This window comes from Arvicanthis niloticus, chromosome 16 (assembly GCF_011762505.2).
Source record: "Arvicanthis niloticus isolate mArvNil1 chromosome 16, mArvNil1.pat.X, whole genome shotgun sequence".
Classification (NCBI taxonomy): domain Eukaryota; kingdom Metazoa; phylum Chordata; class Mammalia; order Rodentia; family Muridae; genus Arvicanthis; species Arvicanthis niloticus.
Window position 1 is genome coordinate 56,510,099 of NC_047673.1, and position 144,179 is coordinate 56,654,277.

The following is a 144,179-nucleotide window of genomic DNA, read 5'->3' on the forward strand; positions in this document are numbered from 1 at the left end:
ATTAGTGCTTCTGTAAGTTTAGGATGTCTTGATCCAATAGAAGCTCACATCGATGCATAATTCCATAATGAACCAGCATTGGGTGGCATTAGATTATGGTGGCTGCTCCTTTATGAAAAGAGCAATATAGTTTCCACAAGACTGAGCTAGGCGATCACAAGTGTGGTTTGCTGCAAAATGAGGTTGAATGCCTCCCCTTCTTCTCTAACATATCTGTTCTTCCACATGTCCTGCCTGATTTCTGGTATTCTGCCATGAGCTGATACAGTGGTAAGCTCACAACAGAAGATGAGAAAGCACTCCATCATGAACTTCCAGACACCTATGACTGAGAGCCAAGATAAACCTTTTTATTTTTTATTAGCAATTTCCCAGTCTCACCATAGCAACAGATCATGGACAAAGATGTTGACATTTTTCAAATTTTAGTTTTCTGAACAAAAAGAATGACAAAAATCAGAAAGGGCAATATTTTTCTTCATCTTTATACTCTTTATTCACCATTGAAATGATTACACAGCTTAGCAGTCAGTGGGTTTAAGAAGATAATGAACACTGTTTTTCTCTGAAGCAGGAAACCTTAGCCATGACTAGGTAGTTTCATGCAATCCACACACATACACAAATATTACTGAACAAATTAATTAATACTATATTACTGTGTTCTATTCTGTCTTTCTTTCAATGCTTTCCTATCTATCCACCTCATGAGCACATATGCACCTACAAACACACACACACACACACACACACACACACACACGCTACATGCACATTTTGTGAATTTGCTCTCCTCCCACACTAAGAACCACCAGATTTATTTTATTGGCCAATTTTCTTCCTAGCAGTTTTTTGGAAGTTGTCTAAGGAGAAGGAAGTATGCATTTGTTGCCAGGCAACGAGCATCTCCAGAATGTGCATTGCTTTTCTTAGATGGAAGAAGGAGCATTTAATTTTTGCAACTGAGGTTTGATTTCAGCCCTTGAAAGGTCACTGAAATAATTCAAAGTAATGATTTCTCTGTGTACACCACAAACCCAGGTTTTCCCATTCCCAAACTTAGGACCAGGAACTTTTAGCCAAGTTATTGACATTTCTGTCTACAAATAGCAACAGACCTAGTGGGTTTTTACAGATGAGGTCGACTTTAATAACTCTGAGATACAAGGATAAAGAGATAGAATGAGATGATTCATATAATGTATGTATTGAGAAAATGCATGATAATAAATTAATACAAATATGTGTGCTTTATGACAAGAAGGAGTTTTCTGAGGTGATTGAAGGAGATTAAAATATTGCTTCAAGAATAGAATGTAGTGATGTAAATTCTACATCACCTCATTGGGTTATAACTTATAGACGGTCACATGTGAACAAAGAAACTTTTTTTCTTTTAAAAATTTCTGGCCAGATATGGTGAGTGGTTCCTACAACCTAATCCCAGAATTCAGGAGGCTAAGGCAGAAAACTCCTCATGGATTTGAAACCATCTTGGACTCTATAGTGAATTTGAGGCCAGACTGAACTACAGTTGAGAGCTGTCTCAAAACAAACAAACCAACTCAAAAGGAGAACAAAAGTCAAAAAAAATTACTTTCTTCACCTGCCTTTATAGAGGAGCTTGGTAGAAAGTTTAAGTCAATACAAGAAGCTACCAGATGTGCATACAGTACACATATATACATGCAAGTGAAACACCTATACATATGAAATGAAATATTCATTCCAGTCCTTAAAATAGTAAAAAGTAGCTGTCATCTAGAGACATGTTGCCTAGCAACGCCTCTGTACACCTGGCTTTGTTGGCATTGGGATATTTGCATTTTTCCAGAAACCCACTCTGCTAGCTTTCCTTTCAGAAAGGTTTTGTCAGATTGCATAGGGTAACTGAATTCTCAGGAGAGAGAAAGAACAAAGCCAGAACCCTCATAGACCCTAAACCCTTCTTGCACACACCAGAAACTGCCTGGTTATTTTTCACCTGCCTTGGAAAGTTATTGATGCAAAAGGAAGGCGACTAAAACAGTACTAATGTGAAGTGTAAGCTAAGCCTTTATGTTGTTTCTCTTTCTTTTGATTTTCTTTTTTTTTTCTTTATACTTCTCTTTCTATTCATTGAACATTACCACCTATAGATATAAAAGTTAATGGAAAGATTCTGTGAGAGACCATTAACAACCCCACACCCCTTTTTGATAATCTTTGTCAAGGAATAAAAATGATCTCATGTACACAGCCTCACTGTACACAGCCTCAAGAGACCATTGCTAATAAGTCCTCACACACATCTTCATATGAACTCATGGAGGAGCATGTATGCACATTGACCTTTGGACTAGAATAAACTCCAATTCACTTGCTATTGTTCAGGATTCTTAGTCTCACTAATGGATAAATACACTGTCATTTCACAGATCCTTGACTAGTATCTTCCCCCCCCCGCACCCCCCCGCACCCCCCCCTCCCCCCGCCATTGGGTTTTTCTAAGAGCACCCATGTGCCAACCACTCAACACAACACTAGATGTCAGCAGAGGTAGATAGACTCATGTAGCAACCTGGAAACCTGAGAAGAAATCCCCATGTACGTCACAGTTTATTTCTGTTAATCTTTCGGCATTTTCCAGTAGCAACGGCACATTTTTAACTCTTCACATAACTCTGGCAATCATGGTTTCTAACAGGCTTTTGAAGGATGAAACCATCCTTCCCAAAGTTTCCCAAAGGATAATCATTGAAGAAATGGTTTAATGCTGAGAATTGGGGCCCTAAAAATGTCTGTCTCGTGTTATGAATGTCAATTACTCTTGCTTGTCTCTTTCCTTCAAATATATATAGTTATTTATACAGCTATTTAGGGAATCCTTTGAGTTGCCATACAAAGGACTCAGCTGCTTGACATGGGTGAAGCACAGGCCTTTGAGTCAAGAGGTAAGTTAGAAATAATATTCAATGTTGTTCATATCATTTCATCATCAAAGGCCTCAGTTTTTATAAATAAAATTATAGAGGAAGATTATATCATCCTTGGCTAAATTCTATCTTAGTTAGCTCTAACAGTTCTTAATCTGTTAAGTCTCTAAATATTCAAAGACAATACTAGAGAGCTTAAAAACATCTCATGTCAGATCTGTAATTTCTTCCAATAGTGCGAGTAGCATTTGCTTGCTCATTATGGGACCCTCAAATGCTGAACAAGATACCCTGATATTAAAACCAAGAGAATCACCTTTCCATGCTGTGACCATGCTCTAAGTGGTGGGAATAAAAGATTCATGGAAAGGTTTGCAAAAGCCAGGTTTAGAAGTACATATCTGTAATCCAGCACTTGCAAGCCCAGCAGGGCGATAGATGGACTGGCCTTGGCTATGTAGGAAGTCTGAGGCCAGTATGGGTGTAAGGAGCAGTTTGGAGCGAGGTGTTAGTATCCTCTCAGGGAGAGGAGCGACAGATCCTTCTCCACTCAGGGATCGTATGCTGGATTGACAGTGAGATTATCAGCTCCACGAGAGGGAAGAGAGTATGACAGAGACGGAGGGTTTGACATTCAATTGCTCTTTAATGATGCACAGCAAACAATATATTATCACCAATGCTAAGGCGATTGCCACAACAAGGTATTGCCACATTTCCTGTTCATGCCATGCATCGTCTCTATCAAACACAAATAATAAATTGCTAATTACCAAAGAAATAAGCATAGCAATTAGTACATCATTCATTTATGGGTTATATGACCTGAGTCCTTATGATGGTTTCAGTTTCCGGTCCAAAGTCTTGGAAGGTGGTCACAGACTGTGGCTTCCAGCTAATTTGACCTCGTAGGTTGCTTGACCGTGAATTCTGTGCTTGACGTGAAGGTGGAGGCGTCACCGACTCTGGGTCGTTGAATCTCAATGATCCGGTGTTGAGGAGGCTTGGTCGGAGGATCACGTTAGGCAGTCATGACTACCAGTGTGTGATGGTGTGCTCTGGTCAGGCTCCTCTTTTTCTGCCTGATTTGACGGTCACTGCTGATGTGCTTAGCCGATAACCACTCCTGTCTGGTTATCGCCGGGCTCTGACTTCATTACAGCTGGTTATCACACTTATTCAAAACAACTTGTTTTTGTGCACAAATATTTTGATTCATAAGGTTTCAAAACAGTTTCTGGTTATCACAGCACTTCAAAACAACTTCACTTCAAAACTTGTTTTCTTTCCTATTACAAGATGGAGTCGGTCCGGTTAAGGGCCTGCTCCTTACAATGGGCTACATGAGACTATTAAAACACACACACACACACACACACACACACACACACACACACACACACACACACAAATAACCAGTCTCACCGAGAGATCTTGGAACAAGCAACTAAGCAACAAGAATACTGGGCTGATAATGCTTTTTATTAGTTTTTCTTTTCTTTTTTCAGAGGAAAAACAAACAACTTCAAAACAACAAATGCCCATTCTGTTAACTCTGGACCACTGTTTGTTTGTTTGTTTGTTTGTTTGTTTGTTTGTTTCAAGAAAAGAGAAAAGAACTCCAAGGTACGGAGCAGCTTGATTCTTTAGTGTAGCTATCAAGAAGTAATTGCATCCCATTTTCTCAGATCCCTACTAAAAAAAAAAATCTCAAGCTCTCTAAACAATCCGTAGAAAGTAGAACCTCAGGGAGGGTGGGGATGGATAGATCTACAGGGCATGAAGAAGTCCTGTGGTCTCTGCAGCCACCACAGGGGACAGGGTCTCCAGCTCCACAGGGTCTCTACATTCATTGTGCTGCTGTCTTACGAAAAGGAACCTTGATGGAAATAAATGAATGACTTTAAGGGACTCAGAATGGTGTTAGGGGAGGAGAGACAGAAGGGGCTGCAGAAGGATGATGGCCCTATCAGTCTGTGTACACAAGCATTATTAATATGTGTTCATGATTATAATAGTAATAAAATTGTAAACCCCCCACCCCCGGCACTTATTGGAAATCCACCTCATGTGCCTCTTTCTAGGTGTGTCAAGTTGACAACTGATGCTAACCCTAACATCCAGGCTGCTAGTGAGGGTTCCTGAGAGAAGAGGGTTCAGAAAAGTTGGCAAGTTGTAACCAAGCACAATGGGTTTAACTCTCAGCGAGCTCCAAGCCCATAAACACAAACACAAAAGGATGAAGAAAGAACACACGGTTAAGGATTCTCATCATGGGGCTGGAGAGATGGCTCAGTGGTTAAGAGCAACGACTGCTCTTCCAGGGGTCCTGAGTTCAATTCCCAGCAACCACATGGTGGTTAACAACCATCTGTAATGGGATCTGGTGTGTACTCGTATACATAAAATAAATAAGTAAATCTTAAAAAAAAAAAAAAAAAAAAAAAAAAAGGATTCTCATCATGGTCCTTCCTTTGAAAGGTCCGGGACTCCCCAGAAAGGAGGTCCACTTAAGTCACAGGATAGCACACACCCAAAGGACACACGAGAGACCGTCTTGCTGTAAAGCACATGAGGTGGTTTATTAAATCAGAGCTCTGGGCCAGCCCATATCCCCATATCTCACATAGGGGATAGAGGGACTGACCCCCTGGCTCAGGGGTCTAGCGCTTATATATGGGCGGGGCGGGGGAAAAAGCGAACTTTCGTGCGGTTGCACAGGATTGGTTGTTTTACTTTTTTTTTTTTTTTGAACACTAGTAGGCCATACCATGGGGGCAGGGTGTAGTTCCTCCCTTGGCCAGTCAGTTTCTGGGATGTTCTTAACAGGCCTTTGTCCTGTAACTCCCCCTCCTCTGTAACTAATTAGATGGGCCCAAACCTGCTGGCAGGTGCTTTTCTGCCCAAGGTCTAAGGCGAAAAATTTACACATATTTCATAAAATGGCCTTTATAATTTTTCACTCTACACCTTCAACAAATAGTTTGAGGGGCTTTGGCAAAGTTCATGCTTTGAAAACACTCATCCTAAAAGATACAGATCAGCACATTCGGTGTGACGACAAGCATGCCATGTTTGATTGCTTCAAAAAGTGACAGCCTGGTGGCATCTTAATAACAACCAGGTTTCTTTCATTCTTTTATTTTCTATTTTGTTTTTTCCCCCTGCTTCCTCTTCTCCCTCTTGCTCCAGCCCTGCTCGCTCTGGGTCCCCGCTAGCTCACATGAGGACATCATATCTCATTACAGATGGTTGTGAGCCACCATGTGGTCTCTGGGATTTTGAACTCATGACCTCCAGAAGAGCAGTCAGTGTTCTTGACCAGGTTTCTTAGCTCCAACCATCTATATGATTTTGTTTATTTAAACATACAAGAAGTTTATTGTAATAAGATTCAGGAAATTGTAATTCAAAGAGTGTGTTTTTAGCCCCTCTAATTTTAAGTCACTTCTTTTCAAGCTCCAAGCACAGAAAAAGGTTCATTCTGGAATTCCCCTATTCACATTATGCCAACCCTTCAAAGAAATGCAATTGCCTTCGACCCTTGCCCTAGAATCTTAAGGCTTATGACAGAAAAGACAATGGAAAATGTAAATACACCAGGTCAGACTTAATTACATAATAATGTCTGTTCTTTAGCATCATTTGAACTCCCAAAGGAGTTGGCAGGCTGGTTTCTGTCATTGGAGAACCATTACCTTTTCCATTCTCCAGTCATACCAGGCTGGTAGGTAGCTTTTAGCTGTTAAAATCAGGAGGAAGGCTTGATATCAAAGCAAGGATATAAAAATGAAGTGTTTAGCAAAGATCACTTGGTTCAGGTCATTCAATTGATACTCAGTTACACTGAAGGTGGACTCGGACTTTTCCCCCCAAACTCACCAGAGTTACTATAACTGCTTCAGGAAGACTCACCATCTCTTGAGTCTCTTCTCTAGATTCCAAACCATTAGCAAGGTGTTAGACTAGCTGAGCCTAAGTCTTTGGTCCATATTCTTACCATATAATCTTCAAGGTGGGGCATGTTTCCTGCCTTGAGCCTCCGGTATAGTGAAGATGTCTCCCCATCTTCTTGGAGCAAACTCTAGGTGGGAAATTTGTTTGGATATAGAGAGAGCCAATCCAGCTGGAATGTCTTTATTATAATTGAACTAAGGAGTTGGAGGCAAAACTATGCATAAGACAGATTATTACTTTTGATTCCTAATAAACAGGGATTTGTATTATTCCAGTCCTCCCACCTCCTTAAAAACAAGCCCTGGAGGAAAGTCACTATGCTTCAGTAAGATTTGTCTCTATCTTTATGTATTGCCTAAAGCTCTGGATCAATATTCCAACAGCTTCTTTCATTATGTTTTTATTATTTTCATTTTTTAAAAAAAAATACAAAGTTTAGGAGAAAGAATGAGAAATCAGAGGTAGCTTGTCGCTCTAGGCTAATAAAAACACGGATATTTGTGCCAAGTCTCTTTGAGTCTGATTAATGAGCAAACTGATTTAGAAAGCTGATTGAAACTTGGGGTTTAAAACCCCCGCCTCTCTACTGTCGAATGTAGCCTCCGTGTGTGCACACTAGGAATTCTGATGGCACCAGCAACTGCCCTAATTTCTGTCTCTATTTACAGTGACCTTTTAGGAGAGTTTAGCCATGAACAGCATAAAGAGCACTAAGAATCAGCTCCTGGAAGCAGGCATAATCTCATCTAAGCAGTCACACAAAAGCCTCCCTAATAATTCTCTAATTCGTTGTTCTAATTACAGTAGCATAATATGTTTTAAATGACACACTGTCCTTTCTCTTCTGAGTCCCTTAGAGACTCAATCTCATGAAACTTTATCTACTAATACATTGTCAGCACCAGAAAGGGGGGAGGCGGGGGACAAAGTTCTCTAAGGAAGCGAAGGGCATAATAAAATAGAAACATGTAAATAAATTTGGCTGAGAGGGAGTTTCAGAACAACGTCCATGCTTGCTGTTAGTGGTGTGCAGGTCACACTCAGGGCTTTGCTTATGATGTATAAGCAAGTGGTCTGCTGCATAACTACACCCTCAGGCCCTCCAGTTTCCTGAACTATGTCATTGTGACCTAATACTCTGCCAGAGGACCCAGTTTTGCTGGTGGAGGTAACTATTTGAGACCATCCACCTTGTAAGGCTCCCTCACTCAAACACAGATAAACCATTTACTTTGATATTGACAACCAGCAAAATGGAAACAGACATGCTGAGAAATGTGCTCAAGTGGCAGATGCCTGGTGCTAGGAAGTCAGTGCTCCAGCAGGCAGAAACTGGGGCCTGGAGGCAAGATCCATAGTCATTGTCAGTGTTATATCCGAAGTAACAGGCAGTATCATCCCTACCTCAGGACAGCCTAGCATAGAATGTCAAAACACAGACTGGATGCTGCAGCAGAGAGACTATACTCGGTGATCTAAAAGGTCAGACATCAAAGTACAGAATTATTATTACTACAACAGCACACACAGGCCTAGCCCCAACCCCTACCCAGGTCATCTGTGATGTTCAGTATACATTTTCATTACTCCTCATGGTCATTTGAATGACAATGCCTCCCCTCCACCGTAGGCTCACAATTTTTGGCCCCTTGGCCTGCAGTTGGTGAAAGTGTTTGGAAATGATTAGGACTGTGGTCTTGTTAGAAGAGATGTATCATTTGAGGGAGGTGCAGACATTTGAAACCCACCCAGTGACCTTCACCACAATGTCCCCTCAACAGAACTATTTTGGTAAGAGTTCTCTGTGGCTGATAGTGCCTCTGCCTCTGCAGAATTCCTGGAATAGAGCCGGCAAACAACAGTCCCATGCTGCCTTCCTGAGCACAGAAAGCAGCACAGGGGAGGTGGGCTCATTGACTTTGTTCCAAGATAAGTCAGCTCCAGAAGGGACATCACATGCCATTCTCAGTAGTCCAATATAATCGTTTCTGGAAACCTGGCTCTTCAGCTTACCACCCTTGTCTAGTTCTGAATTATAAATAAATGGAGATTTAAAATATAAAATACTCTGGCCACCGCACCACCTACCCGAGAACAAATGGAAATACTTCCTGTTCCATAATTCATTAGAAACCAAGGCTCCAGGTTGTGTTCTCTGATTTTGGCTGAAATAGCCCCATTTTTTTTTTTTTCCAAAACACCACCCCCACTGTGCTTAGTCATATTTTCTTGTTCAAAACCAAGTAATTCGTATGTTCCAAATAAGATCGGGCTCCTTTCTCACTATTTTTCGTCCCACAGGGAATCTCTATGACCATCTCACCTGTGTCTACCAAATCAACCAGGCTAGCAGTCTAGGTCTAAATCCAAGACATTGATAGCAGCTAAAAAGAATCGAATCTAAATGTATAAGCTGCTTCACCATAGACTTGATTTCTTTTCTCCCCAAACACCCATAAGCTATACTGCCCATAGCACACATCATGAGACTTACATTTCGGGTTTCCCATTATTTTATATCTGTGTATTAGCTTTCTACCTAGACTTAATACTAAGGGAAAGAATCACAGAATATATGCATGCGTATGTAATTTTATACCATGGTAACTGCTCATTCAGAATCATCATGAGAAAGTGATATTCCCTATTAAATTATATAGCCTATGTACAGGGAGCCTTACAGAATATGTTCTCTGAGATATTTGGCATTTTCTCTATTACAGCTAGAGTTTTAGTTGCCTGCAATATACCTCCATCTTCTTCACTTAGTTTTGGATCATCCTTTAAGGCCTATTTTCATTTTCATCTACTCAGTGGGTCCCAGCCTAGCCATCACGAAGTTCCCAATTTCTTACTTTGTCTCAGGTTCCCTGTGTACATAATCTCTTGTGTAGATGGTATTTATGGTTCCATCCAACTCCCCCTATTGCCACATCTTATCAGCATCACTCAGCTCCATCACAATACCCACACTATGAAAAGTACTGTCCAGAGCTAAACCCAAAGTGCATTGGCAAAAAAAAAAAAAAAAAAAAAAAAAAAAAAAAAAAAAAAAAAGATCTGGCAAGGCAATTCTGACTCTGGATGTTATGTTGGAGGCAAAAGAGGAGTTTAACACTGCTCTGAGTTCACCTAGTCATTTCTTTAAGTTTTATTTTATGAGACAAGGCATGTCACTTACATGTATGTCTATGTATCACATACATGTCTGTTCCCCACGGAAGCCAGAGGAGGACATCAGAGCCTCTGGAACGGAGTCATAGATGGTTGTAAGCTGCCATGTGGGAGCTGGTAATTGAGCCAGTCAATGGTCTTAACAGTCGAGCCATCTCTCCAGATTCCTGACTATCTTTTACCTATATAAACCTTAGTTCTTAAGACGAAGACAGACTAACAGAGTTGGGCTTCTAAGGAGCAGCAGATAGAAACTATTATTCCTGGGAGAAGAAGAATTTCTCTTCAGAAAATAACTTTTTCAATTGTAAGGATTACGGGAGCAACCTATGGTTTCTCCTTATGATAATGTGTGGTAAAATTAAGGGCACATCTTGAACACAGAAAGGTGTTTAGGGGAGGGAGAGATGGGTCAGTTCGTAAGATTCTTGCTGTCTATGGATGAGGACATGAACTCAGTACCTCGGCATCTATGTAAAAAACCTACCCTGTGGTTACAATGCTGGAGAAGTGGCAACAGAAAGTGCCTCAAGGCTTGCTGTCAGCTACGCCAGCCAAATCAGTGCTCTCCAGGTTCAGTAAGACATCTTGTATAAAAATAAGGTGGACAACAACTGAGGAAGACACGCAACTTCTGACCTCCAACACATTGACATTCCCACACACACATACCAAGAGAGGGGAGAGGGAGGAACAGAGGGATGGAGGGAAGGAAAAACACAGAGAAACAGAAAGATAGAGGGAAAGAAAGAGAGAATACCAAGAAGAGGAGGGATAGAGTGGTGTGGGAAGAGGAAAGGGAGATACATTATATAGTATAAGCTTTTACATGGAGACCAGAAAGTAGTTGGGTAAGGAGTCTTCTAAAATTCTCTCAATAATCTCCCACACTCTGGTTAAAAAAAAAAAAAAAAAGTCTTTGTATATCCCCCTAAGTTTGAGTGTTGGATATACCTAATATACCTAAGTTACTGAATAGAACCCCTTAAAAGTATAAAAGTGCTATGTGTCACCTCAAGGTTAAATGCTAAGAATGTGACACCCCTTGTAGTCTCTCTCTTGTCTTCTTGCTTGCTATTTTAATGAATCTGGCTGCCATGTAAGATTACCGATGAACAACTAACAAGACAAGGAACTAAGTAAGGGAAGCCACCACCCAAAGGAAGCATGGGAAGGAACTGAATCCCATTCTAATATCTTATAAGGAAGTCAATCCTGTCAACACCCACATACATAAATCTGGGAGTGGGACTTGCCCTGTGTAGGCATGGGATAATTACAGCTCCAGAGAGTTCTTTGGGTGGTGTAGATGGGTGTAGGTGTAGATGGGTGTAGGTGTGGGTAGATGTAGGTGTGGGTGGGTATGGAGTGGGTGAGTGTAGGTGTGGATAGGTATAGGTGTGGGTGGGTGTAGGTGTGGATGGATATTCAGGTGGGTGGGGTAGGTATAGGTGTGGGTGGATGCAGGTTTGGGTGGGTATGGAGGTGGGCGTAGGTGTGAGTGGGTGTGAATGTGGATGAGTGTAGGTGTGAGTGGGTATGGGGTGAGTGTGGGGTATGGGTGTGGGTGTAGGTGTGAGTGGGTATAGGTGTGGGTGGGTATGAGGGTGGGTATAGATGTGTGGGGGTGTAGGTAAGGCTGGGGATGGGTAGGCATGTTGTGGGTGGGTGTAGGTGTGAGTGGGTACACACAAGCCAGGACACAAATATGGAAGACAGATGACAATTTGCAGAGTAGGCTTTCTCTGTTTACCATGTGGGTCCCAGGGATCCAATCGGGTGTTTAGGATTGGTGACAAGTGCCTTAACTCAGCCATTGCTGGCCTCATCCATATCATTTCTAATGTTAGGTAACTTAACATAAGTAAGCCAGCTAGTAAATATATAGAGAAAGATAATAGATGAGCATAAAGAAGAAAATAGTTTATCCATTTTTGATAAGCATCCCTCAGACCACCCTAGAGTGGTCTCATTAAAACTCCCATCTGTGAGGATACTTTAGTCAGCCCTGTTCTTCTGACTAGAAGACTCTACATTGGTATTTGGATCTACCCACACACTCAATTCTCATAATCCTTTGAGGATTTAAATCTTCATTAAGGCACATAGTCATTAATGTTAAATCCTGATTAAAATGCACAGAGACACAGTGAGTTGAGTTGAATATCCAAAATTCAGACCTAAGACTTGTTTACAATGTTAAGGGACTGTGATAAAGTAGCCCAGGATTGGAAAGATCCTGGTTCAGAAATGAGTTTTGACAAACACACTATTACAAAGCAAATCGTACAGTGCAAAATAGACCAGAAATAGAATGTGGGACCCTGTCTCTTTGTCTTACTGTCATTCACTATGTTAGCCGTCTGCACGCAGCTCAGAACAGATCACTCCAGACCACACGCTTCCAAGGGGGGGAGGTTTATTCAGGAGATAGGGCAAAGGTGGGGGGAAGAAGATGGAAGAAGACAGAAGAAGAGAAGAAGAAGAGAAGTAGAGGCTGGCCATGACCACGTGGAGAGAGAGGAAGAGAAGGAGGGAGGAGGGGACAGAGAAGCTAGAGGCAAGAGAGTAAGAGGGTAAGAGAGAGAAGAGGGGGCAAGCAGCCTCTTTTATAGTGGGCCAGGCCTACCTGGCTGTTGCCAGGTAACTGTGGGGAGGAGCATACCTGGCTGTTGCCAGGTAACTGTGGAGGTGGAGTTTAGACAGAATACTAACACACTATGTTTTTTGTTTTTTTTTTTTAATTTTTAACTTTATGTTTATTATGAAAAAGTGGACAGAAACATAAAACAAAAATGTAGTCACTAATCTATCTCACTATCTAATGAACAACATGATCCGTGTAAAGGTCAAAATTTCCACAAGCATTATGGCACAATACATAGCACTTAATTTATTCAATTTATTTAACAATTTATAAAGAAGGATCATTAAGGACAAAGAACATTTAATTTCTTTCACATCTTACCCCTCCTCACCCACTCCCCCAAAACCTTCTCCCTCCCCATATGCCTTCACTCCAATGATTAGCAAGTACTCTTCCACTGAGATACAACTCCATCCCCCAAATATCAAGATATTTCTATTGATACCTGGACAAGCATCAGTATCACAGTAGTGTGATACTGTTTTGGGTAAAAGTTGACTTAAAACACATAAGTTAGGCTAAAGGTCTAATAGATACACCCTTCTCCAGTAGATTCTAAAATTGCAGTCATTGTAAATAAGCAGACTGCTGGGTGGGAAAAAGAGGAAGAAAGATCATGGTCAGGTACCACAGAATCCATCAATCTGCTAACAGTGGAAGAGGAGAGGGGGGCCACGTGTCCAAGGCAGCATGAGCCGGGGCTGCTTGTCTCTGTGCTATAGGTTACCCTCAATGTCCCCATCCATACACAAGTCACAGTTTCCAGCTTGGCACGATTAGGATGCAGTAGAAACTTAAAGAAGCCTCTTAAGTAGGCTTATGGCCTGGGGCAGTTAACCAGAGATGAAATGTGGGACCGTGTCTCTTTGTCTTGCTGTCATTCACTTTAAATCCTAGAAGTGAGTAGTTTTTGTCACTAGACAATTTAGTTTCATTACCCTGGCACACCAGTTTCCCTTTATTCCGAAGAAATCAGGACATGCAAACCATTAAGGGAAAGTGGATTTGTTTACAACTTGGTCATTTGGGAAGGAGAAGGGAGAAGAAAGTCTTCTAGCCTCTCTATGCATTTACTACAGCACTGCTATGTTGTTACAAAACAGCAAACAATAGCCAGGGAACATGCATGTGTTAATTAAGCTCTGATAGAAGCTGTGAAAATCCCAGTGGGCCAAATTCCTTGCACAAGGTTTTAGCCTTTCCATTCCCCAGCATGAGAATCCAGAGACATTTCCATTCTTTGAAATCCCGAATTTAAGGATGAGTTAACAATAGCAACAACTGTGGACTTAAACCTTCAATCAATAAACCAAAGTAAACCTTTCTTCCCTTAGTATTCTATTCATGTACTTGGTCATGAGTACCACAAAAGTTAACACATAAAGATTTATCAATGATCCTAAGAAGGGCTCAAAATATGGCATTATTTTGTTTTTATTTTGCTTTATTTGTTGGGAAAGAATATTTTTGGTGTCAAGATGCAGAACCAGGGCTTAAGGTGGCCTGTCCCAACATTCATCCATCTTTGTACTGCTGAAGTATGTGAAGGGTCTCATCCTGCGCAAGCAAAGCTTTAGGATCTCCATGACACAGGACAAAAGCAGGGCATCAGAGAGTCTCTATATGGGTCCAGTGTTGATGGTGTAGTAGAAGCCTTCAGCCAGACCCATCCCTCATTTCAATGAACATTTACATGTAAAGTTGACTGGATAAAAAAGTATACTGTGTGATAAACCATGACACACCACAGCTTCCATGGAGAGATGTTTTTTGTTGTAGTTTGGTTGAGTATTGTTGTTCTTGTTGTTGATGTTGTTTGTTTGCTATATTTTATTTTCTTTGGGGCTGGAGGTTACAAGGGTAAAGGGTGAATGTGGCAAAACTGGGAAATAAGAGGGGTTGCACTGCATAATGTGAAGTTCACAAAGAATCAATACAGATTACTTTAAAAGTTGCTTTGAGCTTTTAAAATTCACTATAGTCGTGTTCCAATCAGTGACTCACCTGCAAGTCAACCAAGACATTAAGACCCTTTCTTGTGAACAGAGAAGAGAAAATTGAAAACTGAAAAGAAGTCCTAATCAACATTTTAGAATTTTAGATAATTTTTGCCTCCCTTATCAATAATAATTGTTCTTTCAAAATTATTATTTCCATTGAAAATTATGCAAATGCAAAGGGGTACAACTCTTACAAGTAGAACTTGCATTAGCTTTCCACATTTTTGGTATTTGGGAGTAAGTGGACAGATTTACTCTGAAATTGGAAGAGAGAAAACATAAGAGTCATCCTTGTCAAACACCTTCTACAAACACAGGCCCAGTGACAATGGCCTCAGTTTAGAGGTTACCACATTTAAGATTTAGTGGAAGTGATAACCAAGAATTAGACAACAAGAAAAGAGGGACATTGTGAATTTTTTTGATTTTGTTTGAATTATTCATTTGCTATTGGTCCTCAAGTTGTGTTGCATTTAGTGTGGCCAGGTAGACAGTCTTCCAAAGCTTTAATCTAAACTCTATGATATTTGTTTTAATTATAAGATGTATGGATATATGTTGATATAGACACCAAAACTCTTTATAGGAATAGATTAGAAAAGGTAACTCAGTAATCTATAAGGATACATATGACACATGTCCATTTGGGTTGGCCCAGAGTGAATGCGTCTTCCCGGATAGTGAGCTGGGAAATTCAAGTAATTTTCATTATGCTAGTTAGTCCACTTCCCAGGCCAGAGCCACACTGCTGTTACACAGAGCATCTTCTTAAGGCATACCCCTACTCTTTCGTTTGTACCCTCCTCCTAGGTTTATATTTTTTAAAATACTGAATAAATAATTGAAGGAGCATTGATGTCACCACATGGACACACCTGTCTCTACCTGACCATATTTTCATCTATCACCACTTACAAAAATTCAGTTGAAACTTATGGAAATTAAGCACAAACATGTACCATAGCACATTTAGTTACAAAATCTGACAGTGCCATTCCTCAGTGAAGTAAAGTAAATGAGAGTAAAATCAGCTCCTTACACCTTAGCAAGATACCGACAGCTTTGCCTCTAACATTCTGTTTTCTAAAGCATTTAGACACCTCTTCCATCAGCAGTGACAAGATAACATCAGCAAGATGATGGAGCGGCACTGTAAAGGGCTTGTCACCACAGAGAAGCATTAATCACTGCAGCTGTCCACTCAGGAAAATACTTTCACAGAGGCCAAGAAATTCACATGAGCGATTAGAGCACCTGGGTGTAACAAAACACTAAGAAGAGATGCATCAAAGGGTCAAGAGGACATTTTTATATTATGCATGTCACCTCCTCTCCCTCCAAACTGAGCTTGTGATGCAGAAAAAAAAAATTCTCATATGAGAAAAAGACTGAATTGAACATGAATTTACCATGTACACCAGAACAGACCTGGCCCAGTTTTCTTGGGTTTCTGCTTCATTCCACCATCTATGACTAGTTTCCAGGCCTTTCCCGCGTTCCAGATCAGTCCCATATCAGGCAGCAAGTCCATGGCTTGAAGCCCCAAGCCAGCTCCAGAGGCCTAAGAACAAAGATAGAATCAACTCACCCTCCACCTAACCCACAAGGCCTCAGACTCTACCACCAAAATCCAGTAAATCCCTATATTGACAACAGAAAAAGGACTCTTTCTCTTGCTTCTGACAAGTCTGTCATCAATACTGCTGAAAAGAATATACACTTCCTCTCAAATATTTGGTAAACTTCAGCTATGTTTTATTCTTATTTTTTAACTGTAATTGATGGATGTGAGCTTGTGTGTATGTACAGATGTACACAAAATTCAAAAGAGGGGATTAGACCCCCTTTGAGATTGAGTTACAGGCAGTTATGAGCTACCTATGATGTGGGTGGGTGCTGGGAACCAACCTCTGGTCCTCTGAAACAGCATGGCATGGATTTAACTGCAGAACCATCTCCCTAGCCACTTATACACATTTTATGCAAGAACCATTTAGACTTCTTGACATTCTGTCCATTACTCAAGTCCTGCACTACATTTCTCCTTGTTTGTACTTCAGTGAAATTGTTTGTTCTGATGTCCATTATATTTCTGTCTTTAAAAAAACCAGAGACATAAAAAAATCAGAAATATATTTCTAAACTGTATTGCACTTGATTTCTAGAGTGTTTGACATTTTTATCCACTCGTCTTGCTTGACATTTCCTCCTTCATTGCCATTCACGTTCCAACAGGTGCCAGACACCTTCTGTTAGTCCTTCTGTTGGTTCCTCAGATCTTCTCTCCACCCTCTCTTTCCAACTGTTGACCCCAGTAGGCTATGTGCTATGTACTGTACTAACTGATGCCCTTGTCCTATGGCTTCTCCAGCCAATTCAGAATCCTGGAAGGGGACTAGATAGAGAAGAAGGGGCAAATAAAATAAGATTTATTTCAATTTATTCTTAAAGGTTAAAGAGAGAAGCTAAAATTTCTCTGGTTAAATATAAGGAAATATGGTTTTCTGTCCTATTTATGAGAACATTTACTTTTCAAAGTTTAACATCCTGTTCCCTTTCTGTCTCTTTAGAATATGTGTAATTTTTTTAAGCTAAATAAATCTCTTGTTGGTTTCAGGGGCCAGTAATAAGTCCTTCACAAAGATTCAGAAGCCGTTACCTTGGAATATAAACAAATAGAAAAAAATTATCCCGTTCTCTCAATTTCTATGGAAGAGAAGAGTTTTTTACGCAAGTTTCAAAAATAACTTTTCTCATAAAAATATGAGAACATTGCTATTCCTGTGGATAAAGCCAATTAGCTAACACAGATGGTCACTAAACTGCCAGGTGAATCTATAATTAACTACACATGAAAGACAACCCCATCACAGGTGGTTATATGTTGATTATCTAATAAGGCTGAAATGTACACACTCTATGACAAGAAGCAAACCTTACTTCTAGACATGTGTCTTCAAGACATTTCCCCAAAATCACAGATGAGATGGACACACATATGCTCATAAGCTACATAATTTTCAGAACAAAATTTTTAGACCAAAGCAAATCTCTATTGAAATAGTACAAGCCTGTATCAAGCTCTTAAAGTGGTAAGTATTGTTAACATCACCTGCTGTTGCATATATTTTGTACTATGCAATACAGATTTAGGTTTCATGTGTTGCAGACATCAAAGCCAAAGATTTACAGAGTATGACATCAAATTCGATGAAACTTAATCCCTTTTATGGCATCAGCTGAAAGGTTAAGTGCAAGAATTTCAAGGTGAATATTTAATTTTGTTCTTACATTAAATACTATGAACTATATGCGGGTTTATATGGGTCTTTGTTACAACCCATTACTAAAAGGTAACTGACCTGGATCTCATGATTACACAGCACAATTATCACCAGGGGCAGAGGAGAAAACAGAGGTACTGAAGCTCAGAGAGAGTAAGTTTCTTATCTAAAATTGAGGCGCTACTTTCATACATGCACACACACTAAGTAAATAAATGTTTTACAGAAAAATGTTGAAGAATATGACCCATTACTAGAATGCCTGTCCAGAGTATGCAGGACTCTTGATTCATTCCCCAGGACCACTAAGAGAAATACAAATAAATAAATCAAAAGAGATAAAAACCAGAAAATGTATTCAAGAAAACTTCCAAGTCTGGAGGACAGAATAGAAGGATGCACCCAGGAAGCTCAGCAGACAAATCCCACGAGAAGCACAGACTGGAAAAATCCCAGGAGAAGTACACCGAGATGCTTTGTGGAAAACAGTCTAATATTAAAGAAAATAGAAATCTTTAACAAAAAAATCAGCTTGTTACAGGTAAGGGGACCCCTGTAAAACTATGAACAGATTTTTTTTTTTCACCACATACTTCATAGCTATACAGCAAGTAGAGTAAGATATTCAGTGATCAGAAAGAAAGAACACAGAGCGATATAAACAGCTATCCAGTGGTGCAAAACACGGGCATTGTAAGTCCTTTCAAACAAACAGAGGTTGATGTATCATTCACTACCAGACTCACCGCACTAGAAATGTCATTTCTTCAAACTGAAGGGAAAGCTCATTAAGTTTATATTTTCAATCTGAGTGCATGATAAAATGTAAAACTCTGGTAAAGGTAAGTTTATGATGAAATTGAGATCATGAATGCTGTAACAGTGCTATGAAATAAATTAGATTTCTAGTACAGAGGAAAAAACAAAGCTATTTAAACAACTGTAGCTACAGTGGATGGCTAAGAGATTAAGCTGTTAAAAACAAGAACATCATGAAATTTGCAGGCAAATGGATGGAACTAAAAAAAAAAAAAAAAATCATCCTGAGTGAGATAACACAGACCCAGAAAGACAAACATGGTATGTACTCACTTATAAGTGGATATCAACTGCAAAGTAAAGGATAATTAACCTACAGACCCAGAGAGGCTAAGTAACAAGGAGGGCTCAAGGTGGCATGCACGGTTCTCCCTGGGATGAGAATAGAAGTTATTGTGGGTTGACTGGAGGCAGGTGGGTATAAAATCAGGGGGGTCAGGTAGGGAGAGGATGGAGGGAGAGAGTACCAGGAGAAACAACTGGAATTGGGGAACAATTCAGGGGCAAGATAAAAGCCTAGTCAGAGGAATCTATCGGGATGATCCTAGCTTAAACTCCTAGTTAATGAGGGGTACAGAGCCTGAATCTCCTACAACCAGGCAAGACTTCTGGTAGAGAGTTTGGGACATCCAGCCAGCCACAAAAATCTTAGACCTGAAATTTTTCCTGCCAACATGATGTGTTGGGGGTAAGGTGGCACAGAAATTGTGGGAGCAGCCAACCAATTAAGGTCCACCTTAAGACCCATGCCGTGAAAGAGAGACCACTTGTGACACTGTCTAGAGGACCAGAACCAGAGGTTGGATGGCCCAGAAACCCAGGATAGAATCAAACACGACTGACAAAAAAAAAAAAAAAAAAAAAAAAAAAAAAAAGTCAAAGTCAATGGAATGATGCCTAATGGTACTCTGCTATATTCATAGACTGATGCCTAGCTCAGTTTTCATCAGAGAGGCTTCATCCAGCCACTGATGGAAACAGATGAAGAGACACACAGCCAAACATTAGGTTGAGTTCAGGGAATCCTGTTAAAGAGGGGGAAGAAGGATTGTAGGAGCCAGAGAGGCCAAGGACACCACCAGAAAACCTACAGAATCAACAAATCTGGACTCATAGAGTCTGACTGAGACTGAACCATCAATCAGGGAGCCTGCGTGCATCTAGCTTAGCCCCTCTGTGTATAGGTTATTGTTGGTGTTTTTGAGGGGCACCTAACAAAGGAGCAGGGGCTGTTTCTGACTTGATTGATTTTGGGACCCTTGTCCTCCTACTAGGTTTCCTCGTCCTGCCGGGAGCCAAACTCAGGAAATTACCTGCTGTTTTATAAAGTCTAGTCAGTACAAGGTTAAGAAAGGACATTCACAGGTCTCAGGTCCCAGGAACCTAAAGAACGTCTGGCATTTCCTTGGAGCTGATTATGACAGTGGGATGGTCTAGGGTGATAAGATTATGACAGTGGGATGGTCTGGGGTGATAAGATTATGACTTATGACAGTGGGAAGGTCTTAGACAGTAAGGATCCCATAGTAAGATAGCCCTAAACAATGACCCTCACCCAAACTTCCCGGTTTGCTGTGTCTTTATAACCTGCCCCCAAAATTAAAGTTTCAGAGCTTGATCAGAACCCAGACTTGCTCTCATTCTTTGTGTCTCTTGTCCTTTCATTCGTTCGCCCCCTTCCCTAAGGTCTCGTCGAATCCCCGCGGGCCGGGGCATCGTCCAAGCCTTAATATGAAGAGAAGCAATATGAAGAGAAGTGTCTAATTGTATACCATGGTTTTTTGTTTTGTTTTGGTTTTGGTTTTGGTTTTTCGAGACAGGGTTTCTCTGTGTAGCCCTGGCTGTCCTGGAACTCACTCTGTAGACCAGGCTGGCCTCAAACTCAGAAATTCGCCTGCCTCTGCCCGGCTCCATGTTTTGTTGATAGCCCTGGAATGCCTGCCCTTTTCTAATTGGATAACCAATTGGTGTGCCCCACTCTGGAGAAGACTGAATCTCCCACCTTCAGCATTCCTTGGCAGCCTGTGTTCTGTAGTTCCTGAAGTTCTTAGTGCAGGCTTGAGACCCTGTGGGTTTCTCTGTCCAACTGACATGTCCACTGCTGCCCTTGTTCAGCTGGTGTTTAGGCAGCCATGTTGGTGAGACTTCATGGGTGAGGCTTCTGAAATTCCTAGGAGACACAGTCTCACAACAGACTCCCTGACCCCTTGGCTTTACAGTCATAATGTTCCTTGAGCCTTAGATGTGACAGTGCTTTGTAGATGTATTTACTGGAACTGGGCTCAACTCTGCATCTTCATTGGTTGTGGATTGTAATGGTCTTTGCTAGCTGCACTGAGAAGTTTCTCATGATGGGGGTAAATTTATAAATTAAGAAAATATTTTCTTGCTAGGCAGTGGTGGTGCATGCCTTTAATCCCATCACTTGGGAGGCAGAGGCAGGCAGATTTCTGAGTTCGAGGCCAACCTGTTCTACAGAGTGAGTTCCAGGACAGCCAAGGCTATACAGAGACACCATGTCTCGGAAAAACAAACAAACAAACAAACAAAACAAAACAACAACAAAAAAATCAACCAAACAAAAATATTTTCTTGTATGTGTGTGGGTGTTTCACCACATGTGTGCAGGGTTAATGTAGATCAGAAGAGTTTTCAACCAGGGCTGTTCAGTGCATCTAGACCTTCAATGCTTAGCTATCTCTCCAGCCTCACAGTTTGAATTTTTGAAGCCCCACTTTACATCCTTCTACATTGCTTATCTCTTAAGGTAGTAATGAATTTATTTTAATAGGTTTGTTGTCAGTCTTCATAGTAATTGTGTTAACCAAACGCTATAAGTATAATATTAAAGCATTACAAATCTGTATATTCTTGCTGGTGAATGTTACGCCTCTGATAACATTGTCCTCATTATTTCCTCTTAGTTCAGATTGAAGAATTTCAGCATTTTTTTTATAAGATTCTCTGGTAGCTTCAAACCTCTTGGTTATTATTTGTCTGGGAATGCATTTATCTTATTAGTTAAGATAATAAAGCGTTTATCTGAATACTTTATCCTAAAGCAAGGATTGACTACATAGAGTATTTTTGCTTCCAAGTTTATTTTCTTCAGAACTTTGACCTGTTTGGAAGGCTTCTGCTGACAGCCATGTATTGGGAAACTGTGACACACTTACATGTATTTCCTCTTGCTGCCTAAGACACTTATCTTTAGCTTTAATTTTTTTTTAGAGCGTTATTATACTGTGACTTGGAGTAAATTTAATCATATGAATCTGATTGGTCACTTTTGTTCTTCTTAGTCATGAGCCTGTATTCAGGTATTGTAGAACTCTGCCTGGCCTTGGGACTTCCCATGGAAAAAACTTCTTCAGGATCTTACGTAAAGATTTAGTACATGTCTACCTTCCCCCCAGGTAGATAGTGACTTTCTCTATGTGTTGAATCATTGGAGAAAAAAAAAAGGGGGGGGAGGGGAGAATAGGCATTTTTATGGCTATTGACATTGCAAAACACAGATGAGTGGCCCATAGCTTGCTCCTCCTTGTCAGGCTGTGGAAGGGTATCCTGGTTCTTGGGTTGTGGGTGTTCGACCACGCTCCCAGAACTCAGGCTCCTGACTCGAGGTCTAATCTCCTCCATTCAACCTGCACCCTTCAGTCATGTAGGGCACAGGTGGAGGGCGTGATTAACAGGCCTCCAACTCCAGAGATTAAAATATTAATGAGTTATCTAAAGGCGCGCGGGGGGGGGGTAGCTAATTAAGTTATTCCTTCCCCTTTTCCCCTTCCCTTTAAAAGCCATGCTGCCATGCTCCCCTAGCTTTTGGGGGGTAGTGCGAACCATCTACACCCATTCACCATGCCACGAACAATAAAAGCTTTGGAAAACTCCTGGACTCCATGTGTCTCCTGGGCCTGCCACCAGGTTCCCAGCCTTTGGAACCCTGAACCTCCCCAATGCAGCCACTGGCCTGCCCGCAGTGGCTGTGGGAATGTGGGAATGTGGGAATGTGGGACCTTCTGCCGGCAGTGTGGGAAGCCCGCCTGGGACCATGCCGCCAGCCCTCGCAACTTTGTCCCCTCCGTTAAACTACCCCGGGAGTTTTTTCCCACACCTCCTTTTTGGGAATAATTGATAATCATTACTCTGTTGATAAATTGCTTCAATTTGCTAAGATTCACCCCTTTACTTTCCCAAAGTTTACCTCCCCTCAATCAATACTAAATGCTTGCTTGGTGTTTACTGATGGCTCCTCTAATGAAATGGCGGCTTATGTTACAGATGGACAGGCTACCCCTATTTGTTCCCCCTTTGAATCGGCCCAACTTGTAGAACTTTTTGCAGTAATGAAAGTTTTTCAGTTATTGATAAGTTGCCCCTTTAATTTGTATACTGACAGTGCCTATATTGCTTACTCTGTTCCCATTCTCGAGATGATCCCATATATTAGACCCTCCACAAATGCCGCCCTTCTTCTTTCTCAGCTTCAAAAATTGTTTGCCTCTAGATGCCACCCCTTTTTTGTTGGACATCTCCATGCTCATTCTGATTTGCCTGGTCTTCTTTCTAGAGGACATGCCTGGGCAGATGCTGCCACCCGCTCGACCTTCCCAGTGTTGATAGGCTCTGTAGAACAGACCCAGAGAGTCATCATGCCTTGTATCATTTAAATGCTCAGACCCTTCATTTACTTTTTAAGATCACTCATGAAGAGGCACTTCAGATTGTTAAACAATGCCCAACCTGTTTCACACTTTTGCCCCCCACCCCACCCCCAATCTGGGCATTAATCCCAGAGGCTTAATTCCAAATGAAATATGGCAAATGGATGTCACACATATTCCTGAATTTGGCAGTCTTAAATATCTTCATGTGACCATAGACACCTTTAGTGGATTTATTTTTGCTACTTTACATGCCAGAGAGGCTTCTGAAAATGTTATAGCCCACCTTTTGAACTGTCTCTCCATCATGGGTAAGCCTAAGATTATTAAAACTGACAATGGTCCCGGGTACACTGGGAAAATTTTTCAAGAGTTTTGCCACCAATTACAAATCAGACACATTACTGACATTCCTTATAATCCTCAAGGACAGTGCATTGTTGAACGTGCCCACCAGACTATCAAAAATACTCTATATAAGTTAAATAAGGGGGAGTTATACCCCCAGAAAGGGTCTCCTAGAAATACTCCCGTCACGACTTGTTTGTTCTCAATTTTCTAAATCTGGACACTCATGGCAAATCTGCTGCCAATCACCTCTGACACCCTGAGAATAATAAAAATTATGCCACAGTTATGTGGAAGAACACAGATGAGTGTTCTTTAAATGGAATGTTACCTTTAAATGGAATGGCCCAGACCCGGTATATGGGGCCGAGGATCAATATGTCTGTTTGATATCAAAGAATCTATTTGGCTGCTAGAAAGATTAGTGAAACAGATACCTCCACAAAACCAGGCCCAATTATAGATAAAATGGATAACAATTGAAATCCAGGGAAGAAAGATCTCCCTGAGAATTCTCTTCTTTTTCTTCCTTTTCCAGATAAAAATGAGCCACCTGTGGTGTTCACTGTTGGAGGCTTTGATCCTGATGCTGGCCTCGGGATTCTGGACTCATAAGAGCAAGTGATAACAATCCCCATCAAACCCTTAATTTGACCTGGCAAGTAATTAATGAAGAGGGTGATGCTGTGTGGAGCACTTCTCACATCACACATCCTGGCACTTGGTGGCCCAGCCTCTACCCTGATCTCTGCAGATTACCCATAGGTGCCCCTGCTAACTGGGACCTGGAAGGGCACACAGATCTTCAAAAAGCTTCCTCCTCGACCTCTCCTCCTGACGGACATGGCCTCGACCCTTGGGGTAGGTGTGGCACACAAGATAGAAGGAGAGTGTTAAGAATGCTTCCCTTCTATCTCTGCCCTGGCTATCACCAAGACAGTTCCTTGAATCCACAGTGTGGAGGTAAAAATGAATTTTTCTGCAAAAATTGGGGATGTGAAACAACAGGAGACACTTACTGGCATCCCTCCTCCCCCTGGGACTTTATCATGGTCACTGCTAATTATACACATCATAAAACAAGAAGCCAGGGAAACCCAGATTGGACTAATTCAGAATGCTCAGGCTGGAATATTACCTGTTTCATATTCAATTTACCGATCTAGGAAAAAAGAATAAATGGGCCAGTGGCCATTCTTGGGGGCTAAGGCTTTACAAAGAGTGCTCTGATGATGGCCTACTACTTACTATAAAACTGTTGATACAACCACCTGGAGTTGGTAGGCTGATGGTGCCTATTCGACCAAATCATGTTGTAGGGAAAAAACTGGCTGGGGAACCCAGGGTTCCTCTGGCCATGCTGTGGGTAGTCAGCTGGAAACGCTCTGGGTTCCTCCAGCTGGAAGTGAGGCCCGGCTGCTCACTAACTAATGGCCTCTCCATGGTTCCTCACTGCGTGGCCCCAACACAGGAGGAAGTCCTTGGGTTTCCAAAACCAGCTTATTGGCATGACGAATGGTGGATGGATCTGAATGCCCCCAAAACTCAGGGCAGACCTGAGTTAAATAGGGAGGGGAGGGGGGCTGGGGAGGAATACTTAATTGACTCCACCCTCTGGCCTTCAGGTATCTCATTAGTATGTAAATCTCTCTAGGGCCTGGGGCCTGTATCACGCCCTCTACCTGTGTACATGACTGAAGGGTGAATGTGGAATGGAGATTAAACCTCACCTTAGGCCCGACATCATGTCTTAAATCCCTTGCCCCCACAAAAACAGCCTTGTTCCTGCCTCTTACCCCACTACTCCCCCTCCTTCTGATGATGCCTTTAAACCTGATACTCGATAGTTTATTCATGAGTTTATTCATTCATTAATAGGACCTTTTTAGTGCTAAATCATTTCTGCCCTGGATTCACTGAATCTTATTGGTTATGTTGTCATTCTAGTCCACCCTTTTATGAGGGAATTGTTGTGAGTTCTGAAGGCACTGAGACCCAAGATTCCTCCCTATGCAGGTGGAATCAACAGCAAGATGCAAAACTAACACTGAGCCTGGTATCAGGCCAGGGACTGTGTGTTGGTAACAAGATCCCTTCCACTCATGTTCCATCTTTGCAATAAGATAATTCCCTATGCCTCCTCTTCTTCTGCCTACCTCCTTCCCACAAATGATACTTGGTGGGCTTGCACTGATGGTCTTACACTTTGCATTTATATTCCAAACTTAGTGAATAACAAAACAGCATTTTGCATACTTGTACAGTTGATTCCTAGCTAACCCTATTATAGTGAAGAAGGTTTTGCTCAGGCATGGGACCCTGTTGCTGATCACACCCTGCTTAGAACAAAGCGTGAGGTCATAATAATCGTTACCTTATCTGTCCTCCTTGGCCTCTGTGCTGCTGGGGCTGGGACAGGCATAACTTCTCTAGTTCTTTCAAATAGTCACTACTCAGAACTTTGACAGGCCATCAGCAAGGACATCAAACAGCTAGAGATTGGCATCACTAATCTGGAAAAATCCCTCATTTCACTGTCTGAAGTGGTCCTCCAAAATTGCAGAGGGCTCAATTTGCTTTTCCTTCAGCAAGGGGGCTCTGTGCGGCCCTCAAGGAAGAATGCTGTTTTTATACTGACCACACCGGGGTAGTTAGGGATAATATGGCCAAGATCAGAGAAAGATTAGAATGGCAAAAGAAACAGTGGGAACAAGAAGAGGGGTGGCTTAAAAACTGGTTCTCTGCCTCTCCTTGGCTTACCACCCTTTTCCCTTCCATCCTGGGTCCAGTGTTGGTCTCCTTTTTTGGCTTTCAGCCCTTGGGCCTTTAACAGAATCACTGGCTTTATAGAACAACAAATTGACTCCATGGCATCTAAACCTCTACAAGTGCATTATCATAGACTTGATTTGGCTGATAGAGGCTTGGCTGAGCCTTTCGATGACATATCTCCTTTAGGAGGGGCATAAAACTTAGATCTATGCATGTTGGTTCCGCATGGCATGGACACAATGTGGGTACCTGCAAGGGGTGCATAATGAGGTACCACAGGGGAGGACCCAAATTGTCTGCTTCTGAGTCCCCTGAAAAGCAAACCTGATTGCATAGAGGTTGGTGTTGATTTCTTGTGTCTCAAAGCAGCCAGCTAGGATCCTCCATATCCTACATGGCCCATGAGACAAATAACCCTCTCCTCCCCAAAAAGACACCATTACAAATGATACTGGGAGGGTCAGGTCAATACTTTCCCCCTCTGGTTAATGCCCACTTCTCTGCCAATGAGATTTCTTAATGTTCTCATTCACCTGCCTGCCTCGTTTAAAATTGTTAAAAGAGAGGAGATGCCGGAAGCCAAACCCAAGAAACTAATTACCTGCTGTTCTGGAAAGCCTACTCAGTACAAAGTTAAGAAAGAATGTTCGCGCAGGGCGGTGGTGGCACACGCCTTTAATCCCAGCACTTGGGAGGCAGAGGCAGGCGGATTTCTCAGTTAGAGGCTAGCCTGGTCTACAGAGTGAGTTCCTGGACAGCCAGGGCTACACAGAGAAACCCTGTCTTGGGAAAAAAAAAAAAAAAAATGTTAGAGGGTCTCAGGCCCCAGGAACTTAAAGAATGTCTGGTATTTCCTGGGAGCCGGTTATGACAGTGGGATGGTCTTAGACAATGATGATTCAATATTGGGATAGCCCTAAGCAATGACCCTTGCCTAAACTTCCCATTTTGCTGTGTCTTTATAACCTGCCCCTGAAATTAAAGTTGCAGAGCTTGATCAGAACCCCAGATGTGCTCCCATTCTTTGTGTCTCCTATCCCTTCATTCTTTTGCCCCCTTCCCTAGGGTCTCCTCGAATCCCCCACGGGCCGGGACAATGGGTCACACCCAGAGCACACAGCCTGCTGAGGTGTAAGAAAAGAGCAGCACTGGCTCTCACATTACCATAGGAAGCTTCTGTGTGCTGCACGCTCATGGACAATGGCAGCTACAATCAGCCGCAGTGATGTTTGAAATAGAATTGTGATATGCAAAGACAGACATGAGTCTGAAGAGTTTGTCTCTGAGTACTGGCCTGGCAAGAAGTATTTAGACCATCCCATGTTAGACATTGCCAGTTCAGCACTGAATGCCAAGACACATCCTGTGCCTTTCATGTTTTTTCTTCCCCAGTCCTCACTAGGAAAGACCTTATTCCTTTCTGTGCTGCTGAGGAATGGGGAGGGACTGTAGAAAAAGTCCCTTGGATACCAGGTGTGACAGTCATTCAAGCAGGTCATACCCGAGTTCCCTTGACCTATATTCTTTCTTTTGTTAAGTTTTTTATTGGTAGAACTGGTGCCCACATGTGCTCTCCTTGCTGTTTTTAGACATTTCTCCTTGTCTCTGTCTTGCACTTGTCTGTCTTTTGAGTAGATTTAATAGAGTTCGATCTTTCAGGTGACCTTTGACTCATCTTGTACCTGAATATTTGTAATCATTTCTACTTTTTGAAAGTGGTTGCTGTCATCTCTTTGGACGCTATTATAGCCCTTTTGCCATCCCCGGGTTTCTCCAAGCTTTCCTTGCTTTCTCTCATTTACTTTTCTTTCTTTCTTAGCTTCTTTGGTTCTTTGTAAAGAATCGGCCTTTGATATCACTGATATTTTTCTTCTGTGCAATTGATTTTATATTGGTGACTTCTAGCACAGATATGTTGTTTAATGTACTTTTCAGTTATAGCACCTCTGTTTGATTTTTAAAAAGCTATTTCCCTCACCATTAAGTATATCTGATTAGTTAATAAGTTCTTTCTGTGTTTCCTTAAAATTCTTTGAGTGTCACAAAGATAGCTACTTTGCATTTTTTGACCAAGGTATCACACATAACCATTGATTTGTGGTTGGTTTCTAGTAACTTATTGTTTTCTGGTAAGGTGTCATCACAATTCCCTGAAATTTTGGATTTTTTTAAAATTTAATTTAATTTTCTTTTTACTTATTCAATTTATATCCTGCTCACTACCCCCTCCCAATCACCCCCTCCCACAATCCTTCCTCTATCCTCCTCTCCTTTCTTAATGTTTCTTGACATGTGTGATAGCTCAAGTCTGGAATAATCCCCTGATTATTATAGGTGTTAAAGGTTTGGCTCTTTATCCTGTCATGTTATTAAGAAGCAGTTGAATATTAAAAGTTGATTAATAGGCCGGGTGGGACAGTGGTGGTGCACGCCTGTAATCCCAGCACTTGGGAGGCCGAGGCAGGCAGATTTCTGAGTTCGAGGCCAGCCTGGTCTACAGAGTGAGTTCCAGGACAACCAGGACTACACAGAGAAACCCTGTCTTGAAAAACAAACAAACAAACAAACAAACAAACAAAAAGTTGATTAATAGTCTGCTATAGTAGCAGAGTTGAGCTGACACCACAGACATTTCATACCAAGAAGCAGAATCTTACTGGCTAAGGTTATGGAATTCTTCCTGGCTTCAGTGCAAGGCACAAGATCGTCCCCTTTGACATTGTTTCTGGGTAGGGACTCTAGGGTTATGTCTACCACTAGCCTAATATTCAGTTCCAACTTCGAAGTAGTTCATTACTAACTCATCCAAGTCAGAGGCCTCTTGCTTCATGGACTGCCACTTACAGCTGGGGATGCTGGCTGGGGGCTAACACAAGCAACCTTTCTTGCCTTTTAAGAACACCCCTTATGTCAAATGCCGGGTACTGCATTCTCTCACCTTTTTCAGTTCCTTTTGTGAAGGTAGTTTCATATGAGTATATAACCAACTTGATATTTCTGTGAAATATGGATGACTATTCTGTCATATTGTTCTGTCTTCTCTCATTAACGTAACTCATTATGGCTATTCTGAATCCCTTGTCAATTAGATCTAAAATCTCTACCATATTTGAGTTAGCCTCTGATGTTTCCTTTCTTTCTATAGACTTGCTTTTCCTTTGTGTGTCAGCATGTCTTTCCTTAGAAGCTAGATATTATGTGTTGGTTGTAAATATTGCAACTATTGGTCCTTAAACCTATAGAAATCATGCTATGCTTACTCCTACCCTGATGCAGCAGCAACTGTGGGTAGACAAGGTGGCATTCTACAGCTCTGTGATTGATGGCGATCACTCCATGACCTAGGCTATGGTGTTCAGAAGTATTTCTCAGCCCTTTTCCAGGAATGAAGCTAGAATGTTGTAGAACTGAAGGTGGACATTTTCTTTCGTATCCCTCAGTTAGGTTTGTGAAATTTCCTTTAATGAGAATGCAGAGCTAAATGTGCCGGGTGTACCTCAAAATTGCTATGGTTCAGCCTGGTACACCTATACTCCCAGAACCTAGGAAACTTCTGTAAGAGAGCCATGATGTCAAGGCAATCAAAGCTACATTCTCTCAGAACGAACTTGCGGTATCTTTCTCCTAGTGACAGAATTCAAGGAGATTGAAGTCTTTGCAATGAAGACATGAGTCTTGGAGACTGAACACAGGGTTATGGAGACCCCGAATACCAGAGACTGGCTGCACAAAAGGTTTTGATTCTTAAGATTACCTGCACTGAGCCTCTAGCAAGTCACCAGGCAACACCATCCAAGAGTTTTAATAGCGGAATCATCAGCAATGTTCTAGTCGTGGACTTTTTGATCATAGGTGGGTGAATAAGGGCCATTTGTCTACTCTGTCCACTGTTTGAGACAGCCATTTCTCATTTTGCTGGCAGCTCTTAGAGAGTGGTTGAATTTGTGTATTTAGTATCTTCCTTGAGAGAGAAGAACAACACTAACCATCCACTAGAATGGAACCCGGATCTCCTGGGAAACACATGTTAAATTAAATGTATTGAATGAAAAGTATTCAACATGGACCCAGTGACCCCGCATTCCCCCTCCCTCCTCACCTTTAAAAATGAAAGTGATCATGCCTTTCTTTTAAGGAATGAAACAACAAAACTGTTACCAAACTTTATAATTTTACCATGAAAATGGGTTAGCGTATGCTAGAATCCAAAGCACCCTAATTCTAAGACTTTACATCTTTTTTTTCCTTTCCCCTCCCCTTTTTAACAAGGCACCCTTCATAGACCTAGTGTATTTTGTGGTTGCTGTTTCTTGAGACAGGATTTGCTAAATGGCCTTGCCTGGCTTTGAATTCAAAAGCCTCCCATTCTTCCTCCCTAGCACTGGGATTAAGAGATAGCAGCACCAGGCCTAGGGCAGTGGTGGTGCACGCCTTTAATCCCAGCACTTGGGAGGCAGAGGCAGGCGGATTTCTGAGTTCAAGGCCAGCCTGGTCTACAGAGTGAGTTCCAGGACAGCCAGAGCTACACAGAGAAACCCTGTCTCGAAAAACAAAACAAACACAAACAAACAAACAAACAAACAAAAAACAAAGAGAGAGAGAGAGAGGGAAAGAGAGAGAGAGAGAGAGAGAGAGAGAGAGAGAGAGAGAGAGAGAGAGCAGCACCAGGCCTAGTATCTCTCAGCCGCCATCCCTAACCCACTTCTATGGTGAGGATGAAGCAAGTGGCAGTTTGAGCCTTTACAGCTCTGCTCTATTTCCATGTGCAAATCACTGAGAGACTCAAGTTTGGCTCAGGAGTTTAAATGGACAGTCTATCTGACATCTGAAGGCTCAAGCTCAGCGATAGCCCAGTACTGTGTGGCCTATGTGTTCCTCTCCTTAACTCTCTTACTGTACCTTAAACTACAGTCCTTCTGAGCTGACAGCCTGCCTTTGACAGTTTTTGCTAGTCATCTTTAAAGGCCTCATTCACTTTGGTAATAATCATACAAATAAAATACAAATTCAGAATTTAAGAAAATGTGATAATTTCAATTTAAGTTGGTAAAATTCCAAGTATCACATTTCCAGATTCAGTGAAATAACAGCTGAAACCTATTGATCAAATAATCTAGAGTATTTGGTCAAAAAAAAAAAATGGTCCAGATCTCAAACATGCCTTTCCCCCTGGCCTCTGCTCTGGGAAGGGCCTTTTGACCATATATACTTGGTAACGAGTCTCACATCACTGATTGTCTGGAATAATTTGCAGAAAGTAGCCAAAGTATGCCACTTAGTTCATAAAAGGAAATAAAAGCTGAGCATAGTGGCATATTCCTATGATCTCAACACTCATGGAATAGGATAATTAAAAAAAAAAAAATTTCAGGGACAGCCTGAGCTTTACACTGAGACTCTATCTAAAATACACACACACACACACATACACACACACACACACACACACACACACACACACATCATGGAAATGAGATTGGTCATTAGTAAGGTAGAAATCTGTGCAGATTCACTAGCATTCAGAGACGTAGCTTACTTTAAAGTTTGATATAAGGAAGCCCTGGTGGAGGAGGAGACCCTGAGACCAGGGCAGTATCAACAGCTCTACACAGGGTACATTGTTGGAAGTTGGCTGTTGACAAAGGAGGCAAAAATTCACTCTGAACACCAAGAGAAAGCGCTCTGCAAGTCTCAGCATGTTCCCAACAGAGCAGATAGGAAACGGGGATGTGGTCTACAGCCTATCTCATTCCTGAGTGTGGAGATGCTCCAGAGGCGTACATTCGTGTTTTTTTTTCCCATCCAGTCAGGTACAGCCAGGAGAGTACTGTCATAGAGAGTCCCAAGTTACACACCGGGAAATGATGAGAATTTCTCAAGACATTTGATGCCAGGAGCACCAATTCTTTCATAAATATAACACATATCCACAGATAGGGAAAATGTAAGCTAGTGCAACCACTACAGAAATCGCTATGAGTTTCTTCAGAAAGTTAAACATCACAATGCCACATGACCAACTATACCAGTTGTGAGTGTATGCCTAATGGACTCTATATTACCACAGAGATATTTGCACATCCATATGCATTACTGCCCTAGTTGCCACAGCAAGGGAATGGAATCAGCCTGGATGTCCATCAACAGAAGAATGGATAATGTTTACAGAATGGAAATTTACAAAGGGAATAGTTTATGAGTCATTTGTGGAGAAATAAGCAGAATTGGCAAGCACTGTAAAAAGTGAGGTCACTTGGATGCTCTCCTTCATATGCAGACCTGACTTTTAACGATTATACGTGTGTGTATATAAGGAGATGCGAGAACAGACATAGATTATGAAACTGTATCAGAGACCATGAGAAAAGAGACAGGAGGTTTTGAAAAGGGAGAAAAAGGAGGGGAAAGATCTTCTGTCATCTGAAGATGGAAGGGAAGCTGGTGGGTGTAGGAGGGCCTGAGGGACCACAAGGAGATGGGAAAGAAGTGTAAAGAGAAACTATAGAAACAAAGTGATTTAAAGATTCCTAAATAAGAATGTTGAAAAGATCATAATTGGAACAGGGAGGAAATAGATAGAATTGATTGTGTAACCATAATCACATTTTGTAGAAATCTTTACAATAGTTACTAAGTTGAAGTCATAATTTCTTATTTTGGTACAGAATTTATTTTGATACAGAATGAAGGTTGTCATTGGTATAAATTTCTTCCATTGATACAAAAAAATTAAAAGTACAAGGCTTTGGCTCATCCTTCTAAAATGTCATTACAAACTGATCTGAGACGTTTAAGCCTGTGAGTTAAGGGCCAAATTGCAAATTCATGGTTCTGAGTTTATTGTTAGGGTGTTTGCAGATAATTTAACTAGAAATAGCTGAGGGTAATTAATGGACAACAGTCCAGATGACTATACATAGAAAGTTGGTTTTCAAAAATGTCAGAAATCCACAGAATGTGACATTTAATGTTCCTTTGTTGTTGAGACATATCTGCTCCTAGCAGCTCCCCTTTTGTGAATTCAAAGAAGAAAGTGGCCATCTCTACCTCCAGGTGAGGTAGTACCTTGTGGCTAGGTGGTCACTGGGCAGAAATTGCCTATCTCTCCTGCATACCTGTACCATTCTTGAGAGGACACAAGTTACAGGTTAGAACAGCTTAGTTCTGCCAAGACAGAATAAGCTAGTCCTTAATAATTCCTGTTTTTCAAAGGTCTGTCAGATGATCCCGGGCCAGAAGGCTGAAGACTGATGCTCCAACTTCCTGACTTACTGGAGCTGTTTGGGTAGGCAGCTGTCTCTACAATGTGTTTCACTTCTGGAAGCTGAGTTAGGCTTCCTATATCTTCAGATAATGTTGCTCGTTCTCTGATTTCTGACGGGGTTCAAAGATTACTTATAGTCTCATCGCCAACCCAGGCTATTTAACATTGAGAAGATATATTTCAGAAGATAGTTCTGAGATAGTATACAAGCTAAACCAGGATATAACATATGGATTTATAAGTCTTTTAAGTTAGGATACATGACAGAGTATTCTATTTAATTGCCAAAGATGATAGACTGGATGTTAGGTGTATCTTATAATTTATTTTATTTATTTATTTGGATTTTTTTTTTCTGAGACAGGGTTTCTCTGTGTAGCTCTGGCTGTCCTGGAACTCACTCTGTAGACCAGGCTGGCCTTGAACTCAGAAATCCGCCTGCCTCTGCCTCCCAAGTGCTGGGATTAAAGGCGTGCACCACCACTGCCCGGCTATTTGGTTTTTTTCGAGATAGGATTTCTCTGTATAGCCTTGGTTGTCCTGGAACTCACTCTGTAGACTAGGATGACCTTGAACTCAGAAATCTGCCTGTCTCTGCTTCCCAAGTGCTGGGATTAAAGGTGTGCACCACCAGTGCCTGGCATATCTTATACTTAAAAAATTACAGAATGGTAATAAAAATTTTAAAAAGATTCACTAATAAAACTCATTTTTGCTATGCTAACATAAATTATATATGCTATAGGCATTATTACATTTGTACATTAGATAAATATCATATTATATATTACATATATTTATAACATGGAAGGCTATGTCTAAGATACATCAATAACAACAGTCCCAAACAACCAGATCTCCCAGACTAAACCACCAAATAAAGAGTACACATGGAGGGACCCACAGCTCCAGCCACATATGTAGCAGAAGATGGCTTTATTGGGCATTAATGGGAGGAGAGGCCCTTCGTCCTGTGAAGGCTTTATGCCCCAGTGTAGGGGGATGCCAGGGCAGGGAGATGGGAATGGGTATATGGGTAAGGAAACACACTCATAGAAGGGGGAGGGAGGATGTGATAGGTGGTTTGGGGGGGGGGCGGTGAGGGAAACCGGAAAAGGGATAACATTTGAAATGTAAATAAAGAAAATATCCCCCTCCCCAAAAGAATTGTAGTCTAACGCCATTACTGTGATTTGAAAATACAAGCAGAATGGAGTTGGTATCACAGCCATAGATATATTTCTGACATTAATTTAAGCCTTTGGGTAAATATGTAAAAGGAAGTGGGTTTGAAATTGGAAAGAAAGACTAAGACTGGAATTATAAGACTGTGATAAACTGGTAGTGTGAATACAATATACCAGCCTTTCCTGCCTCTCTAGGTACTGGATCTGCTTTGCCTGAACCTTTCCCATGTCCGCTCAGGAATCATCTGATTTCAGGCTCACTGCAGCAGGAACAACATGAATCGCAGAGACCCTTCATAACCTGAAGCATGAGAATTGTCAGACAATGCTAACCTGAGTACATGATCCAGCAGGCCCACAGACAAGCAGGATTCTGCAACTACAGTTCCCAGAGAGCCCGGGGATTATTCTAACCAGCCTTGGGTCCCAGAGAGCCAGGGGATTATTCTAACCAGTCTTGGGGCAGGACAATTTGGACAGCCAATGAGCACTTCCTCTGCCGACCTTGGCTAGGAGTGGATAGCCCCCCGACCAGCTTTCTGGTCCCAGGCCCTGCTACACCGGGTAAGCAGAGCTCCCTGGCTGCCAGACAGACTTGCAGTGTTCTTCAAAAAGGGGATTTCACCCTCTTTCACAGGAAGGCCAGGAAGCAGAATTCTATCCAGGCCTGAACGGCAAGTTCTAAAGCGGTTCAGAAAGCTCTGTGGTCATATCAATGGTGTAAATGTTTCACAGAGCTCTGGTGGGTGTAAGGAGGAGATTCTCAACCTGTGGGTCACGACCCCCTGGGTGGGGACAGAACGACCTTTTCACTGGGGTAGCCTAAGACCGTTGGAAAGCAGAGATGTTTACATTACGATTCACAACAGTAGCAAGATTACAGTTAAGAAGCAGCAATGAAAATAGTTTTATGGTTGGGGTTAGCACACCATGAGGAACTGTATTAAAGAGTTGCAGCATTGGAAGGTTGAGAACCACTGGTATAAAGGATGCTTGGCTCAAACTATCTGGCATAGATAGCTAGGACACCATTTTACCAGAGAGACTTTGAGTAAGTCTCTTTAGATTGTCTAAAACTCTGTTTCCTAACGGTAAAATAAGAGCTAATGATGGTGCCTGCTTTAAAAGATTAGTTGTGAGAGTTAAGTATATGTTAACGGAGAACTGTTACAGTTGTATTCCCCTTGGGGGATCTTTCGACACTGAAATCTACTCATCCTGTCTCCAACAGGGAGAGTCCCAAAGGGCATAGTTAACGATGCAGGGAGCAAACTGATAACACTTCTTGCTCAATTTGCACTACCTGAGGAGAATGTGCCCAATAGCCCTAAATATCCAGCCTTGTTAGATTGGGCATCTATGATATCCAGGGATATGCTCACACGCAAGTTCTATCATGCTGGAAAGAACAGTGAAAAGGGGGCCTGAGGCTTGTCAGTAACAAGGTACCAGCTTCATTTTCAGTCAGACTATAGAGACAGCCCTGAACACAGTCCTGAATTCTATAGGGGCAAGGAGCCTTCTAAGGCAAAGAGATCCGAGAACAAGAGGCCTGTGAGCTCTGCTCTGTGGTATGCTTCTGGTTCATGGACTGGATGGCCTCTAGTACAACTTCCTGGACCCCTCTCTGAACTGCTGTTTTCTTTCACTGAGTTCTTTCTTTTAACCCCTGGGTCCAAATAACGGTTCCATCCTGTTGCTCCTGAGTCCTATCCAGTCCCACATGCCCTCAGTGTATGGGGTCTATATGCTTCACTATTTATCTTTTGTGCCCATCAAGGGAACCATCAGACCCAGTGGCTTTTGTGTGTATTATCTGTAAGTGTTGTGTGGTTGCTTTGGATAAGTAATGTTACAAAGTTATATAAAGTAAACTTTGTTACAGCTCCAATCCCCCCTCACACCTATTAGAGGGCCCTGCAGTACTTTAATCAGAATAAGTTCTATCTCACGATTTTTAGGAAGCTACTAGAGTGCCTGCCTTCTTAAGGTTCCAGTTGGAAGCCACCAACCAGTGGCTAAGCCTTAGAGTCTAAGATCTTGCTTCTTTAGTTAATTGAATATATTTCTTTTGCACTGTCTGTGTTTTAGACATGTTGTCTCCAGCTGCAGCCTCCTTGGAATATAGGACTGCTTGGGATCTGATGCTTCTGATTTACTTTCTCGATTGCTGTCTGCTCAAACAAGCTATTTCATTTTAATGTCCCTACGTTTATTTTATTTTATTTTATTTATTTGTTTTTTTTTTTTTTTCTTTTTTTTTCTTTTTTTTTTTTTTTTTTTTTTTTTTTGAGACAGGGTTTCTCTGTGTAGCCCTGGCTGTCCTGGAACTCACTCTGTAGACCAGGCTGGCCTTGAACTCAGAAATCCGCCTGCCTCGGCCTCCCAAGTGCTCCCCCCCCACCCCCACCCCCGCAAAAGGTAGTTTTGTTTGTTTGTTTGTTTGTTTTGGTTTTTCAAGACAGTGTTTCTCTGTGTAGCCATGGCTGTCCTGGAACTCACACTGTAGACCAACCTGGCCTTGAACTCAGAAATCCGCCTGCCTCTCCTACATTTATTTTTGATAGTTCCAATGAGTCAGTATTGGACCAGATCTTTCTAGTTCTGGTCTTTCTGGTCTTCAGGTTCCGTTTTTGCCATTTTTGCTTTGGTGTGGGTTTTATGGGTACCAAGCTGTCCTGTACTCTCTGAGTAGTCAAGGATGAACTTGAGTTTCTTCTCCTCAACTACCTCCATGTCCTGAGTGGTGGCATCACAGGAATAGGTTTCTCCATCTGTTTTCTTCTGTGCTGGAGATGCAACTAAGGGCAGTGTCCATATTAGGCAAGCACCTAAGCAATTGAGCTACACTTGTAGCCCCTAATTTATTGTATGCATTCGGGTGTTTTCCTGCATGCATACTTGTGTACCATGTATATGCCGGAAGAGGGTATCAGATGCACTAGAACTGGAATCATAGCTGGTTGTGAGAGGCCATCTGGGTGCTGGAACTGAAGCTGGGTTCTTTGGAAGAGCAGCCAGTGATCTTTACCACTAAGCCATTTCTGCTGCCTCAATTTTTTGATTTCTCCGTTTCAGTTTCTTAAAAGACAAGGCTTCTTCAGTAGGCATAACAATCACCCATTTCTCCTGTTTGCTCTGTGTTCAATTTAAAAATCTGTTCACAGCAGGCTTTCACTGCAGCCCCTTATTTCTTAGTTTCCCCTTTTCATTTATTTCTTCTCCGGCAAGGAAGAGGAAGCACTTCATTGGGAGAGTTTATAGTCATTGTCATTCTCACTTTTGTTAGCCTTTGAGGCACGAGTGCCCGCTTCCCCTCCATGAAGTATTTACAGAGCAGTGTTTGAGGGCAGCAACTTTCCTTCAATACTTTGGAAATACTGTTTCATTATTTTATGTCGGAATATGTCTGCAGAACATTCTGGTGCCAGATGGAGAATTTCTTTGTTGTGAAGTACTTTCTTTGCTGCATGCCCAGGCAGTTCGCTTTCATTTTGCCTTCCACAGATTTAATGACAACATATTCCAGCATCAAACTTTTCCAGGAGTTTGTCCCTCTTATTTGTCAGATACAGTTTCTCCCATTTCCCTTCCCATTTCAGACACACATTTGTTTCTCCTCACATACATTTGCCGTCGCTCTTTTAATTTCTCCTCTTCAGTGGTATTGGGGGGCCTTGTCGTTTCTACCTTTCATCTCTCTTCTGACTCTGGAATGGATTTGTCTTTTATTAGCCTTCACTGTAATTATGGAGCTGTTCTTCAACATGAGATGTTATAGTCTTCCAAAGATACATTCATTTTAAATTCTTGGTTCAAAGCCTACTCTGCCACTGGTAGATGGTAGAGCATTGAGGAATTGTGGGTAATTTTATAGTCAATTGACAAGTGTGGTGTAGATCCTTGAACATGATGTTGGGACTTCCACCCTCCTCCTCCTCTTCCTCCTCTTCCTCCTCTTCTTCCCGACTTTCCTAATGTCATGAATTGAGAAGTTTGTTCCACTACATGATACATTGCCTCAGGAGATGCCTAAACAAAGTGGAGGGCAACTGACCATGGTCTCAGAACTGGGAAACAAAATTAAAACACCCTTTCTTTTTTAGTTGTTTATCTCTGGTACTTTGTTGCAGTAACTGAAAACTGACTGAGAGAAAAGTAATGGGGGTTGAGGACTCATTGCTGTGACTCTAACAATTTGGCCAAGAAACCTTTGGATTTGCCTCACAAACGAGTTTTGGGGCGTTTGGGGTGCACCTTGAGAAGTGCAGGAGTGCTCTAAGCAGATCGTTAACATGTGATCACATGGTCTTTGGAGAGCCAAATACAAATGGAACTGTGGACATGAGACTGAAGTTTCAGAGAGAAGGAAAAATTCACTGGGAATTGGACTAGAGGCTACCCAAGTCACACCACGTCAAAGATCCCCTGAGGCTTTGTGTTGGGATGAGCTTGAAGGTAGCGGGGTAATTTTTTGGATGAAGGAGATTTCAAGGCTGCACAGAGTTCAGGAAGTGACATAGATATTATCAATTGATTGCAGCCAGCCAGGGAGACTTGAGCTCAGCAAGAATCAGAACTTCGAGATTTGGAAAACTTGCAATTCAGCCATAACAGGCACATGTAAGTTTTATGAACAAGAGCTACAGTTCTTGAGTCTCATAAAATGAAGCCAAGCATGACCACTGGGATAACAGGAAGGATGTCATGGGGGCATTTCTAGAAATAGCTAGCTCTCTTCCTTCTCAGATTCTAAGATGGAAAAGTGAAAAATTGCCCCCACTGTTTTCTAGGGCAGAGTCTTTAGATGAGGAAGGAACTGTGCTTTCCTTCATTACATCATGATTTTTTTCAGCTTCTGCCAGTGAAAACTCCGTCCAGCTGTGGGTCCAATGAGCACCAGTGAAAGACCTTAGTGTCTTGCATAAGAGTCTGGGTTAACATGATTGCTGAGTAGGTATGGGTGTGGGTTTGGGTGTAGGGTGACTGCCACCAAGTCTGATGATCTGAGTTTCAAACCCACAAACCAATGATAAAAGGAAAAAGCCAGTTCTCTCAAGTCGTCCTCTGACTCTCTGACTTCTACAGATACACACACACACACACACACACACACACACACATTTTAAAAACAAAACTCGCAGAGTCGCAGGCATACAGGTTTCTACTCAGATTTCAGAGAAAATTCTGGGAAACTAGGCAGTGTGTGAAAGGGAAGGGTTGGTGTAATCAGAGACCAGCAGACTGGTTCCTAGATCTGTTGGAGGGATGCTTGGCTGCACTGGAAATCCAGAAAGTTAAGAGAAGCTCATGCTGTAAAATATCTCCGAGCTGCAGACTGCAAGTGGTGCTGCTCCAGGAAACCCTGGTGTAGGCTAGAGAGTGAGAACATGGGAGTATGGTTTCTCAAGCCCTGGGAGCCCATATCATCCACAAAGTATGGAAAGATTGTATTATCATCCAAACACTATGGAGATATACTTTAAGAGACAGGATTATCGCCGGGCAGTGGTGGCACACGCCTTTAATCCCAGCACTTGGGAGGCAGAGGCAGGTGGATTTCTGAGTTCGAGGCCAGCTGGTCTACAGAGTGAGTTCTAGGACAGCCAGGACTACACAGAGAAACCCTGTCTCGAAAAACAAAACAAACAAAACAAAAGGAACATAAGCTCATGCAGCTGAGGGAAGAACACTGTAGTTTCAGTAAGGGCCATCCAAAGGTATATTGCAATAGGTTTTGTTCCAGTTCACACTATGATCTGCAAGTCACAAGCTTTCCAACTATTCAGGGTACACTCCTGAAGAAGATTTGGAGAGGTTGGTTTCTTCCAATTTTTTTTCCTTTGTTTCTCAGATTGAGCAAATCAGGCAGCTTTCTGCACAGTACAGTCTTGCCATGATGCATTGTGGCACCACAGACTCAAAGCAACAGGACCATTAGCTATGGCTGGAGAAGGCCAAACTGCAAAAGAAAATAACTCTTCCTCTTTCTGAAGTATATGCTCACTTGGATAGGTGCTTATGTGGATTGTATGTAGAGACCACAGACTGACCCCTGATGTTCTTATCAGTTACTCTCCACCTTTATTTTTGAGGCACGATCTTTCATTAAACCTGGAGTTCACTGAGCTGGTAAGGCTGACTGGCCAGTGAACTACAGGGACCCATTTATCTCCAGTTCCTACTATAACTGGTTATAGATGCATGCTCGGGGCTGTGGATCTGCACTCAGGGCCTCATGCTTATGTGGCAGACATTTTACAGACTGAACCATCTCCTAGCCCCAAAATGCATTGTTATATCAGGTTTTTATTTTATTTTTATTTTATTTTATTATTTATTTTGTGCCCTTCCCCCAGCCTTGACCAGGCCTGAGAGACCTTGTTTACCACAACAAACCAAGTGATAAGGATCTAGGTGGAGTTACCCACCTTGGCTACACAGAACACAAAAGCAGAACTGCCCCTGGGCTTGCCTTGAGACATCTCTGGCCATGACCTAGAACGGATTATAGGTTATCCCATCCATCTCTGGCTGAAACCAGGAGGGGTTGTGGGTTGGGTCTTCCCCTTTAAATTGAGAGCTGAACATTAAAGCTTTGAGTCTTGATCAGAGAACTTTGTCTTGCCGTCATCTCTTCTCACCCTTCGGCCCCTTTCATTTCCAGCCCTCCTTTCAGGTGAACCCAGTTGACTTGTGGCCGCAGGCAGCTACAGATTGGCGCCCACAACGAGGGACTTGAAAACAGGGGACCAGCTGAGGAGTGAGTTCCACAGAAAACGGAACAAGGAGAGTATCCCGGTCACTTGGTAAGCAGTGAAGAGCATTGATGCTAGCTAGTTAAGGCTGTGTTTGCAGGAAGTGTGTTTTAGGGGATATGGTCTAGGTTGAATAGGTGATGACCCAATACCGACCTCACCTAGGAGGTGACAGCAAATTTTGGGACAGGAGAATTTTAAACAAGCATTCGCCCCACAGCCTAAGAGCTGCCTGTCCCCCAAACGAGAAGAGCAGGGTTAGAAGAAATTGGAAAACTAAGAAAGCAGGGCACTGAGGAGTAAATTTATCAACAGCTACGGCTACATCTCCTAAAGAAAGAGATACAGCATTAGATCTTGAATAGCAGAGAGAGAAAGGGTTTGGAAAAGTAGTTCTCTCTGGATTGTGTCAGCAAAAAAGAATGACAGGCTGTTTCAGAACTCTCCTAGGAAGAAGAGAAAATGCAGGGGGCATCTTGAGTTTCTGGCTTCCACAGGAGAAATCCTTAGTTCTGCTTTCTTTATTCACTGTCAATTGTTTTTTGTTTCGTTGTTTGAATGATTGGTGGTCTATGTTTTATGGTGTTCTATGTTTTATGTTCAAAAGAAAAGATCGTTAAAACGGCTTGATCCAACCCTTGATCTAGTTTAGCTTGGTTTTAAAGGCAGTCGTAATGAGCAAAACAGAGGTTGATAAGTTACCCTACACCTGTAGCTAAGATCTTTCATAGTTAATGGTCCATAAAGCTACCACTTTGTTTTTAAGAAAAGCTGTGTTGGGGCTGGAGAAAAATGGCTGAGCAGTCAATAGCAGGTAATGTTTGTGCAGAGATGTTGGGTTCAGTTACCAATAGCCACATCGGGTGGCTCACAACCATCTGCACTTACAATTTCTAGGGATCTGGTGCCCTTTTCTGGTCTCTGGCTAGCTGTGTCTACGTGGTGCATATAAACTGAAGCAGGTACACACAGACACATGTAAATAAGATAAAAACCACTTCATATTTTGAAGTTTTATTTCTGCAGTTTTCACCAAGAAGAAACACTCTAAGGCATTAAACCTGACAATCAGCTTACACTAAACTTAACCATGGCAGGTACACATGCCTGCTGGTTCTCAGTGGGCTCCCTTCATGTGTTCCTCTTTCATCTTTAGTGACGTCTGAAGGAAGGAGTCTATGGCCTTACAGAGGTGCTGCAAGTGAACATGTGAACCCATTAGTGTTTCACTTCTGAGTTTCTTGGCAACTACTCTGTTTTCATGATTTCATCTTAAATCTCAGCTTCAGTAATAACTAAAAGATGCTTAGGCACAGGCTACCCAAATTGTGTAATTCACTAGTTACAATTGTGAAGTGTAACTAGTAGGTCCCTAGCAAACACTGATTCCATTCTGATGGCTCTTCAACCAGTACCTTTTGGCATTTTATCTTAAGGAAAACTTTTCTTAATGAAAGAGAAGATGCATGGAGAAAAGGGAGGTGAGAAGGAATGGTTGGGGGTGGGGAGACAGGGATAGTGATGGTGAAAAAACTTAAATATATATAGCACTTAAAAAGAACTACAATTTCCTAATAGAAAGCATGCTGGCTAACTACCTTTCCCAAGTTGGTTTACTCTGCCTCTCTCTGTTCTGACAATTTGTGCTTTCTAGGACTGAATAATAGATTTTAGAGGTTGTCTAAATGCCAAGGGAGGGTGATGGTGTAACAGAGATAATGATGTAGGGTGGGGGGGGGGGGTGTTGCAGACATAACTAAGAGAAAGTGGAAAACTCTAGGAGATTTGTATAAGAAAGAATCCTATGTATAGGTTATCCTCATTAATCTGGGGACCAGCACCTCTGTATCATGTAATTTCAGAGTGCAATACATGATAAAAGGCTTCATCTCAAAAGTCTGTATTCTATTTCCATATTCAAGGTCTCAGTAAAATAAGGCTCTTGGGTAGCAGATTACCAAACACTTTCTAAATAGATTAATTAAAGTGATTTTCAGGAGTGGAGAGTTCATATTACCTAATAGCATTGGTACTAATTTCCTCCTCTTCCCTTGCATATTCGTTGTTAGTGTTTGTCTTTTTTATTATTACAAGTCTCTCAATAGCATCTCACCAATGCCTTTGAACCACACACGTTATGAGTCAGGCATTGGCCCTGCAGTGTAATTGTTTTGAATTGGTACTGCCAACTGCGTTTGATCATAGATAGTGGTTTATAGACAACCTTCTATCCATAGGTTAGCCAGAAATCTGATTTTGACTGCAGCAGGTATTGTCACAATATAACACTCCTAAGCCTTCTGTCATTTACATTGTTCACCTCATTTCCAGCAAAACTCCCCATTGGCCATAAGGACATTTTTAACAGTGTTGTTTTAAGAAAAAGTAAAAGAACCAAGGATATGTTTAGACCTAGGCATGGTGAGGTGGGAGGGGTCCCTCGGCAGCCTGTGCTGGAGCATCCCTTCCACCTAAGGTACCAGCCCCATGACAGATATAAAGACAGGGAGGAGGGAGAGGAGGAGAGAGAGACAAAGAAGAGGCAGAGAGTAAGAGGGGCCAAACAGCCTCTTTTATAGTGAGTCAGGCATATCTGGCTGTTGCCAGGTAACTGTGGGGCATTCCTAGAAGGAATGCTAACAGTGAGAGCTCATCTCAGTCCACTCTTATCACTGAGACAGGCCCTAGTCATCCTAGTTTTCGAGAATATTCATTGAAGACTTTCTACCCATCTTTTCTGCTAGGAACCACCATCCTCACACATATCCACGAGGCTTGCCATCTACCATCCTTCGAGGGCGAGGGAAACATTAGTTCACATAAAAACTCTCTTTATTTTAGTTATCCTGTGGATGGCTAGCTCACTTCTCATTTTTGTTTTAAAATTTATGTATTTTAATGCCCGATGAAATGCAAATTTTTGGAGGGCAAAGAAACATAGCAAGTGTCTAGAGGATGTGCATTAAATTATTCCGTGAAGGAATGAATTGATCAGTCAGTATAAATCTTTGAGAAGGGAGTTTTGTCTATCCCTCACTCAGTTAAGTGAGGTGAAAGAATGAGTCACTCAGCATGGCCACTATGTTCTCTATTGCATCATTCTTCTATTTTTGTGAATAACTGAAAGAAGTTTATTGGCAATATTTACCTTTTATCACCAAGGTAACCACATCTAATCTGTCTTTTGACTGGTCATATAGTTTTACCTTCTACCTTCAAAACCTTGAAAGGAACAAGAAATAAAACTTTCCTTTAAGGGTCACAGAGAGTATTTAATGAAATGCAGTTAAAAGCAAGCCATTCAGTAGAAGCAGTATGATTGCTGATGAGTTATTTATTCATATATATGTATATATGTTAACAGTACATTCTAGCTACAGTTAGCCGACACTGGGACACCCACAAGAATTGTAATGTTTGCCTGCTTTCATTTTGTTTGCCTTAGGGGACCATGGACATTCAAGCATACTTTGAAAGGATTGGTTACAAGAACTCAGTGAATAAACTGGACTTGGCCACATTAACTGAAGTTCTTCAGCACCAGATGCGAGCAGTTCCTTTTGAGAATCTTAACATGCATTGTGGAGAGGCCATGCATCTGGACTTAGAGGCCACTTTTGACCACATAGTAAGGAAGAAGAGGGGTGGATGGTGTCTCCAGGTTAATCATCTGCTCTACTGGGCTCTGACCAAAATGGGCTTTGAAACCACAATGTTAGGAGGTTATGTTTACATAACTCCAGCCAGCAAATATAGCAGTGAAATGGTCCACCTTCTAGTACAGGTGACCATCAGTGACAGGAACTACATTGTAGATTCTGCTTATGGAGGCTCCTACCAGATGTGGGAGCCTCTGGAATTGATATCTGGGAAGGATCAGCCTCAGGTGCCTTCCATCTTCCGTTTGACAGAGGAGAATGGAACGTGGTACTTGGACCAAATCAGAAGGGAGCAGTATGTTCCAAACGAAGAATTTGTTAACTCAGACCTCCTTGAGAAGAACAAATATCGAAAAATCTACTCCTTTACTCTTGAGCCCCGCATTATAGAAGATTTTGAATATGTGAATACCTACCTTCAGACATCGCCAGCGTCTGTATTTGTAGGCACATCGTTCTGTTCCTTGCAGACCTCAGAAGGGGTTTGCTGTTTAGTGGGCTCCACCTTTACAAGTAGGAGATTCAGTTATAAGGACAATGTAGACCTGGTTGAGTTTAAGAATGTCAATGAGGAAGAAATAGAAGATGTACTGAAAACTGCATTTGGCATTTCTTTGGAGAGAAAGTTTGTGCCCAAACATGGTGAACTAGTTATAACTATTTAGGGTTAAATTTATATACAAATGTTCCATAATTACCCAGCTCAATATTGATCAACTAATGACTTGTTGTATCTTCTATTTCCTACATTTTATATAAAAAAATCTTAGTTGTCCTGTCATTTCACCAATAAAAGTATCATGAGTTATAATTAAAAATGTTAATGGATGTAACAACAATCCTGTCAACATTAATTAAAAATTACTTAATGAAGATGTGGAAATCTTGGAGTCTATTCATTTGTAGCAGAAACCACCCAACATCATTTTATTGTTGAACTCATAAAAATGGTTGACTATAAATAATCAGAACAGCAGGTATTAATTCAGCCAGACTAAACTTGGTGTCCAAGGTTTATAAGAAGCCACGCTCACAACTTAGGATCAGAATAAAGCAGAGAATGAGCCATCATTTCAGATCCAGGTAGCTTCCCAATCCTTGAAACAGAACTCAAGCCAATGAACCCAGGATCTGTGAGTAGGTGCCAAGACAAGGACACAGCTTAGAATTTCTTCCAGAGCTAATTTTGCAGACACGATCTTTTTGTATTTGATTTTTTTTTTCAAACTACGAGAGTACTGGTATTTAGAATTAAGTGATTTATCCATCATGTAGTAATCTTTATAGCCTATAATGTTACCTGAAAAAACATTGTCAAGTATATTAAATGTTAACTATATTAAAATAGTACTAGCTAATATAATGAATCAAAAGTTTCCTGGAGGTATTAAGATATAAGGGTCAGTGTTCTCTGTAAGATGTGTGTTGCTTTCACCCCAGTGTAATAACCCTGCTACATTCTTCTGCTTCACTCTGTACTTCAGCTGAAAAGAAACAAGCAAGTCACAAATATAGTTCTTAGTGGATCATTGAGGTCACACCCTGGGCACATTACTGGGTAAACTTGTAGGTCTGATTTAAGGTGTAAAATGGAGTTTGAGACATATTTAGTACCAGACATAAAGGCCACAAATATGGGGATATGGGGGTATTTCTCAGGTTAGAATGCTGGTCTCATGTGCTGGAAGCCCAGAATATGGTTTACAGCACTACTGCATGCAAATGGTTTGCTCAGGGATGAATGACAGTGGTAGTTATTTCTAAGTCTTTCTAGCTTTCTTTACCTCACTCCTGCTTAAGCTTCTATTCACATTGCCAGCTGCCTACTGTGTGCTTGCTGAGAATTGTTACCAGGGATGTAAATGTAAGGCTTGTGCCTCAGAGTCTGAATCTGCTCTCTCCATACATCATGCTATCTGACTGGATTCCCTAAGAGGATCACGTTCAAATCTAGCTTCTATTCAGGTCACAATTCTTGAAGCAGCCTTCTCCATAGCCACGGGTACTGATTGATGGGTTCCTTATCCTCTAGAGTCCCAAGCTAACAGGAAGTCCCAGAGCCCATTACCATCAAGGGAAGTGATGTTGGCTTTGGCCCAGTTGCTGTCAGGCCACCAAGTCCCCACCCCATACCTACATTCCTGCTTAGGAATCAGAGATCCTGGCTGCAGGCTCTCATGAACTTCCCCCATCCTCAAAAAGGTTAAAAAGAGGCTCCCTCTTCTTCCACATCCTCTTATTCTCTTCAGAGACCCATCTAAACTGTCCATGGAGCTGAGCCTAAACAATGCTTGGAGCCCATCTCACTGTTGTCCCACTGTCTATATAACGATGCTGTTGATAACTTTTTAAATAAACCCATTATTCCCCAGTAATCCAGCCCAGAGGCCTCTTGAATCCCTCCCCCATGCAGATTCCAGTGCCAGGGTTGTAGTTCACACTGGATGGCCTTCTCAGTCTTCATCTGGTAGTGACCATATTAAGGTAAACAGAAAAGCAAGAACTGAGATAATTACCAAAGGTATAGGTAACATTGCCACAGGGTTCATTGCTTCATTTTGTGTTTGTGGAAATGGGCTCATGTAGCCCAAGCTGGCCTTGAACTTGCTATGTAGCTCAGGATGACCTTGAGTTCTTGATGGGCCTCCCTTCACTTCCCAAATGCTAGAATTGTAGGTATCGGCCACAGTGTAGCTGTTTTGTCGTAGTTGTTGTTGATTGGGCTTCGGTTGTTTGTAGTAATGTAAGACTTTGAAGTGCTGGTTTAGGTATAAAACTATGCAAGCAGATTGGCAACCAATGGTTGTTGTTAACAAAGGAGTGACAAGTGGCAACTTCTTCCTCCTCTCAGTTCGTGATCTGCTTTGCCAGAGCCCATGTAAAGCTCTGAACTCTCACAGGCTCCCAGAGATGACCATAAACTGTGAAATGCAAAAGTATCACAAGATATCACACCCAAAGAACAGACCAGCATTCACCAGGGTTAAGTGAGGCCCTACAACTACATTTCCCAGAGATCCTTGGGCTGGTTTTCTTTTTTAAATTGCGGAATAGTGGGTGGAGCAACGTGAACAGCCAATGAAGGCACATCCTTGCGGACCAGGGAAGTGGACCTTGCTCAGCTTGCTTCCTGATCCTCCTGGTTGCATCCTGGTAGCCGGTAAGTGGGGAGCTCCCTAAAAGACTTGGAAATCAGGATGTCTTCCTCTCCTAAGAGGAAGACTGGGAGAGAACAGCACAACCCAGCCCTGAATTTCCAGTCCCAAGGTTGTTTAGAAAGTTTGGGTGGCACATACTTCGAACCCAAGCTGTTTAATACTTTACAATACACAGGTGATTCTGACAAATGTTTTAAGTAGGTGACAGCCAGCCACATTCTATTAGAATTGAAGAACCGTTTAGTTCCTTTAATACTGTTTCCTTATCAGTCACAAAATGAACTAGTAATGGTGTTTACTTTAAAAGTTTGTGGGAGTTCAGGAGGTGCATGAACAGCTTAAGTAACCCTCAGTTGGATTCCCCCTGGGATACTTTTAACAGTGGTGTCCGTCCGTCCACTGCATTTCCAGAGGAATTCTTGGAGGGACTTTTGTCATGCTTGAAAAAGGGTAAGTGTGTAAGGTCTTAAGGAATACCAGGAAATCGACTATTTCCTGTGACTTCAACTGAGGCGTTACCTTGGAACATAGCCCATAGGATTGCACAGCAGTGTGGTGCCAGCTTATGCCAAGAGTCCTCGGAGCTAACACCCCAGGAACTATGGACCGACCCTGTTGTCCTGAACTCTTATCTATTCTGTACTGTGGGCATAATGTCAACTACATTGTTTGGCTCTTTTCTGATAACAATTCTGCCCTTTCTCCAGCCCCTGTTTGACTGCCTCAGACTCAAGGCAGTTGACACCACCCTGACTTAAAAAACAAAGAAAAAGAAAAAAAAGAAAAGAAAAGAAAAATTAAAACGGAAAGAAAAAGAAAAGAAAAAAAAGAAACAAACACCAGACAACTGCCAACTCTGCTAACTTTTATTTTTTTTAAGCTACCTGCCAAAGATTTACCTGCCAAAATATTACCATTTTCACCTGGAGCCCCTATTTCTCTTTCCCTTTGCTAACCCTATTAGATTGCTTGCCTGGTAGGATCCCCTACCTTTGCCTGGCTGCTAGAGGCCTTTACTCAAAGCCATGGATGCCACGTAGGTTTTCTGTAACTCTTTCTGAACAGCTTGTTAGTCTTCTTTGTATATGGCCAAGCCAACCACTCTAGTGTCTTCCACCCAACTAATCAAAAAGATTGCTTAGGGTTGTCAAGAGAGTTGCAGTGTGTGGGCTTCCAGAACAGAACTGAAAGAGAAAAGAAAAGGAATTAAGGGAGAAAACACTACACATACAAAATTACAAGCAGTTCATTAGCTCCCATTATAACCTCACTGAGTATTGGCAGTAATCCATGCGATAAATGTAGAGGCCCCTCAGTGCTGAATCCAGCTTCTAGTCTGACAGTATGCTAGTGAGACATGGTAGCTATTCTCCTTCTGGCTTGATCTTCTCTGTTTGTTTCTATGTTGGCTTCTTGTTCACAATTCCATTTGGCAAAGAATAAGGAGTTCTCTTACTAAAACAATCGAAAATCAGTGTTTTTCTTGAATGGTGCAGAGGTTCTAAAGCCATAGAGTTAAAACCAGAAAAGTTCTGCACAACAGCCTGTTCTTTGGGGGCCATATCCACAAAGGACAATTTGTGATTGGTATGCCATGTCATTTAGCGATAAATGACAGCAGCTGGTATAACTGTCACATATTGGTCATTTGACTAACTATTCCTGTGATCTGCAGAAAGCAGCAAGACTTTTATAGGGTACTGAAGATTTCCCAGGAGCCCCCCATTTTGTGTGTTTTAATCTAGTTATTGCAGTTCTATGGAATGAACTTGAAGCTGGCCATACTCAAATTCCCCCAAATGCTGGGGCAAAGTTACATTTCTGAGTGAACTGAGGAAGTTCTGGTGTGTGTGTGTGTGTGTGTGTGTGTGTGTGTGTGTGTGTGTGTGTAAGCAGCCCTGCCTGTATAGATTATAAATCTAAAAGTTTTCTCCCACAGAAGCAAGGAAGCTATGCTTTCAAGGCCTTGTACCAACAAGTCCTTGGACCAGAGCTGTGCTGGGAGGACACTTACTTGACAATTGTTTATACAGCCTTTACCAAAAGAAGCAAGGGAGCCCCAGAAGCCATTGCAGAGTCCTCCAAATAGCCTATAGAGTAAGGCTTTATATATAAGCATAAAGGCCATGCCACTGACATGGTGGGAATGATGAAAAGAACCTACAGGTCTAAGTGAATTACTGACAGGATTCTCGCAAGCTCACTTTGGTCTTGAATCTTCTCCAAGCTCCTGTGTTCACTTGTGTGTGGGTGCACAAGCATGCCATGTTCTCTGTTCTTCAGTGCGTGTGGTAGAGAGAAGTATGTGTAAAGTGTTTCATGTGACTCACTGTGTATTTTGCACTGTACTTAGCTTTATTGTCATCAATATTGTGTCTCTCTCTGTCTTTTAGTAAGTGCCTTTACCCACTGAGCCATCCCACCAGCCCCATAGTGTATTTTCTTCAATGTATCTTTGTCATTTTAGTTAAACCATGCAATCCAACTCTTCCAAAGCTTTGTCCTTATTTACTGCATATATTTCTGCCTCATATAGCAATAAAGATTGGCCAGTCTTTATTGCTATATGAGGCATATATATATATATATATATATATATATATATATATATATATATATGGATCTGTAGGTATATATCTAGATTAGGGATGTATTTCTTCTTACGGTTTGGATACAGAATGAGTATCCCCCAGCTGCAGGTGCTATTGGGCAGTGATTTAATTGTGAGCATGCTCACCTCGTGAATGGATTGAGTCACAGCTGAGAGGGTTCTTAAGAAGTAGGACCTGGTGGGAGCAAGTGCATCACTGGGGTGTGCCATTCAAGAGTACGTCTTGTCACTGACTTCTTCCTCTTTGTCTCTACTTCTTGGTCACCATGACATGAGGTTTTTGCCTCTCCATGGCTGCCACCATAATACTTGTATCTCAGCACAGACCCTCAGTAATGGAGCCAGCTCACCATAGACTGATGCTTGTGAAAGTATAATCCAAAATAGGGCAGTCATCTCTCAGGTATTTTGCTTAACATATGTGTTTCTTTCTAATCATGACAACAGAAAACAGCTAACCACCACTACAGCACATTAGTTGGACTTTGGACTGCTTAACTCCAATGCTTGCAGTTCACATGATAAACAATAGATGAAAGCCAGAGACTTTGGCTGTCAGAAGATACCTAACCAATCAATCGGTGAGGGCTGATCAAAGACAGTCATTCTTCTTGTCAGGGAGAGTATGACACAAGTTTTCACTAGCCATAGTCCCCTGGGGAACACTGATCTGATTGAGATCTATGCTGTCCAGCATATGAATGTTGTCAGCTCATGTTAGCTATTGCAAAAGCAGATATTTCTCTGACGTTTTAATGGTCCTTCAGGTCTTCCCAGTTCTGATTAATTCTCAGTCTAGCTTTATGATCTACTTATATCTATCTATCTATTTATAAGACAAATTGGCGTGTGCAGGAGCCATGGTATGTACCACTTTCTACTCTTTCCCTGTATGGAAAGGTTACATAGTGTAGTATAGCATCTCAGCATGCCACCCTCTCAATTTCCTGGCTTTCCTTTTTGTTTGGCCCCCCACTGGCTGGTAAAGAGGAAGTACCTCCCCAGGATAGCTCATGGTTGTTTCATGTTGTTACCACATGTCTGTTGACATTCTAATTCAGTGACATGCTAGCAGAATAACAATCAGGGACAGTGTGCCCTTTTGAGACTTTGTAGACAAAGTTCCATTGTTTTACCTTTGCTTGTTTCTGTGGAACCATCTGTTGCCAGGCTGATATCACCTTCCTTATGAAGAACTACTTAATTCTCTGCCAGATGCTTGAGTAACTCTTCTTAATTTTAGATTTCAATAATTTAAATAAATAAATAAATAAATAAATAAATATATTCACACGTCATGTACGTAGAATTTGGTTTTTCTTGGAATGTTATGTCTTTTGTTTTTCTGATAGGATTTCTGCAAAATTTTTACACACACACACACACACACATCTTACACCTTAAATTCTTTTTTTATTCCAATTTTGTACTCTTCATATTCGAAACTTTGGTTGCTTTGTATTCCTGCCAGCATTTTCCTGACTGTGCCATGGCTTTATCTTCCCTTAGCTTTGACTATGACATCAAGCTGTCCTTCTACATACCTAGTATGTTGTTGTGTATTGTGTTATATCTGTAGAGAACTGCTCATCACAATTAATGTAATGTCTTGCATAATTTCTGTAATTAGTTTCTAAGTTTGAAATCTTTCACTTCGTAAAGCACATTGTTCAGTCGTCTTATCTGTCAGCTCTTTGAGACCATTTATACCACTCTGTGCTATGTCCCTATAAAGGACTTCTAGTAATGTTTTTCATTAGTTCTCTTTGGTATGCTTGTCATAACTCTTCTCCTAGTGACAGTCCCTGTGTACGTTTTCATTCTATAAACATGTATGCATAACATTGTCTCTATCGTTAATTTCTTCTGTGAATCCAGTTTGTCTGGTAAAATGACCAACTGGAACTGTACTTTATCATTTCAGAAGAAGTGAGAGAATCAAATATGACAGAAGATTCTTTAATGGCATGTCTTTCACATGGAAGTTGTCGCTCTCCTCTGGTGGCATCCACATTGAGACTGCCACTTTCTTTTCCTGCCTTTATTCCCTGTTGTCATTGTTACCTCAGGGAAGGCCACTGCACACATCACTTTCCATGTGTAGTCTATATTTAGGTAGTAACCAGGGATTCGGAACATGATTCATCCTTCCTTGCTGTTCCTATGGCAACTAATGATCTGGGTTGTTGCTTCTGGGCTCTGTACTTATGAGAACATCCAGGTACTTCTAGAAGTTTCAACATAGAAACCATTATGGTGCTCCTACCCTCAACATGATCCTTTCTGTAGGCTTCCCTGTGTAGCTCAGATATTCACTTTTCAATGTAGTCTTCTCTCTGTATTTATGATGTCCTGTGATTCTTCATAATGTATGGTACAGATAACTACCCCTTTGCTCTCAAGAAAAGTAGTGTTATATTCAACATTTTACATCTACTTGGGGTTTGTATTCTATGACAGGTATGGGACAGTCAGGAAAATTTGTGAGAACTAGTTTTCTCCTTCCACATTCTAAGTTATGGGGATCAAATTCAGGTTGTCAAGCTTGGAGGCAAATGCCCTGCTGTCTGTAAGCCATCCTCTCAAACCATGTTACCTGTCATTTTTTTTTTAAACAGTCCTTCCCAGAGTTTGTACCAGGAAGAAGAAGCATTCTAATACTTTTGAGTGAAAGACAACAACCTACTTTGAACTTAGATATGTATTAAAGTGCTTACTAAGAAGTCTCAAAGGATCTAAGTATGTTCACCAGCCTTATCTAAGTCTTGTCTGTATTGATGCTGAGATGGAAGGAAGGCTCCATCCTTGCATCCTGTCTCTGTGAGCCTGCTGCATGTGAAGCTAATAGTATTTTTCTTCATCTTCCATACCAACTACTCCCCAAGCACCCACAGCATTTCCCCTTGAGCCCCATTATTACCAGTATGCAATTGAAATATACTTAGTCACAGAATACCCAGGTATGTTTTTCTTACAACATATAGCTAGTATTGAGCCCCTAGCCAAAACGTGAATTAAGTTTAATGAATCTACGGTTACTAAAGCTAAATTCCAACTCAAAACTTAATCTTCAAACAAAAACCAAAACTTGACTGTTGCTTATGCCAGTATTTCTGCTATTTCACTATAATGCCTGGAATTTGTTTCCAAGTGTCTCTTCCAGTCTCATCCTCTTTATCATTTCACCCATCTTCCCCAATCCTGGGCAAGCAGCAGTTAGGTGGTCGGTGATCCATAAAGCACAGCTCACTCTGTTCTCTTCCACATAGACTCAGATACCAAGGAGCCAAACAGGGTTTGGGATCATCTCACTCAATTCCCTTTTCTCTCTCTAAGTCTTAGATACTTAATACTTATGTAAATGGTACCAGGACAACTGTGTGCTATATTATATACTTCTGATTTTATAAGCAACTATTCAGAAGCCTATTTTAATAGGTTCTAATTGGAATCTTTTTTGTTATTTGTTCTTGTCTGCCTTTTTACTTTGTACCTGTACTAGTTTACACAAGGAACAGGGCAGAGCATACTCCATCTAAGCAATTCATTATCTGGCTCACCATTCAACCTGTATTTCAAGCAAATGAGGAAACATTCATCCCAGGTCACTTAGATTATTTAACACTTGTTTAAGTGTGATGAACATTGATTGTAGTCAGTTCCTATAATAGTAGCAAAATAAATATAGATAGTTATAAGCATTGTCTATTTTTGTATTTTGAAAACAAGTTTGAACCAGAGTCACCCCACTCCAGTAAATTCACAAGCAACTGTGGTAATGTTTTGTTTGGATTGTTTTCCTTGCCTTAGGGAACCATGGACATTGAAGCATACTTTGAAAGAATTGGTTATCAGAACTCCAGGAACAAACTGGACTTGGAAACAGTAACTGAAATCCTTCAGCACCAGATACGGGCTATTCCCTTTGAGAACTTGAACATCCACTGCGGGGAACCCATGGAGCTGAGTTTAGAAGCCACCTTTGATCAGATTGTGAGGAAGAAGCGAGGTGGGTGGTGTCTCCAGGTTAATCATCTGCTCTACTGGGCTCTGACCAAAATGGGCTTTGAAACCACAATGTTGGGAGGACATGTCTTTAACCCTCCAGCCAGCAAATATAGCAGTGAAATGGTCCACCTTCTAGTACAGGTGACCATCAGTGACAGGAACTACATTGTAGATTCTGCTTATGGAGGCTCCTACCAGATGTGGGAGCCTCTGGAATTGACATCTGGGAAGGATCAGCCTCAGGTGCCTTCCATCTTCCGTTTGACAGAGGAGAATGGAATCTGGTACTTGGACCAAATCAGAAGGGAGCAGTATGTTCCAAACGAAGAATTTGTTAACTCTGACCTCCTTGAGAAGAACAAATATCGAAAAATCTACTCCTTTACTCTTGAGCCCCGCATTATAGAAGATTTTGAATATGTGAATACCTACCTTCAGACATCGCCAGCGTCTGTATTTGTAGGCACATCGTTCTGTTCCTTGCAGACCTCAGAAGGGGTTTGCTGTTTAGTGGGCTCCACCTTTACAAGTAGGAGATTCAGTTATAAGGACAATGTAGACCTGGTTGAGTTTAAGAATGTCAATGAGGAAGAAATAGAAGATGTACTGAAAACTGCATTTGGCATTTCTTTGGAGAGAAAGTTTGTGCCCAAACATGGTGAACTAGTTATAACTATTTAGGGTTAAATTTATATGCAAATGTTCCATAATTACCCAGCTCAATATTGATCAACTAATGACTTGTTGTATCTTCTATTTCCTACATTTTATATAAAAAATCTTAGTTGTCCTGTCATTTCACCAATAAAAGTATCATGAGTTATAATTAAAAATGTTAATGGATGTAACAACAATCCTGTCAACATTAATTAAAAATTATTTAATGAAGATGTGGAAATTTTGGAGTCTATTCATTTGTAGCAGAAACCACCCAACATCATTTTATTGTTGAACTCATAAAAATGGTTGACTATAAATAATCAGAACAGCAGGTATTAATTCAGCCAGACTAAACTTGGTGTCCAAGGTTTATAAGAAGCCACGCTCACAACTTAGGATCAGAATAAAGCAAAGAATGAGCCATCATTTCAGATCCAGGTAGCTTCCCAATCCTTGAAACAGAACTCAAGCCAATGAACCCAGGATCTGTGAGTAGGTGCCAAGACAAGGACACAGCTTAGAATTTCTTCCAGAGCTAATTTTGCAGACACGATCTTTTTGTATTTGATTTTTTTTCAAACTATGAGAGTACTGGTATTTAGAATTAAGTGATTTATCCATCATGTAGTAATCTTTATAGCCTATAATGTTACCTGAAAAAACATTGTCAAGTATGTTAAATGTTAACTATATTAAAATAGTATTAGCTAATATAATGAATCAAAGGTTTCCTGGAGGTATTAAGATATAAGGGTCAGTGTTCTCTGTAAGATGTGTGTTGCTTTCACCCCAGTGTAATAACCCTGCTACATTCTTCTGCTTCACTCTGTACTTCAGCTGAAAAGAAACAAGCAAGTCACAAATATAGTTCTTAGTGGATCATTGAGGTCACACCCTGGGCACATTACTGGGTAAACTTGTAGGTCTGATTTAAGGTGTAAAATGGAGTTTGAGACATATTTAGTACCAGACATAAAGGCCACAAATATGGGGATATGGGGGTATTTCTCAGGTTAGAATGCTGGTCTCATGTGCTGGAAGCCCAGAATATGGTTTACAGCACTACTGCATGCAAATGGTTTGCTCAGGGATGAATGACAGTGGTAGTTATTTCTAAGTCTTTCTAGCTTTCTTTACCTCACTCCTGCTTAAGCTTCTATTCACATTGCCAGCTGCCTACTGTGTGCTTGCTGAGAATTGTTACCAGGGATGTAAATGTAAGGCTTGTGCCTCAGAGTCTGAATCTGCTCTCTCCATACATCATGCTATCTGACTGGATTCCCTAAGAGGATCACGTTCAAATCTAGCTTCTGTTCAGGTCACAATTCTTGAAGCAGCCTTCTCCATAGCCACGGGTACTGATTGATGGGTTCCTTATCCTCCAGAGTCCCAAGCTAACAGGAAGTCCCAGAGCCCATTACCATCAAGGGAAGTGATGTTGGCTTTGGCCCAGTTGCTGTCAGGCCACCAAGTCCCCACCCCATACCTACATTCCTGCTTAGGAATCAGAGATCCTGGCTGCAGGCTCTCATGAACTTCCCCCATCCTCAAAAAGGTTAAAAAGAGGCTCCCTCTTCTTCCACATCCTCTTATTCTCTTCAGAGACCCATCTAAACTGTCCATGGAGCTGAGCCTGAACAATGCTTGGAGCCCATCTCACTGTTGTCCCACTCTCTATATAAAGATGCTGTTGATAACTTTTTAAATAAACCCATTATTCCCCAGTAATCCAGCCCAGAGGCCTCTTGAATCCCTCCCCCATGCAGATTCCAGTGCCAGGGTTCTAGTTCACACTGGATGGCCTTCTCAGTCTTCATCTGGTAGTGACCATATTAAGGTAAACAGAAAAGCAAGAACTGAGATAATTACCAAAGGTATAGGTAACATTGCCATAGGGTTCATTGCTTTGTTTTGTGTTTGTGGAAATGGGCTCATGTAGCCCAAGCTGGCCTTGAACTTGCTATGTAGCTCAGGATGACCTTGAGTTCTTGATGGGCCTCCCTTCACTTCCCAAATGCTAGAATTGTAGGTATCGGCCACAGTGTAGCTGTTTTGTCGTAGTTGTTGTTGATTGGGCTTCGGTTGTTTGTAGTAATGTAAGACTTTGAAGTGCTGGTTTAGGTATAAAACTATGCAAGCAGATTGGCAACCAATGGTTGTTGTTAACAAAGGAGTGACAAGTGGCAACTTCTTCCTCCTCTCAGTCCATGATCTGCTTTGCCAGAGCCCATGTAAAGCTCTGAACTCTCACAGGCTCCCAGAGATGACCATAAACTGTGAAATGCAAAAGTATCACAAGATATCACACCCAAAGAACAGACCAGCATTCACCAGGGTTAAGTGAGGCCCTACAACTACATTTCCCAGAGATCCTTGGGCTTTTTTTTTTTTTTTTTAATTGCGGAATAGTGGGTGGAGCAACGTGGACAGCCAATGAAGGCACATCCTTGCGGACCAGGGAAGTGGACCTTGCTCAGCTTGCTTCCTGATCCTCCTGGTTGCATCCTGGTAGCCGGTAAGTGGGGAGCTCCCTAAAAGACTTGGAAATCAGGATGTCTTCCTCTCCTAAGAGGAAGACTGGGAGAGAACAGCACAACCCAGCCCTGAATTTCCAGTCCCAAGGTTGTTTAGAAAGTTTGGGTGGCACATACTTCGAACCCAAGCTGTTTAATACTTTACAATACACAGGTGATTCTGACAAATGTTTTAAGTAGGTGACAGACAGCCACATTCTATTAGAATTGAAGAACCGTTTAGTTCCTTTAATACTGTTTCCTTATCAGTCACAAAATGAACTAGTAATGGTGTTTACTTTAAAAGTTTGTGGGAGTTCAGGAGGTGCATGAACAGCTTAAGTAACCCTCAGTTGGATTCCCCCTGGGATACTTTTAACAGTGGTGTCCGTCCGTCCACTGCATTTCCAGAGGAATTCTTGGAGGGACTTTTGTCATGCTTGAAAAAGGGTAAGTGTGTAAGGTCTTAAGGAATACCAGGAAATCGACTATTTCCTGTGACTTCAACTGAGGCGTTACCTTGGAACATAGCCCATAGGATTGCACAGCAGTGTGGTGCCAGCTTATGCCAAGAGTCCTCGGAGCTAACACCCCAGGAACTATGGACCGACCCTGTTGTCCTGAACTCTTATCTATTCTGTACTGTGGGCATAATGTCAACTACATTGTTTGGCTCTTTTCTGATAACAATTCTGCCCTTTCTCCAGCCCCTGTTTGACTGCCTCAGACTCAAGGCAGTTGACACCACCCTGACTTAAAAAACAAAGAAAAAGAAAAAAAGAAAAGAAAAGAAAAATTAAAACGGAAAGAAAAAGAAAAGAAAAAAAAGAAACAAACACCAGACAACTGCCAACTCTGCTAACTTTTATTTTTTTTAAGCTACCTGCCAAAGATTTACCTGCCAAAATATTACCATTTTCACCTGGAGCCCCTATTTCTCTTTCCCTTTGCTAACCCTATTAGATTGCTTGCCTGGTAGGATCCCCTACCTTTGCCTGGCTGCTAGAGGCCTTTACTCAAAGCCATGGATGCCACGTAGGTTTTCTGTAACTCTTTCTGAACAGCTTGTTAGTCTTCTTTGTATATGGCCAAGCCAACCACTCTAGTGTCTTCCACCCAACTAATCAAAAAGATTGCTTAGGGTTGTCAAGAGAGTTGCAGTGTGTGGGCTTCCAGAACAGAACTGAAAGAGAAAAGAAAAGGAATTAAGGGAGAAAACACTACACATACAAAATTACAAGCAGTTCATTAGCTCCCATTATAACCTCACTGAGTATTGGCAGTAATCCATGCGATAAATGTAGAGGCCCCTCAGTGCTGAATCCAGCTTCTAGTCTGACAGTATGCTAGTGAGACATGGTAGCTATTCTCCTTCTGGCTTGATCTTCTCTGTTTGTTTCTATGTTGGCTTCTTGTTCACAATTCCATTTGGCAAAGAATAAGGAGTTCTCTTACTAAAACAATCGAAAATCAGTGTTTTTCTTGAATGGTGCAGAGGTTCTAAAGCCATAGAGTTAAAACCAGAAAAGTTCTGCACAACAGCCTGTTCTTTGGGGGCCATATCCACAAAGGACAATTTGTGATTGGTATGCCATGTCATTTAGCGATAAATGACAGCAGCTGGTATAACTGTCACATATTGGTCATTTGACTAACTATTCCTGTGATCTGCAGAAAGCAGCAAGACTTTTATAGGGTACTGAAGATTTCCCAGGAGCCCCCCATTTTGTGTGTTTTAATCTAGTTATTGCAGTTCTATGGAATGAACTTGAAGCTGGCCATACTCAAATTCCCCCAAATGCTGGGGCAAAGTTACATTTCTGAGTGAACTGAGGAAGTTCTGGTGTGTGTGTGTGTGTGTGTGTGTGTGTGTGTGTGTGTGTGTGTAAGCAGCCCTGCCTGTATAGATTATAAATCTAAAAGTTTTCTCCCACAGAAGCAAGGAAGCTATGCTTTCAAGGCCTTGTACCAACAAGTCCTTGGACCAGAGCTGTGCTGGGAGGACACTTACTTGACAATTGTTTATACAGCCTTTACCAAAAGAAGCAAGGGAGCCCCAGAAGCCATTGCAGAGTCCTCCAAATAGCCTATAGAGTAAGGCTTTATATATAAGCATAAAGGCCATGCCACTGACATGGTGGGAATGATGAAAAGAACCTACAGGTCTAAGTGAATTACTGACAGGATTCTCGCAAGCTCACTTTGGTCTTGAATCTTCTCCAAGCTCCTGTGTTCACTTGTGTGTGGGTGCACAAGCATGCCATGTTCTCTGTTCTTCAGTGCGTGTGGTAGAGAGAAGTATGTGTAAAGTGTTTCATGTGACTCACTGTGTATTTTGCACTGTACTTAGCTTTTATTGTCATCAATATTGTGTCTCTCTCTGTCTTTTAGTAAGTGCCTTTACCCACTGAGCCATCCCACCAGCCCCATAGTGTATTTTCTTCAATGTATCTTTGTCATTTTAGTTAAACCATGCAATCCAACTCTTCCAAAGCTTTGTCCTTATTTTACTGCATATATTTCTGCCTCATATAGCAATAAAGATTGGCCAGTCTTTATTGCTATATGAGGCATATATATATATATATATATATATATATATATATATATATGGATCTGTAGGTATATATCTAGATTAGGGATGTATTTCTTCTTACGGTTTGGATACAGAATGAGTATCACCCAGCTGCAGGTGCTATTGGGCAGTGATTTAATTGTGAGCATGCTCACCTCGTGAATGGATTGAGTCACAGCTGAGAGGGTTCTTAAGAAGTAGGACCTGGTGGGAGCAAGTGCATCACTGGGGTGTGCCATTCAAGAGTACGTCTTGTCACTGACTTCTTCCTCTTTGTCTCTACTTCTTGGTCACCATGACATGAGGTTTTTGCCTCTCCATGGCTGCCACCATAATACTTGTATCTCAGCACAGACCCTCAGTAATGGAGCCAGCTCACCATAGACTGATGCTTGTGAAAGTATAATCCAAAATAGGGCAGTCATCTCTCAGGTATTTTGCTTAACATATGTGTTTCTTTCTAATCATGACAACAGAAAACAGCTAACCACCACTACAGCACATTAGTTGGACTTTGGACTGCTTAACTCCAATGCTTGCAGTTCACATGATAAACAATAGATGAAAGCCAGAGACTTTGGCTGTCAGAAGATACCTAACCAATCAATCGGTGAGGGCTGATCAAAGACAGTCATTCTTCTTGTCAGGGAGAGTATGACACAAGTTTTCACTAGCCATAGTCCCCTGGGGAACACTGATCTGATTGAGATCTATGCTGTCCAGCATATGAATGTTGTCAGCTCATGTTAGCTATTGCAAAAGCAGATATTTCTCTGACGTTTTAATGGTCCTTCAGGTCTTCCCAGTTCTGATTAATTCTCAGTCTAGCTTTATGATCTACTTATATCTATCTATCTATTTATAAGACAAATTGGCGTGTGCAGGAGCCATGGTATGTACCACTTTCTACTCTTTCCCTGTATGGAAAGGTTACATAGTGTAGTATAGCATCTCAGCATGCCACCCTCTCAATTTCCTGGCTTTCCTTTTTGTTTGGCCCCCCACTGGCTGGTAAAGAGGAAGTACCTCCCCAGGATAGCTCATGGTTGTTTCATGTTGTTACCACATGTCTGTTGACATTCTAATTCAGTGACATGCTAGCAGAATAACAATCAGGGACAGTGTGCCCTTTTGAGACTTTGTAGACAAAGTTCCATTGTTTTACCTTTGCTTGTTTCTGTGGAACCATCTGTTGCCAGGCTGATATCACCTTCCTTATGAAGAACTACTTAATTCTCTGCCAGATGCTTGAGTAACTCTTCTTAATTTTAGATTTCAATAATTTAAATAAATAAATAAATAAATAAATAAATATATTCACACGTCATGTACGTAGAATTTGGTTTTTCTTGGAATGTTATGTCTTTTGTTTTTCTGATAGGATTTCTGCAAAATTTTTACACACACACACACACACACATCTTACACCTTAAATTCTTTTTTTATTCCAATTTTGTACTCTTCATATTCGAAACTTTGGTTGCTTTGTATTCCTGCCAGCATTTTCCTGACTGTGCCATGGCTTTATCTTCCCTTAGCTTTGACTATGACATCAAGCTGTCCTTCTACATACCTAGTATGTTGTTGTGTATTGTGTTATATCTGTAGAGAACTGCTCATCACAATTAATGTAATGTCTTGCATAATTTCTGTAATTAGTTTCTAAGTTTGAAATCTTTCACTTCGTAAAGCACATTGTTCAGTCGTCTTATCTGTCAGCTCTTTGAGACCATTTATACCACTCTGTGCTATGTCCCTATAAAGGACTTCTAGTAATGTTTTTCATTAGTTCTCTTTGGTATGCTTGTCATAACTCTTCTCCTAGTGACAGTCCCTGTGTACGTTTTCATTCTATAAACATGTATGCATAACATTGTCTCTATCGTTAATTTCTTCTGTGAATCCAGTTTGTCTGGTAAAATGACCAACTGGAACTGTACTTTATCATTTCAGAAGAAGTGAGAGAATCAAATATGACAGAAGATTCTTTAATGGCATGTCTTTCACATGGAAGTTGTCGCTCTCCTCTGGTGGCATCCACATTGAGACTGCCACTTTCTTTTCCTGCCTTTATTCCCTGTTGTCATTGTTACCTCAGGGAAGGCCACTGCACACATCACTTTCCATGTGTAGTCTATATTTAGGTAGTAACCAGGGATTCGGAACATGATTCATCCTTCCTTGCTGTTCCTATGGCAACTAATGATCTGGGTTGTTGCTTCTGGGCTCTGTACTTATGAGAACATCCAGGTACTTCTAGAAGTTTCAACATAGAAACCATTATGGTGCTCCTACCCTCAACATGATCCTTTCTGTAGGCTTCCCTGTGTAGCTCAGATATTCACTTTTCAATGTAGTCTTCTCTCTGTATTTATGATGTCCTGTGATTCTTCATAATGTATGGTACAGATAACTACCCCTTTGCTCTCAAGAAAAGTAGTGTTATATTCAACATTTTACATCTACTTGGGGTTTGTATTCTATGACAGGTATGGGACAGTCAGGAAAATTTGTGAGAACTAGTTTTCTCCTTCCACATTCTAAGTTATGGGGATCAAATTCAGGTTGTCAAGCTTGGAGGCAAATGCCCTGCTGTCTGTAAGCCATCCTCTCAAACCATGTTACCTGTCATTTTTTTTTAAACAGTCCTTCCCAGAGTTTGTACCAGGAAGAAGAAGCATTCTAATACTTTTGAGTGAAAGACAACAACCTACTTTGAACTTAGATATGTATTAAAGTGCTTACTAAGAAGTCTCAAAGGATCTAAGTATGTTCACCAGCCTTATCTAAGTCTTGTCTGTATTGATGCTGAGATGGAAGGAAGGCTCCATCCTTGCATCCTGTCTCTGTGAGCCTGCTGCATGTGAAGCTAATAGTATTTTTCTTCATCTTCCATACCAACTACTCCCCAAGCACCCACAGCATTTCCCCTTGAGCCCCATTATTACCAGTATGCAATTGAAATATACTTAGTCACAGAATACCCAGGTATGTTTTTCTTACAACATATAGCTAGTATTGAGCCCCTAGCCAAAACGTGAATTAAGTTTAATGAATCTACGGTTACTAAAGCTAAATTCCAACTCAAAACTTAATCTTCAAACAAAAACCAAAACTTGACTGTTGCTTATGCCAGTATTTCTGCTATTTCACTATAATGCCTGGAATTTGTTTCCAAGTGTCTCTTCCAGTCTCATCCTCTTTATCATTTCACCCATCTTCCCCAATCCTGGGCAAGCAGCAGTTAGGTGGTCGGTGATCCATAAAGCACAGCTCACTCTGTTCTCTTCCACATAGACTCAGATACCAAGGAGCCAAACAGGGTTTGGGATCATCTCACTCAATTCCCTTTTCTCTCTCTAAGTCTTAGATACTTAATACTTATGTAAATGGTACCAGGACAACTGTGTGCTATATTATATACTTCTGATTTTATAAGCAACTATTCAGAAGCCTATTTTAATAGGTTCTAATTGGAATCTTTTTTGTTATTTGTTCTTGTCTGCCTTTTTACTTTGTACCTGTACTAGTTTACACAAGGAACAGGGCAGAGCATACTCCATCTAAGCAATTCATTATCTGGCTCACCATTCAACCTGTATTTCAAGCAAATGAGGAAACATTCATCCCAGGTCACTTAGATTATTTAACACTTGTTTAAGTGTGATGAACATTGATTGTAGTCAGTTCCTATAATAGTAGCAAAATAAATATAGATAGTTATAAGCATTGTCTATTTTTGTATTTTGAAAACAAGTTTGAACCAGAGTCACCCCACTCCAGTAAATTCACAAGCAACTGTGGTAATGTTTTGTTTGGATTGTTTTCCTTGCCTTAGGGAACCATGGACATTGAAGCATACTTTGAAAGAATTGGTTATCAGAACTCCAGGAACAAACTGGACTTGGAAACAGTAACTGAAATCCTTCAGCACCAGATACGGGCTATTCCCTTTGAGAACTTGAACATCCACTGCGGGGAACCCATGGAGCTGAGTTTAGAAGCCACCTTTGATCAGATTGTGAGGAAGAAGCGAGGTGGGTGGTGTCTCCAGGTTAATCATCTGCTCTACTGGGCTCTGACCAAAATGGGCTTTGAAACCACAATGTTGGGAGGACATGTCTTTAACCCTCCAGCCAGCAAATATAGCAGTGAAATGGTCCACCTTCTAGTACAGGTGACCATCAGTGACAGGAACTACATTGTAGATTCTGCTTATGGAGGCTCCTACCAGATGTGGGAGCCTCTGGAATTGACATCTGGGAAGGATCAGCCTCAGGTGCCTTCCATCTTCCGTTTGACAGAGGAGAATGGAATCTGGTACTTGGACCAAATCAGAAGGGAGCAGTATGTTCCAAACGAAGAATTTGTTAACTCTGACCTCCTTGAGAAGAACAAATATCGAAAAATCTACTCCTTTACTCTTGAGCCCCGCATTATAGAAGATTTTGAATATGTGAATACCTACCTTCAGACATCGCCAGCGTCTGTATTTGTAGGCACATCGTTCTGTTCCTTGCAGACCTCAGAAGGGGTTTGCTGTTTAGTGGGCTCCACCTTTACAAGTAGGAGATTCAGTTATAAGGACAATGTAGACCTGGTTGAGTTTAAGAATGTCAATGAGGAAGAAATAGAAGATGTACTGAAAACTGCATTTGGCATTTCTTTGGAGAGAAAGTTTGTGCCCAAACATGGTGAACTAGTTATAACTATTTAGGGTTAAATTTATATGCAAATGTTCCATAATTACCCAGCTCAATATTGATCAACTAATGACTTGTTGTATCTTCTATTTCCTACATTTTATATAAAAAAATCTTAGTTGTCCTGTCATTTCACCAATAAAAGTATCATGAGTTATAATTAAAAATGTTAATGGATGTAACAACAATCCTGTCAACATTAATTAAAAATTATTTAATGAAGATGTGGAAATTTTGGAGTCTATTCATTTGTAGCAGAAACCACCCAACATCATTTTATTGTTGAACTCATAAAAATGGTTGACTATAAATAATCAGAACAGCAGGTATTAATTCAGCCAGACTAAACTTGGTGTCCAAGGTTTATAAGAAGCCACGCTCACAACTTAGGATCAGAATAAAGCAAAGAATGAGCCATCATTTCAGATCCAGGTAGCTTCCCAATCCTTGAAACAGAACTCAAGCCAATGAACCCAGGATCTGTGAGTAGGTGCCAAGACAAGGACACAGCTTAGAATTTCTTCCAGAGCTAATTTTGCAGACACGATCTTTTTGTATTTGATTTTTTTTCAAACTATGAGAGTACTGGTATTTAGAATTAAGTGATTTATCCATCATGTAGTAATCTTTATAGCCTATAATGTTACCTGAAAAAACATTGTCAAGTATGTTAAATGTTAACTATATTAAAATAGTATTAGCTAATATAATGAATCAAAGGTTTCCTGGAGGTATTAAGATATAAGGGTCAGTGTTCTCTGTAAGATGTGTGTTGCTTTCACCCCAGTGTAATAACCCTGCTACATTCTTCTGCTTCACTCTGTACTTCAGCTGAAAAGAAACAAGCAAGTCACAAATATAGTTCTTAGTGGATCATTGAGGTCACACCCTGGGCACATTACTGGGTAAACTTGTAGGTCTGATTTAAGGTGTAAAATGGAGTTTGAGACATATTTAGTACCAGACATAAAGGCCACAAATATGGGGATATGGGGGTATTTCTCAGGTTAGAATGCTGGTCTCATGTGCTGGAAGCCCAGAATATGGTTTACAGCACTACTGCATGCAAATGGTTTGCTCAGGGATGAATGACAGTGGTAGTTATTTCTAAGTCTTTCTAGCTTTCTTTACCTCACTCCTGCTTAAGCTTCTATTCACATTGCCAGCTGCCTACTGTGTGCTTGCTGAGAATTGTTACCAGGGATGTAAATGTAAGGCTTGTGCCTCAGAGTCTGAATCTGCTCTCTCCATACATCATGCTATCTGACTGGATTCCCTAAGAGGATCACGTTCAAATCTAGCTTCTGTTCAGGTCACAATTCTTGAAGCAGCCTTCTCCATAGCCACGGGTACTGATTGATGGGTTCCTTATCCTCCAGAGTCCCAAGCTAACAGGAAGTCCCAGAGCCCATTACCATCAAGGGAAGTGATGTTGGCTTTGGCCCAGTTGCTGTCAGGCCACCAAGTCCCCACCCCATACCTACATTCCTGCTTAGGAATCAGAGATCCTGGCTGCAGGCTCTCATGAACTTCCCCCATCCTCAAAAAGGTTAAAAAGAGGCTCCCTCTTCTTCCACATCCTCTTATTCTCTTCAGAGACCCATCTAAACTGTCCATGGAGCTGAGCCTGAACAATGCTTGGAGCCCATCTCACTGTTGTCCCACTCTCTATATAAAGATGCTGTTGATAACTTTTTAAATAAACCCATTATTCCCCAGTAATCCAGCCCAGAGGCCTCTTGAATCCCTCCCCCATGCAGATTCCAGTGCCAGGGTTCTAGTTCACACTGGATGGCCTTCTCAGTCTTCATCTGGTAGTGACCATATTAAGGTAAACAGAAAAGCAAGAACTGAGATAATTACCAAAGGTATAGGTAACATTGCCATAGGGTTCATTGCTTTGTTTTGTGTTTGTGGAAATGGGCTCATGTAGCCCAAGCTGGCCTTGAACTTGCTATGTAGCTCAGGATGACCTTGAGTTCTTGATGGGCCTCCCTTCACTTCCCAAATGCTAGAATTGTAGGTATCGGCCACAGTGTAGCTGTTTTGTCGTAGTTGTTGTTGATTGGGCTTCGGTTGTTTGTAGTAATGTAAGACTTTGAAGTGCTGGTTTAGGTATAAAACTATGCAAGCAGATTGGCAACCAATGGTTGTTGTTAACAAAGGAGTGACAAGTGGCAACTTCTTCCTCCTCTCAGTCCATGATCTGCTTTGCCAGAGCCCATGTAAAGCTCTGAACTCTCACAGGCTCCCAGAGATGACCATAAACTGTGAAATGCAAAAGTATCACAAGATATCACACCCAAAGAACAGACCAGCATTCACCAGGGTTAAGTGAGGCCCTACAACTACATTTCCCAGAGATCCTTGGGCTTTTTTTTTTTTTTTTAATTGCGGAATAGTGGGTGGAGCAACGTGGACAGCCAATGAAGGCACATCCTTGCGGACCAGGGAAGTGGACCTTGCTCAGCTTGCTTCCTGATCCTCCTGGTTGCATCCTGGTAGCCGGTAAGTGGGGAGCTCCCTAAAAGACTTGGAAATCAGGATGTCTTCCTCTCCTAAGAGGAAGACTGGGAGAGAACAGCACAACCCAGCCCTGAATTTCCAGTCCCAAGGTTGTTTAGAAAGTTTGGGTGGCACATACTTCGAACCCAAGCTGTTTAATACTTTACAATACACAGGTGATTCTGACAAATGTTTTAAGTAGGTGACAGACAGCCACATTCTATTAGAATTGAAGAACCGTTTAGTTCCTTTAATACTGTTTCCTTATCAGTCACAAAATGAACTAGTAATGGTGTTTACTTTAAAAGTTTGTGGGAGTTCAGGAGGTGCATGAACAGCTTAAGTAACCCTCAGTTGGATTCCCCCTGGGATACTTTTAACAGTGGTGTCCGTCCGTCCACTGCATTTCCAGAGGAATTCTTGGAGGGACTTTTGTCATGCTTGAAAAAGGGTAAGTGTGTAAGGTCTTAAGGAATACCAGGAAATCGACTATTTCCTGTGACTTCAACTGAGGCGTTACCTTGGAACATAGCCCATAGGATTGCACAGCAGTGTGGTGCCAGCTTATGCCAAGAGTCCTCGGAGCTAACACCCCAGGAACTATGGACCGACCCTGTTGTCCTGAACTCTTATCTATTCTGTACTGTGGGCATAATGTCAACTACATTGTTTGGCTCTTTTCTGATAACAATTCTGCCCTTTCTCCAGCCCCTGTTTGACTGCCTCAGACTCAAGGCAGTTGATACCACCCTGACTTAAAAAAAAAAAAAAAAAAAAAAAGAAAGAAAGAAAGAAAGAAAAAGAAAAGAGAAAAAAGAAACAAACACCAGACAACGGCCAACTCTGCTAACTTTTATTTTTTTTAAGCTACCTGCCAAAGATTTACCTGCCAAAATATCACCATTTTCACCTGGAGCCCCTATTTCTCTTTCCCTTTGCTAACCCTATTAGATTGCTTGCCTGGTAGGATCCCCTACCTTTGCCTGGCTGCTAGAGGCCTTTACTCAAAGCCATGGATGCCACGTAGGTTTTCTGTAACTCTTTCTGAACAGCTTGTTAGTCTTCTTTGTATATGGCCAAGCCAACCACTCTAGTGTCTTCCACCCAACTAATCAAAAAGATTGCTTAGGGTTGTCAAGAGAGTTGCAGTGTGTGGGCTTCCAGAACAGAACTGAAAGAGAAAAGAAAAGGAATTAAGGGAGAAAACACTACACACACAAAATTACAAGCAGTTCATTAGCTCCCATTATAACCTCACTGAGTATTGGCAGTAATCCATGCGATAAATGTAGAGGCCCCTCAGTGCTGAATCCAGCTTCTAGTCTGACAGTATGCTAGTGAGACATGGTAGCTATTCTCCTTCTGGCTTGATCTTCTCTGTTTGTTTCTATGTTGGCTTCTTGTTCACAATTCCATTTGGCAAAGAATAAGGAGTTCTCTTACTAAAACAATCGAAAATCAGTGTTTTTCTTGAATGGTGCAGAGGTTCTAAAGCCATAGAGTTAAAACCAGAAAAGTTCTGCACAACAGCCTGTTCTTTGGGGGCCATATCCACAAAGGACAATTTGTGATTGGTATGCCATGTCATTTAGCGATAAATGACAGCAGCTGGTATAACTGTCACATATTGGTCATTTGACTAACTATTCCTGTGATCTGCAGAAAGCAGCAAGACTTTTATAGGGTACTGAAGATTTCCCAGGAGCCCCCCATTTTGTGTGTTTTAATCTAGTTATTGCAGTTCTATGGAATGAACTTGAAGCTGGCCATACTCAAATTCCCCCAAATGCTGGGGCAAAGTTACATTTCTGAGTGAACTGAGGAAGTTCTGGTGTGTGTGTGTGTGTGTGTGTGTGTGTGTGTGTGTGTGTGTGTGTAAGCAGCCCTGCCTGTATAGATTATAAATCTAAAAGTTTTCTCCCACAGAAGCAAGGAAGCTATGCTTTCAAGGCCTTGTACCAACAAGTCCTTGGACCAGAGCTGTGCTGGGAGGACACTTACTTGACAATTGTTTATACAGCCTTTACCAAAAGAAGCAAGGGAGCCCCAGAAGCCATTGCAGAGTCCTCCAAATAGCCTATAGAGTAAGGCTTTATATATAAGCATAAAGGCCATGCCACTGACATGGTGGGAATGATGAAAAGAACCTACAGGTCTAAGTGAATTACTGACAGGATTCTCGCAAGCTCACTTTGGTCTTGAATCTTCTCCAAGCTCCTGTGTTCACTTGTGTGTGGGTGCACAAGCATGCCATGTTCTCTGTTCTTCAGTGCGTGTGGTAGAGAGAAGTATGTGTAAAGTGTTTCATGTGACTCACTGTGTATTTTGCACTGTACTTAGCTTTTATTGTCATCAATATTGTGTCTCTCTCTGTCTTTTAGTAAGTGCCTTTACCCACTGAGCCATCCCACCAGCCCCATAGTGTATTTTCTTCAATGTATCTTTGTCATTTTAGTTAAACCATGCAATCCAACTCTTCCAAAGCTTTGTCCTTATTTTACTGCATATATTTCTGCCTCATATAGCAATAAAGATTGGCCAGTCTTTATTGCTATATGAGGCATATATATGGATCTGTAGGTATATATCTAGATCAGGGATGTATTTCTTCTTACGGTTTGGATACAGAATGAGTATCCCCCAGCTGCAGGTGCTATTGGGCAGTGATTTAATTGTGAGCGTGCTCACCTCGTGAATGGATTGAGTCCCAGCTGAGAGGGTTCTTAGGAAGTAGGGCCTGGTGGGAGCAAGTGCATCACTGGGGTGTGCCATTCAAGAGTATGTCTTGTCACTGACTTCTTCCTCTTTGTCTCTACTTCTTGGTCACCATGACATGAGGTTTTTGCCTCTCCATGGCTGCCACCATAATACTTGTATCTCAGCACAGACCCTCAGTAATGGAGCCAGCTCACCATAGACTGATGCTTGTGAAAGTATAATCCAAAATAGGGCAGTCATCTCTCAGGTATTTTGCTTAACATATGTGTTGCTTTCTAATCATGACAACAGTAAACAGCTAACCACCACTACAGTGCCTTAGTTGGACTTTGGACTGCTTAACTCCAATGCTTGCAGTTCACATGATAAACAATAGATGAAAGCCAGAGACTTTGGCTGTCAGAAGATACCTAACCAATCAATCGGTGAGGGCTGATCAAAGACAGTCATTCTTCTTGTCAGGGAGAGTATGACACAAGTTTTCACTAGCCATAGTCCCCTGGGGAACACTGATCTGATTGAGATCTATGCTGTCCAGCATATGAATGTTGTCAGCTCATGTTAGCTATTGCAAAAGCAGATATTTCTCTGACGTTTTAATGGTCCTTCAGGTCTTCCCAGTTCTGATTAATTCTCAGTCTAGCTTTATGATCTACTTATATCTATCTATTTATAAGACAAATTGGCGTGTGCAGGAGCCATGGTATGTACCACTTTCTACTCTTTCCCTGTATGGAAAGGTTACATAGTGTAGTATAGCATCTCAGCATGCCACCCTCTTGATTTCCTGGCTTTCCTTTTTGTTTGGCCCCCCACTGGCTGCTAAAGAGGAAGTACCTCCCCAGGATAGCTCATGGTTGTTTCATGTTGTCACCACATGTCTGTTGACATTCTAATTCAGTGACATGCTAGCAGAATAACAATCAGGGACAGTGTGCCCTTTTGAGACTTTGTAGACAAAGTTCCATTGTTTTACCTTTGCTTGTTTCTGTGGAACCATCTGTTGCCAGGCTGATATCACCTTCCTTATGAAGAACTACTTAATTCTCTGCCAGTTGCTTGAGTAACTCTTCTTAATTTTAGATTTCAATAATTTAAATAAATAAATAAATATATTCACACGTCATGTACGTAGAATTTGGTTTTTCTTGGAATGTTATGTCTCTTGTTTTTCTGATAGGATTTCTGCAAAATTTTTACACACACACACACATCTTACACCTTAAATTCTTTTTTTATTCCAATTTTGTACTCTTCATATTCGAAACTTTGGTTGCTTTGTATTCCTGCCAGCATTTTCCTGACTGTGCCATGGCTTTATCTTCCCTTAGCTTTGACTATGACATCAAGCTGTCCTTCTACATACCTAGTATGTTATTGTGTATTGTGTTATACCTGTAGAGAACTGCTCATCACAATTAATGTAATGTCTTGCATAATTTCTATAATTAGTTTCTAACTTTGAAATCTTTCGCTGCATAAAGCACATTGTACAGTCGTCTTATCTGTCAGCTCTTTGAGACCATTTATACCACTCTGTGCTATGTCCCTATAAAGGACTTCTAGTAATGTTTTTCATTAGTTCTCTTTGGTATGCTTGTCATAGCTCTTCTCCTAGTGACAGTCCCCGGGTACATTTTCATTCTTTGTTTTCACTTTATAAATATGTATGCATAACATTGTCTCTATCGTTAATTTCTTCCGTGAATCCAGTTTGTCTGGTAAAATGACCAACTGGAACAGTACTTTGTCATTTCAGAAGAAGTGAGAGAATCAAATATGACAGAAGATTCTTTAATGGCATGTCTTTCACATGGAAGTTGTCGCTCTCCTTCTCTGGTGGCATCCACATTGAGACTGCCACTTTTTTCCTGCCTTTATTCCCTGTTGTCATTGTTACCTCAGGGAAGGCCACTGCACACATCACTTTCCATGTGTAGTCTGTATTTAGGTAGTAACCAGGGATGTGGAACATGATTCATCCCTCCTTGCTGTTCCTATGGGAACTAATGATCTGGGTTGTTGCTTCTGGGCTCTGTACTTATGAGAACATCCAGGTACTTCTAGAAGTTTCAACATAGAAACCATTATGGTGCTCCTATGCTCAACATGATCCTTTCTGTAGGCTTCCCTGTGTAGCTCAGATATTCACTTTTCAATGTAGTCTTCTCTCTGTATTTATGATGTCCTGTGATTCTTCATAATGTATGGTACAGATAACTACCCCTTTGCTCTCAAGAAAAGTAGTGTTATATTCAACATTTTACATTTACTTGGGGTTTATATTCTATGACAGGTATGGGACAGTCAGGAAAATTTGTGGGAACTGGTTTTCTCCTTCCACATTCTAAGTTATGGGGATCAAATTCAGGTTGTCAAGCTTGGAGGCAAATGCCCTGCTGTCTCTAAGCCATCCTCTCAAACCATGTTACCTGTCATTTTTTTTTTAAACAGTCCTTCCCAGAGTTTGTACCAGGAAGAAGAAGCATTCTAATACTTTTGAATGAAAGACAACAACCTACTTTGAACTTAGATGTGTTTTAAAGTGCTTACTAAGAAGTCTCAAAGGATCTAAGTATGTTCACCAGCCTTATCTAAGTCTTGTCTGTATTGATGCTGAGATGGAAGGAAGGCTCCATCCTTGCATCCTGTCTCTGTGAGCCTGCTGCATGTGAAGCTAATAGTATTTTTCTTCATCTTCCATACCAACTACTCCCCAAGCACCCACAGCATTTCCCCTTGAGCCCCATTATTACCAGTATGCAATTGAAATATACTTAGTCACAGAATACCCAGGTATGTTTTTCTTACAACATATAGCTAGTATTGAGCCCCTAGCCAAAAACTGGCTTAATTTTAATGAATCTATGGTTACTAAAGCTAAATTCCAACTCAAAACGTAATCTTCAAACAAAAACCAAAACTTGACTGTTGCTTATGCCAGTATTTCTGCTATTTCACTATAATGCCTGGAATTTGTTTCCAAGTGTCTCTTCCAGTCTCATCCTCTTTATCGTTTCACCCTTCTTCCCCAATCCTGGGCAAGCAGCAGTTAGGTGGTCGGTGATCCATAAAGCACAGCTCATTCTGTTCTCTTCCACATAGACTCAAATACCAAGGAGCCAAACAGGGGTTGGGATCATCTCACTCAATTCCCTTTTCTCTCTCTAAGTCTTAGATACTTAATACTTATGTAAATGGTACGAGGACAACTGTGTGCTATATTATATACTTCTGATTTTATAAGCAACTATTCAGAAGCCTATTTTAATAGGTTCTAATTGGAATCTTTTTTGTTATTTGTTCTTGTCTGCCTTTTTACTTTGTACCTGTACTAGTTTACACAAGGAACAGGGCAGAGCATACTCCATCTAAGCAATTCATTATCTGGCTCACCATTCAACCTGTATTTCAAGCAAATGAGGAAACATTCATCCCAGGTCACTTAGATTATTTAACACTTGTTTAAGTGTGATGAACATTGATTGTAGTCAGTTCCTATAATAGTAGCAAAATAAATATAGATAGTTATAAGCATTGTCTATTTTTGTATTTTGAAAACAAGTTTGAACCAGAGTCACCCCACTCCAGTAAATTCACAAGCAACTGTGGTAATGTTTGGTTTGGATTGTTTTCCTTGCCTTAGGGAACCATGGACATTGAAGCATACTTTGAAAGAATTGGTTATCAGAACTCCAGGAACAAACTGGACTTGGAAACAGTAACTGAAATCCTTCAGCACCAGATACGGGCTATTCCCTTTGAGAACTTGAACATCCACTGCGGGGAACCCATGGAGCTGAGTTTAGAAGCCACCTTTGATCAGATTGTGAGAAAGAAGCGAGGTGGGTGGTGTCTCCAGGTTAATCATCTGCTCTACTGGGCTCTGACCAAAATGGGCTTTGAAACCACAATGTTGGGAGGACATGTCTTTAACCCTCCAGCCAATAAGTACAGCAGTGGCATGATTCATGTTCTAGTACAGGTGACCATCAGTGGAAAGGACTACATTGTTGATGCTGGATTTGGACGTTCCTACCAGATGTGGGAACCTCTGGAATTGACATCTGGGAAGGATCAGCCCCAGATGCCTTCCATCTTTCGTTTGACAGAGGAGAATGGAACCTGGTACTTGGACCAAATCAGAAGAGAGCAGTATGTTCCAAACGAAGAATTTGTTAAGTCAGACCTCCTTGAGAAGAACAAATATCGAAAAATCTACTCCTTTACTCTTGAGCCCCGAACTATTGAGGATTTCGAGTCCATGAATGTCTTCCTTCAGACATCGCCTGTGTCTGTGTTTACAAGCAAATCAATTTGTTCCTTGCAGACCCCAGAAGGGGTTCATTGTTTGGTTGGCTACACCCTCACTTATACGAGATTTAGTTTTAAGGACAATGTAGATCTTGTAGAGTTTAAGCGTCTGACTGATGAAGAAATAGAAGACGTACTGAAAACTGTATTTGGGGTTTCTTTAGAGAGAAAACTTGTGCCTAAACATGGTGATCAATTCTTTACCATTTAGAATATGCAAAGTTATGGTGTCCTTCCGTGTACTTGGAATTTTTATGATAAAATAGTTCAAACTGGTGACGTGGACAAACCAGTGATCATGCTGATTTGTGCTAGGAAATACCCAGCACTGGTTTACTGCTAAATTTATATAGAATTTGTGCTGATTGTTAAGTAAAAGGAACCGTGTGAAAATCATTCCCATTAAATTCAACCAGCATGTATCTCATATCAAATTTTTATGAGGTATTACCTGTACAATTTAAGATTTGGATTCATTAAAGAAGAATGAGAAGTAATGTTGGTTTCCAGTAACTATATAGTCTTCACTATATGACTTACACCAACACCAAAGGATATGTGATTAGGGTCCAAGAGAACCAGTCACACAGCTGATTATTTCTTTCTGGGTTTTTTTCTTTTTTTCATACTATGAATTGCTTTAATGATGGTGTCTGTACACGTGATGTCAGGACACAGGACAGCAGATGCACAGTGGACATGGCTATCAGACAGACTGTGAATAAATAAAGAGTCCCTCGGTGAACTCCATCTCATCCATGCCCTCACCCGTGTACCAGTGTAGGAAGGCTTTGCGTGGGAACATGGCTGTGAACTGCTCTGAGATGCATTTGAACAGCTCCTGAATAGCAGTGCTGTTGCCGATGAAGGTGGGGGACATTGTTAGGCCCTGAGGTGGAATGTCCCAGACAGCTGTTTTCACATTGATGGGGATGCACTCAACAAAGTAGCCGCTGTTCTTGTTTTGGACGTTAAGCATCTGTTCGTCCACCTCCTTCATAGACATCCGGTCCCTGAACATGGCAGCCACAGCCAAGTAGCGCCCATGGCGGGGCTCACAGGCAGCCATCATGTTCTTGGTATCAAACACCTATTGGGGGAGCTCAGGAACTATCAGAGCACTGCTGGCTTCCCCGCTGGTCAAGGGGGCAAAACCAGGCATGAAGAAGTGCGGGCAAGGGAAGGGCACCATATTTACAGCCAGTTTCTGCACGTCAGCATTTAGCTGGCCAGGGAATCGCAGACAAGTGGTTACCCCACTCATAGTGGAAGACACTAGATGGTTCAGGTCCCTGTAAGTGGGTTTGGTCAGCTTTAGGGTTCTGAAGCCGATGTCAGTGCTTCATTATCAACACAATAGGTCTGTGTTTTCAACCAGCTGGTGAACTGAAAGGGTGGCATTGAGGCGCTGCCCAGTCTGCAGGTGCGATCTCCCTCATGGCAGCGGTGATTGCTGAGCGGCTGTGGAGGGGAACCCCTGGAGAGGAGCAGGCGCACAGAGTACCTCAAAGAGGTGTATTAAAACATGATGATTGATATCGTGTGAATGAAAGGTTTTGTCTGGAGCTGTGGGGATGTAATGGAGTTGGTGTCTTCTGGGAGGAAATCTTATGTTTATTTTACTTCTCCGTCATGCTGATTGACGTCACTGCTGACTTTACTAGATTTATAACGACACAGAAGACACATTTCTAGGCATTCCTGTGAGTAGTTTTTGAGATGTTCAACTGAAGTGGAAAGAAGGGATGTGGGTGGCACCATGCCCCCACATTTAGGTCCTGGACTGAATAAAAGGGGGAAAAAGGACAAAGCTGAGCAATCTTTATTCATTTCTTCTGTTATGACACAGTGTGACCAGCTGCTCACCTCTACAGCTCTCACTGAGCCCTCAAATTATACTCTAAAGTATATATGGGTGCACTCAGTTTATCTGTGACAAATCAACCACAGAATTGGGGGGTGGGGTACGTGCACGCATGCGTGCATGCATGTGTGCATTGAGAGAGAGAGAGAGAGAGAGAGAGGGAGGGAGAGGGAGGAGAGAGGGAGAGAGAGATCAAAACCTACAGTAGCTAATAAATAAATAGATGCCTGGGTAATGTCATTAAGTCAATAATTGTGATATTAAGGGAGGTTTTATTGGAAGTTCCTCCATCTTGCTTCAGCGCACTCTACAAATGTCCTTGCTGTGTTACATTATGTTCCTCTAGCTTGAAATTCCGTCCCACTCTCACCCACTGACTCTATCCTCGATGGAAGATTGGTATCAGATCTTGAGACCTATGCGTACGACGGGTACTTCGGACTTAGAAAGCTGACTCTTCTCTACCTCACATCTTCTACTGTGCTTCCCAGCACCAGGGATATAATGTAAAATTCATACTTCTGAGAGGAGTTTTCTCTCTTCAACTGTGATTCTAGGGTGATATGAAAAGCAGTATTAGAATGGAGGGAAGTTCTTTAAGGTAGCGGTCTCCACCTGGATATTTTATGTAGTGATGGAGACACGGAGGAAGGCATGCTCTTGGCAGAGGTTGAGGAGAGCCCTGACATGAGGAAAAAGGAGTAATAAAGTTGTTTCAGTTAGCAATGCTTTTCCACCTCCCTGCTTTGGCTTGTTTTACTAACACTGTTCTCGTTGCCACTGTCAAGTCTTTCTGGTACTTGAGGACAGAAAAGGATTTCACTTTCATCAAGAGAACACCCCTGACACAGTGCACTGAGCCAACCAGCCTATGGCCCATTGAAGACAATGAGGTTTTAGAACACTCAGCAAAGTTATCTGTGCAGTGTGTGTCTTAATCTCAGTCCAATCACCTTTCCTTAAAGCTTTCTACTGTGTGGGGAAAACCAAACTATGTCAATAGATATAAAATTTAGACATCAGGATTTGAGTGTTGACTGCTCAGTGTTAGTTTCCATCAAATGAAATTTAAATGAAAGAAGAAAGGAGACTCCCATCAAAATGTATAGCCAGAGATTTTAAGATAGCCCTCCATTCTCGGGTTACCCAAACTTGTCTGTTCTTGGAACACTGTAGAGATTAGGATATGCCAGCTTCCATTAAGGCTTCTAGGTAGCTCTAATAGGTAGAAGAAGCTTGACCCTGTGGATATGCCTGGGACAGTTACCAATAACAAATGAGTACATCAGTTTCTTCTGTCTTTAAGATGGAGAAAGGTGAAGCTTGTCTCCCACTCTACACTGTGCAGATAGAAGAACTGTGACAAATCCCAGTGTCCCTTTAGCACTGGCTAATTACTGGTTCATCTTTTAATTCTAGAGAGGAAACCACAGGTAGTAGGCTCACTGCATATTCACATCTGTGTTTTCTGTGGTCGAGGACCACTGTGGATGAGAAGTCCTGTTGCAGCCAAACCAATTCTAAGAGTAGTAGTATTTATAGCAACGTCTGTATTGAAATGGAAGAAAACATGAAATAAACGATCTAGCACTGCACTCTCAAGATACGGGAAAAGCAGGAGCGATCTGACTTCAAAGTTAACAGAAGGGAAATGTAAAGGTCAGAGCGAGCAAACAGAATACACAACAACATCAATAGCAAAGCTCAGCGAGAGAGGTGGATTTTGGAGAAGTTAGATGAACTGGAAAGCTGTTAACTGGGTTACATAGAAGTTAAAAAGTACTAATACAAAGTGAAAGGAGAGACCTTATAACTAATAACAACTACAATGGTTTCTAAGTGCTGTGAACAGTTAATGAGCCTGAAGATTAGGAATTGAAGAAAAAAATAAGTTTGTAGAAACATAACATAGCAGGACTGAACTGGAAAGAAATAAGATATCTGAATAGACCAATAACGAGAAAGGGCATTGACTCACTCATTAAAACTCTCTAATTGAAGAAAAAAAACCCAGAACCATATGGCTTGATAGCTGAATCATTTGAAGAAAAAATTAGTAGCGGTACTTCTCAAAATCTTTCTGGAAACGGGAGGAAGGAGGCATGTTTCTAACCTTATGTCACCTGACCAAAGCCAGTGATGTCCCCAGAAAGGAAAATTGCAATCCAGTTTTGCTAATGACATAGCGTTGAAACCTTCAAGCACATTGTTTGCAACTGCACATCAAAGGATCACTGCTATTAGGATTTATCTTCTAGGTGCAAGGATGGCGTGATATACACAAATCAGTTCATGTGATTTATCATGTTAACAATATAATAGCTATAGAACCACTTCAAGAGATGCATAAACAGTTACTGTCAAAATTCAACTTACTTTCCTGATGTAAAACTCTCAGTGACTTTGCCAAAGAAAGAATATTTGTCAAAAGATTCTTCCTCCAAAGAAGAAAAGTCACATGTGACGAACTCTCAGCTAACATCATAACCTAAGATGAAAAATTTACAGCCTTCCCTGTAAGGTCAGCAATGATACAAGCATGCTCAGTCCCAGAATTCCATTCAATCTAGTGTAGGACATTCTGGTCCCATAGAAGACGAGAGACATTCAGTGAGAATGCAAGAAGGGAAATTCTTTGTTCTGGCCAACTGTGATAGCATATGAAATGCTATGGTATCCCCCAAACACACTTTTTTTCCTCCTCCCTCTCTCTCTCTCTCTGTGTCTCTCTGCATCAATCTATCTGTCATCTCTCCATCTTTCCATCCATCCATCCTTTATATCCATCTTGCATTGATTTTTTTTTTTTTGTAGTTGTTGCTTTGTTTTGTTTTATTTTGTTTGTGAGAAAGGATCCCACTGTAGCCATGGCTGGCCTGGAACTTGATATGTAGACCAGGCTGACTTTGAACTCAGAGATCTGCCTTCTTCTGCCTCCCAAGTGCTGGAATTAAAGGTGTGTGCCATCATGCCCAGCTGAGACTCTTAGAAATAAACAAACTCAGTAAATTTGTGTGATGTTACAGTAACTTTTAAAACCCAGTAGCATTTCCAGTGCCTTATTTAACCATCATCAGAGAAGTTTCCTCCTACAGAAGATGGGAACAGATACAGAGAACCACAGGCAGGCATTACATACACAGAGAATGAGAGACCTTGGAACACACGACTCTAAATGGGATGCTTCCACCAAATTACTCCTCTCGGAGCTCAGCGAAATGCACAGGAGAGGAGGCAGAAAGAGTCTAGGAGCCAGAGAGGATGGAGGACACCAGGTGAACAGGGCCCTTTAAATTCACTGAGCAGAGATCATACAAACTTACAGAAACTAAAGCAGCAAGCACACGGCACCAGGTCTTCTCTGCATTACAGCTTTCAGTGTAGTATTTTGATGGGACTGCTGGGTGAACGAGTGGGTCTCTCACTCTTGTGCCTTCTCTTGGGTCTCTTTTACTTCTGTTAATTTGGCTTGTCCAACTTCGTGATAGGGTTTTTTTTTTTAACTTATTATATTTTATTATGTCTTGTTACTATTTCTTAGAAGCCTGTTCTTTTTTAATGAGAGACAGAAAGGGAGTGGATCCAGAGGGGAGAAGACATGGAGAGGATCTGAGAGGGGAAACTGTAATCAGTATATATTGTATAAGAAAAGAATCTGTTTTTAATAAAAGGAGGGAATAGAAATTCCAAAGGACCACCTAGGTTTTATAGTTGGGTATATAAAATATTTATTAAGTGAGCCCTATTTGTAAATAATAGTGCTTACTCTAACCATTTTTTACATGTTATGTGACAGTACTATGACAAATGGGGAAAGGGGACATCAAAATGTACATACATTTCAATACATTAGGCAATTTGTAAGAAGAAAAAAGATAGATTCAAAAATTAATAGCACCTCTATATGCTAGTGTTGGCTCTTTGGAAACAAAAGGTAGAAAGCAATCTCGTTTACAATAGTACACACACAAAAAAAAAATGGTTGACAAGATCACATAGTGGTAGAATTCTCACGCTATCCACACAGTATCTTGGGTTCAGTTCCCAGAAAACACACACACACAGACACACACCCCAAACAGAAAATAGAATCAATAATGTGTGTATAGATATGAAGTTAAGAAAAGACATGAAAGATCTGTTGACAAAAATGATAAATGTCTTATAAGAAAACTGTTCATGCTTCATAGAAGTTGAAAAGTAATCTAAAACTTACATGAACCCCAACATGCATTTAGTCTACTCCTTGCTCCTAAAAGAGAATACTTGTTAACTGATAATTTATAAACCATTTAGGTTTATTTTTCAGAGTTTTATAGCCTATAACCAAAGAGTTCAGGGTAGGCTTTAGTAAGAGGGCCTTCCTGCTGCGTGGTGTTTGGCAGTGAGGGTGGCAGGTAGTGTCTCTTTTCTTATAAAGCCAGTACTCCCGTCATAACCTTCATCCTCATGACTACAACGAATCCTAATTAGCCTCGCCCCCATTAACTCTATCCCAAAGCACATCAGTATATCAATTTGGGCATTAATTTCTGAACAAATTTTAGAAGACTCAATCAAACCACAGCCAAAATCAACTTTAGCAAGAGGACAAACTATCCGTATCGCTACTGGATTTCAAAATTCTCTACAAAGTTATGGTGATAAAAATAACATGCTATTGGCATTAAAACATGGCACATGAACTAAAAGACCAGAATAGAATAGACAGGCCAGAAATAAACCCACTAACTTATGGTCAAGTTATTCACAAAAGTACCAGGAAAATTATAATGAGAAAAGGAAAACCTATTCAATGACTAGCGTTGAAAATGTTGACTATCTATATTCAAGAGAATGAAAAAATTATCTTACCCCTTACCCAGGAATAACCCCAATATGGACAAATGACTTGAAGTATAAAAGTACCAAATATAAGCATAGCAAGAAATACCCCTATGACATTAATCTGTACAATGTCAGTGTAGACCCCCAGATCACAGACAATATAAGACAAAGTAGACAAGTGGGATTGTATAAACCGAAAGGCTTCTGCACAGTGGAGAAGGACCCAGCAAAGTAATGAGAAAGCACACACACTGGAATAACGTATTTGCAAATCACACACCATTCAATGGACCAATATCCAAAATATATTAAGATATATATATACATATGTATATATTTTAGGAAGTGTAGCAGGAAATATTAAGGAAATGTACAGCAGGCTTCCCACACTACTGCCACCAAACTCTCTGTCCTGGTGTAGTCCCGCTGCCTTTGTCCCTAGCTAGCTCCCACTGTGGTCACAGTATTCCCAGCTCCAGTTTGCTTGTCTGTGGAGCTGCTACCCTAAGGTCAGTGGTCCCACATTCCAGGAACCTTCTAGCAGGCTGTTCTCATCTCAGCAGACCCTCTGTCCCCCCACTGCCATGTCTCCACCAGACTTGCTAATTTCCCTTGAAGTGGTCACTGCCACACCAGTCCCATTTAATGACTGCCCACCTTGCAGTTTGATATCACAATACCCAATCAAAATTCTTGAAGCTTATCTTTATCAGTCAGATTTATATATCAACAATTCTCAATTCACAAGATGCCCACACAATAATTTCTGAGCCAATTGATAATGACACAAGCTGCCCAACTAGATTAGACAAGTTATCCCAATTATTTTATTCCTATATGATATTCATAACTTCCTGAGGCTATTTAAAGCCACGTGGAATCTGGGTCATCTTCCTCCTGCTCCATCTTGGTCTCTTCTCCCTCTCCCTTCCCCCTCTCCCCTCCTCTTCTTTCCTTTCCTTCTCCCCTCTCATTCTCCCCTCTCCCTCTTCCTCTCTCTGCAACTCTTAGCTCCCCCTCCCTTTTCCCTGCCCAATCACAGGCCACTTGCTGCATTAATATTTTAATGTAATTGGAAAGGGAAAATCCTGCCACAAGGAAGTTTCTACTGTATTAGGTTTCTATAATACCCCTTAAATGGCCCTTAATTTTAGCTGTCTTTTTCCATATCCCCTCCCTCGTCACCCATTTTCCTTTCCCTCCTCACTTTATCCTCACATTCTAGGCCCCACCCACCCACATTCATAGCAATCTATTCTAGTGAGATATGTCTCTCTCCCTTACTCCCTTTCTCTACACCTAACGTTTGTGGTTCTACAGATTATAGCTTGGTTATCATTCACTTAACAGCTAATATCTACGTGCAAGGGAATACATACCATGTTTATCTTTCTGGGTCTAGTTTACCTCTCCCAGGATTTTTTTCCAAGTTCCATTCATTTACTGGTGAGTTTTATGATTTTGATTTTTTTAAATGGCCATGTGTATGCTGTTGTGTAAATGTACCACATTTTCTTTATCCACTCATGTAGGACAACTAGGTTGTTTCCGATTTCTGGCTATTATGAAAAAAGGAAAAATGAACATTGTTAAACAAGTATCTCTGTGGCACATTGAAGTGTCCTTTGGGCATATTCCTAAGAATTGTATAGCTGAATCTTGAGGTAAATCCGTTCAAATCTTCCTGAGGAATTGCCACACTGATTTTCTAGAGTGGTTGTATGAGTCTGCATGCCCACCAGCACTGCCAAGTGAGCTGTCACTTGTTTTATTAACCTTAAGCATTCTGATGAGTAAGATGAATTCTCAAAGCAGTTTGCAATTGCAATTACCCAATGGTTAAGGATGTCAAACATTTCTTTCAGTTTTTTTTTTTTTCATCCAGTTTCTTCCATTGAGAATTTTCTGTTTAGATCTTTACCCCATTTTTAATTGGGTTATTTTTTTTTTTTTGATATCTAGTTTTTTGGGTCCTTTATATAGTAAGATAATAGTCTTTAATCAGATGTAAAGTTGATTTTTAAAAATGTTTCTATTCTATAGGATGCTGTTTTGTCTTATTGACAGTGTCTTTTGCCTCACAGAAATTTTCAGTTTCATAAGGTCCATTTAGGAGTTATTGATCTTAGTGTCTTTGTTATCAGTGGACTGTTGGAAAAGACTTTTCCTGTGTCAATGTATTCAAGGATATTCCTACTTTCTCCTCTATCAGGTTGAGGTCTTTGATTCAAAGATTGATTTATTTATTTTTATTTATATATTTTTATTCAAAGATTGATTTCAAGTGATTGTTTTAGCTGTCCTCTTTTTTTGTGTGAGTTTCCACATGAAGCTGAAATTGTCCTTTCAAATTCTGGGAAGAATTGTGCTGGAGTTTTGATGCGGCTTGCCTGGAATCTACAGGTTGCTTCTGACAGTATGGCCATTTATACTGTACTAATCCTCTCAGTCCATGAACATGGGAGATTTTTCCATCTTCTAATAACTTCTTCATTTTTTTTCTTTAGTACCTTAAAAGTTTTTGTTATGTCTTTCACTTGCTTCATTAGAATTACCCAAGATATTTTTATATTATTTGAGACTATTGTGAAAGGTATTGTTTCTCTGGTACCTTTCTCTGTCCATTTCTCATTTGTATATAGTAAGGTTACTGATTTTTTTTAAGTTAATTTTGCACCTAGCTGAAAGTGTTTATCAGATGTAGATTCCTGGTATAATTTTAAGGAACATTTATGTAAACTCATGTAATCACCTGCCCCACCAAATACTTTGACTTTTTCTTTTCCAATTTGCATCCCCTTAATATCTCCTTCAGTTGTCTAATTGTTCTAGTAAGACTTAGTGGAATTGCTTTCAGTTTTTTTCCATTTAAGTTGTTGTCTGTGATTGCTATAAACTGCCTTTATTATGTTGAGTCATGTCCCTTTTATCTCTAATCTCTCCAGGACTTTTATCTTGAAGGGTTTTGAGTTTTGTCAAAGGCCTTTTCTGCACCTAATGGAATGATCATGTGGTTTTTGTCTTTCAGTTTGCTTATGTGATGAATAACATTTACCAACTTATGTACATTGAACCATCCCTGAATCTCTTTGATAAGCCTACTTGATCATGGCAAATCTTTTTGATGTGTTCTTGGATTCTGTTTGCAAGTTTGGTATTAATAATTTTTGCATCTATGTTCTTAGGGAAATTTGGTCTATGTCTTAGAATTTTATTTATTGTGAAGAGACACCATGACCATGGCAGCTATTTTTTAAAAGAAAAACATTTAATTGGAGCTGGATTACAGTTTCAGAGGTATAGTTTATTATTGTCATGGTGAGAAGCACGGGGCATTTAAGCAGACATGGTGCTGGAGAAATTGCTGAGAGTTCTACATCTTGATCTATAGGTAGAAGAAGGGAACTGTGTACCACACTGGGCATAGATTGAAGAAATGAGACCTCAAAGCTTTCCCCACAATGACATGTGTCCTCCAACACCTTTTAATAGTGCCGCTCATTATGGGCCAAGGATTCAAACACATGGGTTTATGGGGGATATTCCTACTCCAACCACAAGTCTGTGTCCCTTCTGTTTCTATTTGGTAAAATAATTTGAAGAGTATTGGCAGTAAGTATTCTTTAAATGTCTGTTAGAATCCTGTTCTAAAACCATCTGGTCCTGGGCTTGGTTGTTGTTGTTGTTGTTATTGTTGTTATAAAACTTTTAATGACTGCCTTTATTTCATTGGGAATTATAGATCTATTTAAATTGCTTATTTGATCGTGATTTAACTTTGCTAAATAGTATATATCAAGAAAAATATTCTTTCAGATTTTCTAATTGGTGGGGTACAGGGTTGTAAAGTTTGTTCTTATGATTTTTTGAATTTCCCCTGCCTGTTGTTCTGTCTCCCTTTTTATTTTAATTTTTGTTGGTTTGGAAGAAAACACTTAGTTGGTGAGGGCTTATAGGTTCAGACGTTTAGTTCATTATTATCATAACGGGAAGCAAGCAGACATGGCACTGGAGAAATATCTAAGAGTTGTATATCCAGCATCTAAAGACTCAAACCCACCCATAGTGATACACTTCCTCCAACAAGATACACCTCTTAACAGTGCCTTATGAGCTTATGGGTCTATTGTCATTCAAACTAGCACATCCACCTTTTGGTGTATATTTCTAAATAGCCAGAAGATATTTTAAACCTTTTCATCACAAAGAAATAACAAATATTTGAAATGAAAATGTGTTTGTTAGTTTTATTTAATAATTCCACAATGTCTATGTAATTCAGTAGTACCATATGCCTCATAAATGTGTACAATTATTGTTATTTTACAATAAAATAAAACCTTAACAAGCAAACAAGTGATCAAAACAGACAAATATGTCTAAATACAGTTATTTTCAATTTTTAAATATTGCTCTGAAATTCGGTAGCTTGAAACAACCATTTTCCCACTCGTACATATTTTTTGATACTCAAATTTCAAAGAACATACAGAATATTACTGTCTGCCCTAGTAGCCTCTTGTAGGCAGAGGACTTTTATGGTAGGGGTGAGCTGATGACTTTGTGCTAGAATTTTATTTATGTGTATATGTAATAATTGCACATGAACTTAGATGGTCATGAAGGCCAGGGGAGGATGTCAGATTCCCTTGACCTGAAATTATAGCCAGTTGTGAGCTATACAATATAGGTGCTGGGAACTAAACCTGGGCCACCACAAAGAGCACGACATACTCTTAAGCACTGAACCATCTCTCCAACACCTATAATTTGTAAGGATTTGCGGGGTGGATTGTTTGTTTGGTTTTCGTTGTAGCCTTGACTATCCTGGAAGTTACTTTGTAGACCAGGTTGGCCTCAAACACACAGAGATCCTCCTGCCTCTGCTTCCCTAGTACTAGGACTAAAGGTGTACACCACTACTGCCTGGCAATAATATATGTATTTTAAATTGTGATGAAACTCACATTCTAGAAAATCATTTTATTAGTTACTTTATAGAAGGACTTAATCTTTTAGCATTTAGATAATTTCCAGTGTTATGTATTTACCACCTCAATTATATTCACAATATTTGAAGCGCCTAAGATTTCCCCCATCCTTTGTCCATTAAAACAGTTCAGAGTTACAAGGCATAGTCTCTGCTACACTCTTATTGGCTTTATGGCCATATACTCTTCTGATGCAAGAGGAGAGCTAGTCATCATTCTTGATGTGCAAGTAGCTTCTAGATTATACATTTTTAAAATCGGCTTTCAGAGTATCTTGTATAATCATCTACTCAGAAATAATTTTTACATTCTTTTTATATGCAAGATATTCTTTGTTTCTTTCAAACTCTAAAATATCCCTTCTCTTGCATTATCACTGAAGACTCATGCTGGAAGGTCAGTGTCTTGTCAGCAAGTCTAGGAATAAAGGGAACTTCTCTAATGTGGTAATGTGAGCCCAAACCTTAAGTGCCATTATTCTTGATCTCAGATCCTGTGACCTACTGGCACAAATTATAAAATAATAATAATAATAATAATAATAATAATAATAATAATACCAATATAAGTTAACTACCATCTACACTTCTATTCATACAAGAACTAACCCAGGAGCATCTGTTAGCCACGGGCCCATAATAGTTCTGAAATCTAGCTGGGCATATGTGGTAATTCCTTGATTAAAATTGAATCTTAGTTTATGGGAGTTGTTCCCATGGCTGTCACTCCAACTCTCTGGGCTTCAGGATCCATCTTGTACATCCTGTCACAATCTTTCTGAGTGGGAAAGTTAATGCAAGAACTATTTTCTGGTTAGAAGGGTCCAATTCAATGGAAGCAAATAGAATGAATGGCTTGTTGAATGATACCCCTAGGGTGAGGGAATGCCACCTCCACACGGAGACACCATGATATCCCAAACAGAAAGTCACAAAACTAGGTTTCATTGCAAAGAGGATGGGTAAGAGTTTATGCAAGTAAGAGGGCAAAGTGATAGAGTGAGGCTTTGCTTTGCAGAAAGTCCCACATTAGTGCCTGGAACCCAAGCTACCTTCTGCTTAAGTGAAAAGCAGGGAATGGAATTTGAAATACCGGCCAAGAAAATGGGCATAATGGGGAGCATGAGGGTACATATAGCAACACACAGAGACTTGGATGCAGGTAATTTGGGAAGTGATTCTAGTTGTTGCAGGAGGTATTAGAAAAAGCAGCATGGTCCTGGCCTCTACCGTGTTCTTGCTCTCTTTCAGCTCTAACCGCAACACTGGCTTGCCATTGGCGCAGGAACCTCGAGATGTTAGCATGGTAGCTGCCTCCGCCAGTCAGCTCCGTGGAGTCCATGGCTCTAAACATGGCCCAAGGGAGAATTCTGACACCCGATGAAGTAGATATAACAATTCCCTGTACCTGGTAGAAATAAGACTCTTATTACTTAAAGATTAACCAAATGGATTTATATACCAACAAATACTCAATCCACAAAGATGCCCACACAATTAGAATTGTTAACCCAAATTATCTAACCTTGATATGAATAACTGCTAGAGACATAAGGGTAACATCTCCTGCCATCTTGCCTTCTTCTCCTCTCCTTCCGCCTCCCAACTCCTCGCTCAGCCTACCTCTTCTACTGCCCAATCATAAGGCCCCACTGCAAATACAATGAACAGGAAAAGTTCTGCTGCAACAACCTGTAAACTAGGTAGGCTAGGGTCAGGGAAGAAGAAAATCGATTAGATCATATAGTAAATCTGTTGTTACTGACAACAGGGGCTAACTGCCACTATGATTTACAAGAAGCATTAAAGAGTGCCTTCCAGCTTGTCTGCCCATAGGAGAAGAGGCACCCATCAGTTCCTGCTTACCACTGATGGAGAGTTCCACTTGGGAGTTCCTCTGGGGTGAGGAACTGCCCTGGCCCTGCTAGACCACCAATGTAAATTCCTAGGTGTATTTACTAAAAGTCCTGTGATAGAAAACAAAACAAAACAAAATGCAATATATTGCAAGCAAGATACTATAGTGTGAAGCACTCCAAAGCCCAAACTGCTGACCTAGTAGCTTGTGAATCAGGGATGTTGTAAGGACTGGACAGAAAGATGTGGAAAGGAGATGCTAGGAGGAAGCAAAGGCTACCCAGGGTACCCTGGGGTACAGTAGCAGCTAAGCTTAGAATATCTATTCAGGCCTAGAGGACCAGAGAATTGGACCTATTATCTGTGTGTGTGTGTGTGTGTGTGTGTGTGTGTGTGTGTGTGTGTGTGTGTGTTGGTTTTCATTTATCTCTTAAAAATACTCAGTGTGAATGGACATGAGGAATGAGCATATATATATATATATATATATATATATATATATATATATATATATAATATAAAAGATGGGCAGGAGCCTTCTTAGAGCTGGAAGGCAAGCCTGGAAATTTTCTTTTGTCATTAAAACTTCAAGAAGTGAGAATCTGTTTATTCTCACGGGACCCTCATAACACCCAGTGGCTTTGCCTGTCCATCATGCTTAGCTGCTGTGTTCCTGGCTCTAATATTAATAGTTGAGTCATTAGTACTATACTGTCAATGTAACTACCTGTCAACATAACTACCTTCTGAATTATGTAGGGTTTTTTTTTTCATATTTTGAGCCTATCCTGAAAATGCTTTACAATACATTGACACAATCTAGAGCTTCACTGAAGGAGTGACACCTTGACTGTGGCATTGAATCTGTGGTTTTGATCTCTTTCTCCTTCCTCAGGGTCTAACTCCTTAGCTTGTCTTACTGCAAAACTAATTAGTGGGACACTAACCCAAACATCTGTGTTACACAGAAGATTCTGAATGACAATCTTAATCACAGAAATTAGTGATGACCAAATGCCTACATAAGCTTTAAAACAAGGGGTTTAGGGAGGGAAGAATTACAGTGCCTGCCGAGCATATGCGTCTTCTAGGGGTTTCATGAATATATGCAGCTCACACATGATTGAAGTATTCTAAGCAGATCTGGGAGAATTGCAGCATTGGAAAATTTTCTCCTCTCAAGGAAGGCATCAACTAGGTTCACATCAAGCAGGGATCTCTGCCTCGTTCACGTTTCAGCTCATAGACATTAAGCAAATATTTGTTAAGTAAATGGATGGATGCATCCAGTTCTGACTGGCGGTGCTTGACAAATAGCACTATTCAAAACGTGCTTGTTGAATGATGCATGAGATAGAAATAAGTGCGTGATTTGCTGGAGGAAGGGAACCTGCACTTAATGGGACCAGCGCTTCCCTCTTCCCCATCCCCACTGGCCTCTAACACCTTAGTCTTAGGTGCCCTATCCAGCTATCAGTCAGCTTGTCCAAAGCCTCCACCTACTCCAGCAAGATGGGGAGGGGAGTTCCCCAAAGCAGTGGTTAACTAGACCAGAGCTCTCTACTCTCAATAATAGGAAAAGTGTTGAGCGCATAGAGGAAGGATGTTTGTTGTTATTGCTATTGTTGGGGTCTTTGTTACTGTCATCTGTCTGTTTTTGCTGAGAACTGAACCTAGGGCCTCATGCATACCAGGCAAGCTCTCTGTAACTGAGTCACATCTCCAAGCCCTTCCATGTAGTTTCCATTTCTACCCATGGGGGGGAAAAAAAAAAAGAAGAAGAAGCCAAACTTAAATCAAGAAATCCTCATTAGGAACAGGCTGCATCTCAGCAGCAGTGATCCTGGATCCTGCGTGATGCTAATACTAATAGCATGACAGGAAAGGTGCCCAGTGTGGCTGCCTTGGTTTATGCTGCAAGGCAGGGAGGGAACAAGTGGGTTTTTTTTTTTTTTTTAAATAAAACCCAGTACTTAATAAATGCAGTTCTGTTGATTAATTGTTCGTTCCACAAATGCATGGATGAAATTCACATTCTGAGCACATAAAGTTTCCTTTGCAATTCACCGTGTGAGCCAGCTCTCAGCTCCTGGACTGTGTCATTCTTGTCAGATATGAATTCCAATTGCTACTTGGAAAGCTTATTGTCCAGCAGTTCATGAGAGAAAAAGTACATTGTGCACAGCAGACAGGTACCAGAAGAAATGACCTCTGCCTTGCCAATGTCACAGGACTCCAATGCTCTAGTCTCATTTACAAGTGAAATCAACCTCAGCAGTCCTTTTATGCAGGGACTTAGAATGCATTGACAAATATCTCCTATCTACTAAAACACACACACACACACACACACACACAGAGATACACATTCATACACACAGGCACATAGACACACAAACGTACACATACATACACACACAGAGATACACATTCATACACACAGGCACACAGACACACAAACGTACACACATACACACACGCACACAGATACACATTCATACACACAAGCACATAGACACACAAACGTGCACACACACACATACACACACACACAGATACACATTCATACACACAGGCACATAGACACACAAACGTACACACATACACACAGCACACAGACACATACTCACACAGACACACTCACAGACACACACACAGATACACACACACATATATATACACACACACAGACACACATTCACACACAGGCACACAGACACACACTCACACAGACACACTCACAGACACACACACACAGATACACACACAGACACACAAACGTACACACACACACAGATACACAGACTCACAAACACACACACAGACACACACACAGACACACATACACACACAAACAAACATATACACACACACAGATACACACACAGACACACAAAAGTACACACACACACATGCACACAGATAAACACACACAGACACACTCACACAGACACACAAGCATAGACACACACACACCAAGTTCTCATTTTGTTTCTCAGTCAGACATGAATTTTGAACACACACAGACACACACAGATGCATTGCTATTGCTTTCTCCGTTGCTGATGCAACTTTCTGATCTTCATCAATCTGCTGTTCCTCCTCATGAAAGTGTCCCAGCATAACAGCAAGAAAGCCGCTTATATTCATGGCCTCTCATCATCCATGATCATGACCAGTCAGGGACAGGTTGCCTCTGACATGGGAGCATACTTCTACCAGTCATCTACCACAAGGAAGCCACACACTCTCCACCACAGTCTAACAGCCAAAGCTATTTAGAACAAAAGACAGTTAAACCAGTTTGATTCTAGATACAGGTGGGCATTTCATCTTTGGATTTCTTTCTTCTCAACAATGCACAGAATAGGATTGTGACAGTTACCTTCCACTCCAAAGTGATCAGATACGTGTGTTTCTTGCATGTGACTGTCCCCACCGACCAGAGAGCACAATCTGTATCCATTAGCCTCAAGAAACGCATGTCCCTTGGATCTCCAGCCACCAGGTTTATAATTTTAGAAGTGGAAGAACAAGGCACAGAAAGAGGTTCTAATGAACCTAGTGGCTTTTTATGATTAGGAGGGGGAAAAAAATGTTTCTGCTATCAGCTAGTCACAGTGGAGTTCAAAAGAAGGGCTTGAAAGAGGTTATTTATGGCAGTAAACGGCAAGCTGGATAACGAAGTTGAGGGCAAGGAAGCAGGTGAGGATGCCTATGTTTTCAGTGATCACGGTCCTACTACAGTACCCCAGGAGGCAGGGATGAAGTGGGGCAGGTAGGTAGGGAACACCTTTCCAATAAAGGGACCTCATTTCGTTTTGGTCAAGTAGTGAAGCAAGGTAGCATAAGCAGAGAGCATAGGTAACATAGACCCAAAGGCAACTGATTGGAGCTCAAGTCAGCTCTCAAATCTCCAAGTTGACTTACTTTCAGATCTATGTCAGAAGAATGTGCTAGCACACATATTCCCAGACAACTGGGTGTGTGTGGGGGGGGGAGGGGAGCAGCTCAAAAGATAAATCCGATGGGGAGCCATCTGCATAACAAACTCTCATCCACTACAACATACAGCTCTGAAATGTTTGTGCCCATTACCAAGCTGTCTGCCCACACCTTAACCATATCACAACCTGCCAGCGATGTGGTAGCTTTAGCCCTTGCAGCTTCAACCTGACTCATGAGCTGTGCATAATAAGTGAGAAATGCACATGCACATAAATAAGTTAGTAACAGGGACACCAGTCATAAAGCAATATCTTGTCTGAACTCAGCCTCTTGACAATAAAGTAAATTAGTATTGGCAGACGGTCCCTCCCCAGAAGGGCCTAGAGATGAATTCTCCATGGCTGTAGCCACAGTTTCTCCTTGCCATATCATAAAATAGCAGATGTGTGAAAAGGGAAGCTTTCACACCTAAACCACCCCAATTGCCAATTAATAAAGAAGCCTTCCTGTTCTGAGATCTCCAGGTCATACCCTTATCATGATGGCATTAGATAGCGTCAATTTTTCTGTCCTATCCAGAAACCCAGAGTCAGGACAAGGATCTGTTCCTAAGCAGGTAGAAAATTAAATGAAGTCCAGGCTGAGGCTACTTGATCATGCCACCATATAGGATATGGCTGACCCACCCTGGGCTACCCACAATGCTCTGTGTGACAGCTCTGCTGGGAAGGGGAGGCCTAAGATAGAGGAAAAAGAGTGAAGGAAGCTGGCTGATGCTTCCTGGAGGTGGCCAGCCTCCCCCGAGAGTTCTGTCTGAGGGAAATGGACTCCAAGGTGCCTAACTGCTGAACCCCCAATTTTAAGGTGAACGAATCAGTAGATAGAGTGTAACAGGCTTTTAATCCTTAGGCTGACTGTGAACAAATGCTGTAGAAGAACCACTGAGGTTGCTGCACTTGCTTCATCCTCTTGTCACAGGAACTATCAGCCTTTAGGGAGCCAGACATGAAAGGACAGTACCAGATGGACAGGCTTAGCTGTCACACACTTGGCAAGTACACAGGTGGGGAGTCTAAGACACCAACGATCGCCTCTCTCAATATACTGCTAACTCCTAACATTGTTTCAACACTCCGTGGCAGTATCTTCCAGTGTTGGGTCCCTTGAGAGATGAGAGTTAAAGGAACAAGCCCGACTTGTCCAGAGAGGAAACTGAGAGGGGGCCACCAACTCTGCTGCCTCAGAACATTTGCTGCTTACTGTCACACATGCCTTATCCAGTCTTGGGCAGAGGACAAGGATTAATTCTGACTGGCACTTCAGAGGCTGCTCCACAGGAAGGTGACATCTGAGCTCCTAGGATTACTATGAGCCAAGCTGTCTGAAACCTGAAATCAAATCTGCCCCTTGTCTACATTTATATCCTTTCTCATAACTTCCCAGAATGCCGCCTCCAGACTGCAGCCCCTCCACCCATCTCTCCTCATCCAACTCAAACCTCATTCTGGAGTCTGACTTGTTTTTCTAACAACGTGAGGAAGACAGCATGGGAACAGAAAAATACAAATAAGTTCAAAGCTGTTTTCATATTTAAACAAAAATATGTATTTTCTGGAAAACATTTCCAGGTCTCCCAGGCAGAAATAGCGGCTCCTTCTTCAGTAATCTGACTGCACTTAATATGGGTGGTGATTACAGATTCATCCTGGGGTACTATGTACCTGCTAGCTTTATCATATCTCCCACTTAGGAGGCTCTGTTGACTGGCTTTTACTGAGTGCTAAGCACACCTTGGTTAAAAGATATACAAATGAGTACATCTTCCTAACATGGATATATGACTAAAGGCATTATATTCTTCAATGCCTTTTAATCAGCTAAAGGAATGTGGCATATCAACTACACTGTGAATGGACTTCTAAATATTACTCTAAGTGAAGAAAGATCATATACAGAGGCTGGAGAGGTGGCTCAGAACTTAAGAACCCTTACTGCTCTTCCAGGTTCAGTTCCTAGCACCCATGTCAAGTGGTTCACAACTGCCTGTAACTTCAGACCCAATTGATCTTATGCCCTCTTCTGGCCATTGTGGGCACTTACACACATGGCACACTGACACACACACACTCACACACACATATATACTAAATAAATAAATTCTTTTTAAAATTACATATGAGTCCATCTGTATTAAATGTAGAAAGTACTAAAGCCATGGCACAAGAAATGAGCATTACACTCAAAGTAAAATTGCCAGTGAAACAAACATCAGGTATATGAGCTGCTTCTGATTGGCCAACATTGATAATGAGCTGTGAATTTCACCCCAAACCTAAAACAAACCCTCCAATCTCCCTGCTAGGTAGCACCAAAACAGACTGATTTTATAGACTAATAGTCACAGAGCTTGTTTTAACAAACAAAATGAAGACTCACAGAATGCTTTGATCCCAGCCAGGAGAAAGGGTCAAAACTTGATTCATAACGATTCATAACAAAGGCCATACACCCCTTCTCAGCTCCTAGCACTTTCCCTCTGGGAAGCTGCCAATAAATTCTTCATCCACATGAACACTTGTCTGAACAGTGGCTAAGCTCACCGCTTACTTTCTAATCATTGGATTTTGTCTCTCCTTTACAGAAAAGACTTTAAAATGCTACATTCTTATTAAGTGGAGTTTGGAGTCTGGGACTCATTTAAATATTTTAATAGTTAATCAGGCCATGAGATATCAATAATGCAGTGAGCAGATGCCTGAGAATACCAGTGTCAAGGCTGTGCATGTTTACTGATTGAAGGAACAGCAGCCATTTCTAAAGTAAACGCTGTGTTGGTTCTTTCCTCTGTACCCAGCTTCTCTATATGCCAAGATTTCAGGACTGAATGCTGACGGACTGGTTTTAGGAAAAAGGTGGATGTCAATAGTATCTTAGGGCCCAGATAATTCTGTGAGGCCCAAAACTCGAAATAAGCTATGCATTGTTCTGGTAAGCCAGATCTGGTGACTATTTGCTATTGTATGTGGTTGTACTTTTTTATGAGGACTAAATAGCACACACACACACACACACACACACACACACACACACACACACCAGCTAAAATAACTGAAATACATTAGCACAGTGTTCTAGAGACTACAAGTCCAAGATCTGGCCTTTGGAAGGAAGGCTTGATTGATATCCTGAGGTTTCTCTCCCTGGCTTAAGCAATGATACTATCTTAATACTTTCATATCACCACTGACAATCTAGGTGTTGTCTGTACCTAATCTCTTCCTCATGAGAACATGAGTTACATTGAGCTACAGTTCAGAGATATCATCCTCTTCTTAGTTTTCTCTTTAAAGACCTAAATCAAATAGCATATGCTTCTAAGGTGGGCTGGAGCCTGTTTAGGACTTCAGCACATGTATTTTGCATGGTCATAATTCCACACACAACATTTTGCCCTCTAGCACCCTCCCCCAAATTCACTACCTTCTTGTTTACAACACCTCTGCCCCATATTCTGACATTCACAGAACTCCCAACGCATGCCCAAATCAAAGCTAAGTCCAATGTGACTTAGATATCACCTACAATGTGGGTAAAATTGAGGTATGATTTTACCTCACACAAAATTTGATTTAGGTGCAAACCCATAAAATCAGATTGTTTGCTTTATACACAAAGAGAGAAAATGTAGACACTCTCATTTTAAAGAGGAGAGAAAGAATAAAGATGCCCTAAGCAAATTCAAAGACAAAGGAAATTCCACTGGTTTTAGGCGTCAAGAATGAATGTTCCTTTTTTCTCTATTCTCTCTCTTTCAGCATTGATAATGCTCACATCTCTAACATCCTGGCCACCAGAAAAATGACATTACAGTTGACTATCCTGGAGGAAGCTATTGGGACACTGACCTTAAGAAAGTGGCGCTGAGATATTTGATTATATCAGGGAGTCATAGTCCTCATTTCTTCAGCACATAGTTATCTGGGCCAATCCTTTGAGTTTCCTCCAGAGCATACTGCCTCATCTTTTTTCAGCATGGATACGCAATGAACTCCAAAATCCTCTTGTACTGGATTTCAACTCACAGTAGCTTCTTCAAGTTCTCTCTGTCCTCTCATATGTTACTAATCACAAAGGAGCAAAGCAAACGTCATCCTCAACTCTTAACTTCAAATCTTCTCCAAGAAATCACCAAGTTCACCACCCAGAGCTCTTTCTTCATGAAGTTTGTGCCTCATGTCACAGTGGTAGAGACACGGAAAGAAGCCAAGAGATCCTCACCAGTTGCACCCAGGGAAAGCTAAGATTATATAAAGGCAGTCCATAGCATCCACCACACACAGGACAGAACTGTCTACAAATGCATCCCACACACAGGACAGAACTGTCTACAAACGCATCACAGGAAACATTAGTAGTTATGAGCCACATCTCTGTATGATAGGTGATGTCCCAATCACACACACACACACACACACACACACACACACATTGCAAGATGTCTCCTTATTCCTCATAGCCACTCTGGCTCTTTCTGTTCTTACCTTCCCCATCAAATTACTATGTAAACACTACCAGCAGATCAGTGCTTTGGCAATGTGGGTCTCCTCTGCTCCTTTCTACACAGACAGGAAGCACCTTGCAGGGATATTCATATTTAAAGCAGACATTCCTTAATGGGGGAAAACTTATCCTCCATTGGGACATTTGACGGTATATATAGATATTTTTAGTTGTCACAATGTGAAGAGAAGAAAAACAGTGTTGCCATCACTTAGAAAACAGAGGTTGGGGGTAGTGAAAAATGTCCTGTAATACACAAATTGACCTATCACAATGTCTAACACAACCTTAGACATCAGTACTGCCAATGTTTGGAATTTCTACAAAGGTATGCTTATCCAAAATACAGAGTAGAATGTCAGAGATCAGGTAATGGGGAGAAGGATGAGGAGAGGGCTTCATAGACTGCACAGTGTTCTACGCAGAGCTTTTCAGAGGCCCAGGACCACATGTAAAGTCATGCTGAAGACCCCCAAACTTGGGAGACCCTTACTCAAGTTTCGGGAAGTCGCGGACACCCATAAACTCGCAAGACACCATACCTGGATGCAATCAGCAGAGGTTTATTAGGGAGTTGGCAGCCAATGGTCAAACTGCTCACTCTCAGGAGTAGAGTTTGACCTCGAGTGGCATGCTAACGGGCTTTTAAAAGAGAAAAACCACAAACCAAGGGGTGAGAAGGGGGTGAGGGGTTGTCAAGGATACATAACATAAAAATAGTGAAACATTCCAGAGGAACCCACCCTAAATGATTTAGAGTCATGTGAAAATCACTCTGTACACTCATTCTTCTCAAAAATACAGTTTTACCATGTCACTGTGTCCTACCCTGTCATTTATCAACTATTTCTAATTAACTATTTCTCACTTGCTCCGGCCACAGCTCGGTCATTGTGTTTCACCACCTAAATGACTTACATCTTTTTTTGTGAGCAGGCGGTTCTGTAACCGGCCAATCTACATTCTTGGCTTGTTTCAGAGAGAACTTTTCCACGTCTTTTAAAGAAAAACCTAAAGAAAAATCTATATATAAATATACAAAATGATTTTTATAATTTTTCACTCTTAAATGCCTGCCTAAGGAATGAGCCAAGCTATTTTGTTTGTACATATGCAGTGGTCTGCTTTTCTTCATTGTAAGTAGTCCTTCAGAGCAAGGACAATCAATCTATCAGATATTTTACAGAATCCAAATTTCAGGGATTATATGAGTTTTTGTTCTTTATGTGTTAGGGGAAAATGTTTGTTACTGTTGGACTCTAAGATCCAAAACTAGGGGACGCACTCCCCCAGAGACACACATGGACAGAGGATTCTCTGCAACAACATGAGGTTTAATGATTCCAGTGCACTGGGGCTCTCTTGCATGCAGGCAAGAGAACCCCAAACAAAAGCTGGGAGTAGTTCTTATACAGAGTTTATGAGGGCAACCACAAAGAACGAGACAAAGGCTGACCTTCTTAGGTCCGGTCTATAAATAACTCAGATTCACACATTACTTTTATGACAACAAGTGTCTTCCGTTTGCCCAGGTTTACTACATTAACCTGACCCCCTCCCATCCTGGGCCCCTCTCCTGGAATGTGTCTCTTCTGTGCTCTGGGCCTCCCCCCCTCCCTCAAGGTGAGTTCCCTTCCCTGTGGTCTGAGGAATGTTAATCAGCCTATCCCTTCCTCTTCTGAATGTTAATCCAGCAAGTGTCATCTGACTCAGGAATAATATACTCCTCCTGGAATGCGTCCTGGGGCAGTGAATTCTAAGTTCAAACAAAGACCTGAATTTCTCACATTTGGTTCTTACATTATCTCTAAAAACATCACTGGACACTACCAAAACTGCTGTCTTGAGACACAGTAGCTAACTTTACATGGTTGTTTGGTACAAGGTAAAAAACATATAGTTGAGTGATGCTGTAGATGTTGTTATTCCTTTTAATATCATTGTGGACCAAGGAAAATAAACCCATTCATTTTAACATCCACAGCCACACTAACAGACTGTGTGACCTCTGCTTCATATTGTCAGGTCAAATACCCAGAGATCACACCAGATAGCAGTTTATAGAAATCCCTTCCCTCACCTCCTAACCTGGGATCTCAACATGCCCTTCTCTCCCACAAATAAAATTTTTGAATGAAATGATCTCAAAGGCATATCCCAAGCATTAATATTATCTATAATTTGTGATATGTAACTTAAAAATGTCTATCATATATCCAAACCTGAATATCCAGAATATCTAAATATTCTGAATATTTAGAATATGTCATGTCTAAAACCCAGCACTTCATCAGTTTGCCCCAAGCTAGCTCCTCCTCTCCACGAACCAGTCCCAGTAGCAGCATCTTCTTCATGGTATGGTACCCACAGTCAGAAGCATCTTCTTCACGGTATGGTACCCACAGTCAGAAGCATCTTCTTCACGGTATGGTACCCACAGTCAGAAGTACCACAGATGTCTTTTTATCTCTGCTTCACCTCCTTATCAAATCCGATTCTGTGTCCAGACAATTCAACTGCCACAATGCTGTCAGTCTCCTCCTGACCTTCAGTGTCACTACTCTGATTCTGTCTCTGCTTCCTGTTCTCCAAGTCATTGGTCTCCTAGCTGAAATCTTTTCCTAGCAGGAAGAGTTAGGGGGTCTGACGTTTGGACAGGGTAGAGATAATCATGGGTATCTGTTACCTGGGAAGCCTCGTGTGCCTGACAAGACCACGTCTGCTTGTTGTGTACTCTAGGTTCTGTTTTACAGGGCCCAGGACAATCCACCTTCTAGAGACCCAAGCTTCTGAACTTTTTATCTTTTTAATTTATTTATTTTTCTTCTTTAATCCTTTTGTACAGCCCAGACTTCATCCCCCTCCCAGACTGCCCATCCCATACCTCCTCCTTGCCCCCTGTCTCCAAAAGGATGTCCTCACCCCCATACTCACCCCACCTCCCAGGGCCCCCCACTCATTCCCTGGGACCTCAAGTCTCTGCCAGACCAGTCAGTTCTCTGCTGTAGAATGAGTTACAATGGCCACTCTTTGATGCTAATCCTCACAGGCAGTGGGCTCCTGGTTCATTCTGTGTGTCCTTTTGCTGAGTCATGTGGATTGTCACTTTATCTAGATATGCAAAACAGTAGATTTAAAACTGCCCAACATTCTCATCTTCTCTCTCTTTAAATCCTTAAACGTATTTACTTTGTCATCAGAGGGAAAAATTTGTGTGCGTGCCTGCGTGTCTCAGTTCAAATGATCCAATTACCATGTGTCATATGGGAAAACATCTGTGGCTTTGATTCCTCAGAAGTGAGAGGGAAACCTTGTGGTTTGATCTATGGACAAACAGACGATGTCAGTGGTTTGGGGTAGCAGATGAGCAACTAATAGCAACTTCTTCCATCATGGTTTATTTCCCTGGAGCCTACTACAATTCTAGCTCCACTAATATCTTATTGCTTCATCCTTGACTAAATGTAATAACATATCACATGCCTACAACCTAAGAGCATGTCTTCTGCTTCATAAACCAAGTCTCTGCTCCCCTATAACCCAGATTTACTGTTTGTGGATTTCAGTATCCAAGCTACAGGTTAAAATGTAGTTTTGTTATTAGATGATATCCCCTTCCAACCTCTGAGCATCACAAGGGAAAAATAAAAGCAATAGGCTATAAACAATAGGTTATGTTGTAGTGTGGGTTATTTGATGTATTTACATAACACGTGGGTGATACAAGTGTGTGGGGTGGGGCTCCAAGGGAGAAGTAATTATGTATGACACTTGATCTGAATAGAAAGAACTAAAGGATTAAAAGTAGTCTCAGGACTTACAAAGGGTGCATGATTGACAGGTTACCTATGAATAAAAGAAGCTTGCAAAGCCCTGGGAGACAACCCTGAACAGCCTTGAGCAGCCCAGCTGCAGCAGGTAAAACATCTCAAGGTGCTGTCCCAGGGAGCATAATTTGAAGGCTTATCCAGCCTATTCAAGCGTGTGGCAATCTGAACCTTCATCTTTAGAACAGTGGTTCTCAACCTTCGGGTCAAGATCCATTTGGCAAACCTCTAGCTCCAAAAATATTTACACTATGACTCATACATAACAGTAGCAAAATTATGAAGTAGCAACAAAATAATTTCAGAGCTAGGGGTCACCACAACATGAGGAACTGTATTAAAGAGTTCCAGCATTAGGAACGGTGAGAACCATTGATTGAGAGAGTTCCAGGTTACATATACAGAGAATTATATTAGAATAGTAGTTGCCAGAGGGTTAGCACATGGCATCAGCTGCATCATAAAGACGGACTTTAAGATAGAGTATAGAGGGAAACATCTATGGAACTTCAAGAGTTAAAAAAGCAATATTAATGTTAACCAAAACTATAAGCTGAAGTGTATGGCATGTACCTCGCTCATACATGTACCCATTTCAATCATTGCAAATTGCCTTTGGGTAGAGAGGTAAAGAGAGTGAGGTGAGATGCAGTGTGTGCTGTAATCAATGACTCCATCTGATTTCATTCTCTTCTCTTCATTACACTCAGAGCCTGGCTGTCACCCTGCAGTCATATTAACATAATAAACAAACAAACTATTATTATTATTATTATTATTATTATTATTATTATTATTATTATTATTGTGAGCTGATTCCAGGAACCAGTATCGCGGACCACAAGCCCAGCTGGCTAGATAGAATGCTCTGTTCTCAAGACAAGAAAACCCTGTGTCATGACAAGTATTCCACTCCTGGGGTGGAGGGACCAGATGATCACACTTAACATCACACTCCTGGGGTGAAAGGGCCAGGTGATCACACTCAAGGTCCTGGGAAAAAAAAAAAGCTGTTTCTCTCAAGTAACCTACCAATCTTCATGCTCTAGTCCACACTTCCCCAGAGAAGTGGAAGGAGGTACTGAGATGTTTCCTTCCTTCCTCATTTCTCCTATCCTCAATCAAGCTCAATATCTTTTTCTCAACACTCGCTATCTCTCTGGTTAACTAATCTTGTCAGTCTCTTAATGCTGAGTTTTGTAGCAAAAGAAATAAAAATGAAAAGAGAGACTATTTATTATATGCAGTAAATAATAGTGAGCATAAGCTAGGATTGAGTGGGCCCTGAAGCCTCCATCTTTCTCTTCTGCCTCCTCTGGGATGCTGGATCTGCTCAGAGAGACATAAGATGTTTGACCTCAGGCTCCAACATAGCAAGAATAATGTGACAAATAAAAGACACATTCCCCACAGCCTGAAACTCTTGAACTATCAGATAATGTAAAGTTGACTTCTCAATGAGATTATTTGAAGAAAAATCTACTGGGCAACCTGAGACTCAAAGAGCTACCATTTGCAAAAAGCTGAGAATTGTTTGTAATTAGAGTCCATGAAAAGGGAACCCCACAGCTAGTTAGAGCACTCTGCAAACTTGAAGAGATGGAACAGCACTTGGCCTACCTTCTGGCTAGATGCAGCCCCTAGTGAAACTGCTCCCTGACTTACTTGCAATGCACATTAAATTGGGGTTTCTTCCTATCTTAAAGGGAAATCAGGTAAGTGATAGTTCCTGAACTTCAAATTTACTTGATCAAAATGTTTGTGTGGCACATGTTTAGAAAGTTTTGGTGTAAGTACTTTTTGGCATACCAGTGAATCTGATAAGCTTGTTTCAAACTGTCCTGTGACAGTAACAGCCACAGAATAGTCTATCTAGCCATGAGGACCTGAACAAGTCTCTGAGCTTCTCTAAACTTTTTTATTCATGTGTAAAATGTGAGTTAATCATGGAGTCTATTTGATGTATCTATAGGGACTGGGATCTGTAGTTCTGCATTCTGGTTTACTGTAATGGTCTCTGTTGTTAAGAGAAGTTTTCTTGATGAGGGTTAGAACTACAGTTATTTGTGAGAATAAAGACAAATATTTAGAATATAGAGACTCTGGTGGTTTAATAAAGTAGTAGGCTGTCCTCCAGGACCCATGAATCACTGGCCTTGGGTAGTTGGCTATGGTTCTAGTATCAAGCATAATTTTCTTCTTGGCTACCACCAAGGTGTGTGTACTTTTAGTGTTGTCATGCCATACTGGTCATTGATGTGGTTCATAGGCATCATGGCTAGGTAGGACTGCTGGTTGCCTCCTTCCTTTGGAAGCTTGCATGGTACCTTTTGGTACCATAAAAGCTATTCCTCAGGGAGGCAGCATTTGGGTCAGTTATAGTTCAGAGTTCTCTGGACCCTGTGTGTGAAGTGCATGCTGTCTTTAGCAATGCGGATTACCTTAAATCTGTGGAGTGGGCAACCAAAGGCATTTTAATGACAGTGTTCACTGTCATATGTCCCTAATAGCGTCTGTCTTAAAAAAGACACAATTATTAAAGAGAGGACAAGTGAATAGCAAACTCTGTCCATCTTACATTAGTTGGTTAAAAAAATCTAATGGTCTTACATATGTCTCTAGTGGAATTATTTATTGTAGGGTGTAAATGTATTCCTGGGGAAAAATTGTCAAGTTGTAAGAAATCTTAGTAATGAGGGTGTCTACTATCTTTCAATGACAAAGAAATCGACTGCTTCAGTTTCTTTGAGATTAGAGGATTGCCCTTCAACACGGATTACACAATATCATGGGTGTAAGGTGCACGGAGCACCAGGAGTGAGAAGTCCATGGCAACTCTGCTTCAGATGAAGTGCTGTGCCTACTCTGGGCAGGATGCCCAGGACAGTGCACGGCTTAGCTCATCTCTGAAACCATTCTTTAGCCCCTCCTTGAATTTCCTCAGATTCCAAGCAGCTGACAATATTCCATCCTCTAAGGAAACCTGTGACTTTTCCCTGTCAGCCCCTGGATTTCTTTATTCATCTGTGGCTCCCATTTCCCTTTCCAGATGCTCTTCTGCCATCTGCAAATACCCTTTGGTGACCCTTGGCTAAGGGAGAGAGTCACAGGGAACCAGGGCTGAAATGCAGTTCTCCTGTAGGCTACAATGACTGCTGATTGATGATCTTGGTATATGACCAGCTTCTCAGGTCCTTTTCATCTAGATGGTCAAGGGCTAGTTGGGTCGGAGATATATCTATAGTATCAATATAGTGGAAAGTTACACCCTCCTCTGTGGGAGAGACAAAGAAACAAAGGAGAAAAGATAGAAAATACACATATACAGAAACCGACATGAACATTAATCGTTAGCTCTCTTTGTCATTCTATTTAGCAATAACAGAAATATATGAAAATACATAGGTGCTGCCAGCTGAATCCCTCCTACTTGCACTTCAGCTGCTCCTGGCCTTCAGGTACAGCACAGATGGTTTTCCTTTGGCCCAATCTGCCTTTAATTCTGTATTGCACATCTGCTCATAACTCCATCTTTGGAAAAATAAAGATTGTTTAACTAATAAAATTGAATGAATAAAATACATATACATGTACAATATATGTAGATGTCACACAGAGATATAGACAGACAGAGACGGAGACAGAGAGATTACTATTAACCAAGATGGGTGAAGATATCCTAAAGGCTTAAATTCTGTACATGAGCCTGCTCTCCTAGAATTAAATGGAAATTACATTAAAATGGAAATTTGTGATCAAAATGCCAGTTCAGAAAAACAATCACAACAGCTGGCCCACCTGTGAATAGTGGCTAATCAGCAGTGGACAAGCATCTGTGTGATCCGCAGGAAAAGCTATATGCTTTCTAATGGCTCTTAAATTCCTCTGGAAGGGACCATAACCTGTCTATCACATAGCTCTTCAAAACACAACAAAAGTAGCTTAAGTTAGTCACTCCTAAACCTGGCATAGGTCAAACATCTATACATGAGTCTCTTATAAATTCTGGAGGGAAAGCATATTGTATGCATGCATGCATGTATGTATGTATGTATGTATGTATCCTATCTATCTGTCTATCTGTCTGTCTGTCTGTCTGTCTGTCTGTCTGTCTGTCAGAATTCAGATGTTTGTTGGCTGTATATAAAGTAGCTTTACTTTCAAGACCTTGTGTAAGTCATTGGCCCAATGCTTTCCGGAAGCACACTGAATGGTCCTCCATTTCTCAGGAAAGAAGAGCAGGGAAGCTGTGTAGGTTCATGGGAGTTGTGGAGAAGAACACAGGCCTTAAATAAAAGCTCATAACTCGAGCATGATCACAGAGAATCATGAGAGAATTTCATAGATCCACATGACTTACAGACAGCATCCCAGCAGGCTGTCCTCTTCCTGAGTCCTAACTCTCATGTCCACACTGATGAACTGCTGCCTGCACTAAGCTTTTCATGGTTTGAATGGCCCAAATATCAATGCTGATGATATTGGTCAGGTCTCCTCTGGTCTCTCAGTCTTCAGATTTCTATTTTGATTTTCTAAGCTCTGCTGCTGCATAAGATTAATGCTTGCTCAACTTCCACAATGGTCATCCCCCCGTAACCTTCATCTTGTATGAAAGGGGCCAAGGCTCACTTCAGTCTGCTACCGTGGCTTTTTTCCTTTGGATTTATTTATTTATCCACTGGCTAATGAAGAGGAAAACATCAACAGGAAAGGTCAGATTAGCCATGTCTCTCATGTGCTTTCCTGCTCGAGGTTGTCTCTGTGCGTGTGCCACCTTCCTCATTTATTGAAACACTAGCAGAATAGGGCCCCAGGGTGGCACCTTCCTTCAGTCCTTCAGAGATACGGTCCCCTTATTCACCTTTGGATCTTTTTGTGGAATAGTTTATTGCCAGATGGATCTTTTCTTCGTACAAAGAAACTTTTTTTTTCCTTTGCCAGCTGCTTAAATAACTCTTTAATTTTGGATTTCTATAATTTAACTAGAATATATTGCAATGTCAAACACATAGAATCAGACTTGCCCAGAATCTTGTCTCTCTTGTTTAGCAGATCTGATTTCTGCAGTCCCTCCTCGCTCTCACACATTTTTCTTTCCCATTTGTGAATGTTGCTCTTTGGAAGCTCCAGGAAGATGGTCCCTTGTTGATTTGCCTGTACCCAGTTTAGGAATAGTGTGCCCTCCTTGTCAGCCTTTCCTGTGAACACCAAGCTTGTTGTGTCTATCTTGTTTTTGAGATTTTATTTTAATTAGAACATTCTCTTTTCCCTTTCCTCCCTCCAAACCCTCCCATGATCCTCCACACCCTACCTTACCCTCATTCAAATCCATGGCCTCTTTTTTTTTTATTGTTACTGCATGCATCGATGTATTTGTATACACACACACACACACACACACACACACACACACACATATACACAAAGTATAACCTGTTAAATCGATATAATGTTACTTGTATTTATGTTTTTCAGAGTTGGCCATCTGTCATTGGACAATCATTTAGTGCTCTCTTCCCTTAAGAGGGCCTCTTTCTCCCTACTTTGCTCAGTTGCCTGTAGTTCTTTCTGAAGGGCTGTGGCTTCCTGGACTTTTCCCCATGCTGTTTGGTCTTTCATTGATGTCATCCTCGTTCAGCTCATATCTGGGAGGCCATATTGCTGAGACTTTACTGGTGTAGTTTCACGTGTTACTAGGAGACACAATCTCATGGCAAAGTCCCTGATCCCCTGGCTCTTACAATCCTCCCGTCCCCTCTTCTGCAGTGTTCCCTGAGCCTTAGGTGTGGGTGAAAGCCTGTCAGTCACATGAACTAATGTGACGTTGTGCTGTCTATTGAGATCTTAGCTGATCGTTACCTTTGTGCCTGCAGTGTTTATATCCTTGCATCATTTTCTGATTTTAAACTGCACAATTTCATCACGGTAATTTTAAGCCCTTTATAACTGAACCCATTTTACACGCTCTTTTGCAAGGTGCCTGTAAAAACCTAGTGATGTAGCTTGCTTTCATTCTTACATTCGCTGTCTTTTTTTTAACATCTTATTTTTACATGTTAAGCCTCACCTTCTAATCCCAAACTTACAATAGCCTTTCCTTCTCTTAGTTATTTCCATATCCGTGTAGTTCTGTTTTTCTACAATTATTTTCTTTCTTGAATTTACTGTAACTGGTAAAGCATTCACCCAGGGTTTATCTTGGACTCCCTAATCTTTTCAGAAGCTAGAGAAAGTGAATACAACAGATTCCTTGATCACATAGTGTCTCTTCCTTTCTGGTGACATATTCTACATTCATTATTCTGCCTCAGTATCTCCAAATAAAACTGACATTTATAAAAGGAACAGGTAGATAAGAAAAATGGCTCCGTGGTTAAGGGCACTTCTCTGCAGAGGAGCAGAGTTCAATTTCAAGCACTCACTGGGCAACTCACAACCACTTATAACTAGAGTTTCAGGGAATCTGACACCCACTTCTGGCCTTTGCAGGTACACACATATATGTGATGCACAACACACACACACTCACATACTCACACACAAGGTAAATCTTGTTTCATTTTTTTATTCAGAAAGACAAGGTCTACAAGGTTAATTTTCTTTGTTGACTAGATTCAGAATCACCTAGGAAGTATCTCTGGGTGTGTCTGTGAGGGTATTTCAGAAAGGTTTAAGTAGGAAAAAAGGAATCAGTTTGAATGTGGGCAACACCTTCCACAGATTGGGGTCCAAGACTGAATACAAAGGACAAAGAGAACTGGGTACCAATCTTCTTCTGTTTCTGTCTCCAAACTGCAGATGCAACCAGCTGCTTCAGGGTCCTGCTGCCATGCCTTCTCTGCCATGATGGACTAGATCCCTTCAAATTGGGAGGGACCATAAACTTTAAGTTTATTCTTTTGAGAATTTGACCCTATAACAAGAAAAGTAACTAACACAAGGCTTGACGACTCACTGACCTGGTGAGTGTTGATGTGTCTGGAATATATCTTAATAATAGTACAGGCAATAAAATGGGCTTCATTACTACGTCATATAACCATGGGTTTAACCACCTGGTTGATTTACTTTTCTGGATTTACTCTTGGTGGCTTCCCAGGCGTCTAAGCGTAAGCTCACGTTCTATCCTCTTCTACCCTGTCCTTTCTCTGTATTTCCCTGTGCAACGCAGGTGACCAGCTTATAGCTTTGCCATCTCTCTCCCAACACTGAGATACCCTTCACAATTAATAAGCCACAAAAACATCTTGAAAAATAAATAAGTGAAAGTAGTGTTATCTTCTACAATTATCTTTACTAACATTCCGAGAATTTTATAGAAGATCTTATGATTTTTGAATTAAAACTAAAAGTCAACCTATGTTCCATTAAGTCAGGTAAGGAGAGACATGGTGGGCTTTATAGTTGTTTATACTTAGGGCTCTGTCATGCTGGCACTGAGCTGAAAAGAAGCTGCAGGTCACTCAATGGAGATTTTGCAATTCAATGTAAAGCTGAGAATTTTGACTTAGTTTCTTCACTGGCAATATTCCCAGGGCTTCCTGCGTTTTATTTTAAGTCCAGGTTTTATGAATGCAGAATTAAAATATGCTAGTTCCAAAATACCAAATAGCATTTGGTCACAATGTGTTGCTAGTTACAAGGCCCCCAGCTGGCTTTATTCTAATGAGCATGGAGTTGTGACTTCCAATGATGACTGTACCAGTCTCTGAATAACCTTTGGGACCAGTCTTCCCATTTAAAACATTTAAAACACAACATAGGCATTTAAAACACAACATAGGACAAACACACCAATCACTTCTAAAGAATCATCCCCCAAAACATACATTTGAAGTAACATTATATGTGTTGTATTTTATAAAAAAAAAAAAAAAATAAGGAAAGAGAGAATATATTTGTTGAATGCACAGGCCCATGCTGAGGCATCCTTTCCCCCTGAGGGACCAGCCACAAGACAACAGTATAGTATAGAATAGAGTTTATTCAGGGCATGGAGAGGAAAGTTGAGAGGGTAGTAGAGACAGAAAGGCAAAGAGAGAGAAAGTAGAGAAGTAGAGGCTGGCCATGAGCACATGGAGAGAGAGGGAGGAGAGGAATGAGGAGAAAGGGGGAGCAGGAGGGAGAGGACAGAGCAAGAGCAAGAAGGCAAGAGAAGGAGGAGGGGTGCACAGCCCCTTTTATAGTGAATCAGGCACACCTGGCTGTTGCCAGGTAACTGTGGGGCAGAGCCTAGACAAAATGCTAACAACATGGGCTTAATCAGCTATGTTTGGGAATATATATGCATAATATACAAATACACATGTGCATGCAACAATAGATCATTATTCTGACTCACTTATTCTCTACAGGACATACTTTCTCATTGTTTTCAATATGGTCAGGCTGAGAGCATTAAAATCTTCATGCTTTGGCTTCATTTCATGGAACAATTCCTTTCTAAGTTTCCCTTGTCCTCTCAGGTTGTGTTACAAAAGGAAAACAGGGGGCTCCAATGACTATGCCAGTTTATTATTATTATTATCTCCCTTCTAGGAATTACTTCAGTAGAACTCAAAGAAGTCACATCCCACTTTATGCAGGGATTACTTCCCTGCGCTTTCCCCAGGCTTTAACAGAAGCAGGGTGTTGTCCACATTCTGCTAACAGTCTACATGACAGTAGGCTCTTTTTCTAATATGCACCTCAAACTCCCATAAACTCTAGCTATTATCCACTTCCAAAACCACATCTGTCTTATTATGTTTTAGTTTGACTATAGACACGAGTTTATGAAAGACAGAAATCATTCTATAATACAAAATAGAGTTGAATTGTGAGCATTCCTGGTATGTGACCCTGGGCAATGCATATATTCATTGTTAGAGTCTCAATATTATTTTAACTTTCTTACATATATTAACTCACTTTGCTCTCTCACACACACAAAAAGAAAGCATAGAAACATAAGGAAGATATAGGAGCCCTCCTCACATGCCTACAAAATGTTCCAGACTAGGAAATAGGAACACTGTAAATGCAAGTGCCTTGCTAAGGTCACACAATGAAGAGGACTGTAATGGGGTAACCCTGACCTAGACTCAGCACTAGACTCAGTGCCCACTCTTCTTTCCATTAGTAATGTTCATGAAGTGTGCCCCTCATACTGTGTGGGAAGGCCACCCAAATAAGCCAGAAATCCCCACTAGTCCACCACAGGAAGCTTATGTTATACATAAGATGCCTAGAATATCCACACACACAAGACAGCTTAATCTACAAATACGCCACGGGACATATCCACCCAAATTAAGCTTTATCTCCAGAATCAGTAATGTCCCAACACAGAATATATCCTTGGAAAAGTGAAAGGTGATCCTTCTGTCCCTCGCCTTGTCTTGCCAGTTATGCACTTTTGTCATATTGCTTCAGCATCCATCCTTCAGTCTTCTCCATGACATTAGCCAATGTCATCTCTCCTGTTCCTTTCTTCAGTCTATAGCAGCTCACAGTAGTGATCTTCTAGGATACCACTCTCAAATGAGGTCAATTTACTGTCCATGAGGATATTAGCAATGCATTCAGAGATTCTCATTTATTACAGTCTTGGGGAATGTGACTGACATCCAGAGGGTCTATATCAGAGACTATGCAGAACATCCCACAATGCTTTGGGAGCACAGTTTGTCCTCCCACCATGAATTGCCCAGACTGAAATGTTGATATCACTAAGGTTTGAGCCTGCTTGACAGGAAGACTGTGTTCAGCACACGGTGGGATGTCAGCAACCCAATCATGAGGAACTAGGTTGTGTAAGTAGCCTTCATTATACATATTTCTACTTCTCTCCACTACTTGGCAGATGAACGTGACCATGTACAAAACTGTGCTTGACTAAGTAATGAGACACGACTTCTGTCTGAATAAATACCTTGATTTGTTTTTGTTCACAGTACGTAATTTTTTTGGAGAGGACCCATCTGAATTCTCACAGATTCCAAATTCCCAGCCTTAAGATTCCATTTGCATTGGGAAGATTTTTACTTCTAAAAATGTCACTGAACTCTAAAATTATTGAGGTTAATATCATTGTGAAAGTAGAATGTAACTTTGAATATTTGGTACAAAATTAAGCATGTGGGCTTAGTAATGTTATGATTTTTTAATATTACCATGAACCAACAAGAATAAAGAATCTAGTTCATTTTAATGTCAACAGTAACACTGAAGATGGTTGACTTTAGCTTTACACTGACCAGTAAAGCATTCATGAGAACTCCAGACAACCCTGTATAGATCCCCTTACTCCCTCCACCTGACCTGTACTCTTGCACACTATATACAGTGGCTTTCAGGAAGGTTTGTTTCAAAACGAATGCCCCAAGTTCTGACGTCTAATTACATTGTCTGTTACTCTATCAATCAGATATCCACATCTTGAGTATCTAGCCAGATCTGTCCCAATGCCAGCGCTTCATCAACCTGCCTCAAGCCAACTCCTCCTAGTGAACCTTCCTGGTGGTGGTGACTTCATTGTATCATGGTCACCCACACCAGAAATGTTCTCGGCATCTTCAACCTCTACCTTTTATGCTTGACCTCCATACCAAATCCAAATCTACATCCTTACAACTCCAGCACACTGTTTAGGGTCTACCTTTCTTCCTTTAAAAATTACATTGTACCAGCCTGGCTAAACCCATACCCCTAGCTTGTGAACATGTAAATCCATTTTAAGGAAGAAAGCTGAAGGAAATGTCACTGCAGGTTCCCTAGCTACTGGAAAGCAGCTGCCTATAGAAGTATTCCTCCTAGGGTCAAGGCACAGAAGCTGATACAAGTGTGGTCCAAGGGGCCAGGCTCTATGGAGCACTGCCAGGAGAATGTAGCCCATATAGTGCTGTTTTTTTTTTTTTTTTTTTTTTACAGATATATGTGATACAAGATTGAAGGGGTCATTTATTTTTATGGAATTCCTGTGGTGTGTGTGTGCGTGTGTGTGTGTGTGTGTGTGTGTGTGTGTGTGTGTGTGCATCTATATGCATTTATTGTCCTTTTCTTTGTCTCTTTTTCTTGTTTGGTTATTTTGTACTACTCTGATTTGTTTGGTTTTGCTTTATCATATTGTACTTAATTTTATTGTTATCCTTTAGATGTCCATTTGTTTTCTAAGGAGAGACAGAAAGGGTATGAAACAGGATGGGTGGGATGGTAAAGGGAAACTGAGAAGAGCAGGGGGAAGCAAAATTAGGAAATAGTGAATAAAAATTCATTTTAATAAAAGAAAATAAATATTTGAGAGCCACCAGGGCCAGGCAATAGATAACATGATTAGATTCTCTTACAAGGAGAGTCTAAGAGGCTATTGCATGAAGCTGAGAAGGTGAAGCAAAAGTTTCAGTGAAGACCTTAGGGTGCTGGAGATGCCACGACTGGAGAATATTTGCTGATAAAAACTGCAAGCATTGAGTGAAGCCAGTCCCAAAAGAACTATGTGTGCTTCAGACCACAGCGCTGGAGGAGTAGACAGACACTCAAGCCCTTGGGAGGCCGGATAATTCTATAAGAGTTCCAGATGCCAGACATAGAGACTCGGGATTTGGTGGTTTTCTTGGGTTTTTGTCCTGTTTTGGTCTGATCATTCTTTATTATGCCCAAATTTCTTTCTTTTTGGAATGATTTTGGGTGCTTACTCTGTATAATTATATGTTAGAAGTAAGTAGGGTTTTTAAAAGTATCTTTGTCATAATTAAGAGAATGTTTTGCATCTTTGAGTAGACTTAGATTTGGGATTTTGGAGTGTTGGGACTGTTAAGATTTATGGGTTCTTACAGAGATAGACGAAATGTATTTTGAAAAGAAATAAAACCTTGGGAGGCAGAGGTGGAATGTTACAGTTTGAAGTGACATGTGACATATCAAACTGATGAGGGGTGGAGTTGTTTATCTTGATTGTCAAGTTGATGGGATTTAGGATCAATATAGAAACAAATCTCTGGGTATATCTGTAAGGGGTTTTTCTTGTTTACTTTTCAGGTTGGAAAGATCCACCTTAGATTTTGATGGCACCCTTCCATGGATTAGGCTCCTGGACTACATAAAGAGGATGAAGCTAGCTGAACACACACATTCATCACTCTGTTTCCTGACAGTGGATGCAACTAGTGGCCTCATACTTGAACTGTAAGTCAAAACAAACCCTTCTTTAAGTTGCTTTGGTTAGGTATTTTTATCATAGCAATGAAGAAAATAAATGTTAGTACTATAAAGATTATGGGCAGGAGGAAAGGGTGGCAATAGAAGGGGATGGGGAATATGTTAAAATATATTAATATAAAAATTAATAAAGTGCTATACAAAATTAATAATAATAAAATCCTAAATCCTGACAGCTCTAAACTTTGTACAAGAGTCAGCTACCCACCTTGTTTATTCTAATCCTCATATGCTATGAGCATGTAACATATTTTGCATATTCTATTGTCACTAGTGTCTACTTCATTATAATTCATAAACTAAAATTATGAAAACTAAAGATAGAAAATAGTAATTTAATGCTTGTATATATGCTCTTGTTCATCTCCCAGTTTTACTACTAACTTCCCAGCACACTTTGTCACAGGGAAAAATGAAGATTTTTTTTTTTTTTTCTGGTTTTTCGAGACAGGGTTTCTCTGTGTAGCTCTGGCTGTCCTGGAACTCACTCTGTAGACCAGGCTGGCCTCGAACTCAGAAATCTGCCTGCCTCTGCCTCCCAAGTGCTGGGATTAAAGGCGTGCGCCACCACTGCCCAGAAAAAATGAAGATTCTTCATGGACATCTCAGTTCAAATGTTGTAGCAACTAGATGTTTATAGATGATGTCTGCATATCTACTTCTTCAGAAGTAACTGGGTTTATCTAGCTATATAATGCAATGTCAGATTGAGAATAAGCTTTTAATACATATTTCTTCAATGGATGAACAATGTTAGTAACAGCTTTGATAGCAAGGGAGAATTTGATGTTTGATGGAAACTCTCTATTTTGTTTTTTATTCGTTAAGCTTGAAATCCTGGGTCCACCCTCAGCTATTGGTTCTCCTAGATGAAATATTGATATCAAATGTCCATGATCTAAGGCCATTGCCTGTATTTCAGAGTCAGAATGAGTCTTTGCTTGTGAACAACTTAAATGTCTGTTAAATGTCTATCTGTTCAAAATATAGATGTATTAGGTAATACTCCCTCTCCAACCAGTGGTCATCAGAAAAAAAACAAGCAGAAAAGGCAGGGAGGAAATGGAATAAAATAGGTTATAGGGCTGGAAAGATGGCTCAGATGAGCACATATTGCTTTTCCTAAGGACCTGAGTTCAATTTCCAGCATGCACATCAAGCAGCTTATAATTGTTTCTAAACCTAGCTCAAGAACAATCACACACCTCTGACCTCTCTGGGCACATGCATTCGTGTGGATGTACCCCCCCACACACACATATTCATAATTAAAATAATATAAATAGGTTATATATATTATATATAAATATATATAAATAAGTTATATATATTTTATTTATATAAATATAAATTTAAAAATGTCTAAATGGGTATCTGATGCAGCTGGAAGACACTGGTGAGAGGGGATGACTTAGCAAGAGGGAGAACTGTCATCTGGTCTAGTGGAAAGGAAGGACAGGTGGTAAAGGGAGAATTAACAATGGTTCATGATTGGTAGCTTGGATAGCATGGGAAGCAATACTGGATGTGCCTCAGGCAAGCCCTCTAGATCAGGTAGAACACAGATGCTCTAATTCCTGTCATCTTCAGCAGATGCGCTGTCATGGAGACCTTAATTTGGTTTATTCAGCCTACTCAAGCACATGGCACTGGGGACCTTCAGGAACAATCTCAGACTATGCAGTAGGAAAACAAAAGAAATTAACTACAGCTGTAGATGCCAAAGGGCTAGCACCAGGTATCAAGTATCTTGAAAATAGGTTTTTAAAATGGAGCGTATAGGAAAACATCTAAGAGTCAGAATGTCCTTAGTGTTAATAAAATACTAGCTGAACAAAACCAATGAGACAGTGAACCCAGGCTTTGCTTTTGTGTGTTCTTACTTTCTGACAACAACTCCCTGGATCTCTCCAGAACTGCTGTTTCCCTTCTCTAAGATCTTCCTTCCATTGCCTTACCTGCAAAACACTTTGTTCTAGCCTGTTCCTCAGAAATAACCTAAAACCATCTTCTCTTCAACCACTTTCTGCCAGAGATTTACTTTCGTTTGGCCTTTGCCATTCTTAGTTGTGGACACTAGAAAACTATCTTCCTTTCAACTTGTTTTTGGGGTTCCCTGGAGATACAGTCCTCTTTCCCCTTCATCACTGGAAGTGCCATTACAACCATGTCTAAGGTGTAGGTCTCCTGAACACTACAAACTGTTGGTTAATGGTCATTGAGTATGACCAGCCCAGCCAATCTTTTTCTGTCCAGATAGTTAAAGGACTGGCTTGTCTGGGTTCTGGAGTATGGTGTTAATGCACAATAATTCAGTACCCTTCAGTGCGGATGAGAACACAGCAAGCAGAAAAGAAGGAATAGGAAGCAGAAATATCACACTCAAATCAAGTAAAGCAAATCCCTGGCTTTTTGCAACTCTTCTTCTCAATAACAACACAAATCTCTGAAGTGCACATAGAAGACTCCAGCTGAATCTCTGGTAATTGGACTTGTGTTGTTATAGCCTTCATGAATAATAATGTTACCTGCCTGGCTGGTAGAAATGGGAATATACTAATGACACACACATGTCCATTTCTTGGCTATCAGGCTGTTAAAGCAGTGGTTCTCAAAGATTTAGAATTCCATCAGGAGTCTCCTTCAGGCAGAAGAGACTGCCTGCTCTGGGGGAAGCCAGAGGAGGAATCTGCAGCCAATGAAGCATATTTACTGCTTGTGAGAGAATGTTGTCGGAAAGACCATCATTGCAGGAGAGTTTGGCTGAGACATCAGTACACCTTGTGACTTATATATATCTTGTCTTCTACTTAAGCTTAAACCTCATGCCAGTGCCTTGCAAGTAGATTTCAGGGCTGGTTGAATCTGTTTGTCCTTTTCTCCGTGTTGAGTAAATTTCCCTTTCTGCTGTTCACTATTAACTTAGCTCTTTTATTGTGCCAATTGAGAACCAATGGCCAAATCTGGCTTCTTGGGGCACAGTAGCCTTCTTGTATGGCCACAGAGCGTAGACAGTCAATCTTTAGACCAATCTGCTTTTAAGTCATCTTTATTGGATTCCCATTAAAACTTCATGGAGTTTCCTTAGCCAAAACAAAACACATGACAACACATGCTGTAAATGAATGATGCAGAGATTACATCTCCATCATTCTTCCTTTACACATTTCCCTTTGCACCCAGATGATCACCTCATGAATGTGCCATGAAATTTAGAGGTCCTCTGTGATTTAGTTTTCAAAACCATCCTTTTGCTTTCAAGAAAAGTCATGTTTTAATTAACCCATCATTTGCACTAGGCAGAAGAGGTATCCCAAGATACTTGGATTCAAACTGTGGGAGGCTAACTAGAACAGGTACAGTTTCTGAAATATGTCAGTGGGGTCCCTGCATATGCTCACTCTGCTTCCTCTGAGTCTTCTCCTAGGTTAACTGTCAAGGGGAAAGGACTATGCCTGCACAGAGGTGCCACAGCTAGCCTCAGATGCTAACGCTGTTTCTATTCAGCTCTTGGAGATGGCTTCTACAGTACCTTTAACACTTTACTCAAACCCTAGCTTAACTAACACAGAATTTAAACATGTTTAGTCCCAGAATATTTAACATTGATTATGTTACTATAATTTTAGATACTGATGCCTGCCTACCATAATGGTTATAGATTTTTATCCTTTTGGAGCTGGAAGTTTAAATAAACCCTGCAAAGTGTCTTGGTTGTGGAGTTTTCCACAACAGTATTCTGTAGCATACAGAAAGTCATTCCATTGCTATATCAGTGGGAAATGCTTAGTGAATGTTCAGTAACTTGTTCCCTGAGTGTATCAATCAATATGTGAATGCATCCCCAGCTTTTAAATAGGGCACAGAGTGGTGTGTGTCCCAGTTTTATCTATGTTGCTGTGTTAAATAAATTATGACCACAAGTGAGTTAGGGGGGAAGAAAGGGTTTCTAGATTATAGTTTCTAGATTACAGCTCATGGCTGAGAAAAGCAGGGCGAGACTGCAAAGGATATGAAGCAGAAACCATAGAAAAACATTGCAGGCTAGCTCACTCATGAGCTCATGCTTAGCTAGCTTTCTTATATAGTCTAGGGCCACCAGCCCAGAGAATGGTGTCACCCATAGGGTGCTGGGTGTTTCTACATCAACCAGTAAGCAAGACAGTTTTCCCCAAAGACATGCTCACAAGACTATAGGATCTAGGCAACTCCTTAGTCTAGGCTTTCCTCTCAGATGACTCTAGGTTGTAGGAATTAAACTCCCTAGGACAACAGGGATATTAAAGGCCAGTGTTCCTTTGCTAACTACTCCCATTTCTTTTAGGTACTGTTTCTAGGCTTATTTAATGCTTATCAATTGGAAACTCTTGTTCATTCCTGACAGAGAAAATCAAAGCTAACATCTTCAGCATACCACTTACCTCACCATCTCATCTAGATTTCTAATTTCTGATATTTGAAAGATAGAAGAAATGAATAAACTTTCTCTCTAGGTTCACTGACACTGTTAAGCAGTTTAAAGTAATTATTATGACAGATATTTAAAGCTAATTTTGTATTGGTGTGTTTACATTTCCTTTTAAATAACTTAAGAGATAACCTTTATAAGGAACTTCAAGTGCAGATAGTAACATTTGTTTTGTTTTCCTTGCCTTAAGGGACCATGGACATTGAAGCATATTTTGAAAGAATTGGTTATCAGAATTCCAGGAACAAACCGGACCTGCAAACATTAACTGAAATCCTCCAGCATCAGATACGAGCTATTCCTTTCGAGAACTTGAACATCCACTGTGGGAAACCCATGGAAATCAGCTTAGAGGCCATTTTTCATCACATTGTGAGGAAGAAGCGGGGTGGGTGGTGTCTTCAAGTCAATCATCTTTTCTACTGGGCTCTGACCATGATAGGTTTTGAGGTTACAATGTTAGGAGGGTATCTTTATAACCCTCAAACCTGTAAATATAGCAACACTATGATACACCTTCTACTACAGGTAACCATCAGTGGCAAAAAATATATTGCAGATAGTGGATTCCCATTTTCCTGCCAGATGTGGGAGCCTCTGGAATTGACATCTGGGAAGAAACAGCCTCAGGTGCCTGGCATTTTCTGTTTGACAGAAGAGAATGGAATCTGGTACCTGGAACAAACTAAAAGACAAGAATATGTTCCAAACAAAGAATTTGTTGATTCTAATTTTCTTGAGAAGAACAAACATCGAAAAATCTACTCTTTTACTCTTGAACCTCTAACAATTGAAGATTTCCAGAGCGTAAGTGCACACCACCAGGTATCACGAACATCTGTAATGACAAACACATCACTTTGCTCCCTGCAAACCCAAGAAGGGGTCCATGGTTTAATGGGCACCACTCTTGCCCATAAGAAGTTCAATTATAATCACAATTTAGATCTGGTAGAGTTTAAGACTCTGAAGGAAGAAGAAATAGAAGAAGTTCTGAAGCGTGTTTTTGGTATTCACTTGGAGGCAAAGCTTGCACCCAAATGTGGTAATGGTTTTTTTTACTATTTAGTGTAATAAGGGAAAATGATCTTCAGTGTTTCTATATGTTCTTAATCTTTCATGTAAAACAATCAAATTATGCAAATTAGGTGACAGAATAAGAAGCCCTGAGTCATTATCACAAAGTTCTTCAATGATTGACTGGTGTCATATCAACATCTGTCCCCTACATTATATTAAGAAAATCATAGACATCAAATTGCTCTTTCTGCAAAATTAACTACTTATGTAACTAAATGACTTTTAAAGAAATGTGCCATTAAAAATGTAATCACAATAAAAGTGCTTTAATGATAATATAGTTGTTTTGTTTTACACTATAAAAACCTCCATGTTGTGTCATTGTTGATTCATTCAAAGGTTTTAATGGTGGTTAGGTAAAGAGTACAGTGAAGATCTCATGTTCACCTAGCAATGATTTCAACTCATTTTTACAAAATGCTCTTTTATGATATAAGGCAGAAACAGGGAAGAATAAGATGTAGTATTGGTTACAAGTAATCTGAAACTAGGAATGACACCAGTAGAGAATACTGAGAGATGAAAAGCCATGAACTCGGCACAACTGGTCAATTCTCCCACAGTGGCTTTGTTGCCTTCAATTCTGTATTCATGATGTTCCTCAAATTGTTAACATTCATATTTAGAATATTCTACTTTCATTAAATAGTTCATATATAAAGTAGTAATTATACATTATAGAATATATATCAGGTGGGAAACACAGTACAAAAGAATACTGTTGACTAATACAGTGAGAATCAGAGGTTGTTAAAGACGTAGCTATGTTTTGGGTCCAAGTGATTTTTCCTCACTTTTGTCTTCTTCGAATGTACTGTCTTATCTAAAAATCAGATTCTTGGAATTCCTTCCATTCTATGTGATAAGAAATAAAAATTTCCTAGAGAAGTCCTGTATCTGCTTTACTTTGTGTCATTTCCCAGACTCATATTTAAATAAATGATGATGAGAGACATTTAAGATCAAGCAGCATCTCTCACGGGCATTTTGGCTTGTGGATTCAATGTCAGAACTATAGTTTAAAATGCAGATTTATTCTTCCATTTGATGTCAACTAAGAAAAGTCATGAGAAATGTAAGGGAAATTAAGAGAATAAGGCAGGTATCAATGTGAATGTTTTATATAATGAAGTTTTCACTCGGGGTGGATGTCCTAGGAAGAGGTGGACAAGTAACTTGTCCTGGGTGGGAAGAAAGTATGTCAATGTCACTTTGTCCTCCAGCTCCATTGTTCTCTCTGTCACTGTCAAGTCAACCTGGTTTTCTAGAGCTCAAAGGTTTTTTTTTTGTTTTTTTTTGTTTTTTTTTTTTTTTTTTGCATATTTTGACCAAGACCATTTCAATGACAACAACAACAACAAATCAGTGAGCTAGTCAAGAAAAGTAGATTGCAAAAAAATGATGCAGTTACATTTAAACAGATCAGCAGTGCATGTACATCGACCCTTACTGATGTAATCAGCTTTTCTTCACTATCTCAACCATTCTGGGCAAGGGTGGGAGCATTTGCTGAAAGAACACATAGCTGAAGATCTTAGCTGAAAGACTGAACAGATGAACACTGACTCTGCAGTGTTAGCAAGTATTGTGTGAGATATGAATGACTAAAGGAGAAAGAAGCCAACATGTCTGGCTAAAGATTTTAAAGTGTCTCTCCAATCTGTATCTTTCTAAAGAGCCAACTGTCTTTTAGGTGGCTTCCTGGAGACTAGAAAAACGTCATATCTTGTCTTGACCCCAAGACTATGAAGTAGTCACATATTTCCTATGAAGAGCCACATATTTCCTGGAAAGGTTGAGATAATGGTCTTCATGGTAAGGCCAAATATGTGAATTTATGACCAACTTTGCAATATTAAGTCAGGGGAGAGTGTCTGTGTTGCCGTTATATCCTGGGGAGATTTGGAAGAGGCTCATACATTGTAAATTTATATTTTTGCCTCCATGGAGTCTCAAAACTGAGTTATTAAAGAGATAATCCTTTGAGTAGACATTATATAAATGATGGTATTTACTGAATGCTAACTATGCATCTAGAACTCTGAGAAAAAAAACACAGAAATGAAATTTTATTAAATAAAGAGATTATCAAACATGTTTTATTTATACAATGGTTAATGTACTGGTTAAAAGAAATAGTGAAACTTAGCTGTTCCACAATTAAACTTCAAAACAAGCTAAGAAAAAGAAATCAAACACTAAAGTCAGCTGTGATGACCATTTGTATAATAATATAATTAATTGACTAATATTATCAAATTATACACTTGAAACTAACAATAAATGTATGTGAAAACAGCTCTTTCAGATGGTTGGTCTGATCACTGATAAACATTTTAGGTGTTTATCAGTATATATGTATATATACATCATATGTACATTGATAAACAGCCTTGAATTTTACCTGCAACTGAAAATAGTTAAGTCTTTCCTAGCTAAGCTACGCCAGCACCCTGGTGGAGCTAATTAAAGATTCCTTCTTCAACAATAAACAGAAAACTTGGTTTAACCAACAAAATGAAAATTCATGCAATTCCTTGTCCTCAGCCAGGCTGAAAAGATCAAAAACCTGATTCACAGACAATATCATACTCCCATGGCCGTCATAAACTCTCTTGGCATTTTCCCTCAGAGGAGTCACTCTGAGGGAAAATTCATCATCCATGTGAGATCATTTATCTGGACAAGACTAACAGTGCTTGCTTGCCTAATGAGTTTAGAATTTTTGCCTCTTTTAAAGTGTGTGTGGCTTGTGTAATATAATAATATATGTATTATACATACATATGTGTGCATACATACATACATATATATATATGTACATATGATGTATATATACACCTGTGTCTGTGAGTGTGCACATGTGAAGGCCAGAGAAGAACACTGCATATCTTGAACTAGCATTGTCCACATTCTATGTAGACAGGGTGTGTCAGTGAACTTGCAGCTCAATGCTTTAGCCAGATTGATGGCCACAGATCTTCTAAGATCTTCCAACTTCACAGCAATCCTGCTGGAGTTATACATGTATATATGGCCACAACTAGCCTTAAAATATTCTTTGGTAATTTCATAGATGTACACAATGTATCTTGATCACATACACCCCACATTCCTCTCTCTCACTCACTCCTCTCTGGACTCCCTCCAATGCGTCCCCCTCCAACTTTAATATCTTCCCCCTCATCTTCTTCTTCTTCTTAAATATTTTTGGAAATAGCCCACTGAGTCTCAGGAGTGTTGCTAGTGTGTGCATGGATATGGCCATACGCTGGAGTTCAAGGCCCAGACTGTAACTTGGATGCTGGGAATATGAGCTCAGGTTTTCCTGCTTGTACACTAAGTGTTCTAACACACTGAACCCACTGAACATCTCTCTGATTTTTGTCTTTTCTTGCAGAAAATTAAAACTCTAACACCAGGCCATGAGAAAGCCATGTTATAGTGACCCAGTGTCTATCCAGAGCTTGAAAGTCAGAGTGGACATATCTATCAATGGAAAGGAAAGCTAGCTTTGAGTTGGCTTTACCTCTATCCAGCCACACCCCCAGAGACTGAAACTGTACCACTCTCCTAAGGAAGCTTGGTTTTTTTTAATGAGAAATATTCTCATAAGATCTTACAATTTCATAAATATGAATCTGCCTTCCAAATACAATGTGTTTTTGAAACGGTAATTTAAGCAAGCCAGCAACCAAACTTGAGACAACGTGGAGTGAGAAGCCATTGGGGGAGCCTTTTCCCTCTCTAGGGAAAGGACCTCAGTCTGAAGATTGATGATCTGTTCTCATGAAGAATGGGGACCTCAACAGTAGTATCTGGGCCCACGTTACAATGTGAGATCCCAACTCCAAACAAACTACATCTTCTCTTCTCAACAGTAAGGCTCTGGTAGTGCAGCCTGATAGCTACTTTAAATAGTAGCTTCCTGTTATGTTTTACCATTGGTTGTGCTCATTGACAAGGACTGAATAGCGTACACTGGATGTCTGACAACAGTAATTAATTTCCACACAGTTTTAGAGATAGAAGTGTAAGCTCTAGGTGTTGACAAGTTTCATCCCTCCAGATTCCTCTTCCTGGCTTTTAGATGACCTTACTTTTCTTCATGTCCTTGCTCTCAATCTGTGATGCTATGCCCTCATCTATTCTTATCCAGACACAAGCTACAGTATTATGGCCCAGAAATCTTAGCTTATTTTACCTCAGTTATATTTTTAAAGGTTCTATATTTAAATATGGTCAGATTTCGAGGTAGAATGGATTGGGAATTATATAGACTTGAGGAAAACACAGAGTAGCCCATAATTTTCTGTCCATATTGCACACAAAATTAATTTGCCCACTATGAATATTACAAATTCTTAACACATTCTAACATCTAAGATAAGCCTTGTCTTAGCACTGTTTAATTGCTGTGAATAAACACCATGCCCAAGATAACTATTACAAAAGAGTGCATTTAATGATGGGCTTGCTTACATTTTCAGAATTTTAGCCCATTATCATCATGATGGGCTTTTTTTTTTTTTTTTTTTTCCAGTAGCTGAGAGCTACATAGGCCAAGAGAGAACAAGCATGGTATGGGATTTTGAAACCTCAGAGCCCAGCCCCAATGATACATTTTCCCCTAATCCTTCTAATCCTATCAAAGAATTCCATTCCCTGATGATTCAGCATTCAAATACATAAACCTATGGGAGTTCATAGGTTTATTCTTATTCAAACCATGTTAAACCCCAAATCACATACATTATATCATCAAAATTAGGCATGGGTGTTATTGGTTGTATCATTAATCAGAAGCAAGATTCTTCTAATTATAATTACTTAAACTAGACAAAGTGTCCTTTTCCAATATAAAATCTTGGGAGAGAAAATAAACAATATGGTTCCATTTCCCTAGGGGAAATTATAGAAAGAAGAAAGAACTTCTAAGTATGTCCAAATTCAAAATGGATGCAACTAGCTAAAGAGTGATCTTTACTAGCTTCTTCTCTGTCCTCCATCTTTGACATAGTGATGTCATGTCACTTTTCTATTGCTGTGCAAAGACACCATAGTCAGACAACTCTTATAAAAGAAAGCATTTAATTGGGGCCTGTTTACAGATTCAGTGATTTAGTCCATTATCATCATGGTGGGAAGCATGGAAGCTTGCAAAAGCATAGTACTAGAAAAATTGTTGAGAATTTTACATAGAGTCCCACAGGCAACAGGAAGAGAGAGCCACTGGGCCTGGCTCAGGCTTTTGAATCCTCAAAGCCCACACCTCCAGTAGTATCACTCCTTGATGACTTAAGCATTCAAATATATGAGCCTATGTGGGCCATTCTTACTCAAACCACCACAGTTGACATCAAACCTTCCAGAGCAGTGGCCTCAACTCTTTGGTCTGGAAGTTCACTGAAACCAAAGCAGTAACTCTGGGATAAACAGGGAAGGGTATCACACAGTCAGGGTCCAGTATTGTGTTGGCCTTCAGTTTTACTGACATCTGGCTTCACCATTTTTGAAAAGTTCCCTAGGGCAATGCTGGCAGCCATGTGTACAACCCTGGGCAGAATCTTAAGTATAGTTATGTTAGAGTCACCCTAGCAATCTAAGTCTGAAAAGCTTTTAATCTAAAAATCTAAAATCTAAAAAGCTTTCTTCTTTAAGGGAAAGGAGAAACCAAACCAAAATAGCCCCGGGTCAATGATGCTACTACAGACACATCTCCTTTGTCTTGCTTATGCCTCTCTCTCCAAGGGGCCCTTGTTTGTTCCGCAGTCTGAGTAACCAACTAAGTGGGTGGAAATTGAAGTTTTTCTAGGCACTCGTAATTAATTAAGAGAATTTTCACACATCTATGATTAGAGATATTAACTCCAAAAAGGAGTAAGTCTCTAATGTGGCTTTTCCATGTCCACAGCTGTCTGCAGGGATGATCTTTTGAATAGAATGGTATAATTCATCAAGATGCACAGAGTTTTTGGCCCCTAAATTAGATTTTAGAAAGGCTTGATACCTAGGCTATTATTTTTATGGGTCTGTTATCAATTTTGTTTTTCTTTATTTTTGAAGTAACAGAATCCTTTCATTTTTCTTGTACTTTGAAAAACTAAGCATACCACAGCAGAAATCATAACATGCATTTTCCTTATGAAAATGTTCTCTGTGGTGTACAGAGTCAAGGTCAACTTAATTAAGGTAAATGAATTTTTAAATCTCTCTCCTCTGTGTCCACACATCATTCCCTTGTCCTAGAATACCAGGAAGCAGATAATAAGGAGCAGGGTGGAGGGAGGTCCTTAGACTCTATGTTCGTCTTTCTGCTTCATAGCTTCGCAGATGATTATAACCTAAGAAATGAGTAAGGTATGTGTGCACCAGTTTGCTTTTCTTCTAAATAAAAAGTATTTTGGAGAGGGTCCATTAGACATTTTACAGAATCCAAATTACAGATTAAATAGGTTTTCTTTCTTTATGCTTAAGGGGAGAGTATTTATTATTTCTAAATATATCACCGAACACCATAATTACTACTGTAACTGTTGTCTGAGACACAGCATCTAACTTTGCATGGTTATTTGGTACAAAGTAAAAATGTAGAGTCAACTGACTCTCCAGATGCTAGTATTCAGTTGACTCTCTAGATGCTAGTATTCTTTTTAATATCATTGTGGACAAAGGAAAATAAACTTGTTTATTGGAATGTCCACAGTCACACCAACAGATGGTGTGACTTCAGCTTCATGCTGTCAAGCACTCACAGGAATGTGTACCAGGTGACTACAGAACCTCCCTCCCTCAGCAGTTCTAGGTTTTCACTCACACCACCTTACTCTCTCCTGTGACTTTAGCATTTGCTTTGAAGCAAGGAAGTTTCAGATATCTAGCCTAAACTTAAAACACATACCTAGTTTCTGAGGTGGTCAATACAATTGTACCCAAAGCCCACATTTTGTAACTTGCCAGGACTTGTCCAACATCCTACCCAATCCAGCCCCACCTTCCAATGAACTATTCTTCCAGAAGCATCTTCTTAGTCATCTACATCTAGAAATGAAACAAGTGCCTTTGCACTCAGAGTCCTGTTGCTTGCCTCCTCATCAAACCCATGTCCAAATTCTGGCCATTCAACTGCTACAATATTTCTAGTATTCTAGTATTGGTCCCCTCCTTCATATTCCTACTGTTCTCACACTAGTTCAGTCCCTGGTTTCAAGTCCCTGGACTGTAGAGGATGCATTCTCCCTTAAAATCTACTCTAGCACACACACACACACACACACACACACACACACACACACACACACGTTGCCCTGTGAGTCTTCCTAAATATGATTATTCAATTCATTGGCTTCAAACCTTTGTTGTTGCTTATTGCTAAGTGTTTCACTTTTGCTCACAAGAATGAGCAAACTGAAATGTTAAAATGTCCTTTGGGGTAGGGGATGACAACAGATGGAACTGAGAAATTTGTCTTTATATTTGTGTATGAGTGTGCATGCATGCATGCTTGTGTGTGTGTGCATATGTCCACAAGTATGTGAACACATAAGTGTGTAAGGGGTACCTGTCTTCATGTGCACATATGACCCAAAGCTGGCATGACATGTCTTTCCTTGATTGCTCACTATTTTGTTCATCAATTCCAGCTAGTCTGTCCATCCATCCATTCATCCATATATCCATCCATCCATCATTCATCCATCTATCCTTCATCTATCTGTCAGTCTATCTATCTATCTATCTATCTATCTATCTATCTATCTATCTATCTATGTCCAGCTTGCTCCAGGGATCTTCTAGGATTACACATGGCTGCCAAGCCTTCATGGCTTTAATGAGACTCTGTGGATCTGAACTCCAGGCCTCAAGCTTATGCAGCAAATAATTTACCTACCAGTAATCGTTTGGCTCTTTAGACTTTCCATGACAATCCAAACAAGCCTGTGGAGAAACAGACTTGAGTCAATGGTGAGAGAAACTCATTGAGCTTCAGGTAACGCAAGGCCAAGGCCATTAAGGAAGTTCTGCTCAGAGATGGAGAGTCTATCTGAAGGCACTGGCTTGTTGAGAGGAAATTTTAGAAAAGCAGGAGAGAAACAAGCTAAAGCTTACAATGACAACTTCTTCAGTCATGACCTGCATGAGAATTTTGGTCTTCTAGTGTTAATGTACTTTGCTTGAAAGCTCTCCACAGATGGGGCATTGTGGAAGCTACTATTGTGTCATGAGTCCTTGTCATGGCATTACTGAAAGGACTATCCCAGAATTCAGTTACCACGTGGGTTAGGCAGTTTGGAGCCTGCTAAGTCTGAGATGTTTCTAGTTGCCTAAATGGACCTTAAAACTGAAAATTTAGAAATAGATTTTTTTTAGAGATAAATTATGTACAAACTCACCAAACAATTATAGATCTCATTGAATCATAATGAACACATTTATCCCATCCATGTTCCACTGGGAATTGGCATTAAGGAAATCAGTGTGCCATCTACTTTCTATCTGTGGATCCCTTTCCACTGAGCTAGAGAGATGAGGGCATTAAAAAGAGATAAAACTGAGGCACAGAATAGGTACCACCCATAGGTATCAGGGAGGCAAGAAGAGACTGTGGAGGAAACGTTAAGCAATAAAGGGCTGAGAGGTAAGGAAACAGAAAAAAAAAAATAACTGTAGCTTTTTCCCATTTCACATTTCTTAAGATTATTTTTCTCCATCTAGAAAAAATGCTCCTTATGAAATATTTTGGGATAGTGTTTGGAAATCTATTCTGTAATATGAGGGAGGGAAAGTAAGATGGGGGTAGGGCTTTCTGAAAAGGTGATCAGTAAATGGTCCTTATGCATAAGAAAATAAGAAGTAACGTGTGAAGAAAGACAGTAGTTAGTGTGACACATTCCTGGGGGTGCTCTAGATTCTTGTCAGACTCAGGCTTGCCTGGATTATTAGGGGCTGGAGCATTTGCAGGGAGCTGACGTGAAGTCAGGGCAGATCCTGCAGTTGTATGGCTGAGTGGAACATGGAGAAGAAAACTCAGCATTTGTTTATCTGAACTTGCAAGCACTTTGGAGCTAGAAGGGCAACTTGTTTGTAAGAGCATCCCACTGCACTAGCCCCCACCAGCCCCCTGAGTCAGGCTACGCTTTTCTGTTTTAGGAGAAACCTCTGTGGCCTGAAATCATATCATTTTGTATCCCTTCTAGCTGATGACGATGCCATAGCCTGGTTCAACTTTAGTTTTCTCTGCCTGTGATATCCTATTTCTAGAGCACAAGAAGATATTTTCATAGGTGTGACTCACTCTGATAGATTCAGTTTGATCATGTAAGACCTTTCCATTCCTTGTTTTCAGTAAAGGCCACAGAAGGTGAGAAGGCTGCCCAGAGACTTTTGATATAGGAACATTTCTTAGATGGACCACGACACCCAAATCACTTGGCAATCAACATTTCATCCCTTGACACCCCTTGACATTTTCCTTTCAAAAAGCAATTATATTAGAACCAAAAGAAGAAAAAGATAAAGAAAGGGAAGAAATGAATACATTAAAAATATTGTTTAACTCTAAAACCCTCTGAAACTTCAGAAGAGCAAAATGAACTGCTGGATACTGAAGTCTAATTCACATCAAAGGGCATGCTGTCCCTATTCACAGTCCTTATTCCCCATAAAGAAGAGTGTCAGTTTCCTTGATTTTTAACAATTTTAAAATGTATTTTTATGTTGTTTGCTCCTGGTTATGTTAAATAAGTTACAATGGCTTTCAGGCAATAATTGCTTAGATCATTTAATAATCCAATCTATTTGCAAGCCTTGTAAAGCCAAACGCATCTACAATTCTGGTGCTCTTATGGAAGCAAAAACGGAATCCTCAGAAGGTCACAGGCCAGCTAGTCTGATCTATGCAGCAGCAAAAAAGAGATGTTGTCTCAAGCAAGGTGGAAGGCAATAACTCGCAATGATACCCTTTGACACCAGTGTTGTGTCGTGTGTGTGCCTGTTAACACACACATGCACGCACACACACAGACACTACAGAATATATATTCTTTTTCTGTAAATGATGATGTCTATAAGGCACTGTATTTACATTCACATTTAAACAACTTGAGAACTGAACAAATATCTATATACAACCTCTCTTCTTTTCTCCTCCTCCCCTACCTCCCTCAGTCTTAAAAAAGACAGTAAACCTAATGGTCAGGTCAGAGAGATGACTCAGCACATAAGGACACTTGCCACCCAGCCTAATATCCTGACTTCAGTCTCCAAAACTCAGATGATAGAAGGAGAGAGGACCACAGCTTCCACAAGTGGTCCTCTGACCTCCACACATGTGCTTACACACACACACACACACACACACACACTCACACACACACACACACACACACTCCAAATAAATAAATAAATAAATAAATAAATAAATAAATAAATAAATAGAAAAATAAATTAATAATAATTAAATAATATCTGATGGTCAACCACATAAAGCTTTATAATCTGTAATACATGTAACATAGCATATAACATATAACATACAACATATAATACATAAAATAATATCTCATATATAAATCATAATCTATAAGTTTTAAAATCTATGAGCCATGCTAACAAGAGGAAAATGACTCCAAAACAACAGACTATGATTAAACAGGCTGTTATCAGCCACTTCCTTTCTCTAGCAATGGGACTGACTTGTGCATTAACAGGCAAGTGAGTACAGCCTGCCACAAAAAAGCAAGTTCCTCTCCACAGATGCTAAGCCATTCTGCACTCCTATCAGCACTGTGTGGAAGTACCTGATTCCCTATGGTTTTCCAGCACAGAGAGAAACAAGCTGTTGAATGTTTGCCCATCTGATTTTTCCATCACTGTGTGGAGAGTCTGGAGTCTGACCTATTAATCCTGAATGTACGTCCCCATCCTCCTTGGATGCAGTATCCTAGTTCAAGCTTGATCTTCTCTTGTCTTCCTTGCAGAGCACTTATTTCATTAATGCTGGGTACGTGCTACTCCCTGAAAGTTCTTGGGAATCAGCTGCAGGACATGAAGAGCCCACAGGTATGACTGCATTCTGGTTTATAGGTTGGCTATAGTTTGTTGTCAATATACCCATTGCTTTATTTATAGATATTTTGAGTCTATACTGTGTACCAGAGACACACAGGAAGCCAGGCATTGCAGTACATGTCTATAATTTCAGCAATTAAGAAGTAAAGGCAAGAGGGTAAGAAATTCAATGCTATCTTTTAATACACAGTCAGATAAAGGTCATTCCTGGCTACATGAGTTCTGGTCTCCTAAAATTAAAGCAAAACATACAAAAAGGTACAAAATGTTTTTTCCCTTGGAGGGAGTAAGATGGGCAGATGAAATGCACAGTCATTCACCAGGGAATTAATGCCTGCAGAAGAACTTGGGAAAGTGAACCAGGAGATACCCACAAGGAGCTGCATTCCAAGGAAGGAAACTGAAGCCAGGATGTACCTTTAGACCGAAACTTTAAAAATGAAACAAAACAAGATAAATATACTAGACCATTAAAGATGATTCCACTTTGTAGTCACTTGTGTCTGTTGGTGTTTGTTTATTTATACGATTATTTGTTTGTTTGTTTGTTTTGGGTAAAGCAACTTGCTTCATTGGATAAAGAAAATAGAGTTGATAACTTCTTTTTTACTGGAGCAATTGGCTCTACCCTAACTAAAAGACTCAGAATGAGAGACCCTGTAGACGTAAGCTAAGGAGAAGCAGCCAAAGCGTATTTGGTACGTTATCTACAGTAGCTGCTATACAGAGACTGCAGTATGGGCAAATACTATGCCAATAGAAGCACATATAAAGTTTTTCCCAGAATTTACCATTGTTTCTCATGAATGTACCATTCTATACCCACCAAACCATTAAATTAATTAGCTGCATTGACTGTATCTAGTCTATTTGCTTTAGCCCTGTTTTTATTTAAAGAGAACAATTTCAGAGCATAGTTTAATAATAATTAAAGAGTCTAGTGAGAGTGTTGTTTGCTGATAATATTCCCCTGCCTCTTCTATTAAATTGCTACACTGTGAAAACGAAAACCTTGGTTCAAGACGATGCTCTCCTCTGCAGGGATGCTATCATACAAATAGAGACATCTGAAAGTGCTTCCTACAGGATTAAGTAACTTTCTTTGAGGCTTAGCATGTTAGGCACTGGCCTAAAACCTTTGTAGGCAACAACTTATTGACTGTTTAGACCATCTTGGTGATACTATTATATTTTCTGCAAAGGAGAGAAGAAGGGTAAAGGACTCTCAACAGTGCCCGGCTAGTGATTGAATTATATGAAAAATTCCATCCCTTGTCTATTATCCATGAAGCCTAGTCATGAAGAAAGCAATCTCAAAATCACTAGCACATCTTCCTTAAGAGGTAAATTGCTCCCTAACGTAAAATAAATGCGAATATAAACAAGCAACAACATCCTCTTCCTTTAAAGGAATGAAGTTAATGGCTGAGCACACATGACTGGGGTGAAGGCATAATTCATCACCATTTTAGGCAAAGCAGTTTGAGGAGAGGAAAAAAAGCTATGAACTCCACCGGTGATTGATGGCCCTCTGCAGCTTCCTTAAGGTCTCACGAGCCTCATAAATCTTTACCCAAAATGAATTTCTTGTTGTATTTTTAGTTTAGGCAATTTGTGATCCTGTTTGCCCATTTTTCTAACAAACTCAAAGCCCTGGGGAAATGGGGAATTTTTAAGATTTATATTTTTTCCCTCATTTTCCAAAAACAAAGCATGAATTTAAAAAGCGTGTTTTGCCAAATAGGCGTCCCTTCTACAAGAGAACAGTGTACAAAATTCAGAATATTCTAGGCTTTAGACTATAGTCATATAACCCCAAATTTCAGGTAGAGATATTAAAATGGAAATTGTACACGACTGTATGCTTTGATGACTTGTTTTGTGAAATGAAATAGATTTCTAGAAACAGGAACTAGGATGTGAAGTTATTGTTTAAATTTGATTTAAAAAAGACGCCTACTTTCAAAAGGAAGAGAACTATGAAAAACCTTGTATCTTGAAAGATGAATATGAATCAGAGGAATGAGACAATCTTACCCTTGCGGGGGTGGAAAGGGCTTTTCCTTTCAGGGCTGCAGATGAAACATTTAAAAATAAGATTTCAGAGCTCCAACCCTCTTGCAGGGCTTTGTGACTCAGAATTGAATTTATTAGTCTAACAAATTGGTTTTTATAGATGACTTGATTTGAAAACCAAATATACTGCTTAGTTGATAACCTCAAAGAGGGCACACACATAGAGAGTGACTTCCCCTGTGTGTGTTTATGCAGATGATAAAGGATAAGGAGGGGCTGACTCCTCAGCAGTGCAGTTCTGCCCACACAGGATCTCATCTACGTCAATCAGGAGAGGGTTAGATAGTCTCTAATACTCTGTACTGAGGATTGCCATCCAAGAGCAAGTACAAAAGAACATGACAGTGGACCTGATAGAGAGTGGAGGTGGGGAGCCAAAATTGGAAGTCAGAACTAGAGGAAAGATTCACTAATCTGTAATTCTGGATTTATCTCTTGGGTGCTTCATGCTCCCAGAAAGCCGAAGAGAAAACTGAGTGGTCAGGCATTGAAGTCACATAGACTTGAATTCTATCTGTAGGACAGGCTCTGTGCTCTCTGAGCATCGATTTCAGCATCTGTAATGGGGGTAACAAAGTAACTCAGTAAGAGTCTCCAGAGAAATAAAACTAATTGCATAGGTAGGTAGATAGGAAGGGAGGGAGGGAGGGAGGGAGGGAGGGAGGGAGGGAGGGAGGGAGGGAGGGAGGGAGGGAGGGAGGGAGGGAGAGAGGTGTGAACGGATGATGGATGGACACACAGACACATAGGTAAGTGGGTAGGTAGATAGGCAGACAAATAAAGAGACCTATTATAACAAATTTGCTAACATGCTTATAAAGGCTGACAGGCCTGACATCTGTGAAGCAGAAACTCGGGAGAACCAACCCCATTGTCTGCACCCAAAGACATCCTTCTGTAGACCCAGGGAGAGATAATAAAGCAGACAAAGTCTTAAGGCACTTTGGGTTGCTAAGCTATGGCCAGTTAATTTTATCCTGTTCAGGCCTGATTGTATGAGAACACTAACCACATCACAGAGGCTAATCGGTTTTATTTAACGTTCACCTATGTAAATGTAAATTGCACTAAAACTTCTGTAGTTCTCCTAGAGTGGGTGTGATGACTCTCACCATGTGCTATAGAGCTACCAGATCTGCCTTAGTCCCCAGAATGAGGTTTATCTGACATGAATGTATGTCTATGGTCATACCACTATAGTCTTTCTCACCTTCAAAAGAAACTCAAATCTTGTTTAGAAATATTTATAATCCAGTTTCACTGTGCGCCTTTCATTGCCTTGTGTAGAAAATCCCACTTCCGCTCTCTTTCCAGCCTGCGCCTAGCGATGGGTTTCTCTCGGGACAACTGGCACAAGCACCACAAGACCAAGGGTAAGAGAAAACCCCACCACAAGAAGCGGAGGTATGAGCTGGGACGGCCTGCTGCCAACACTGACTGGCCCTAGACACATACACATTGTCTGAGTTCAAGGAGACAATATGAAGTACCGTGCCCTGAGATTGGGGAACTTTTCCTGGGGCTCTGAGTGGTGTACTCACAAAACAAGGATCACTGATGTTGTCTGCAATGCATCCAATAATGAGCTTGTCCGGACTAAGATCCTGGCGAAGAACTGCATTGTGCATATTGACAGCACACCGTAGCTGGCAGTGGTACAAGTCCCACTCTGCACTGCCCCTGAGCCGCAAAAAGGGGGCCAAGCTGACTCCTGAGGAGAAAGAGATTTTAAGCAGAAAACGATCAAAGAAAATTCAAAAGAAGTACGAGAAAGGAGAAAGAATCCCAAATCAGCAGTCCTCTGGAGAAGCAGTTCCAGCAGGGCAAGCTTCCTGCCTGTACTGCCTCAAGACCAGGCCAGTGTGGCAGAACAGATGGCTATGTGCTGAAGGCAAGGAGCTGGAGTTCTTCTATCTGGGGAAAATCAAAGCCCGAAAAGGCAAATAAACCATCCTTCATAGCTTGTGTAATAAAGATGTTTGCTGTTCAGAAGAAGGAGGAGGGGGAGGGGGAGAGAGGGGGGGGAGGGGGAGGAGGAGGAGGAGGAAGAGGAAGAAGAAGAAGAAGAGGAGGAGGAGGAGGAGGAGGAGGAGGAGGAGGAGGAGGAGGAGGAGGAGGAGGAGGAGGAAGAGGAGGAAGAAGAAAGGAAAACAGAAAAGAAAAATCCCACTGCCAATTTCCAACCCACAGGCCTTTCCTACTTGACTCAAAAACCAAGGTCTCTTAAGACAGTAGCCTCATCTGCTGGTCCCCTCTAAGGGACCACCCCTACTCATCTCTCACTTTCTGCTTTCTGGGGTCTTCTAGCTCTAATGTTTCCAGGAATATTCAGAGCCTCCTAATCTCATAATGAAAGGGAAGACAGAATTAATCACTGGCTTATAACACCAAAGAAGGAAATATAGCAAATTAGGGCTTTGGCTATTCTATAGGTTAGTAGTTAAGGTAATAACCCTTTGAAATCACAGATCATAAAAATTACTTTGAGAGCATAATAATAATAGTAATTATTATTATTATTATTATTAAATCATTTCCCCCTCCCAGTCTTCCCTCTGACTGTTCCTCATTCCATTCCTCCTCCCAAGTCTCCAAGAGGATGTTCTCTGTCCCCACACCCACCAGACCTCCCCACTCCCTAGGGCCTCAAGTCTCTGGAGGATTAGGTGCTTCTTCTCTCAGTGAGGCCAGACCAGGCAGTCCTCTGCTGTCTATATGTCAGGGCCCTCATATGAGCTTGTGTATGTTGCCTAGTTGGTGGCTCAGTGTCTGAGAGATCTTGGGGGTCCAGGTTAGTTGAGACTGTTGGTCTTCCTATGGGGTCACCTTCCTCCCCAGCTTCTTCCAGTCTTTTCCTAATTCGACCACAGGGGTTCCCAGCTTCTGTCCTTTTGTTGGGTGTAAGTATCTGCATCTGACTCTTTCAGCTGCTTGTTGGGCCTCTTGGAGGACAGCCATGCTAGGTCTGTCTATAATCAAATCATAGCATCAGCAATAGTGTCAGGCCTTGAAGCCTACCCTTTAGCTGGATTACAATTTGGGCCAGTCACTGAACCTCCTTTCCCTTAGTCTCTTCTCCATTTTTGTCCCTGAAGTTCTTTTAGACAGGAATAATCTGGATCAGAGTTTTTGGCTGAGGGATGGCAACCCCATACCTTCACTTGATGCACTGTCTTTCTACTGGAGGTGGACTCTACAGGTTCCTTCTCCCCACTGTAGGACATTTCATCTTAGGTCTCTCCCTTAAGTCCTGAGAGTCTCTCACCTCCCAGGTCTTTGGTATATTCTAGAGGGTTTCCCCACCTCCTACCTCCTGAAGTTGCCTGTTTCCATTCTTCCTGCTGGCCCTCAGGGCTTCACTCCTCTTCCCCTCCCCAATACCTGATCATGTTCCCCCCTTTCCTTCCATGTTCCTTCTCCCACCCAGGTCCCACCCTCCTTCTGCCCCCACCCTATGATTGCTTTCTTCTCCCTCCCAAGTGGAATTGAGGCACCCTTATTTGGGTCTTTCTTCCTATTAACCTTCTTGAGTTCTGTGGATCATTTCCTGGGTATTCTGTACTTTATTGTTTGGCTAATATCCACTTATTAGTGAGTACATACCATGCATGTCCTTTTGATTACCTCACTTGATTTTGAGTTACCTCACTCATGATGATATTTTCTAGTTCTATTCATTTGCCAGCAAGACTCATGATGTCCTCATTCTTAATAACTGAAGAGTATCCCATTGTGTAAATGAACCAGATTTTCTGTGTTCATTCTTCCATTGTGGGACATCTGGGTTGTTTCCAGCTTCTGGCTATCAGAAATTCCAAGTGGATCAAGGACCTCAAAAATAAAACCAGATACACTGAATCTAATAGAAGAGAAAGTAGGAAAGACCCTTGAACTCATTAGTGGGGGTGGGAGTGGGGGAATTTCCTAAACTGAACTCTAATGGCTCAGGCTCTAATATCAAGAATTGATTAATGGGACCTCATCAAACTGAAAACCTTTGTAAGGCAAAGGACATAGTCAATAGGACAAATTGGTAACTTACAGATTGGGAAAAATTCTTCACTAACCCTACATCTGATAGAGGACTAATATCCAAAATATATAAAGAACTCAAGAAGCTAACCTCCAAAAAACTAAACAACCCAATCAAAAAAAAAAAAAAAAAAAAAGGTATAGAACTAAACAGAATTCACAACAGAGGAATGTTGAATGGCTGAGAAACACCTAAAGAAATGTTGAAGTCCTTAGTGATCAGAGAAATGCAAATCAGAGAAATGACCCTGAGATTCCACCTTACACCAATCTGAATGGCTAAGATCGAAAACTCAGGTGACAACAGATGCTGGCGAGGATGTGTCGAAAGAGGAACATTCCTCCATTGTTGGTGGGATTGCAAACTGGTACAATCACTCTGGAAATCAATCTGGAGGTTCCTCAGAAAATTGTAAATAGATCTACTGAAGACCCAGCTATACTTCTCTTGGGCATATACCCAAAAGATGCCCCACCATGCCACAGGGGTATGTGTTCCACTATGTCCATAGTGGCCTTATTTGTGATAGCAAGAAGCTGTAAACAAACAAGAGCATAATTTAATTTTAAATAAAAACACCAGTTGGTCATGTAGCTTAGTGGGTCTAGAGGATCAGAGGTCTTACTAGTCTAGAGGCCCAGAGGCCCAGAGGCCTAGCACCACCTAGAATGTGCTGCTGGGGATATAGACGTCTGTAATCCTAGGTACCCCAGAGGTGAAAGCTGGAGAATCAGAACTCAGAGCTCATGCTGATCTGGGCTATATATATTAGACCCTGGCTCAAACTAAAGAAAACATGAGTCTTCCACTTTCCTCTACCTTTAAGGCTGGAGAGATAGCTCACAGGTTACATGTGCTTGCTGTTTTTGGTGGTTTTGAAGAGGTTTGGCCCCCATCAATTCATGTGTTTCAATTCTGGCCATAGAGTGTGTCACTGTTGGAAGGTGTGGCCTTATTGGAATAGGTGTGACCTTGTTGGAGGAAGTAATTCTCCATTTGTGAATTACTGCATAGGTTGCCTTTGAGGACTCTTGTGCTCAAGCTCCACCCAATGTGGAATCAGAATTTCTTCCTGGCTGTCTTCAGATCAAGATATAGAACTTTCAGCTCTTTCTCCAGTACAAAGCCTGTGTGAATGTTGCTATGCTTCCCACCATGATGATAATAAACTAAGTCTCTGAAACTGTAAGCCAGCCCCGTATTAAATGTTTTCATTTAAAAGAGTTGCCTTGGTCATGTTGTCCACTCACAATGATGAAACCCTCACTAAGACACTCCTCTATCATAGGACCCACATTCAGTTCCCAATACCCGTGTCAGAAGGCTCACAGCCACCACCTTCTGTACACTTAGAGAGACACTATACATATACATGTGTGTATATATATACATATATATATGTTTGTGTATATATATATCTACATACATGTACATAGATGTAGTATAAAATGTATATTTTTATTGTTGTAAAATAAGAATGATCTTTTTGACCTATAAGTTGATATTTACAAATAAGTACCCAATAAAACCTCGAAATATCAAATTATTGATATGTTGAAGAAGTTAGTCTCAAATATATGTATATGGCTTTTAAACTGTAGCTTGGCCTTCATGTGGGTTCTGAACAACTAGAGCAGGGACTGTCCCTAAAACTGTTGCCTGTATGTGGAATGTGTTTTACTAGCTGGGCTGCCTTGTCTGAACTCAGTGAGAGATGAAGCCCTAGCCTCTCAGAGACTTAAAGTGCCAGGGTGGGGAGATATCCAGGGGGACCCCACCCTTCCCCCACTCTCTCAGAGGAGAAGAGGAGGGGAAAGGATTGAGGGAGAAGGTGACTGGGAGGGGGCAGTGGTGGGATGTAAAGTGAATAGGTAAAAAATTATATTAAATTAAAGGAAAAAACACACAGCACTCATAACAATGTAGGAGAATTCCCCGTTTGAGAAACAATTACAGCTAGATACTTAAGGTATAGGAACCTTAAAATGAAAAATTCTAATGAAAGACTCGTGGCTAGAATCCAGGTAGTCCTTCACATAAATAATGTAATGACCATTAAGAACTGTAGACTTGCCCTTCTGTCAAGATTCATTACAAAATTGAATCTACCAAATTTTAACTTTAACTCTGAATTAGGAGGATGTATTCATTATTTAAAAGAAATAAATATATCATAGATATATCTGAACTTCAGAAGTTTCAAGGGATTTTACATGATTTGCGCTATTAGAGTTGAGTCAGCATTAAGGCATAGAGCTAAAACATGAGTGTGTGTGTGTGTGTGTGTGTGTGTGCGCGCGCGCGCGTGCGCGTGCGCGCGCGCATGCGCACATATGGGGATTGATGAAACCCATGTAAAAACACAAAGATGCTGGAGGACATCAGGGGTTCTGCTCTTCCACTCTTCATTTTATTTCCTTGACACACAATTCTGTTTGAACCTGGACTTAAGCCTGTTGGCCCCAAGCCCCAGATACTTCTGTGTCTGACCCCAGCAGCACTGGGGTAAGAGCAGGCACACTCTAGCCCAGCTCTTTAGAAAGGTGCTAGGGACTTAAGCTTTGACTCTCCTTGCTTGCACAGCAAGCTCTCCTAACTAAGCCATCTGCCCAGTGGCAAGACAGGACTTCTTATCACCCAAACCAGAGACAATTGATCAAGTCCCAGATGAAATCAGCTAGAAACAGTCAGGAAGCCAGGTTGTTGGAGAAATGGAGAAAGGATTCTCAGGAAACACAGCACCACACAATCCACAAAGCCCCTGCCCAGTCATCCTTGAATGATGGGTGGAACACACTATAAGTTAACAAAAGTTATTTCACAACAAAAAGGCTGTCGTGATCAGCCTCATTTGTACATACACACTGACACACACGCATGTACACTCACACGCTCACGCGTACCCGTCAACATGCAGTAGGCCTTCATCTTGGGATTTCAAACAGTAAATGCTCTTTATCTTAAATTAAAAATGCTAGTTTTCAATGCTTTCATCCATGAAATTAAAAATGCTACTGTCCGGCTCATTTGCCATCACAATGCATGTTAGGAGCCTTTAGCAAAAACATCAGAAGTTCTGGAAAGGGATGATTAAAGATTCTGGGGCTTAGGAGAGGGCATCCTCCGGGAGCTATACATGAATCTTAATTCAGAAAATATTTTACATTTGTTCCCATCTGGCATAAAAATCATTCTACAAACATTGAATTTCTCAGCTACCTCCTGCCCTAAAGGGACAGCTTTAAATAAGAGTTAAAAGAATAATGGACCATGCTGCATTTGAATGAGCTTTAACTAAAATAAAGCTGAAGGGATCCCTAAAAAGATTCTTATGAAGCTGCAGGGATGGCTCACTAATTAAGAGCACTGGCTGTCTTTGCAGAGGACCTGAGTTCAAGTCCCAGCACCCACGTGGCTCTGTAACTCCAGTTCCTGGGCCTCAGTAGATACCAAGCACACGTGTGGCATGCAGACATACATGTAGGAAAAACACTCCTACACAGAAAACAAAATTTAAAAAATAATTCTCATGTGGAAGCAATTGTACTGAATTTGTGGCTTATCAACATCTCAATTCATCAAGGCCTCAAAGTTGAGTTTCCTTTATTCTCTTTGGTACCCTCATTCATTTGCTTCCTTGAGTTTTTTTAGACTACCAACTGACTGCTTTCGATATGTCCTTTTCATATGCACAGTGTTATGTGTGAGCATTCCATTCAAGAAAATTCTACTCTGAAATAGAAATAGCTGGGTTTACTTGTTTGTAGTTCTTACTCTTAGACAGTTAAGATCTCTCCATGTTTCCATAGCAACTCTGGCTTTTCTCAAATGCTTTATGGCTTCTAACTGTTGCCTGCAACTTCAGATGTCCCAGGACATCAGACCTTTCACCACCATTGCACCACAGCTAATTAAGAGGTTGTTTTCCCCTGATGCCAGTTAATTCTACAATAGGCCCTCCCCTACAGCTCCATAGGCCTTTTTAAAGGTCTCAGGGTATAGATTCAGTACTAAGACTCTCAAGGCAAAGACATAGATGGACTGACTCCATCTTTGATTTATGTGACTCACCTCTATGTCATAAATACTGATTATTTTCCATTTAAAATAGAGAAATACACTTTCTACAACTACTGTTTAACTGTATACTGTGTCACTCATCAAATTCTTTGATCAGTTAGGTTCATAATTTTCACACATTAACTTGCATTTAGGGTTCTTGAAGCCCTGGTGTGTGTGTGTGTGTGTGTGTGTGTGTGTGTGTGTGTGTGTGTATGTATGTGTGTGTGTGTTTCTATGGCTCTGTGTGTCTATGTGTGTCTGTGTGCATGGAGGTATTTGTTGGGTTCCTCATATGTGCATATGTATGCAAAGGCCAGAGGTCAACGTCAGTGTGTTCTTTAAGTAATTTAAACCTAGATTTTATTGAAACTGGATGTCTCTTTGGCCCAAAACTTCTCCTAAAGTTCCAGGGATCTCTCTGTCTTCACTTCACCAGTGCTGGTATTATAGGCATGTGTGACCACACCCAGCTTTTAAGAACAGATCTCAGTTAGTTTTATTCCATGTGTATGTAAACCATGCATGTGCTTAGTGCCCTCAAAGGCTAAAAGAAAGCACCAGATCTCCTGCCACTGAAGTCACAGGTTTGTGAGTTACTATGTGATTCTGAGAATCAAACCTAGGTCCTCTGCAAGAGCAGCAGTTGCTCTTAACTGCTGAACCATTTCTCTGGTTCCCAAAATTTATTTGTGATTATATCTTTGAATGTGTCTATGTGGAGCCACCAGCACATACAAGTGGGCACATACAAGTGGGTATGTGTCGAGGTCAGAAGGTGTTGGATCTGTGAGAGCAGGAGTTTGTGGAGCTTGTGGAGATGATGGGCTGCTTGACATGGAGGCTCAGCTTGTTTCTTCCCATGGGTTCTGGGGATGGTCCTCATGTTTGTAGAGCAAGCACTTTCCTGGGTGAGGTACCTCCCCAGTTATGGTGCTATAGTGAAGGTCCTTTAACGTCTGTAAATCCCAAGACTGTTCTTCTGTGGGTGAGTGCCACCATCACTTTTGAACTGTACTTCCATAAATGATGGAAGGAAAAGATCCATCTTGAATGGTTTCTATATAATGAATCTATTTTAGCTAATACCACCAAAGAATAAAGGTTCCTTCTTCATGGGCTTAGAGGGATTTGTGTTTCTTTTGTCATATAACAATGTGTCATTTATTCTGTATTCTATTTGTTGTATTGACTGTTTGCACCTCTATCCTAGTCTCAGACCTATTTTCATTATTACTGTTTCATGACACCTCTTAATGTACCATGGGGCAAAGTTTGGCTTGGCCTTGTAACTCAAATTATAAATACCTTCAATATACTTCCTGACATGAATGAACAAGCTAGAATGTTGATTGGGGTTACACTGACTTTAGAGAGTAAGTAGGGAAGAAGAGATGGTTTTACAATGTTGTTCACTCTGGTCTCTCAAATGGTTTGTGTTGGGCTAAGGGCGGAGCTTAGTGTAGATCAATAGTTTACAGTGCAAAGTGCCTAAGTTCAGCCCCCAGGACTTACACACACAAACATTAAATGTCATATTAGATTTGGTCTTATGCATTGTTACAAATTAATTCTATCTATGAATATTTTGCTACTTTTGTAAATATCACATGTTCAATTTAATTTCTATGTAGTTATTGTTGGTGTCAGCATTTAGTCTGTTATTAATAAACTTGAATGCCTCTGATCTATTCTAAAAGCTTCACCGCTGACTCAATTAGCTTTCTCATCCACATGCTTATATCTAATGCATATATCAAAGCAGCTTCTTTTTCTGTTATTACTAATTTTTGTCGTCTCTTTCACATGCAGCCTGACTAAGGTTTATCAAATTGACTGACATTTAAAAGAATCAGCAGCTGCTTTCATTATTTTTCTTTTCTGCTTCATCTGCTTAGCTTTTCTCTAATGTTTGTTATTTGTTTTCTTCTACTGGCTACATTTAATTTCTTTGTGTTTTTGGGTCCCTGGGGTAGAATTACACATTAGTTTTGATGTGCTTCTTTTCTAATGTATTTGTTCGATGCTATAAATGTTCCTGCAAACAATGCTTTGGCCGTGATCCCAAATTTTTGTTGAGTTCTATTTTCATTTAGTCCAAAATACTTTTCAGTTTTTAGTATAATGTAGAAAGAAGTATGTTGAACTATTTAGCTATTTTTCCCAAGTATTCATCACTGAATTCCACTTTATTTCCATTTTGATATAAGAACAAACATTTTGGTTTTCCTCTTCCTAAAAAAATAAGGTATGTGTATGCTCTGAAATGCAATTTTTACAGTTGCAATTCTGAAGATAAAATCCACAAAAAGAAAAAAAATATGACTTCAGTAAATTATCGTTTTTCTGCTCTTAAAGAATTAAAAGTCAAGTGATACATTAGGACAAAATACTTGTAAAAGACATTGAAAAGGACTGCTATCCAAAAAATACCAAGAACAGGGGCTGGGATATATGACAGTTGGTAAAGCCTTGCCTACCATGTGAACACCATAGGTCTGAGAACCACCACCCACAACTGGGTGTGGGGCAGATTCTCACTTGGGAGCTAGGAACAAATGGATCTGAAGTTCAAGGTCATCCTTAGCTACATACAAGTTCAAGCCAACCTGGGCTACATAGAGCTTAGTTTCTTTCCTCTAATCAAAATCAATTAAGTGAAGAAAAGGGGAGTTATATTTCAATTTACATATTACAATCCATGACTTAAGAAAGTCAGAACAGGAATTCAAGTAAAATCTTGAAGCATAAATGATGAGGGAACATTGATTGCTAGCTTATCCATAGACTTATGCTTAGCTACCTTTCTTTTTTTTTAAATATTTTATTTATTTATTTTATATATATGATGAATACACTGTAGCTGTCTTCAGACACACCAGAAGAGGGTGCCAGATCCCATTACAGATGGTTGTGAGCCACCATGTGGTTGCTGGGAATTGAACTCAGGACCTCTGGAAGAACAAGCAGTGGTCTTAGCCACTGAGCCATCTCTCCAGCCCCTGTTAGCTACCTTTCTTAGATAGCTCAAGACCACTGGTCTAAGAAATGATGTTACACACAATAGCCTGGACCCTTCTATGTCAACTAACAATCAAGCCAGGCCCGATCAAGCCAGGCCTGTACAGACACTCTTACAGACCTGTCTGACTTAAACAAACCCCTGAGAGAGACTACTTTCACATATAACTTTAAACTATGTCAGATTAAGTTAAATTCAATAATTAAAGCTAATTTGAACACACACATATATAACATAAACATAAATATGCATACAGTTGTGTGTACATACACATATATAAAGAAAGAACTCTTAAAACTCAATAAGAACATAAATAACCTAATTTTCAATTTCACAGAATTGTTCAAATTTAAATTCACAGATGTTTAGCTGAAGATTCATCAAAAAAGGTAAATAGATAGAAATTAAAAATATGAAAAGATGACACACATGATAAAACGAAAATTAAAACAGCAATGTAATATCGCTGAGCAAGCCAGCTCAGTCAGTCAACAGGGTCTTAAGGGAGGGAGTGAAGCTTGAAAAGAAAAAAAATATTTAGACAAAACTATAACATGAATCCAGCCAGTGCTGAGGCTGAAGCAGCTTTATTTCTGTCCAGCCTGCTTTTATATCATTCTAGGTACATCCAAAAACCATGGTCAGTTCTTAGATCAAAGATAAAGTAATCAAGCGAAGTAGTAAACAAGGCAATCACACAAGATAGTAGTCAAACAAAGTAGTAAGCAAAAGGATCACACAAGGTAGTAATTAAATAAAGTAGTAAGCACAAAGATAACAAGGTAGTAATTAAGCAAAGTAGTAAACAAAGCCCCATGGTCACTATTTCTAATATTCTTTTTTATTGAGTTTTTTTTTTTATTGGATATTTTATTTACATTTCAGATGTGATCCCCTTTCCCCATTCCCTCACACACACCCAGGAACCCCCTATCCCATACGCCTCCTCCTGCTTGTATGAGGATGTGTCCCCACCCACGGGCCCACTCTCACCTCCTTACCCACAAATTCTCCCACACTGGGACATCCAGCCCTCACTGGACCAAGGACCTCCTCTCCCACCTGTGCCCAACAAGGCCATCCT

At 40.7% G+C, this 144,179-nt stretch overlaps 5 protein-coding genes and 2 pseudogenes across 11 annotated transcripts; 6 read left to right on the forward strand and 1 right to left on the reverse strand.

Moving 5' to 3' along the window:
• Nucleotides 1–45,243: 45,243 nt before the first annotated feature.
• Nucleotides 45,244–46,308, forward strand: LOC117721781 (arylamine N-acetyltransferase 1). Its single transcript, XM_034520574.2, has one exon. It carries the CDS (start codon nt 45,244–45,246, stop codon nt 46,114–46,116), a length of 873 nt encoding a protein of 290 aa, XP_034376465.1. The 3' UTR covers nt 46,117–46,308.
• A 2,183-nt stretch (nt 46,309–48,491) lies between these two features.
• On the forward strand, nt 48,492–56,535 carry LOC117721644 (arylamine N-acetyltransferase 1-like). 3 transcript variants are annotated; one of them, XM_034520453.2, is made up of 2 exons: nt 48,492–48,611; nt 55,031–56,535. In XM_034520453.2, the coding sequence occupies exon 2, from the start codon at nt 55,037–55,039 to the stop codon at nt 55,907–55,909; it is 873 nt and encodes a 290-aa protein (XP_034376344.1). In that variant the 5' UTR covers nt 48,492–48,611; nt 55,031–55,036; the 3' UTR covers nt 55,910–56,535. The 3 variants fall into 3 exon arrangements, with proteins under 3 accessions (XP_034376344.1, XP_076770340.1, XP_076770341.1); XM_076914225.1 differs by lacking the exon at nt 48,492–48,611 and adding an exon at nt 48,920–49,059; XM_076914226.1 differs by lacking the exon at nt 48,492–48,611 and adding an exon at nt 53,936–53,959.
• Nucleotides 56,536–58,297: 1,762 nt separating this feature from the next.
• LOC117721637 (arylamine N-acetyltransferase 1-like) lies at nt 58,298–65,901 on the forward strand. 3 transcript variants are annotated; one of them, XM_034520445.2, is made up of 2 exons: nt 58,298–58,403; nt 64,815–65,901. In XM_034520445.2, the coding sequence occupies exon 2, from the start codon at nt 64,821–64,823 to the stop codon at nt 65,691–65,693; it is 873 nt and encodes a 290-aa protein (XP_034376336.1). In that variant the 5' UTR covers nt 58,298–58,403; nt 64,815–64,820; the 3' UTR covers nt 65,694–65,901. The 3 variants fall into 3 exon arrangements, with proteins under 3 accessions (XP_034376336.1, XP_076770337.1, XP_076770339.1); XM_076914222.1 differs by lacking the exon at nt 58,298–58,403 and adding an exon at nt 58,713–58,851; XM_076914224.1 differs by lacking the exon at nt 58,298–58,403 and adding an exon at nt 63,720–63,743.
• A 2,180-nt stretch (nt 65,902–68,081) lies between these two features.
• Nucleotides 68,082–75,713, forward strand: LOC117722081 (arylamine N-acetyltransferase 2). Of its 3 annotated transcripts, none has more exons than XM_034521044.2 (2): nt 68,082–68,187; nt 74,549–75,713. In XM_034521044.2, the coding sequence occupies exon 2, from the start codon at nt 74,555–74,557 to the stop codon at nt 75,425–75,427; it is 873 nt and encodes a 290-aa protein (XP_034376935.1). In that variant the 5' UTR covers nt 68,082–68,187; nt 74,549–74,554; the 3' UTR covers nt 75,428–75,713. The 3 variants fall into 3 exon arrangements, with proteins under 3 accessions (XP_034376935.1, XP_076770342.1, XP_034376936.1); XM_076914227.1 differs by lacking the exon at nt 68,082–68,187 and adding an exon at nt 68,562–68,635; XM_034521045.2 differs by lacking the exon at nt 68,082–68,187 and adding an exon at nt 73,351–73,477.
• A 209-nt stretch (nt 75,714–75,922) lies between these two features.
• LOC117721344 (tubulin beta chain-like) lies at nt 75,923–88,202 on the reverse strand (annotated as a pseudogene).
• A 24,924-nt stretch (nt 88,203–113,126) lies between these two features.
• LOC117721345 (arylamine N-acetyltransferase 3-like) lies at nt 113,127–119,111 on the forward strand. Its single transcript, XM_034519926.2, has 2 exons — nt 113,127–113,254; nt 117,946–119,111. Exons 1-2 carry the CDS (start codon nt 113,227–113,229, stop codon nt 118,827–118,829), a joined length of 912 nt encoding a protein of 303 aa, XP_034375817.2. The 5' UTR covers nt 113,127–113,226; the 3' UTR covers nt 118,830–119,111.
• Nucleotides 119,112–133,308: 14,197 nt separating this feature from the next.
• On the forward strand, nt 133,309–133,928 carry LOC117721979 (small ribosomal subunit protein eS8 pseudogene; annotated as a pseudogene).
• Nucleotides 133,929–144,179: the final 10,251 nt, after the last annotated feature.

Bases quoted from the DNA above. Each gene is read 5' to 3' on its own strand.
- LOC117722081 (XM_034521044.2), top strand. From the start codon at position 74,555: ATGGACATTGAAGCATACTTTGAAAGAATTGGTTATCAGAACTCCAGG.
- LOC117721644 (XM_034520453.2), top strand. From the start codon at position 55,037: ATGGACATTGAAGCATACTTTGAAAGAATTGGTTATCAGAACTCCAGG.
- LOC117721781 (XM_034520574.2), top strand. From the start codon at position 45,244: ATGGACATTCAAGCATACTTTGAAAGGATTGGTTACAAGAACTCAGTG.
- LOC117721637 (XM_034520445.2), top strand. From the start codon at position 64,821: ATGGACATTGAAGCATACTTTGAAAGAATTGGTTATCAGAACTCCAGG.
- LOC117721345 (XM_034519926.2), top strand. From the start codon at position 113,227: ATGCAACTAGTGGCCTCATACTTGAACT. The intron at 113,255-117,945 runs GTAAGTCAAAAC...CCTTGCCTTAAG, and splicing joins AGTGGCCTCATACTTGAACT to GGACCATGGACATTGAAGCA.